This window comes from Hyalella azteca, unplaced genomic scaffold, assembly GCF_000764305.2.
Source record: "Hyalella azteca isolate HAZT.00-mixed unplaced genomic scaffold, Hazt_2.0.2 contig4109, whole genome shotgun sequence".
NCBI lineage: Eukaryota > Metazoa > Arthropoda > Malacostraca > Amphipoda > Hyalellidae > Hyalella > Hyalella azteca.
This window is the reverse complement of record NW_025934335.1, coordinates 149671-252817: the sequence shown is the minus strand read 5'-3', so window position 1 is coordinate 252817 and position 103147 is coordinate 149671. Positions and strand designations below refer to the sequence as shown.

Sequence of the window (103147 nt, the reverse complement as noted above, 5' to 3'; positions counted from 1 at the left end):
ATTCGCGAGATAAGTCAAACCGGCATAGTAAGAAGTGAGAAAGTTGGGACCCGCAAACACTACGTGCGTCCTCGATCACTGCCAGAACTCAACTTATATGTATCAAAAGAGAAGAGAATTGAAATTTCGAAGCGAAATATTATTTTGGGCAAACCTTACAAAATCAGGGTCTAGGCATAGTGTTTCTTTCAAGTTTCAGATAGAAATGCAACGGACACTTCAAGTTTTCGTAAGTAATAGGACATTTTATTCTCAATCTTCAAAATAGTTTAAGCAATTGCTTTCATTACAGGCACTCAATTCAAACACTTATAATTTTTGCTCTCATTACAAGCAAATTACATTACACATATTACAGACAAATTACAGATCCCATTGCTAAAACTATTTGGAGATTGAGGTTAAATAATAATTTCTTACGAAAACTCCATGATTCCGCTTCTATTTCATATGAATCTTATTTGAAACTTTGTGCATTTGGATCTATCCCAGGTATTTTGTATGGCTTGCCTACAAATTATAGGACAGATTATGTTGCTAACAACACTCTGAATTTCAAGCTTGCTAAATTGGCCCCGTTGTTGAACTGTTTGACAACCAACCAATATACGGTAGGCGATACTTACGTTTTAGTAAACCACTTGAAAAGTTTTACCAATGTTCGGGATTTGATTATGGCAACATTTGGTCTAGAGCATTTATTTACGTATTTTTTTGTTGTCTAGCACCCTACAACATTTAATAAATAGACTCCTTATCAGGGTTTTCAAGGCCAGGGTAACAGAAGTTATGCTAATAGGAACAGATTGAAATAAACTCGGGCGTCTGGATGAAATTGGCCGGTTAATGACAACAAATTAAAGATTGCCAGTATTTATTGTTAGCTCACGTGACTTGCTCGATGATGGTGACCACAGGACGAACTTGGAGACAAGGCACGTTGTGATGACGAGGTGTCAGGAGCACGTGGTGATGACGAGGTGTCAGGAGCACGTGGCGATGACGAGGTGTCAGGAGCACGTGGCGATGACGAGGTGTCAGGAGCACGCGGTGATGACGAGGTGTCAGGAGCACGTGTGATGACGAGGTGCACGTGGCGTGGTGAGATGCACGTTGAGTTGCACGTGCCTCGATGAGTTGCGCGTGTTGTTGTGATGAACGTGGAGCAGCACTTTGACTTGAAAGAAGCTCATGGAGTTGCACGAGTTGTTGTTGTAGTGATGTTACAGGGATTATTTAGGTTTTATCTTCAATGTGATGTTTAGTTTTCTGATTGATCCTGCTTGTCTTGCAGAATTTTGAACTGACGCGGGGGCTGAAATCCGAAAAGTTTTCTCAAATAAAGACATGGTAATTTTTTTGCTGTTTTAGTTGCTTTCAAATTCTTAGTGAATTTGCCATCTAAGCCATCAAGTGATCTTACTACGTATACATCATACATCGATACTTGCTGCAAATACTTGTACGCTAATATAAAAATCAATTACATTAGACTGAATAGTTTCAAAAAGTATAATTATATTCACACTGTCTGGTTTATTCAAAATTTCACTGAAACATTTCAAAATGTCGGTGAATTAATGAGGCGAACTCATTGCATAATTGATACTGTGTTGCTGAAATATTATGATAGAACTACGCAGAATTGCAACCTATCAGACAAAATTTAACGTTCTCTAGCTGTTTTACAATGTCGTATCTCGTATGACCGACTGGACATATGCGTCGCGTTTCACACATGGAGTTCGAAAGCCCCACTGAACATTTTATGCTTAACCTCATTAGCTGCAGCAGGGTAGAGAGACGGGAAAAGGAAGCAGTTGGTGGCAGTCATTGACTGCGGGCAAGATGGAGATTTTGAGTAAGATTGGAGGTATGGTATTGTTGGCAAATCACATCTATATTGACGAGACTGTCTATCGAAGTGGCTGAATACTTACGCCACTATGACTTTAAATTCGTTGCTAATGTGACTTTCTGGCGTTGTCTGTAGCTGCAAGTCTCAGAGGCTTAAGGTAGCTGTGTGATGTGAATGTTTAGTCAAGTGTTGGCTCCAGAGCTTGTTTACGAGTTAAATTTGTGTAGGTGCTTATTTAGAATGATCGCAGATCATCAGCCTCAGCTCCACTACTATCAGCAAGAAACAAACTACAGAATTTTGCATCTGATTTCCTAAATTGGGGCAGATGCACAGTGGTAGTCACGCTCAAAGGGTCCCGTTGGCGGTGCAACATACATATCTTTATTCTTTATTCTTTCACACACAGAAGCAACACAGCACGACTCAATAGAAAGAGAAAAATAAACATGCTATTTAGAAATAAATGCTTCCAGGTGAAAGGCCTATACAAGCTATAAAAAAGCTTCGCAGGCGTAATAGGTGACGAGTATGAACATAATAGTGGCAACAAGTACAAAAAAAAATAAAACAAATATTACATTCTAAAATAAAGGCAGTACATAAGTAAATTGTCACAAGAAAAAAAAACTATAAGATAAACAACGTTAAATTAATATTGAGCAAGAATATGATCACGAAATTTTGTCTTTAAAATGGATTTGGAACAGTTTATTCTGAAGTCATCAGGCAGTTCATTAAAATGTTTTACACAATTAATTAAAAACAGTACCATTTTTCTCTATTTCTAAACGGACCGGTGGAAGGTTGAGACGAACGCCTCTGGTATCATGGAAATGATGAGGAACAAGAGGAGCAAAAAAACTTTCAAAAAGACGCTGATCATGAAAAAGTGCCCTATTCATAAACTGTAGAAGCTTAAATTTGTACATGTCGCCGAATTTCAGGATTTTTGACTGTCTATATAATTCATTAGTACGAATCAATGGTACATAGTTAACATATCGAACCCTAAGGATTGACCACAGTGTCCTGTTCATCTACGTGATAACCGTTTTTTTGTACAGATAGGCACTCCACCCCATATTACAAGGGTATTAGAAAATTTAGATAAAAACAACAAATAGAAGAGCGTTCTTAACGAGGAGAAAGGCAAGACACTTGATAGAGCATGTAACACTCCATGGGCTTTGCTAAGTCCCTGGCAAACGGAAGTAATATGTTTTTTAAAAGACATTTTATTGTCAAGGATTAAGCCTAAATAACGAAAATCGTCAACCCATTCTAAAATTGATCCATTAAAAGTGATGTTCCGAGGGGCGACAACAGGTCTAGACGTAAAAATAAGAGCAATACAGTAATTTTTTGCATGGAATTCCTTAAGTAAATCTTGGACTAAGTAAAATATAGCCATTGTAGTGTTGGTGCCCTTACGGAATCAAAGTTGACTATCAGATATTAAAGAAAATTTGTCAAGGAAATTCGTAAGTCTAGAGTGAAGAATTTTTTCAAAAATCTTATTAAGGAAGGGCAAGGTAGATATGGGTCGATAGTTGGCATACGTTACTTGAGTTGCCAGACTTAAAAATCGGTATGACACGAGCATGCTTCAGTACATCAGGATAAATTCCAGTAGACATACACAAATTACAGATATGAGCTAAAACAGGCGCTATAATTTCGACAACCTCGTACAATACTCGTGGCTGAATATCTTCAACGTGAAGCCTCTTGCCTTTGCACAATCGTAACAAGCTCTTTACTTCAGATGCAGAGGTAGGAGATAGGAAGCATGACGCGTCACAGAACGAAACACCACAAGTCGTATTACCCTGCACCGGACCTAGATCTTCAGTTATGTCATTCGCGACGGAGATAAAATATTCATTAAATTCAATGGTTAGTTCAGAATCAGGCATTAACTTGTTATTTTTGTACAATTCAATCTTTTTGCGCACAAGATTCCTTGCAAGAAGAGAATTAACAGTATTCCATAACGGCATCGACGGCGTGACCATAAGCAAGGAACACAAGACATGCATCAGCAGTAAGGACAGGCATAAATAATGCTCGGAGAACGTCCTAAAATATAGAATAATTAACACATGCGCTGTTTGCTGTAGAACCTCCCTACTGCGCACAACTATTTACGTATATTGGTCGGGGGGGGGGGGAATCCAAGCAAACAATCACAGCGTTGTAATGCAATAGCTGAAAGAAGCAAACTTATTGCCTGCCCGAAGGCCCCAACCTACATGTTTATTGAGTAAAGTCAGCTTGAGGGAGATTGTTGTATAGCAGTTCCCTTACAATGTGGCACTTCCCTATAGTAGTTCCCTTACGCTTCATGATATGTTATAGGACTTATACTTCTTTGTGCCTCTGAATGGTCACAGGAGGAATTTTGTCTTTAACTTGGATGGTTAACAAAACCATCTTGGATGGTATAGCATGGTTATCTACAGTCAGGATTATTTGGAACAAATTGTTTTGAATAATATAGATTTGTCAAGACTGAAGGAGCTGCCATAGCATAATATAACTAGCTCAAGTAATAATACAACTAACTCAATGAAGCTTTGTTTGAACAAAATTGATTCGCCTGCATTTCAGTGCCTGGCGGAAATAGAAAACAGCCGTCAGCCGATTAATTATAGTAATGCAAGCAAGTATGATGTAAGTCTGAAGTGCCATTCATGTTATTTCCCGAATCTTAACTTGCATGTGTTTCTGGTCAATCTTGACCAAATGCAGGTAATGAAAATTGTTGCTCGCGATGCGCATCAGCGTACGTCGGAATGACGTAGCGCGAACCCTTCAATTCAGGGTGGCTGAGCACCACGGCAGAAATTTTCGTTCAGCTGGATTACTGTTGACCCACCCTCCTCACCCTGCTCTGCGCCTTCACGTTCGTAAAACGGAATAACGTTTCCGTATCTTAGTATATGATTTTAATTCTAGGCTCCAGCGTTGGTATCTCTGGCTTAAGAATTTAGGATACATCGAATATTTTTGAACGGGAACCTCATCTTAACTAATCTTGCAATTTTTATCCGTTTCAAGTTTTTGGTCGATTGTTTTTTCGCCCATTTATTCGGTACTTTCTGTCCTTTGATCTCTTCCGAGTAAATTCAATCTTGTTATTGGTTATACTCTAGGATTAATAATTTGAGATTTAGAACTGATGGAGGAGCTGGTCTCCGGAACCTTTTAAATGAAAAATTATTGATTTACTATGCGTTGTCTTTGATCATAAATTCATGATATAATTGCGATTAAGGCAAACTAGCGACATATGTATGGATTTTGACAAAACTTTAACTGACATGGAATTTAAAAGCAAAGAAAACACCAAGCAAATTCGCCACATCGATATTGAAAACGTTTCGGAGTCCAGCTCCATCATCAGTTCGAAAAACTAAAAATGAATAAAATCATATTATTATATCAAACCTAAGCAAGACCTAACATTATATCGAAAATAACCGGACTCGATTGGAACAACTTAGTCCTATAGGGTTCACGAAAAGAATATAAAAGACAAGCGATTCACTATTTCCAGATTATATGAACTAAACGAATTATTGAGACACGGTTTTCGTTTGAAGATATGAAGAGACTCCAATATTCTCAAATCCGAGCAGCCAGAAGTGGAACCGATCGTCCGAGTATGTTTAGGTTTTATGTCTGTCATAGAATTTTGATAGAATAATATGATTTTATTCATTTTTAGTTTTTCGAACTGATGATGGAGCTGGACTCCGAAACGTTTTCAATATCGATGTGGTGAATTTGCTTGGTGTTTTCTTTACTTTCAAATTCCTTGTGAACTTGCGATATAAGCAGACTGATAATATAAGTACTTTAACTGACATACCTAGATAACAAGGCGTAACATGAAGATACGAGACATTCAATGGCGGCGGTACGAGACAATACGACCCAAAACAATCAGCTCAATAAAGATTAAAAAATAAAATTATTTATTAATATTGGTAAGTTAGACAATTTTAGGGAAATTTTGCTCCCATAACAACTTAGCGGATACATAAACGGGCAGATTGGCTATGTTTGGCTAAAAATACTAAGCCCATCTCTGATAAGGTATTAATACGTACACTTCATGGGGCCTAACGAAGAGCACGTCGAATCATTTGACCAGAAATTTGGCATGAGTTCAGGGTTAAAAATTCATAGTGCACTCATGAAGTAGTACTCTTGCATGCCCAACGTTGGCAATTCGAAACCTTGTTTTTGGCCTAATTAGCAACAAAGCATATTGTTCACTATACGTGGTAATAAAAAAAGTTGTTGTCGCCTTTGTTTTTGTAGTTTTTGCCTTTTATTGTAACATTGTCGTTTTTTTAATGGTTCATAATACCCGGGACGCAACGGAATATTTTAATTTGCGTAATTTCCAAATTCCTCTCGACATTAGACTTTTTTTATCATTTATCAAATAGAGTCAACAGCGATATTCAGACTATCGACATAACATATATGATTTCTTCACATGCCCAATGAACTCTGGGGCTCTGATGGTTCGAGGTATAGTAGGGAACACTACTCAAGTTAAGCCAGCTTGTTTCTAGTTTCCCTGCACTAGTGATGGGAATAAGAATGTGAGAAACCATTACTGCCTTGAAAAGAAAGTTAAGCTGTCAACACTCAATTCATGGCTAGCACCTGATGTGTTTAGGATCACAATTAAGTTTCACGCAAAATATTTAGCGCTCTTGATGATCAGGAAAAAACGCTTTTACATGGACGTGATTAAGCTGTACATTGGTGCGCAGGTGAGGGGTGATGATTCGTGTGCAATCTATGTTAGAGGAATGAACAAACCACAATGTACCATTTGTATTTCTTCAATTTCGAAGTTCTCAAGAAGCCCGGGAACATGCCCGAAATAACGTTAACACGACAACTGATAAGTAATGAACTCGTGAAGACGCGAGTTGTCGTGAGTTGTCGCCGTTGTATCAGTTGTCATAAAGACACGACAACTGATAAGGCCTGATGACTCGTGAAGACTCGCGTAAAATTGTCCAGCCTTTTGATCGTGGCCGATGCTTGACGGATCGCATTTGCATCATCACACATCACATAAGGCCCTCTCATCTCCCTGCACTCCGTCTATCTCTGTCCTTTGAGCCCTCAGTACCCCACTTCAATCATTGATTTGACACCCAATTTTTAAAAATTTGATTCTAGTACGCTGTCAATTTTTCAGACATCGATTTCATTCCAGAACTGCCGATTAATAAAATATTCACGAACATTTTTAGCTAAACTATTATTATATTTAGAGAGTCGCAAGGACTTTTTTAGTTTCAGAGATTCTACGAGCTGGATTTAAGATACTCGTACGTATAACTTGTTCCTGCTGAGGCTGAGCTGCGCCTGCGCCAGCGATCAATATATCGCTGCCGCTGCTGCTCCGCTGCTGCCTTGCTCCAGCTCCTCCATAGTAAGACCAATAGACTTGCTGACCAGTCTTCCTTCCTGTGCTCTAGAATACACTAAGCTTTTGCATCTATCGCTTGGACATCTCTGCTGTTGCTGCAAGCTTGCTGCTCATTGTGCTTAATACCAGCCCTGCAAAGTTCAGTTTGTTTGATTGCTTGGTGCTTCTGTTAAATTTGAATTTGCACCATTCCTATTTGCTAAAAATATCTCCATTTCTTTGAACACAAAGAAAAAAAGTGTGCCTTGGCGACGATGTTGTAGAAAGTTTCTAATCAGTTTCACTCTCACAGCAAGATATTCTTTCGCTCTAAACGGTAAGAATATAATTTTATTGTCCTTAATGAATATGAAAGAAATTTAACACGATTTTTAAAATTATTTTTTATTAAGAAAATATTTGAAAAATTTTCTTCGTCTGATGTGTCTTTGCAAGAATAAATTGATTGTTAGCTGTATTGAATGTGTTAATCGTAAACGAGGGCTGAGAATTTTAGAAATATGATCATAACTCGGCGTTGATCAAATTCATCGTGCTGCGATGAAACTCAAATTTAAGAACTTCCAACGACATGAAGGGGTGCGCTGATTTCTGGCAGTTGTAAGATAGTACCATCATAAGTTCTTTGTCCTCCAAGCAAACTCATACGCGGAGGGAAAGATAGAGTCGCGGAACACAGTTGGAGGGAAAGATAGAGTCGCGGAACACAGTTCTAGGGCTTCTGCAGGAGTCAGGTTCACACTTAGCGCCGTCCTCTCAGCCGGAACAATCTTCTGTAGACAACGGAATGAGTGAAAGATCTTGATATGCATCACTCCTATATCTGCAATCATGTTCAATATATTATCATATGCATTATTCATATAATGGATATCCATCTAATGTTCTAACAACGGCGACATTACTGAATGGAAATCCGCTAAATCTTCCCAGATTATGATTGAAATAATAAATTATCAGGGAATGTTTCTAAGTTGCCTTTCTTATAAATCTCTGATACCAAATGCTAATTTGACACGTTTATTAACGCCATATAACGACACATATATTGTATTGTTCTGAACGTGATGCAACTAAATAGTTCGTATCAGTAGAAGCTCCCCTCATGCAAAAATGTATTGCAGATCGCTCCCAGTTCCTTTACCAGATCACTTATTGCATTGCATAATTTTCCCATTGTGACGAGATTGGGAGTATTTCCGAAGACGCCTGTCGTTCCCGTCAATACTTGAAAGTATTTATGACACCGTCAACTCACATGCCGTGCCTATATATAGACCTTTTGGCTCTCGACAGATTGAGTTATCCGAAACTTTATTTGAGATTAGATTATAAAGTAAATAAGATTTGTATTAGGAAGATTAACCTGCGTCATTCGTTGCTAAGTTATTAGAAACTAATGTTATTTAATTAATAATCGCAGGAGCTGGGGCTGCTAAGGCTGTGAGTGTAAGACATCCGTACATTGACGAGGTGAGTTCAACAAATATTTTGTAACATTTTAATTTTGTTATCGTTATTCTCAATTTATTTATTAATTAAGAAAGGAGATCAAATGGGAGCACCTGAGTGCGTGAACGACAAAATCGATATCATGGCGGTAACTTATTTAATTTTTAGTCACACTACCAGTTACCTCATAAAATTTATGTGGTAATTTAAAGTGGTTTCGCTATGACGTCTTAATATCAAGTCAAGTCAGGGCAAGGCTGCGGACACGCTGAGGGCCGTTGATTGCCTGCTCAGGGTTGAGCCCTGTTGGTCACGGGATTTGATCCTGTTGGTCACTAGAGTTGGTCTTGTTGGTCACTACAGTTGGTCATATTGGCACAGGGGTTGGTTCAGGTTGGGAGCGGGGTTGGACCTGTTGGTCACGGGGGTCGGGTCCTGTTGGTCACGGGGGTCCTGGCAGAGGTCCGTGCGCTCTTCAGTGGCGCCAGTCGCGGCAGTCGACATCGATCCTGGCAGCGAGCGACGTCCTGCTGCTGCTGTGTAGGAACCCTGGCCACCACCCCACCACCACCACCACCACCACCACCACCACCAACACCAGTACCACCCCACCACATCCATAACCTCACCACCACCACCACCACCAACTTTATTATTTAATTTTAACCTGATTTCCACATCCAAAGTCGACTTCAGCATGCACAGTACTGCGGTGACTGCTATCTACGTGTGATAGTGAGAGCAACGGTCTGAATGTGATTGCCTGAGCAGCGCCAAGGTCTGTATGTGGATGCCAGAGTAACGTCAAGGTCTGTATGTTGATGCCAGAGTAACGCCAAGGTCTGTATGTGGATGCCAGAGTTACGTCAAGGTCTGTATGTGGATGCCAGAGTAACGTCAAGGTCTGTATGTGGATGCCAGAGTAACGCCAAGGTCTGTATGTGGATGTCAAAGTAATGTCAAGGTCTGTATGTGGATGCCAGAGTAACGTCAAGGTCTGTATGTGGATGCCAAAGTAACGCCAAGGTCTGTATGTGGATGCCAAAGTAACGCCAAGGTCTGTATGTGGATGCCAAAACTACGTACGTGGCAGCTGATGTGTGAGTGGGAGGCATATGAGGGAGAGTGACGATTTATGATGAGGGTGATTCTAAATAAAGGTGAGGGGTAGGAGTGATGGTGAGGGGTGGGAGTGATGGTGAGGGGTGAGATCGAGTAAGGGTGAGGGGTGCAGGAGGAAAGATGAAGATTGCAGTGATTGTGGATTTGTGAGAGTGCACATCTATGATTGTGATTGAGAGTGTAAGAAGCAGATGGAGAGAAAGAAGGATGGTAGGAATTGATCCTTGATAATTGCGAATGAATAGAAAATTAAATGAATTAATACTAACATCACCAGTTTTTAACTTTCTGAGGTGATAGGCGTGCCTATCGTCGCGTGTGGTGTGGATGGCTGTAATAGTCTACGGGCTCTGTCGCCATGTTTACCTTAGTAACCTTACTATCATCGCGTATGGTTGACAGGTTTTATATCAAGACGTACTCTATCATTTGCACGCTTGCCACCGTTGGTGGGGTTTTTTTCTTCAATTATGGAGTATCTGCTGCATTATTATGATTTAATGAATGAAAAGTCGGCATCCATCTGTCATCGAATCTCAATCGATCTTAATTAATGTTATACAATGGACAGGAGAGTGGGACCAAACCTATCATTGCGTTGATGGCCAAATCGGCTAGATACACTTGTTTAATAGATATGATTTTTGACTAATAAAACTAATTTTCATTCTAAAATAATTCTCGGCATTACTCGTATCTGACGAGCAAAGCGTTAAGTGAAGAATGAATTTCAGGCTCATTGAAACGATTCATATTTTTTTTAGTAAACTGTGTTCTATAGGTAAAACACGTGGCAGTGGGAGGTGTGATATTGAGCAAGCAATCGATAATTTGCCGCTGAGTTTTAATTCTATCATTGATATTTCTTACGGAAAGACAATGTGGTCTTTCTCTTCAATTTGTGTTTGTAGAAATACAGACTAATCTGCCACAACTGCAGGCTATGCGAACACCGACACGACTATGAGGAGGCTTGTAGCGCATGTCATGCAGGCTGTATTTTGAAATTTTAGGATGTTCCCAGCTACGGAACTTTCAAAATAGTTATCATTGTCCATAATTGTGTCAATATAATCTCAAAAGATACCTAATATACTTTACTATTTTGCTTCTAGTGAAGCAATATACTGTACTTTGAAATTGTTCGTCCCATAACATAACACTTCTGCCACTCAACAACATTTCTCCTTTTTAAAGACTCGGAAAAAATGTGATGATGGAATTAAATAATGGAAAAGTCGGCTGCATACTACTCCTTGGATCTATTCCTCCTCATCTACACCGGCTCCAGTCCACGTTTATTCCTGTTGCCGCCTCATGTGGAGCCTAAACGTTCGTAATTCCACTTTACTATTCAATAACCACTTACCTGATATTTATAATACTTCGGTCACTGGTATAGCCATAACAGAGTTTTTGCAGATGATCCTGTGGCTGAATAGGATACCACGCATTGTTTCTGGCCCTATACTCTGCAGGTACCAGGATATCACAGGTTCTGGTCCTATACTCTGCAGGTATCAGGATACCACAGGTTCTGGCCCTTTACCCTGCAGGTATCAGGATACCACAGGTTCTGGCCCTTTACCCTGCAGGTATCGGGATACCACAGGTTCTGGCCCTATACCCTGCAGGTATCAGGATACCACAGGTTCTGGCCCTATACTATGCAGGTATCAGGATACCACAGGTTCTGGCCCTATACCCTGCAGGTATCAGGATGTTCGGTTGATGTTCGTAGTTGCTTCATGTTCGTAACTTGAAATGCATTATGTTCAAAATTTTCCAATAGCTTTTTGTAATATTTAATAGTGCATATCTTTCAGAATATGTCAATTTATTCATCTAGTTTCTCATTATTTTAAATCCTATGTTGAAAAGCTAAAACATATCCAAGTATTCAACATTCTCGTCTATTTTTATTTAACGATGCTATCGATGATAGTGATGTTTCGTTGACCAGCTATAATGGATACACTTAAAGTGTCGAGATAATCAGGCTTCAATGCGCTAAAAATTTTCCTTCTGCACAATTACTGTTGAAGTTGGCGACTGCTTACATCTTGAAGAATTTACCTTTGTTCTAATATAAATGTGTTTCTGAAAATTATATGCAACTTTTTTACCGCTCCTACTTCATCCAATAAGCGGACCTTCTCTCATAGTCTACGCTGAAAAGAGCTACGTTAGGAGCGCGAGCGAAAATTTCGACTTAATTTTCAAGCCCGCCCTTATGCATGATATCATAAACTATATTAATATTTTATGACATGCTAACTGGCTCGAACGATAAAATTTCTGTCCTACGAGATTAAAATTTACCAGTTCTTCGCAATGGAAACATTGTATTTGGATTTGCTCAGTTGCAATGCGTTATAGAAGTCTCATTTAAATCCTTTTATTTTATATTAATTGCCAACAAGTCATGTTTGTAACGTTACCTCCTGAACATACCTTGAGTTATCGGCGACAGGCCTACGGCCTAATACATGCAGAAACCGCTATTATTATTATTATTATTATTATTATTATAATTATATTATTATTATTATTATAATTATTATTATCGTCATTATTATAGAAGATGAGTCACAACCACAAGGCTGATGGCCGCCACTGAACCGCCCTCGGTTGTGTTGGCAGTCGTCACAAGCACGAAGCACTTGAATGCGTCACCAAGTGCCAACCTCATCCCTGTATATCTATTCAAATATAGGTGGATTAATTAATGGGCCATGAATATAGACGAGTCTTTGCTTCATATAACGTATACCCATTCATATTTAGATAAATAATTATTGAGCCCTGAGTAGGCGATTCTTCACTTATTCTAATGTATTTGCTCATATGGAAACGCCTGGTCATACATTCCATTTAACAAAATTAAATTCACTGAGGAATTGATGAATTGAAACTAGCGTGCGTCATTTGAATGTTGCTTATTTTTATTGATAAAAATTATCCTAATTCAAATGCTCGTCCGGATCCAAGCCGGATATAATTGAGTATCCTTAGAGCGCATGTTCTTTATTGAAGCTTCTATTCCTGTTACGATCCTTGTAGGTTTAAATATTTACATCTCAACGTTAATCACCTTTCCAAATTAAGAATTCTGGGTGACAGTCCGATGGCCGCTATACTCAAATAAGCCATCGGCAGGCACTCCTCTAATGACTTGTTTGTGTTGGAGTCTCCTGAGCAGCACTTAGCGCGTCTGTCATTCAGGCCGGGAATATTGCTTCGCGTGCGAATCAAACCATAATAAACTTTGTTCTGCAGCTTCCGGGAAGCCAAATAGTCAAAATGTCACAGTAAAAACGGATTGGAATTATGAAAGACTTTGTCACTTTATCATATACTGCCGTTATATCATCTTGGGAATAATTTACGAATATCACAACAAGAACACAGCTGAATTAACATTCATAATTTTGGTGAACATATTGCAGCACATCATTAAAATATAGTTTTTTAACATGTATTTACTCATGAACGTAACTTTATCTAAATTTATTTGAAGATGCACGCCTTTTTGCAATGCACGCCTCATTTCAAATAAGCCGCTAGTTCTTTTGATGCAAACTGTGTTTAGAACAAACTTCTTACTCGGAACCGGAAGAATAACCGTTTATTAAAAATGGTTCCTTGTCTTTTAAGATTTTTGGTAGGAAACTGCGAGACACACCTCGATGACAATATCACCATAGCGGTAAATTTGCTTCATTAACTAACGTGTAAAAAGCTCTCGTAGCTCGTAGCTCATTAAGTTCATAGATGAAGTAGAGGCACGACAGTGTGTCACAGGTCATCCGTCATGTGGTGGTTGAGAACGCTGCATCAGACGAGAGGAGGAGACATGGCGATGGAACCTATGCCGTTAATGGCTTTACTTGTGATAAAAAACTTGCAAAACAACGCCCAGTCAGTCTGTTAACGACCAAAGTGTCCGTCACTGATCAGCCACGTGAAAAAGAGAACATTACTCACTGCTGACTGACGGCGAGATTTTTCCTCTCGGCATCATATAGTGAGTAACTTTAAAACCGCAAATACATTACTATTTACTAAAGTAGAGAAAAGTATTTTATTATTTGTGATTCTTCTCGTGGCATTGATCGCACAACTACCCAGTTATTCGCACAAATTATTCTTTTTATCTATAATTAAATTTTTTCATGAAAAAGATATTGAGAATTGTGAGGTCAATACATGATCGCGGACATTAAATATTACATATTACAGCTTCTTACAGCTGTATGTTACTACGGACGTATAGAATATAGATGTTCCCATATAATAGTTGTTACTGCTTATAGATGTTTGCATATAATAGATGTTACTACTTATAGATGTTTGCATATATGTTTAAATCACTGAAAGTCTCGAAGTTGACATGGACGAATTCTTATGTCCAGTTCTTATATCCTGCTGAACTTTAGACTTCAAACAAAGATATAAACACAAACATTTTTGCACATGCAAAAATGATTTTCTATATTATACTGTGCTTTAGTCTGATGCAAGCCATTCGATTGATCCAGGCTGAAAAACTAAGTTAGTTAATGATGATTACAATCTAGGTTAACAAATCTGGGATATCCGCCTGTTTAGAAAAGAGTTGGGCTGAAATCATGTCATCTTATGACATAAGCATTCAATTTATTGATCATTAAAACCCTCACTCAAGAGCTAAATTGCCTGGCCGGGCAATAAATGTAAATTCTAATGAAGAATCGCTAATGATGTAGTACTTGGTGTTAATTTTTAAGCGACTCCTGAGAGTTGGTAAAATTTGTACTCAGCACGACGTACGGCAGCACCCAGCACGGCAGCACTCAGCACGTCAGCACTCAGCACGGCAGCACTCAGCACGGCAGCACTCAGCACGGCAGCACTCAGCACGGCAGCACTCAGCACGGCAGCACCCAGCACGGCAGCACTCAGCACGACAGTAAATGTTGTGTCGTGAAGTGTGCCCTGACTTTGACAGCCAGCAGCGCAGCCATAAGTCAACGTTTACTGGCAGAGAAAGATGACCTGGGGCCATACTTTCAAAACTCGCTAAGTGAACGTAAATACTTACGCTCTATTTTCTTGTCTATGATTGGTGGATTTTACTTGATAGGCCGTCAATTATTGGCTAATGAACTTACGATCTCTTAACTTTTTTTGAAAGTATAGGCCCAGGCAGTCTCTTCTAGTCTCGCACGCAAACGCCCTGCTTTTTACGCCAGGTCATTTTTAAGTGCCAATAACCGAGGCTAGCGAGCGACCGTCGTTCTGTTCGTGGACCATTTTGGTACTCGTTCGGAATTTCATAATTGAATTCTTCGTAATTTATCTGGTGATGTAATGCAAGATTTAAGCGCCTTATCCCAAGTTGAATTGCACCGAATATTAAAAAATGTCCACATAAATTACTCTCGCTGAATTGTTTATGAGTTTTGTGATATGATATAACGAGGAGCTACGTCACTGTAAATAGCTCGAGGGCAAGTCACTGCCACAAATAACATCAATAAATAATAATAATGGAGAAATAATGGTTGAATCTCTTCTATTTTAGCTTAATTACATGCAGAAAGTCTTAAAATTTAAAATTTTCTCGAAACTTTGAGAAAATTCGAATTTTACATTGATTGATTAATCCCTTTGGTTATTTTACTTGACTAACTTTTGTGATATATTGAATAGCAAATGCCTTCTTCCTGCGAAAAACGAGCTGATGAACTAAAATGTGTGATATGTTTTCTTGTCTTGATGATATTTTTGGCAAGACAAAGAATGAAGCGATCATATCGTACCCCAGCCTCGCTGTATGGCCTTTGCCACACAACCTACAAATACAGCGCGGCTCTACACCGATCTGCAGGCTAGTCGCGTTGCGATTAGAAATATTAATGTAATAATGCCTTCATTTTATGACAAGTCTCGTCCGGACAGTAGGTGAGTAATATGTCAAAATATTACGCAGGATTTAACTTTGCCTTTGATTATTTTGACGGACAAAACAACTGCGTCGAGGGTGAAAATGAATTCAATAAATTACCGAAAAATGGTTTTTAGAAAATCTGAAGCGTGTGACAACGGGATGGAGCTAGCATCAGTTAATAATTTATGTGTGTTTTCAATCGATATTGATTTAGAATAAATTCGTTCGTTTCAATAATGACATAATTGGGACAATTAACTTCAAAGGCATAATTTGTGAATAATCGCGACGTCGTTAGATATTTCTTCATTTTATAGCAATGTAATCTTCGCTGTTGAGTTGAGAAGCAATCTTATGTTAAAAAGTAGATGTGACTAAACTATTATTCCGTCAAATTTTAATTAATTGATTTTTTCTTGAATACTGGCGCTTGCAATCTGTCTTGTATGAGCAAGACTTGCGCCGCAACTTCCCTGTACAGTAAAGCTTCAGGCAAGCCAATCACGGCGCCCAGAGAGACATCAAAACGCCAGACTAAAATACACCTCCTTGATTAACGCACGCACCCTCGTCTAAACACCGACTTCAAAAGACTGAAGCGAAACGCAGGTCATTGCAGGGTACGCAAACTTTTTATTATGGAGAGTATTTGTGCAGCTCAGCTGTTGGGAGCGGTAAGTTGCCCACCTGTTGCTAGGTAATTTGTTGCACATCTCCAGTTGAGAGTAGCATTTTTCCCACTGGTTTGGAGTGGGGAATTGAGTAAATTTTTTGATAAAACGAGAAATTAAATCAAAGAAGTCAACTTTGTGTAGCAGCATTATGATCTAGCGAGGCAACTTTTGTCGCTTTTAATTTCGATAATCTCTCGTTTTCACCAGCTGCGATTGAATGCAACAAGGTATTTTGGGCCTGTATAAAATAAAGTCGTAGTTCGTGTTAATTTTTGGCAATTTATTCAGCCGAAAAGATTTTTTCTGTATGAATCTTTTGAAAGAACTTGAACCTCAAATAGTTAACCAAATATCAAATGCCAGAGAGTCTACATTAAAATTAAGCATTTCATCTTTTCACACTATTGGCCGAAATTCAATTAGATAAGTAAATTTTTAATAAGATATTGAACCGCTATATTGGTGCCGTCAGCCAAGCATTCTGTTCAACGCATTACATCCCATAAGGTGCCACGTCTTGACTAGTGCGAGATATCAATAACGTTCAATGCTGGCGCAAGGTAACGAATGTTCAGAGATCAATCCGTCTACTTTATGGTGCCATCATGACAGATATGCCTCGGCATCGTGGAACTCAGAATAGCTCTGCTGTGAGCCTGTATAACCACCTGTCAATGTAAATCACTGAGGCAGGCTGATTGACGCTTCAAGTCTCGCTGATCGATCTAATTAGCATATTCCTATGTGAAAATTTAAAGCTCACGAAAGAAAAAATTATGATCGCATGTGAGGAATTATGATTGACTCATACAATCGGGCAAAAACAAAGCAGGAATAGATTCAGCTAATATTGATTGAAATTAAAGACACAAAAGTGCAACTGGCGTAGATCGAGCCAGTCGATTAAGCGGCTGAATTCAAATTTATACACGTACTTGATATATACAGAATGTGCGAGGCGATATAAATCTTGCTGTAAAGACGATGGTCCCAAAATATGGCGTCTAGTACAAAAATCTTCAACGTTACACTGGTGAGTCCTTAATATATGAAGATTTACTGCAAAAAAATTAATTGATTTAAACAACAGACGAGTTAGTTCTTCATATGACTGGCAATCACGAAAATGGCTCAGATATTCATGCACAAAGGAAGGAAATGACTAAGTCGACAAACATAAGATTTTGATGCGTCTTAGTGCTATAATGCTGTTAGAAGGTGGCAAATTATAAAAAATATAACTCATTACTCACTGCAGTGAGTGACAGAGAACGCATTTTCTCGTCGACGAAAACTTGAGGTCACGGACGGACGGGCAGACGGACGGACGGACAGACAGGCAGACGGACATGGCGAGCACAATAGTACTTTTTTTCCATAAATGAGAAAATGCGCTAATAAAGAAGCAGTCAGTTAAAGGAAGAAACTATATATAGACGGAACTTGCAAAAGTATAGTTGAAGACTCGGCCATAGAAAGTAAAATTAAGGTGAAGAACGTGAGTCCCAGCTGAGGAAACATGTTCCTCGGCAAACACTGGAGACTTCGTTCACAGTAAAGTTGAAACTTGAGTTTAATAATAAATGATCATTGATTGGTCTTGAGTAGCATAGAATAGTAAATTGCAGAGAGTAAATAAATTTAAGGGAAAAAATGGCACATTCATTTAAACAAAACGATAGTGAAGCAGCAATTAGAAAGAAATGTAGAACATAAGGAACAGCTGATGCTATGCCGGTTAAAGTAAATTAACTGCACTTGAGCTTGCCCTGGTGAATAAATGATAAATAAACTATATATACTCGTTGGGTGAATATAACGATTGAATAAAATTTAGATCAATAGACTGGAGACGTAACTCGAATGCGTGCTGGGACATAATTTTTACTACCCTGTCTGAAACTGCTTCGTACTTCAACTACGAAATAGAAATACAACATCTGAATACAACATCTCAATACAACATCTGAATACAACATCTGCATACAACATCTGAATACAACATCTGAATACAACATCTGAATACAACATCTCAATACAACATCTCAATACAACATCTGAATACAACATCTGAATACAACATCTGAATACAACATCTGAATACAACATGAACAAAAGACTAAATTGAACCAACGGAAATGAACAGTGATTGAACGACAAAAATGATTAGAGCAAGAAAAATTTCCCATACGCTTGAATGTTTAAAAGGAATTAGTTGACAAAAAACCTCAGTAAAGAACTGTGATGATGTTTAGCAATGAATTAAATGATGTCTGAATTATTGGTCTAATCAACGAATCTATAAACCAAACTTATCGCTTTATTTTCATTGCATTTAGTCGGTATATATTAATATACCGGAATTTATTAATATATTGTACACAATTAAATTACTTATTTAAATTCTCAATGTAATAAAAATATTGTGAATGACAACTAAATCGACTTTGCCTGTATTACTTTGTAGAATATAACCGGCTATGATTAAATTCCTCGTAACATAAATACACATTTAGTTATAGTATAGAATCGATCTCTGTCTTTTACTTGCACTAATAAGCGGGACCCACGCATCTCTGAGTCGGCCTCTGAGACAATAAAACCTTAAGCACCGACTTACAGGCACAAGCTTTGCAGACACCAAATCACAGCTAGTGACAAGCTGTCAATTGCAGCGCATAGCTTAACGTTTGTGGCATCCATATATTACATTTTGTTGAATTAAATCACGTCCTATTTTGAGACTGGTTGCTGATGGAGGTTTGTTTGGTTTCTATCAATTCGAATAGGGGATCGCTCATCTATTTCATTACTGCATGGTTGTTGATAAAGGTTAATTTGTTTCCAATAAATGCTTAGGACAATTGCTTGTCCATTTTGTGGCTGTTGCCGATTGAGATTAGTTTTTTCCAACAAATGCGCGAAATGCTCATCTAGAAGTGTTAGCGCAAGGTTATAAGGTTGAACTTTCTCAATCTAATATAATCTAAACTGCTGCTCTTAACTGTTCAGTGCTTTCATTGTCTCTCTTTTCTGATTAGTGTGTCAATCAGCTGCTGTCTAATTGAATAAAATTTTTTCGGTAATGTGTGGATACGAAAAAAAATATTTCTACTAGGTGTGGTGCGCCATGTCCGTGGATAAGGAGATAAATGCAGTGCAAATGATTAATGATAATCCTTGAACCAATTGTGCAGTCATAATTGGAACAAACTAGGCTATTTAATTAAATTAAAGGTTTGAAGCGTCGAACTTGATTGATGTTTGTTGACCCATAAGACAAAAGTCGAGGATGTTGTCAGTACAATTCGCAATTCTTACTTGGCATAAAGAACTTTATTACAAATTTATATTTGTGCAGTGCTACTTCAAATCAGTAGCAAAACTTTGGTCATCAAGCACATCATTTAAAATAATGATTTATGCCGGTTTGGTTCTTGTAAATTGCAATATTTAGTGCATTAAGTACATTATTCAAAATAATGATTTCCGAAGGTCTGTTTCGTCTAAATAGCAATACTGAGCATCAACTACATCATTCAAAGAATGATTCATGCCGGTTGGCTACTTGTAAAATGCAGTATTTAGGGCATCAAATACGTCATTTAAAATGATGATTTATTCAGGTCTTCCCCCTTTAAGTACGGCATAAAAAGCTCGTAGAGACTGCAGCGCCCTGTGTTCAGCCACTAGGAGTATTTTAATGGATTAGCTTCGAGAGCAGGAGCAGACTGACAAGTTCTTCTCTTGAGCCTGCTTCTAGCCGAGACTTTTATGCCTACAATAACAACCAAAATAAATAACGACCAGGACTGGCAGTTGCCAACGACCGACTGATGTATTTCCCGCCCTCTGACTCGTAGAATATGCTGTGTCAATACTCTGCTTAGAACTGACATCTCAGTCTAAATTAAGAAAAGCTCGTTGACTACCATAAACATTCACGTTGAAGAAGAATTAACATGACAGAAAACGCTAACATGCCTGCTTAGCTACAAGCTACAATGCTAAGACTTAACTTGACAAAAAGGAAGTACCGACAAGGTTCCATTTTTGCATATTGAACGGCGCTCCAAATTTGACAGCCAAAAATGATCATTTTGGTCACTTGTCAAACATTTGGTTATACAAATTTTTATACCTTACAATCATCAAGCATGCTAAACGCACCAGAACGTTATTTGTTCTTTAGCTTTTTCCAAAAATGATGACATTTGCTGAATTAACAATGGTTCATATTTATGGTTAACGATCTCATAAATGAGGATTCAAAACATATGCAGGAACTATTCGCACACTTTAGGTATCGGCGCACATATATTACATGTACTGACCAGTGCTTAACCCGTATTGCCTGCAATATTCAAATTCTGGGACTTAAAATTTTGCTGTCCCGAAACTATCTTTTCCTATCGATCTATATACCTATCTATATCGATTTATTCTGAGAACGTCTAATTTGCATAATAAAGTATTTTTATTAATGAGAAAGATATTCGTTTAACACTCCAATTGAAATGGAAATCCCACTGAAGCCGGGTTTCAAAGTTTGAAATAAAATCGGTTATTTTAGTTAAAAGTGCAACTAATAAATAAAAACAGAAAAGTTAAATTTGTAGTTCTATTCCCCGTTTTTTAATGCCGCACGATATAAGTAAATAAAAACTAAAAAAACTTCTAGTAATAATATTAATAATAGGTGAAAAATCAGAACCAGGCAATATCCATGCTCGATAAGTATTGTAGTTGCGCGCTACTTTTATGGGTGTAGCATTGCTATTTTGGCAGGCTTACTTCTCCGAAAAGTTCGAAAGATGAATTATTTAAGCATCGTTTGATCGCTCTATCTTCTCCAAAAATTAACAAAGTTTTTTTAAGCGTAGGAAGGCACATAAAAGTAAAGAGTTTCATGAAGAATTAATTACTACCATGAATGAATTCGTAGCTTCATTGTTTCTACAAAACTAATAGAATTTATGCCGTTAGGTACTGCTAATAATTTTCACGCTGAATAATTTTCATGCTATTGTCTATTAATAACAGAATTAAATATTCTATCAGAATATTAATTTAAACGTCAACGGGGATTGCCGAGGCACCAACGTTGAACGCTTTCAAGAATAGACTTGACTCTGTCGAAATAACCTTGACCTTTGCTATGCAAAACATCTTTGGCCAGGTTAAAAGTAATGATTGAGATGATGCATTGTTATAGTATGTACAGTATAGAGTAGCCTCCAATCAACAGTGGTGGTTGTGCTACTAGGAAGTGGGAAAAGATCAAGAGGTGCTCAGGGTGACCAGAAAAAAGAGAGGAAACAGAAACGATGGCAGAAAGCGGAGAGGCGATTGGCGCATAATTCGGTTCGACGGTATATACATGGAATTTTTTGACAGGGCCAGAGAAATCGGAAACCTATCGGGATACATTTTTCACAAGTTTGCGGTTTATTTAGTTGCCATTTTAGCGTTATACTTATTTTTCTGTTACTGCTATTATTGATATTTTCTATTGCTTTTGATTTATTTATTGTGATTTATGTATTCCCATTTAATTTTTTCATTTTTTATATATAATTCTGTTTTTACATTTTATTTACACGGCCGCTAGACCAGCTCGAGAATGGATGGAGATGAATGACATGCGATGGCGATGAAGCGATGAGGGGATATCGGAGGGTCGTTCGCGACTTTGAGGTGCAAGTTGTTTGGTTTGGTTATTGGTTGAGGATGTCGGTCTCGGTGCGTCTTGTTCGTCCGTTTGGTGCGTCTTTGTGGTAATAATGAGATTCAGATTTTGGGTCCTCGCGCTACGGCATAGGCATAGGACCCAAACGGCATAGGCTCACAACTGTCGCCCAGGTGCAGCTTGGCTCTTCGTGTAGCTGGTGAGAACGCGTGGAGAGTCTAAGGTGATGACTTTTATACAGCCTCGTTTCCCTGTATCATAATTTGACGAGTTTTCATTTAAGATTAAATAAAATTTCACATTCTGGGCGATTTGATAAAAAACCTCGCGTACGAAATGATTTTAAGAATTTTATTTATTAACTTCTATAGACAAAATTGAACAAAATTTGTTGAAAGTCGCAAAATTGAAAGTCACAGACCCATGGAGCTCATCGTCCATGAGGCAGCGAAAAACACGGTCTAGTACATGGTACTGGCAACTGAAGAACTTGGGTTTGAGGTGAACTTTCTCTTCAAACATTTGCTGCAGCCGATAAATAACGCCTGTCTTCTTGCCGGTATTCACTCTCGTTGTGTCGGCAAACATTTAATCACAAATGATCTCCGCATGTTGAACTTCTCTAACACATCCTGGAGTTTTTCTACGATTGTTTGAGCTTTCCTATCTTTCAATTTCAGCGCCGACAACTTAATTTCTTTAGATTTATTCGTGAGGCCCAAGGCCTGATTTTCAAAGCCCTCAATGCGTTTACCGTCAAAGTGTAGACTCCACTTCTCCAAATGAAGCGTGCTCACCAAGTGTTTCCTCGCCTGAGCTGCTCTCGTGTAGATAGACTACTATTGCTGATTGTCTTGCAGTGCCTGTTGGGTTATGGCGAAGAGATATGGCGACAGGCCCTGGTTGATTGGCCTAATCATAAATCTGCACCGACTTACGCTATGCTAAGAAAACTCCAAGAAAATATCCGAACAAAATGAACCTAGCACCGATTCAAGTTTTAACCTATATTAATATAACAATTCGATATAGACTGAAGACTGTGCGCATGATGACCACTTTAACTTATCGTAATCTTTAACGACCAGTCCGATGCCATCAATGAGGCCGACAATGAGCAATCCTAAATACTTTCAACCGACAATTGACTTGCCTGGCTCCTCGCTGAGCCATTTTCTTGTCAGACAAATACGACTTCGTCTAATTTTCTGCGAGAAATTTGGGAATGAAGCTCGCCACGGGCTGTATAAACAAACCAGCGGTTTTACACGCAAAGATTAAAGCGTGTAAACAAGTGGGTGGCATGTGTAAACAGAGCCGGGGCGCGCGGGCCCCAGCAAGACTTCTAACTCGTTTACACGTGTCTCGCACCGAACTCGTTTGCACGTGCTGAGTCATGCTGATCACATGCAAAAACTTGAGTAAAAAAAAGACGGGTTTAAATTATTACTGACTTCGAAATAGCTTGTGTATATGTAAGTTGTATATTCTAAAACAACAAAACCTAAAGCGCCCATACGTGCAAAAAGAAAATATAAATTGAGTAATTAACAAGAAGACAAGGAGAGAAAACATCTTGCCTCTAATTAAATTTTTGATGCATACGATAGGAATGCCCTATCGGAAATATATTTGCAATTTTTTACCAAGGATTCGAAACTACGGCTTGACTTGAATAAAACTGCAGGCTTTGAGACTTTTGCTGTTGTTAGGAGACTTGCCAAATGGGATGATAAATTTCACTTCGTATCGAGATTCTAAACATTTATTGTAAGCTAAAACAGTTATAAAGCTACGCTCTTGGTTCAAGTGTCGATTTCTGGTCGTTATGTTTGATTGCCATAAAGCTCGCCCATGATTGGCTTTGATGTTAGTTGAATTCATTTTTACTTAAGCTCTTCTCATTATAAAAAGATTGAGTTTTACGATATACAATTATTTTTGATTAAAGTAGCATATCTATAAATTGTCGTGCGCGCATCAATATCTATAGTACGGCCCATGCATCTTTTTTAAACTTTCCTTTTATTCATAAATTATAATGTTTGTGCCATAAAGGTGTTAATCGAACAAATATAGAATTTGTCTGGCCTTAACTGTTCAAAATTTTCTGCCTTTCAACGGCCGTTGTTGGGCCGACTAAGCAACTCGGAAGATTTTTAATAAGCCTGGTTGTGATGGCAATAACTTCGGTTATTTGCTATAAGACTCGCTGGCTTCGTTGCATGATTCTTCATTAAGTGAGCCAGGAAAGTAAGAGGATCAAAATTAGATGAGGGAAGACGTTGTAAGTGTCATTGGGCACATGCCTCTGCCGTCACGGCCTGTCTACTAAGCCACACTAAATATCAACGAGAACTTTAATGAAAAAATTCTTATATATGAACCTTGAAACAGCGCTACCAAAGAGCCACGGGAAAGCTTTTCCTTGATTAAATATGGACACGTATTATACTAAATAGTAAACAAATTTAATATACTGAAAGTGAAAAATATCTGATCTAAATTATTATCCGAGACATCCCTTGTAAATTAGTGTAGAATTATCATCAACGTAGGAAGTAAAGCCCAAGTCACGAGGCCATGATTGACATTAATGATCGTGCAACGTTGGTTTTGAAGAACTCGCTCACCGACTCCTGCCAAGCCAATGGTTCGGTGGCCGATAACTGCTCCTCAGCAGCGGGGCTCAGGTTCTAAATGCGTCGCTCATAACAGACGCACTTCTTTACCTGCCCGGGGGCCATCTGCTTATACCAGCTTACTTCTTATCTCTTACTTCTTCTGCGTTTATTTCCAATAATACCTTGCAATTTACATTCTTACTGTATACTTTTGCAATTTCTCCTTCATAATTTGAGATCCGCATGTTTTGTTCCGGCATTATTGTTTTTGTGCTCGTGTATTTGTTCGAATTTTTTAATATCGGTAATTATGCCAGAAAAATGTTTGTTTGCAAATTAATTTTTATATTTTCAGTCTATTTTCTAGTCGCATGCTCTTTAACAGGATAAATTTAATTTTCTATATCACACAATACTTGAAATAACCTCCTTGAATCCTTTGCTGTATTTGCTGCATCCTCTAAAGCGCCACAGCGTTACGTGCATCAGGGCGCTAATGCCTTGGTGGCCTCAGACTCCATCGACGCAGAGATTTTTTCGTGCGGTCTGCTGCGTTCACGCACAGGGAAACTTAATTGGCACTGATTCATGGCATCAATAAATTTCAAAACTTCTACCATAATGTCTTTGCGGTTTGCTGTGCAGGAGCCTATGCATCAACATCAAAAGTACGATTTTCTGTTCATGTTAGAAGTTGATGAACGAGGGAGAACTAATGAGAACGAAGGACGTTTCGAAACAATTAGAATTTTCTTTGTGACATAAATTATTTTTTGATGTGAGTAACTGAAGGTTGCGTGTGAAATATTGCAATGAAATGCATGATTCACCGAAAATAAACTTATATTCATCAGTCAGAAAATTCTTTAGAACCTCAAAGTCTCACCGTGGGTATTACTCGATGTCTAGAAATTATCATTTTGGAAAATACAACGTTAAACTTATTCAATGGACTACACGCTCATACCGAGCACGCGTATACATAATTTAATGAGAATTTGAATTGATGTGTGGGTTGTGCATCACCTGAGACCATGTGGTCCAACATATTACACCAGCACACATCATATGGTCCAACATATTGCACCAGCACACATCATGTGGTCCAACATATTGCACCAGCACACATCATGTGGTCCAACATATTGCACTAGCACACATCATGTGGTCCAACATTTTGCACCAGCACACATCATGTGGTCCAACATATTGCACTAGCACACATCATGTGGTCCAACATATTGCACCAGCACACATCATGTGGTCCAACATATTGCACCAGCACACATCATGTGGTCCAACATATTGCACCAGCACACATCATGTGGTCCAACATTTTGCACCAGCACACATCATGTGGTCCAACATATTGCACTAGCACACATCATGTGGTCCAACATATTGCACTTGCAGGCATCACAACAGGCACTGCAGTGAGCGTCTGTGCTATAAGCCCTCTGATAAAGTGCCATTCAAAAGGAACGAAAGTAGTGAAAAAGTCAATTCTCCAGTAGGGAAATATAGTTTAATTCACGAAATATAGCGACATATCCCTTATATATTAAGATAAAATTTTTTTTTCGTGAAATCACTCTATAAGAGCCAATTTTTTCGTCTATTTGAATGGTTCTATAAATGTGAACACTATGTACGTTGTAGGTGGGCTCGAGTTACACGCTATGACTGCGTTACAGATCGCGTAGACGAATGCTCTCAAGCTGCCAACGACCGATCATTCGAATCGCAAAAGAATAAATGATAGTGATTTCTTATAAGAGGTAATATTTATAGATGTTATAACATTATCAACTATTACAGTATATTATTAATGTATATGATTATGGCCGGGTTACTCGGATCTAAAACAAAATAATGGCATCAGAGTAGTTTATTTAAATGATAATAAAGCAGCCGTTTAATCAGTGGTGAAATTTGTTTGTGTATGAAGCTGCGGGCAAATGTCTGCACAAACGAAGTGAATAATTTTAAATAGATTGCATTGCTTATGTATCGTGTGTTTGTTCGGGAGATTTAATTGAACAATATCGCTGATAATATGATATGAATATGACATCGCTTGGGCGTGTACGTTCGAGCTGTAGGGAGTGTTGGGTCATATATATACGGCAACTATTAGTGAACAATGAAAGCTTTTTCTTCGTTACAATGTTGAGCATCGCTCGCATAAACCGTAATAATCAATACCAATGATTTTTTTTTGGCGATAAATAAAATACTGTTGTAGCACCGGGTCAAATTTTGCTTTCCTTGATAAACTACGAGACTTGCATTCTCTTGATGGAAAGATTGGGGATGTGGGGATGGTTACGGTCGGTAGTCAAGTGCCTAAATTTTAGCTCAGTACTATCTTCTTAGAGACGAATTATACAATTTATCAATAAGAACTTAGTTTTGTTTATAACTAAATTTTTGTATTGCGAGCTGGCAAATGCTTTAATTGTGGGCTGTAACGGTGTAACTTTTTTAAACTATGAAAATGCAAACTTAAATCACGGATAATAAGCAACAAGAAAGGTGTATATGTGTTACGGATGTATTGCCCGCAATAATGCCGCAGTCTCCTAAAAGCGTGCCTGTAAAAAGGCCCGTTCAAACTAGGGGCATCACATGGGCGTCAAGCGCCTCACCGCCCCTCTACGTGCGCTTCTTGTGGGCAACGATGCGATTGACGGACGAGCTAGCGATTCACAGGCGCCCAGCCTCATGCAACACAAGCGCCGCACTCAGTGGACGGCGTCTGTATACGCTGGTCCTTCACTATGGCAACTAACGTCACACTTGTTTGGACTCGCTCTCTAGTAGAGAGGCTAATTGATCTGTGTAGAGAGCATGAATGCCTGTAGAGTATTCAGTAAAAGTAGTATAAAAGTCGAAATGCAAAAGAACAAGCTCTGGTGAAAATAGTTGAAGTTTAAAAAAAACTTGTATGTACAAGTCACCATTGAAAAGGTTCGCAAGAAAATTCATACGTTGCGTTCGCAATTCCACCGTGATTAATGAATTTACTTGCAAATTAATTCCTTTGCATTTGAATTCCATCTCAATTCCATCATCCTGCTTCTGGATGAGTGGCATTATTTTCTTAGCAGACTGTCAAACAAGTCCACTGGCAGTCTAGTATAACTTTGAAAGTCTGATGTATTCGTAACTGATAATTCTTTGAAAAATGTAGTTGTGTAAATCGTGTTTGTGTAAATCTTAACAGCAGCACACATAAGAACAATGGCCCAGAGCTCCAATTCGGTTATATGCACCTCCACTGGCGTATTATTAACTGGCAACTAATTTTCAAAGCGCGCGGTCTCGAGCTACCGCGTACAAAAATAAGGGTTAACGGTTGTGGGCGGTGAGACGCTGCAGCAAGCGCCTCACCGCCCATGTCGTTGCCCCTAGTGTAAACGGGCCTTTATATACACTGAGGCTGAGTCATAGTGCCGAGGCACGAACCGAGAGTAAATTTCGAACCTCAAGCCATACCTGAATGTCGACACTACGCGAAATTCTGCATGAAATTGAATTCAATAGGTGGGATCTAAATAGGCAAAAGAAATAACACATGAACATAAATAGGTTATCGAGTAAATAGCTGAACATAATAGGAAGTTCTAAATAGGTAGTTAAATTAACCTGTGAACATAAATAGGTGATCGAGTAGATAGTTGAACCTACTGGTAAGAACTAAATAGGTAGTTAAATTAACTTGTGAACATAAATAGGTTATCGAGTAAATAGCTGAGCCAGCTAGGAAGATATAAATAGATGCATCGTTTCAACGTAGGTTTCTTTCACGAAGCAAAAAGAGTTTATCCGAGTGAAATTAAGCGATGTTTAGGTCGGGTCTCGCCAGGTGCCCCCCAAGAAGATATTGACGCGAGGCCACATCTGTTCGAGGCATCGGTGCGTGGGGGGCGAGAGTTGATTTGACGTTAATATGTTCATACTGTATATTTATCTTCATATGTTCATACTGTATATTTATACGCGCCTCCCTGGGGCTATGCTTAGAGCAGCGCCAGCTCGATATTCGTATTGATTAGCTCGCTTCAAAGCAATAAATGCCATGCTCATGAGAAACGAGGTCGGGTTTAAGAGAAAATAGAACTTCGATGATCCTCCATACTCAGTTTTCTGTTAAAGTTTTCATAACGTGGTCTGCTTGGATATTTTTAAACTGGTAGAATTTTTTATTGATATTATTGTTAATATTCTAAATCTCGTTTCTAATAATTACAATTTATATTATATTCTAAATGTATTTTAAATCGCGTTTCCGTACAATTTTCTTGATTTATTTCTTCAAAATAGTTCAGAGGAACTCATTATCTTTTACCTGATCTCAGCTTCACAGACAGAAATCTAACATTATATAGTTATGTCAAGTCAGAACATTAAAACTGCTTTCTTGATGTTTCGTGAAATGCATGAAAACAACGATCGTGAGTCGACAAGTGAGGCAAATCATTTCGATACAAGATCATCACGAGCTCTTGGTTGTAGCTCAAGAATCAAGCATCGCCAGCTGCTAATTATAATTCAATAGCTTAATGGGTGCGTGGCCGTAAATGAGCGTTTTTTGCTACATTTATTGGAGATGCTCCGTTTAAAGAGACCATGCGTGAGCTTAGAAGTCTTGCCGTCTTTATCAAATAATATTGAAGTGTCGGTGCAGACTCTTAAATTATGCGCTAAACGCTCAAATTATGCGCATCAATCAAAGTTAATTTTAATTGATGATCAATTAAAAATGTACATGATAACTCACAAAAGTATATGTAGAATGATGTTCACACCTAATAAACTTCAAGCCTTTTAATTGAATTGTTCACGCCATTTAAGTGAGATCTTATAAGTAGTTGGTATAAAAATTTTTATTAGCTACGTTGTATTTTTTACTTAACTCAGCTTCTGCCAAAGAACTTTTTCAGATAATTAGTCGAAATATAAAATCAATGCAGCTGTGAACCGAAATATAACATTATGAATAATCTCATGTGAATTGCGGTTCTTGGAGGTTTATTTGGCCACCGGCAAGGTGAGAGGGTCCCTCACATACTCACGTCAGTCACTCATGAGCAGTCAGTGTGTGAGGTGGTCGGTGCTCAGAGAACAGCCACAGCGATGTCAACAGATCATCATGTGGTGGTCGCAACTTGGCAATCATAACGCGTGTTCTAAAAAACACATTTTAGTGCCGTAAGAATTGCTGCGCAGGTTTGGGCTGCAATTATGACGGGCGTAAAAAGAAGTTCATCACTCGTCGCAAAAATCAGGACAATCGACCTTAAATGGTATTTTTGCTCTGTATGTTTATATTAATTATGTATTGTGTTCATATAGACTTATCGATTTACCTATTGATATTTCTTAAAGTCAAGGTCACCTGTTGCATTTGAGAAAAGAGAAACATTTCAACTTCGCGCGATTAGCAAACAAGTTTTGTTACACTAAACAAGGATGAATCATTACATTACATGTTATACTTAATATTGGAAGTTTCATGAAGTATTTTTGAGTTTAGCATTAAATTTTCAAGACTAGATGTTTTTGTCAAGCGTTGGTGCCGTTACAAAATTGAACGGCTTCAATAGCTCTGGGTTGTTGGAGCTATACTCCGAAATAAAGATTTATTTTGTTCACGCCATTTTAATTTAATAGTCATGAAATTTAATAATAATGAAAAGAATAAACTACATATTTGCATTTTTGCAAATTAATTCGTGAACTTTTTGATGTTGCTTTCTTCCGAAATGGAAAGTTAAAATGATTGACAAGTATTTAAACAAATGCATTATTTGATGAAAGCCTAGCATGAGCATTGCAGAAGTAATATGCAGCAATTAGTTAAATGAGAAATATGTTGGCGCACGAAAATGTATCCGACTAATAACGAAATTCATTTGAAAGTTTGTGCTTAAATGGTTATACATGCTCTCAAATTACATTCTCATTTCAATTTAAGAGAAAAATTTCCTTTAGATTTTTTAGAGAATATGTTAAAAAATGTTTCGTAGCACGTTAATTCACATTTAAAACAATGCGAATATTTGCTTGACATCGTTCAATTATGTGCTTTATTCATGCTTTGCAACATCATAAATTTCAAATTATCTGCAGCAGTGATCCGTAACAATAAATTAGACGTACGTCTTGGCCGTCGATGCATCTGAATGCACCGCTGCATCAACAACGCTGAACGTTGTTCGATTGCCGGTTTTTTGTAAGTGCGGACGATTTATATGCGCGCCATTTCTCAGAGACGTGAAACTCACGATCAGTAAGCAATATAATTCATTTTAAATAGAAAGGAATAGAACAGCTTGAGCTGAGAGTTTTGCAAATCAAATTCGATTAAAGGCTTAGAGTTTGGTTAGTAGAGATTTATAAATAAAGTATTAAATTTGGCGGCCTTAAAATTATGGAAATATTTCAAAGAAATAAGAATTAATTACATATCACTTTGGACATTTAGAGGCACCAACATGCATCTCAAGTACGTCATAATGAAATAAAATCAAGTTTAATGACGGCAATGTTGGACAAAAAACTGTTCGTTTTCTAGAAACCGCGCTGGTCACGTAGACTAAAAGCAGGCGTAGGACTGTGCACGCAGTAACTTGGAACTACCGATGAAACTACTCGTACATACGCACTTAACTGCAACTAAATCAAATTAAATAAAAAAGAGGTCTCTGCTAGAATAACATGGCGGAGCCAGAAATCCAACCAATTTTTAAGGCATATTTCAAGCGCTTTTCAATGACAAGTAATGTCGAATCCAGAAAGCAACAGGAATCAAGCATTAGGAGTGAATTTTAGTTCCGAATGTATTAAAGGCTCAGAGTTACAGTTGGTTTGGGCTCTAATAAGCAAATTTGAATCGATACCGCCATTGGTTATGAGTATATCTTCATTCAAGAACAGGAGTCTTCCATTTTAAAGCGGTTGATCTTAAGTAATACGACCAGGATTATCAAATGCGAGAGCAAGAAGTACCAACTGCACGACACATCTAAGGTTCCAGATGCTGCCACTATCATGTCATGAATGAGTCTTGCATTTAGTGTGGCAGCGAGTGATGCTGCCACTATCATGTTATGAGTGAGTCTTGCATTCAGTGTGGCAGTGAGTGATTGCGAGACTAGAAACGCCTGAATTCATCCATATTTTGAATGATAATGCGAGTGATGAGGCAGTCGGCGCGGCCCAAAGCCGCCTGATTATCACACTAACTTCAGCTCGAATAAATCGCTCATAAAAGACTTGAGTGCAGTAATAAAATAACTGAAGTTGGACGACATAAGAGAATATTGTGGTACGGGTTAATTCTCGTCAGCTCTACGCTTAAGCTCGTGATACTGAAATGTACGTGGAGCTGCTTTTGAAGACTTGAACGCACAATAGCCTATTTGCATTAGTGGACTTAAAAATTAATTCTAACAGATTATTGTAATCTCCTGCATAGATATATGAGAGCTATTAATTCTGGAACGTAACTGATGGAGCGAAATTCAAATCCCAACAACAAAATAGAATTTGAAACGAAAAATGTATTTCGACGTAAGTTAGGTTAGACAATTAGAATTCTCACCTCTAAATTCTTGCTAAGTTTTCGAAAATTGAAGACCGAGATTTGCAAATATTGGCGCCTGCTGAGAAAACTACAATATCAAAGTCTGTCATGGTTCCAGTCTCAGATGCTGGAAAATAGCACTAAATCTTTAATGAAATGTAAACTTACTATGATAACTGATTGTCGTTAATAACAAACTAAGTCGTTCAACTAAAGTAAGTGATAAACTAATAAAATTAAAAGCAATCATTCATGAATTTATCGAAAACTTTGGACAGATTCCAAATTAAGAGCTTCATTTAATATTTAAGCGTGTAGATAATAAAGTATATGGAAGTAGTGGCTTGGCCTTCGGTTAGTACTTTTATATCAGGAATAAATTGAGGTCCTTGCAACTGCGTTCCACATAAATTATCTACTCTGAATTCGAGTCATAATATACTATGAAGTAGCCGTTTAATGTTTGATTGTACAACTATGTAAAAAAAACTTTTATCGGGTGTTTGGCATTTAAATTACTTGACAGGTTCAAAGTTATTTTCGACAGGAAACCTTCTAACGTCGAAGCATGTTTGTCAGCAGTCAGCCTCTGTCTCACTCACAGAAAATCCACGACCCTGGTAGAGTGAAACTTACAGAAGCCGACATAGACGACAATACAGCCAGCGAAGTTTTATTTAATGTTGGGTTGCTGGAAATCGATGCAAATCAAGGAATTTTGGAGAACGAGCTCGACGTAAGTGAGTTGGCTTCAAGTCTCTGCGGAGAAAAGGTCGGTGGTCGGAGACCAGAAGAAACCCTCTCGGCAGAACCAAGCACAAACGATTCTAGTGACTGTGGGAGTCCAAGAGAAGATTCAGTGGAAGACGTCTTGGCATTAGCTAAAGAACGGGAAGAAGAATCAGGGAAGTTATCTGATACATTTGATGATTCTTCGTACGCTGGTTACAATTCCGATGCTGATTCTTCTGAGTCCGCCTGTAAGAAAAATGGACTCTCGAGTTCTGGAATTAGCAATCGCCAGGCTGATTTGCTAGTAAATCGAGTGAACAGGAAGCGGCAAGCAAATGCGAGACTGGGAACAAATGGTGGCCCATTGAAGCAATCTCGAAGTGACGTGTCCCAAGAACCTGACGATGACAGTGACTGTGGCGTACACGGGGAATACGAGCGTACATTGGCCGTGCAATTAAGAGCTGCAGCCATTCTAAGTAACGGCAGCGATCACTCGCTGCAGATTGGCCAGTGCCTAACTTCCACGCATGAAGTGAACATTGGAAGTATCCACACCACACTGAAGAAGAGTCCTAATTTGTTCAAGTTCGGACTTTCTGAGACAAAATCAACTTCAAATAATTCTGACATCTCAACAGATTCTTTGCCGTCACTATTGTCTCTCCCCATCGACCCCCGATTTGCCTCGTACAATCGACCACCACCGTCGCGTCCTAACAGCTACCGATTCCATCACTATGAAAACGATTTAAACACGGAAAGCTCGTACACCTTCACTGATACTTCATACAATTCAACGTTTCAAAACCACCATATGAACGGTCATCAGTCTGCGGTGGAGCTTAAAGCTACTTGTGCTTTCCATGCCCCTCCGTGTCATCAGCCGCAAGCTGAAGGGTCATTTTCTTCAGCTCCTGCTATCAAAATAAGCTTGTCGAACGCTCCTCTGCATCTGCCGCCTCCCAACATACCACCTCCTAATCTTACAAAATTACTGGTTTCCTTTAAATACTCTGGAGAAACTAAGCAATGTGGTCATAACCAAGTAGAAAATCGTCAGGATTCTTTCTTGCCTTTCAGTCACACTTCGGTCTCAAGCTCGTTCCCTTCTCTTCGGGGCTCCGACGAACTGATTGTTAACGGCTTCGTGACTCAGAAGCCACCGAACAGACAGTACGCTCAAGCTCAAAATAACGGACCGCCATGCCCACAATGTTCACATTGTTCGTGTTCAGCAGACAATAAATTCAGTACTTTGGATTCCGACAACAGCCAATTTTTAAGGCACACAAGCGGCTTCACTGCAAGCATCGCACCACCGCCGTCTCAACTGAACAACCTTCCTTCTTCTGCTCAGCAAACACCGCCGCAGGATCAGATCTCTTCGGTTTTGTACTGCAATAATTCGGTGCCTCCCCCTCCTGTTCCCCACTACAGTCTTCCCCAGTTCCCTCCTCCCTCTCTCCCACAGCAGGCATTGCCCTCCATCCTATTTGGTGCCCAGCAGGGAACCAATTATTCGGGCGGTGGAGAGTCCTATTCTGCGCCAGATCACTCGTCCATAGGTTAGTGATAATCAAACCTTAATTATTTGCTCTGTAGTAACATGACTAAATTAATGAAATTTTGTTACTAATGGCACCGTAGGCATAGAGCGGAAAGAGCCTTGTGCTAAAATTAATATATTGAATTTCACCCATTTTTTGTAAGGAATATTTCAGCCGGCATATCAGGTTATCGGTGATGCTTATTTTGGTGCAGCTTCTTACATAAATAATTTAAAAAATTTTCGCAAATTTACACATTCTGCTGTAGACTAAAACTTCAGTTCCCGCGCTGGATATCAACGAACTTCTGTGAGCATTTCGCAAATTTTATGCTTAGATTAAATTGAAAATGGAATTCTATTTGTATTTATTTACATTCTAATTTTGCGTTCTCATTTATTAATTGGATTTACACAACCAAGCTATTTACCTTATTTAATATATGAGAATTAAATTGCTTCCTTGTGGTTTATATATCTTCTTTTCCAGATGAAGAAGTCTCCTAATATTTTTTTATACCAACTATGGTTAATTCTCGCGCAATTTTATTCATTCCCATCTTGAAAAAAAAAACAAATCATTGGAATGATTCCTTTTATACATCGACTTGTCCTCCTTCAGCTATCGAGTTACCCCCAGAAAACCATCGACATTAGGTATTGCGTTTTTTGCTCCTCGATTACTTGTACCGAGACTTTATTAATTCGAATGCACTACTATTGTTGGAATGGCTGATGGCAATCGCCCCTCCAGCAGTTTGTTCTAATTTTTAGTTGGATTTTGTCATTGATATTGATTAAACTACTTGAAAATTTGCACCCTAATAACGGGGTAAGTGCTGGTTGTAACTATAACAGTGATGCTCTAACCTTATAAATTTTTATTATTGATCAGCATTACGAAAACCTTCACTATTGGCGTCGCGAGTTGACGTCGCGTTACCAGCGGTAAACATGAAATTGTTGATTACGGTTAAATAAAATCTCTTTGCTTTTAGTTATCCGATGCGTATAATGGCATGATCGTACAAATAAAAACAAATGTCAACTGTACGCTTCTAGCGGTTTTTCTACAACTTTATGTTCACGAGATTAGAAACGGGAAATGGTCGCGATTATTAGCTTGATTTGAACACTAGATAAACGACAGAATTAGCCGACGGGATAAAGTTCACAATGAATTCATCGAAGACGCATTGATTTATTCGAGAGGCGACGTGGAATCTCCGACATTTCGCTAGTGGTCTTTTTGCGGTGACTGGGCGGCCGATGGAAAGAAAAACTAAACGCGTTCTGTGTCACGTCTGTAGTCTATAGTTCTGTAGACCTGCTGCGAGTGAAGTGTCATGAACAATACTTGCATGAGATTTTCAACCGTCCACTTCATTTTTACACTTTCCTGGATGTCTCTTAGTTTTGATGCCAGGGCTGAAAATGTCAATAAATATGATTCGGTTATATAAGATAAGCTAACATGTTATCGTCAAAATAATCGAATTTCGTTCATATTGTCATATATAATAAGAAACGTAACGGGAAGTTGTAGAAATACAAGTAGTTGTTCTCATTATGGCTAATCTTTTGTTTACTCTGCGGTTTAATTAATAAGAACCTATTTAATAATTTTAGGGATTTTTTCAATTACTCGTTCTATTTGACATTAATCGCAAAAATTACAACATTTACTAGCAAATTTTAAATGAGTGGTATAACTGATGAAAACCTAACATAATATTTTCTTTTTATTCAAAACATTTTCCGAATTAAAAGTGTTAATTCATATTTTTGTTATGCTCTCTAAAACTTTCTGAAAAGATTTGTTCGATCAATAGTCAAAACTCTACGGAAATTACGCCCGGTATTCAAGTTAGTTTATTTTGCACCACACCTCTATAAAAAATTAATTTTCTCCTTAAGAGTTAATGAACTAATACACCAAACGTAAACCTATACGTAGAATTGAATGTTTCTACAGATGATCATGACGAAATATGGTTAATTTGTTCAGTTAATGAGTTCAAACATCCATTTTCGAAATCCTTCATTGGGCGAAGCGAAGCATTGGAAGACCTAACATTCGTGTTAGGTCTTCCAGTAATAATAAATTAGAAGACTATACTTTTCCAGTAATAATAAATTAAGAAGATAAATTCTTCGAGTAAAAATAAATTAAGAATATAAATTCTTCCAGTAAAAATAAATTAAGAATATAAATTCTTCCAAAAATAATAAATTATGAATATATATTTTTTTCGGTAATAATAAATTAAAAATATAAATTCTTCCAGTAATTTTAAATTAAGAATATAAATTCTTCCAGTAATAATAAATTAAGAATAAATATTCATTCGGTAATAATGAATTAAGAATATAAATTCTTCCAGTAATAATAATTTAAGAATATATTTTCTTTCGGTAATAATAAATTAGGAATATAAATTTTTTCGGTAATAATAAACTAAGAATATAAATTTTTCCAGTCATAATAAATTAAGAATATAAGTTCTTCCGGTAATAATAAATTAAGAATATAAATTCTTCTGGTAACAATGAATTAAGAATATACATTTTTCCAGTAATAATGAATTAAGAATATAAATTTTTCAGGTAATAATGAATTAAGAATGTAAATTCTTCCGGTAACAATAAATTAAGAATATAATTTTTTCCAGTAATAATGAACTAAGAATATAAATTTTTCAGGTAATAAAGAATTAAGAATATAAATTCTTCCAGTAATAATAAATTCGAATAACAAGATTGAAACCTTTACATTATGTCAACGACCACTGCTGAAAAGAAAATATTTCTGTACCTTTAATAGATATAAGCAGCCGAACGGAGAATTTTCAAATCCTATTTAAGTTTGTAAAATGTAAGTATACACGCTGTATCTGTGATCAGAAATCATTAAGTTTTAATTTTCGATAAGTACATTTTCGATAAATCATTTACAGCGGCTAGTTTATGATCAAGCTAAACCTTGAGCGCAAAGAACCCAGTGCAATTATAAGTCCTCATCATGGCAGCAGTCGCGGAGTGCAGCGTGCGTGGGTGCGTTATATGCACGTTCAGTTGAGTGGTCCAACACGCGTCACGAGGCTCTAAAATTAACTCTTAGTTCGTGCCTTGTTAGGCGGCTCAACCTGCAGTCATGTCCTAGCTCGCCTGTATTGCGCCTATACATTATTTAAACTGACTGAATTATCCACGTCCTTTACAAAAAGATGTTCATGTAAAGATTAATGGTTGATATTTGTCATGATAACGTATTTATGTATAAATTCATTAATTAATTCATTAATCGTGCCTTGTTAGGCGGCTCAACCTGCAGTCATGTCCTAACTCGCCTGTATTGCGCCTATACATTATTTAAACTGACTGAATTATCCACGTCCTTTACAAAAAGATGTTCATGTAAAGATTAATAGTTGATATTTGTCATGATAACGTATTTATGTATAAATTCATTAATTAAATTTAGAGAAACTGTAAGAGTTCCTCGTGACATCGTCTTTTTCTGTTGCCGGGATGCTCAAAAAAACTCGTTCATTTAATTGCTCAGCACAATAGACTCGCTGCGTCTGCCCACGCATCTCGCAGCGAAACTGCCGTGTTAGGCGACACGATCGGCGAGACCGAACAGTGTCTGCCGTATTGTATACGACCACGTATTGTATTATATACGGCCATACATTGTATACGGCCACGTATTGTATTGTATACGGCCACGTATATTGTATTGTATACGGCCACGTATTGTATTGTCTGCCGTGCATTACACGTATTGTAGTTGTACAGGCCACGTATTGTAGTTATGCAGGCCACGTATTGTAGTTATGCAGGCCACGTATTGTAGTTATGCAGGCCACGTATTGTATATAGTTATGCAGGCCACGTATTGTAGTTATGCAGGCCACGTATTGTAGTTATGCAGGCCACGTATTGTAGTTATGCAGGCCACGTATTGTAGTTATGCAGACCGAGCGTGTGCTGCGTTGCCAAGTATGACAGCGGCGAATGTAACCCTCTACCGTCGAAACAATTATTAGGTGTTTTTCTCCGCGGTATTACGGTACAGCTTTCTTAAACACCCCGCTCAATTAGAAGAATTAGTAATTAAATAGTTTTCACTAAATGATGTAAACACTGCATAACGATAACTGAATGATTCAATACAATAACGTTTTTTCTTGAATAATAAAAAGGTAAAGGAAATCGAAAACTGTAACTAAAAGTTACAGTAACAGTAACTCTCGTTGTAACTAACAGCAGGAGCCTGATGCCAGGTCGTAATTTATACAAATGTATCAAGTTTGTCTGTGCAACGCACAGCCTCTGCACTAAACAAAACAGAGACAATTTCATTATTTCTTACGCCACATTAATCTGTTGTTCATGACGTGGCAATATATCTCCACACAGCTTTATTTTATCTGCATAAACCTTCTGTGTACAAAAATCTGTAAATTACTGGTAGTTAATCAGCTATTTATATCTTTGAACGAGAAAGATTTAGATTAGTAATCTCACTTCTGCGGATTTTTATAAAATATTTCAGAAACCCTTACTCATGAAAACATCGAGAAGATAATAACATAACGCGACCAACAATTTGAAATCTAAGCTGCTTGTTATCGATAGCATTTCCGAAGTGTGGATACTATAATGATTTTAAATAAGTTCAAGAAAACAAAACTCCTACAAAAGTGTGCCATGAGATTGTTTTCATTTTAATTGGCATTTGGGAGTTATCGATTCATTTAAGAAGAAACATATTTTAATCGCTTAATCTAATTAATATTTGGCATTGATTCATGGTGAGTTACACAAATTTCAGGTCCTGGCTCCAGCTAAATTGAAAGTTTTTGAACGCGAATCAACTTGTTTTATTGTACTCGTGCTATTTTATATCACGTAGCTCAATTAACGGCTATGCATTTTACTTTTCTCACGTGCCGATGCTTCTGGCAACTTAATATTCGTGCACGTTGTGTAAACTCGGGCCTCGACGAAAAAATCACGGGCAACCGAAATAATTGGGGGCAGCACTGGTGAACCCGTCACGCTAAATGCGATGTGCAACGATGTCATTATATTGAAAGTTTTTTGTATGGTTAATTACGTGCAGAATATTGCTTGTTTCTTTAATTACATAGGCCATTCTAGCCTGATATTGAAAACAAACCGAAAAGTTCCTATACCGTCGAGGAAAGGATAAAAGTTTCATTCTAAATATTACTCCTGGTCCGAATGAGCGAGTGATATGAAGACCCCATATTAAGGGGCTACAGTTCGATCTCCCGACACTTGTATACAATATATAGCAAAGAATTCACGATGTTTATTGGTGTTCAAGATGTGCTCGAACCATTACAGGTAGTTAGAAACTTTTGTTATTGTTTCATGCTCCACTCACAACTATTTTCTGTTGTGATGCTAGTGACTGGCGCAGGCTAGAAAAAGAATCTAAGTTCAGGGTGATTCAAGGAAACTTCCAGTTTTGTACTTCGCGCAAAGCATCTGAATATTCTGAAAAAAGCGGGCAGCATTACATGCATTTCATTGCAGTCAAAAGCAAAGTCATGAAGCTTTGGTCCCGCCTAGTCAGTTTTCACTATGCATTGGACAAGTGAGCAGCGTGCGTTTGCTGTCGAGGCGTACTCTTCTAATGGCCGTTTCATTATCTCTACTCTAATAAAATTCCATACTCGGTTCCGTATTTGTCCTTCAGGTCGGGATCCTGATCAGAAATCGATTGTTACGTGGGTGAACACATAAATGAATGTCAGGGATGTTTGGTTCCAATAGGATGGAGCCACGGCCCACACAGTGCGATGTTCAATCGATCTTCTGAGACAACATTTTGCAGAGCATCTCATCTCCTTGAGAGGTGCCCTTCTTTGGCCGATCCGATCCGCCGATTTGGCTCCGTGTAAGTTTTTATGTGGTTATCTTAAATTAATGTTTTATCAGGACTGTCCAAAAACTAAACCTCAATAATATGTATATTTTAATGATAACTTTACTAGTTCTTATTTTATTGAGCTTTCATATTAGGAAGTTCCGTGAGCATGCACTCCTTATATTTGAGCATGCAGTGGATAGATTTATTGGATGTCTGAACCTTTCACCTACCATTTATTGTCAAGTTTAGCTATCAAATAACTTAGTTAATTGCGCCAGAGCCATTAACTATTGTACTTGAATTATTGTACCTCTCAATTCTATGTTCCAGTCATTCTTCTTTGGGGATTATGCATAGCGTTCTTCTTTGAAAATTATGCCGATGTATGACTTGGAATGAAGACGCGCCAAAAGGAGTATAATGGAGCCCACAGATTTTTTTCTTCGTGGTGTGGAATAATAATGTAATTTTTTCTTATCGTTATTTGATTTTCTTGTCATAAATTGGCCTCATAAATTGGCCATTTGACATAAATTGGCCATTTGATTTCTTGGCGTGGCCTCACATAAATTGGCCCAATTGAGGCCCCACAGTCTCACACGAAGAAACGAAACACAGATATTATATAAGATTGATAAACATTAATCAGGCAAATAAATCCTTGTCAATTTTTAATATTAACATATAATTTTATTTTAACATAGTGTTAGATGCTGCGTAGTCCACACGAAAAAAATCACGCCCACGGCTATTTTAAATGGCTGCGTTTCTATGTTCTAGTGGCATAATCTTGTGCCCTAGTTTCGGATCGCGTTATTGAACCCTTTGAACAGAAAAATCAAGGTAATGATTGCGATAGCCTAATAAATGTCTTGGTGGTTAGTTATGATACTTCCATTCTAAATTTATTCGCTAGTGTGTCATTCTTCAAATTTTAATAGGCCACGATGTTTTATTTTTGTATTAGTATATCATAAAATTCACGTTTTTTCTAAGCGCTCTCAAAGAAAACAAGCCACGGAGCAGAGGTATTGATTACAGCGGCAACACAAGTACGTTACTGGATGCCTCCCGCACGCACAAGATCTTCTGAACGATGCGCTGTGCTTGATTAAAATTTACTTTGTCAGGACTTTCTGTTCTTAGCTTCTGGAAACCATTATAAATATGTAAAATTGCAATTTTTTATATTTTTACTGTCTTGAATCATGATATAGAAAAGTATAGATTCGAGTGAATGATACGTATCAAACTATCAATGATGAGTCTCCAATGTAACGAATGATAAAAGCTGTAAAATTAAGATCACAATTTAACAATGAAATAAAGAAAATCTATTACCAATTTCTTGATCGAACTCACGAATTCATACATACCAGAAAATATTAACATCCATCTTACGATAAATCTGTTCGTAGACGTATGAAAGAGGCTGAAAGTCTATTTGTGTTTCGAATCCACACGATTTCCGCCATTAAATAAATTTATTATATAGTTCATGGGACAATAATTCATTTTTCAGGTACAATGTTTCTCCCCTTCCATTCTATGAGAGTTGTATTCGTGTCCAGCGTGAATAGAAATAAAGTTTTAGGGAAAGTGGGGTACAATGGGACAAAAAAAATTAAATGAAAAATAAAACAATTATTTTCCTTTCTAAATACGAAATGCTAAATAAAACTTAGCATCACATCCTTGCTTACAGTGCTAATTACGCGAAGATTAGAATTATTCCATAGACTATAACTAACATAAATACAAAATATATACAATGTCCCACAGTACCCCCACCCGAGGTACTGTGGGACAGTCCATGGGACATTGGGACATTTTAACTAATTATGAAATTATCGTCGAATTTGAGGTTGGAATTTCATCTTTATGCTGTTGCGCATATATTAGTGCTGCTAAAAATTCCATTAATGTTTCCAATACTGACTGATACATGAACAGCTGCATCAGGAAATAAAAAAATATCATGAATTTTTTCTATGACTTATGTATGACAGTTTATAATCGTCATTTTCGTCTTTTGGATACGTTATTAAGCCTATATACATACTATGTTTTTGGCTCAGCGAAACCAATTTCTACTAGAACATGATGTCGGAGCTGTGGTGACCATTTTTGTAGCTTCATGTAACTTTGTTAGCTGAAATTCAACTATTTACTTCATTATTCACTGTAATGCAATTATAAAATATTAAATAAAAAATATTATAATATTAAATTTTCAAGCATGAACAATATTGGTCTAATTTCGAATTTATAAAAATCCAATCAACGACAAAAATACTTATACGTTCTATTAGGTTCATTCAAAAATATTGTGAATTTTGTTTAGAGTGCGCCAACACTTTAAATTTACTAGTCATGCCTTAGCTTCATTTTTCTGTTCAACATCGACGTGTGGGCCTTAACTGCTAACAGTGCTGGTTGGTGGCATCATTCTTCAATCCATAAAGAAACATATTGAACCTTTATATTTTTTATCCCAACCTGAACAATACATATTTACGCTGATTAAATTAGGAAAGGGTCGGTCATTTATAACTTCTAAATCCAATCTCATACTCCTTTAGCTCCCTCATTCGTCAGTGGTGACCCAAGAGTGACTCGATCGCAACTCTCTGGGGTTCGAACTCTCTTTCTCTGCAATGGTTTAAAAAATTTTTGAATCTTTTCCTGGCAGTAATTCTTCGCCTAGTGCTTCAGATAAATACTAATGTAAAATATGGTATTTTTCATCTAATGAAGATGACGATGCACACTGTTAGAAAAAACGGTGAAAAAACGGTCCCACTGGCGTTCTAGTGGCCGGTGGCCCCGTGAAAATAAACTGTTTCGCCGTTTTTATCGGATGTTTTACGGATTTCTAGCGTTAAATTAGCATAAAAACAGCGACACGTTGTTTCTTTCACGTGCTGACCGGCCACTGAAACGCCGGTATAATACCGTTAACGGTAATTTTTCTAACAGCATGAGAGTCTGGTAATACTTTCAATGAATATTTTGCTCTGAATTTATTTTTCATATAAATACAAAGGACATGGGACGTGGACACTGTCCTACTTTACTTAAAACCAACATTTAGGAATAATTTGGCCGCCATCTGAATATTAATGAACCAAGTTACTATTTATATCAAGTAATAAATTTTAAACGTACTATATAACAAATAATTACACAGTTAAGCTTTCGTTCGCAAAATACCCGCATTTTATAAATTTATACATGAAGAAAAATATTTATTCGGCTTATCCTGTAACAAAATATGGCTTACTGAGGAATGCAGGAGAGGGCAACACGTCTCTCTGCCTCGTCAATCAATGCACTAACTTGTGTGCTATAACTACCTTATTCTGTTGTTTAACATAAATCATTATTCACAAGAAATTGAACAACAATTAATGAAACAATTATTATTTATGGTAAATAATATTGATAATTTGACTTCCCACTGCATGTGCCCCAATTTCCCCTACTTCGTTCATAAGACTTTTCTAAACTAAGAGTCTCGAATTATGACTCTTTTAGATTTTATTGAAGATAGGTATTGTCAAAAAAATGTTCGCCAAAACTTTATTTAGCATTTCAGCTTACTTATCTTCTTCGCATTGGATGAATTTTTTCTCGTAAATCTGCGACAAAAATGACCTATTCATGGTCTTGAGGCTACAATACTCTGCCTAAATGTCTCTTCTCTACAGCAGAGATGGATTGAGAATAAGACGTAAGCGGTCTGCATCTCGCGCAAAGAATGTGTTTATAAAAAGCGTCAGCCAGATGGCCAGCGTCATCAACACTTAATAAAAAAGTAATAAATAACTCTCATCAACTCAGTACTCACTGCAGTGAGAGACAGTCCAGAGAGCGCATTTTCTCGCCGTCGAAAACGTGAAGTCACGGACAGACTGAGGGACAGACGGACATGGCGAGCACAATAGTGCATTTCTTCCATAACTGAGAAAATGCGCTAAAAAGGGGACTTTCTTCCTACGTTCGATGTTCGGGTTTGTTTTCGGTACTTGCGTGAAACTCGCTGCCGAATGAAGATCCGTCTGATTTGAGTATCAGAAATGGCGTACACGACTCGAAAGGCGTACACGTTCATGACACAATTAGGGGTACACGACACAAAAGGCGTACACGATACAAAAGGCGTATGCGTTCACGACAAAAAAGGACTACGCGTTCACGACACAAAAGGCGTACACGTTCACGACACAAAAGGCGTACACGTTCACGACACAAAAGGCGTACACGTTCACGACACAAAAGGCGTACACGTTCACGACACAAAAGGCGTACACGTTCACGACACAAAAGGCGTACACGTTCACGACACAAAAGGCGTACACGTTCACGACACAAAAGGCGTACACGTTCACGACACAAAAGGCGTACACGTTCACGACACAAAAGGCGTACACGTTCACGACACAAAAGGCGTACACGTTTACGACACAAAAGGCGTACACGTTTACGACACAAAAGGCGTACACGTTCACGACACAAAAGGCGTACACGTTCATGACACAAAAGGCGTACACGTTCATGACACAAAAGGCGTACACGTTCATGACACAAAAGGCGTACACGTTCATGACACAAAAGGCGTACACGTTCATGACACAAAAGGCGTACACGTTCATGACACAAAAGGCGTACACGTTCATGACACAAAAGGCGTACACGTTCATGACACAAAAGGCGTACACGTTCATGACACAATTCTAATTCCGCGTCCTGACCTGTTTGGTGATGTTTGGTTCATCGCTATCTAGGTGTTTACAAGACTGAAATACCTTAATAATTAAATTTTAATCTTCAAATTACTTTCATATAAATAAATTGAACTTAGCGGGAGATGGAGAGCAAAATAATACAAGTAATTTGAAGTGACCATCACGAAGTAACATGTGGCGTTGCTCTGTTGTCACGACGCACACACTTTATAATTTGCCCCCTAACGCTTCGATCACTGTATTCATGATACCAGAGTGATGATAGGGAATGCTTTTCACTGACCAAAGATGACCAGGTGATCATACAGAAGAATATATTAATTATTGAAACGTTGTTATTGGGATACTCTATCATCTCATGCGAACACGAGATCAAATTCAGGAGTATATTTCTGAATCACCTCATTGAATTTTTCTCGGGAATATTGATCAGAATGAACAAATTTCTCCATTAATCACAACTTGGCTCATAATATCTCAGTCAGTGTCAGTATTATTAATTTCACGGGATTCTTTTCAAGTAAAATCAGTTGGCTCGCCATGCTCAAGTCTACGGTGTTGCACACCAGCTGTCAATTTACTTTGAGGATGCAAAGCCCAGTAGGATCATAATGGCACCAATTAATGAATACGAACAGACAATATAGCAAGGCAATAGAGCTAAGCATACATTATAAATATCATGTCACTACATTATCACCATGATCTTTGTCGCGCATTGACTTGCAAATGATTCTGTCGCGTCTTAACAGTATGCCAGCAATGCAATCACAATGTTCAATGCAATCCTGTGAGGTGTCAAGGTGAAATTAGCATGATTATCTATAAATAATTATGAGGCAAATCGTTTTGGCATTACTGGTCGTTAATGTAAACTGACATCAATGTTGCTAATGCGAAAGTTGTCTCAAAGTTTGAATTTTTACATCGTGACATTATAAGCTTTGTCAGAGAAGGTCCATCATTAGTAGAGTCTTTTTAACTATTCCGTCGGAATTATTTACTAGGAATTATATTTATAACAACTACTTTATTTCATTATATACAATAAATTTACTTTTCTATTAAAATTATTCATCCGAAAATCGGCAAATTCATTGAGTCATTAAAAATTCACTCTCATTCTCAGAAATTCGTAAAGGCGGCCAGATACTCGAGAATATTTAGGTCAATCATCAACTAAGCCAGCTACTTGCCAACGCCTCGTATGGATCCATGATAACCGTAGAGCTTGCTACTAGCGACGACCCTTGTCAACTCGCGGCACACGTGGCAGGCAGCAAGAGAGGCCACGAGTCGCGGCCCGCCACCCAATGGACAACAGCCACCCCAATGGACGACGCGATAAGGCTGGTGTCGAGAGTTCGTTGACCTCACAAGTGAGCGCTAAATGCTCAGAGATGTGTCCCCACCTCAGCTGACTTCACCTTCCTGGAACCACATGCCCTGCTGGTAGTGCTCGTCAGTGACATTTTTCTTCTAATTCATTGTTGCCGAGTTGTTTGATGCGACGTTCTGCCGAATTGGCTGCCAGTAGCAACTGCTTTTCAAAAACTTTCTGGATGTATTGATCGGCTAGAGAATCAATCGCGGTCATCCGACTTAGTATTTACTAGCGGCAAATTTAATATAAATGTTGATATACCAGGAGTAAAGTGAAAGATATGATAGTGGGTAGCTGCTTATTAAGTTATTTACTATCAAATAATATTCTGTTGTGCATTTTTATGATTCATAACTTTCACTCAAATTTACTAGCATTGACTAGGATTTGATTCAGATTTTATCAAATTCAAGTTAAGTATAACTTACTTTTTTGACAACAGAATAGCAGAAGGAATTCACATCAGAATAATTACGATTCGGCAAAACGGTGATCGATTGCTGGGTGATCGGTTGAAGTTAGAACTTTGACATCGGACAAACCTCACACTCGAGCATACAGGCGCTGTTTTGGTGATTAATCGACATTATTAGTTGTGCATCAGGTTGGTCAGTCGCCTAGGTTCTGTATGATAATAGTGATCTAAAGTTCTATATCTTAAATGTCATAATATCCACTGTATGACCTCAATATAATGAATGTTATCATAAGTCATTTGACGTGTTGACAAAGAGATCGTTGTCACTACGGGAAGCAGGTTTACAAAGCGTATTTTTAGAAGGCAAAATTCATCATGAACATGTGCCATAAATTTCGGATACTGTTAATAGATTCAATATTTTATTCGATTTTCAATTTACTGTTTTTATTTTGAATACCAAGCTTTTCTTGTCTCCATCCCATGACCGCTACCTTTGCCCCCATAGTAGTGCTTAATACAGGCTCACTATCAATAATTTATTGATCACGATTATTTCAAAACAGTTTCGAATATATTGGTTGTGAACCTCACTGCATAAGTTAGACGCACGATGTATAATGCGACGTTGAAATTTGGATAGATCAACTGCAAATTCTGAAATCGCTCAGAATTAATGCAGATAGCCTAGTGTCATCGAACATTGATATTATGAAAAATTTATGTTCATCTAATATTTAATGATCACAGCAATGTTTTCTCAGTACATAGTCGACAAGTCACCTTAATCGAGTGAAAAGGAGATAAATAACGCTTCTATGTACTAGCAGCATCGTCAACAGTGTTCACATTGATCTAACTTGTTCTATTGTTTCCTTAGTATAGAATATAGATAAATAGATAACAATCACCCATTGCAGGATTCTATGAAAACCAATCGATTGCCTCGCACCTTCGAATGCAAGAACTTAAAACACTCATTTCAGATTTCTAAAATTATTCATCTGTTTCTTCTATATCGTAATTTTAGATGGCGTACGTAATTTTTAAGGAAGAATCTTTTTCGTGGTAGTCTTTGGCAATGAATATCTCAGAACCTGCGCTGACATAAATAATGTACATCGAAGCAACGAAGCCGTGCACAGCATGTGCGCGTGTACGATGGTCGTCATGGCAACGCGATGTCAACACAACGACGCCAGGGCGACCGCTGCCTCGTTCTTATCGCTTGCCGATTCCGCTCGTATTCCTCTTCAGAAATCACAAGCGAATTAACGACGACCGGCCCTCGGCCGATGACTGGACACCGATGCGCACGCCAAAGTCTGTAGTGTTTGTGATGTGACATCGCACCATCACGCTGGTGACCCGCGAAGTTACTTGACTACGACAGCAAACGCAAAGGATGGACGTGGTGTTGAGCGAGCATCGATTTGAATGAGCAAATGGCCATGAATAGTTCACTAGCACATCGCTCGAACAGCAAACGAACACATGCATGTGGTATATGGAGCGTGTTCCGGTGCCACTTGGCCGGTCGCGCTATGATTAAGAACTAATATTGATCCAGGGCTTTAATAAGCGACCGCACCACCTGCCGCTCTCAACGATGTTCTTTTGTGTTCATTATCGCCAAGACGATCTACGATGAAAATTAGCTGAGGAATATCCTTTGATAATCGCATCGTAAATCACCGTCTTGACTATAGGAACTAAATTTAAATAAAATTTAATTATTTTGATCGGTTATAGCAGCACTGATCGACTTATTTACATATTCCTAGTCGACGAACGGCAATGTTCATGCAGTAAATTCGTATCTGATGAACAAGAAACTTATAACATTAATAAAAAGTACTTGGGTGGGGAAAATGTGATCCGTGGCAACAGAAACTGATGTTGCATGTAAAAATAAATTTTTTTTACTTGCAGAGCACTGAGTGGGCAAAAATACAAATACATTATGGCAATAAATAGAGGATGAAATTTGTATTCCTTCCTGTAGCACCGCTCTGGCCAGTCCACATAAACTCGTCACGCATAAAACTAATCATACGTTTATAGTCATAATACTTGCTAAAGATCTTGAAAGCTTCTCAGTCGGTAACATTGCATAGATTGCCGCGACAATCCGATGCTTCATGTAGAAAAATAACATATTTTTCTTATTGCTGCTGAAGTTGCCAGTGCCCCATTTTATCAGAATAATGTTGCTGTTGGCATGTAGCAATGTGGTCAATAACGTTCTATCCTCCTATCTTTTGCGCCTCACTGACATGAACAACAGATAATTCACTTGTTCTCTTAATTAGGACGATCAAATACTGAATGTATTCTTTAAGTTGATCACTCGCACAGAACAACCTATTGAGATATCGCGCTTAAAAGAGCGTTTATACAAATAAATATTGTGATAGTACATTTTATTTAATGAAAACAATCTATTTATAGGGTAATATTCAAGCACTACAATATAATAAAAAAGAATAATTTGAAAATAAAATCAAATGTGAAGAGTTTTGTTCAAATACAAAACTTCAAATCAAACATAGACTCCAATTACGGTCCAGGCAGTTGCAAGGGAAATTTCGTTCGTAGTAATATTATTATTATTTGATTTTGCAGCCCTCTCAGGGGCTTAAATTAAATTGATTAGCTTACATTTTGTAGAGTCACCTTCAAAATTAAAAAAAAGAGGGCGCCAATGGAAAGAACAATTGGTCAACTTTATGCCCATCATAATTAATTAAATACAAATATTTTACTTGGTAATTTTTAATGTAGAGAGAACAGCAAGCGTTGAGGCGCTCTCTGGACCACAGCTGTGGTCCAACTGTTAACATAATCACGTAGACTGAATTTCTGGAAGAAGCTGGCACTTGTAGCTGCTTTGACGCAGTCTAGGGAATGAAGGAGCCGTATAGGTTGGTGGAGTAAAGAAAATGAAGTAGCTACGATAATTAAATGATATTACGTTTGATGCAGTAAGGGAATGAGTGTAATGTGAAATGCTGTCTTCACGGTTGCTAATACCATTACTTATTATCGTACTCGTTACTTATACTCGTACTCATTACTTATACCCGTATAAATGCTGTATTCGCTGTCACTGATACTGTTATTTATACTCGAATCCAAATTTCATTGTGGAGTCAGTTAGAAAGTAATCCGTGAACACTTGTATTCAGAAGCCAATTTTTTAATTTTGTTTCGAATGCGTACTTATTGCTGCCTTGCCGAACATAATTAATATATTTTGACATCTGAGCCTGATGCTTACAACGCGTACACTGAGCGGCTTCTAGATTGGAGAGAACAGAAGTGTCCCAGCAAGATGGGCTCGCACCTGCAACTCACTGCACCAATTTTTGTGCTGTGAAATATAACCACTCGGCCATCTTGCCTCTCATTCAGAGAAATGAACGAGGCTAAGCGCAAATGTTGATGCACTTTTTGCAGTTGTGTGAGTTATTCTGATCCAGTTTGTCCCGGTAAAAGCTCGTATTAGTGCATCGTTCGCTCCCTGCTGGTACTATGAGTAAGAAAGTATGTCACTATTTGTACAATACGACTCATTCATTTATATGATCGCTGTCATCGAATACACGACGGAAATGCAACTGTTAAATGACACATATATTTATCTTACATTATTCAAATATTCTTATGCATTATTAACACATTATTTTCACATTAAAATGTAATGTTATCCGAACACAATAAATATTTTTTGACCGGAATTTCGTGATTCACCGTAAAAGTGGAGAATAATCGAAACGCTTGGGGGCAACTGTTTTGCATAATAAACACAAAATGATGCTGTCGCCGTCATTCGAAATCAATATTACGAAAAAATTCAATTTAATCATGGATTGAGAAGTTCCAATGGATATAATTCATGTGTTTATCTGGATCAGGTATTTCGCGCAGCATTGCAGACCACACAATATGAAAATCCTCTGTTGCAAACGTCGGAGTTGCATTAAAAACAATTCCTATCCTACTGCTCCGTCAAAGTTCCATTCAATGACATAATAATGTCAGTGGTAGCATAAGCGAGACATGAATTGCGCTCTCTAAAATTCAATGGTTCAACAAAACGCTCGCATTGGGGAGCCGCCAGTGTTTCTGAGAGCTGCCAATGACGCACATAATTATGCGTGCGTTTCTGAGAGCTGTTATGCTAGCGAATGTTTTACTTATTCTGTTTAATACATATATCATAACCAAATCAAACTGAGTCATAGCGAAAATTGAGTTCAGCTTACCATTACTTTGCATTTACAGCAGCATTTACGTGTCAAATTTGAACTGAAAGCGAATAAAGAAACGTTTTGCGCCCTTTGAATACCACAATCTGTCTTTATAACGCTTTATTTTTACATATTCAGTCAATCTAACATCAGCAATTCCAGTCATAGTAAGCTTCGTTATATGCTACTTCTCCTGAATTGAATACAATAATTTCAAACGATGCATTCTTTTTACGATATACAAAATTTATTTACAATAACTTAGGTCTAGAAATGTATTATAAATCAAAATTGCAGAAAGATAATCGTTTTCGTGTTATTTAATTTTTAATTTATAGGACTTCAAGGGTATTGCTATTTTCGTCATACGGACATGGAACTTTGAACCTCTGTGTACGCGCGTGTTGTGAGGACGGTTGCTACGTGTCGCAAGAAGTTCTCTCTAAATAAATATTTCTGTTGCTAATATTATTGTTGTGGACTTTTAAAAAATTGTAAGTACTCATTTATAACTTTTCATTTATAGCATTGTATGAATTTTTTTATTTACAACCATTTTCTATTTATCAATGTCCTTTCACGTCTATGGCGTTGTTTACATGCTCGCTGCTGCGGGCGGCCGACAACCTGTTGATCGACTTGCCGATATTGTCTAGTTCTTCTCCTTCCTTGCTATATTCGGTAAATGAATATGCATTTTTATTCTGTAAATCAGAATCTGCCCTAAAATTTCTCTTGAGAGGCTCTCTTTTACGCCTAATTATATCAATTTATCGCGTAATATAGGCCTTTACCACGTGGGGTAGTCGATGACTCGATATCGACATATTCCTTGTGCAGATTAGACGTGTTCGATTATCCCGTTAAAAAGCGTGATGTTTGATACTAATCAATCACGATTATACTTCTTGTATGAATTAATTCTTTTTCAGTCCAAAAAAGGGATTTATTGCAGCAGAACAGCATGGTAGCCTATCTTGAATTTGGAAATGATTATTTTTTCAAAATTTCATGATTAATCCTGATTCCAGTAATGAGTAGGCTAATCCACTAAATCCAGGACCAGGAAACCAGATTCACTTGCCAGTTTCATTGTTTCAAAGCCCTGTTACAGGTTTTCTGATCCTTTATTCTGTATATTGTGTGTATTCCACTTCATATTTTACTACTTCCATAATTTCCATGCTTAGTTTCAGTTTGCAGGCTTGATAAAGTTGCTATGCTGTGCTACTGGAAAAACATGCAGATGACAACCAACAAGGCATATGCCAGACAAAACGGCCCTGTGTGCAGAGCTGCAGCCTGCAGACAGTTTTGCCTGTTCCTACAGATCTTGCTTAGTTTTTTTAACTACAAAAAAGCTGCAACTTAAAATTATCTGTTAAATGATTGTTTGCACGGTATCTGCAAAGCACGGTATCTGCAAAGCACGGTATCTGCAAAGCACGGTATCCGCAAATGAGACAAAAAAATAATTGTACACTATTTCACATGTGACATGTCTCTATACTCTATGGCTGAGTATGGCCATGGTGATGGTCTACATTCTTTGGTAAAAATTAAGAAAAATTATTAATTTCTGCCCATTTTGCCTGTTATTTCCAAAATTTGCATATGAAATGAATTTTAACCTGTAATTTTTGTAAAATTTTGCCTGATTTCTCATATCAGTGGCTTCTATCATAAATAAATGATGTTGAAGTTCATGTTTAGGTATACAGCCAGGACTTGCAAATTGTAAAACAATAAGGAAAATTTATTCATTTAAAAAATACCCTATCCATCTTGTCACTCCAAAAATTTATTGCTTAAATCTAAAATTTTATGGTTCTGACAAAGACTGACATACATTGTAAGAGCAACATGAAAATAAAAGTGAGGGGCTCAGCCTTTTGGTATATGTGAAACTATTAGTATAGTATGGTATCTTCGGCATTGATTCTTGTACTTTTCTTGGCTAGACTGGCCTTTTGATAAAATCTTTTCAATGGACGGTAGATTTAAACTTGCTTCTCGATTTCAGTTGTTCCGTAGGATACAAGGTATTTTAAGACTAAACATATGCTCCTGCATGGCCTTGTCTAGTCTGTTCTTGAACCTGAACGTGTTCATACTCGGAGCGTCAACAATATCTTCAGGGAGGCTGTTCCACATGTAGGTGACTCGAAGCAAGAAGAAATGTTGTCGCATGGATAAGTTACACTGCAGTTTTTAGCGCATTTTCTCATTTATGAAAAAATGCACTATTGTGCTTGCCATGTCTGTCCGTCCGTCTATTTGTCTGTCTTTCCGTCCGTCCATCTGTCCGTGACCTCAAGTTTTTGTCGATGAGAAAATGCGCTCTCTGTCACTCACTGCAGTGAGTACTGACTTATGTTTTTTTTAGTTTATAGCTGTGGCCCCTGGTGTTGGTTCTTGTTTCAAATTCTAGTAATCCTACTGGGACCTTGTACAAACCATGAGCATACATGTATACTTCAATGAGGTCACCACGCAGGCAACGATAAAGGTGACTGGGAAGCTTCATAATCTTCAATCTTTCTTCATAAGAAAGCCCGTTAAGCCTGGAATTATCCTTGTTGCACATCTTTGAACACTCTCAACTAAATTTCTGTCCTTTTCAAGTCTTGGTGACCACACAACGTTTCCAAACTCTAGGTTCGGGCGCACGACAGAGGTGAACAACAGCTTCTTCATTTCTATAAGTAGGTACTCATAGTACCTTTGCAGACTATTGAATTCAGGGAGTATTTTACAGATGACTTTTATCCTGAAAATTGAGGGAACACTGCAATAAAACATTGCTAAAAGGGCTGTGATGAGTATGAGCCATTAATTAGTTCCTGCTCATAAGCATTATAAGAAATTAAAATTCACTTGGTTTGTTAACTTTGAAGTGAGAGTATTAACAATCAATACTTAAAAAAATTGAATTATTATCCTAGTTTATGGTTGGACTTGTAACTCATCTACATGAAAAAAGCAATCATTGTGAGTAAGAAATAGCTTGAACTCAGCTGATTTGTTGTTCAAGTAAGGGGATGGTAGAAATAGTTATACAGGACTTGTAACTTGGTGCATTTGTTCAGATAAAATGCCAGTTTCTATGATTCTTAGAATGAGAAAAATAATGCTGTTGATCAATCTTCAAATGGATTTCCAAGCATTATTTGAGTGTTGCTGTATTTGAGAAATTCAAAATTTTTCTTAACATTGCTGTTGAAGCTGCAGACTATTGAATTTGTGGGGCTTGATTGTTAAGTGAACATTTAGAAATGGTGAAATTTTCTGTATTATTGTCAGAAATTCTTCCAAAATTTGTTATGAGAAGCATTCATTTATTCATTTTATTGCATGTATCACAACTTCTTGGTTTTTGAATACTTTTGATTGGTGTTTCTTTCAACATTAAAAATTGACCTAAGGAGAGACCATTTGGTTTGTAATCGTTCTGAGAGGTCTGGCAATGGTTGATTTATTCTTAGAAGCTTTGATGTGCCATGGTAGTGCTCTGGCACCATGTAATCTGATGCCTGGCTATTGACCCATATGGTGTTACACAAAAGTCTTTGGGTTGATATTCAACAGGATTGAAACGCTGCAATATTGAGTAGAGGTATTGACGCGCCACTTGTCCAAAAGCGTTTGTTTGGTACGCGTCTCTTGGCAACCTGTTGTTGCGTTAGATACACACGCACACACCGACACACATGTACACAGTCACGCTCACACACACGCACACACAGACACGCCTGACTACCTGTTGTTTGCCCCTGACTTCCATGCACTCGGTAGCGCTTCTCTGCTGTACCCCTCTGCTACCGTCACGCGGCGCGCTACGTAGACGTGGCTACTGCTGTGTTGTGCCTGCTCGGGTAACCATGGCTACTCCACAACAAAGGGGCGCTGGTCTGCCCTCGCCTTGTATTCCAGTGACTATTGCGAGTCTAAGCCACTGTGATGCTTCCGATGATTTCACTTCCGTTGTAAAAGCGTTCCGAAATTTTGCCACCAAGGAACTTGTTTGAATTCGGTACAACGCTCCGTGCGTTTTTTGGATCTTAATAAGACTTCGGCTTTGTAGTTCGCCCAGAGGTAGTCCCGTTACTTTAGTCCAGTAGTTGCTAGAGGCGACTGGTCCTCTTGATTTATCAACATTTTCCATAAAAGAGAAAATTTCAGTCAGTTTCTATCCGCTCCGTACCGTTGCGCCGTACGTCCCCATCCAAAAAAATTGTCGACCGAAACGTAAGTCATATGCATTTCTACTTTTTTCGATTTTTAGTTCATTTATCTTTAGAAAAATGTTGCTGATGGTGCCTTTTTGGTACTTTGGAGTATAAAATCTTTCGAAATTTTGAGGATGATCGCGTGGTACCATGTTCCATTGAAAAAAATACAGCGAAAAACAGTTGATTTAATGAAATTTCCTGGTAATATGAATTCTTTGTCAGCAAAGTATGAATAATGCCAAATTTCGGCGCTTAGTTAGCAAACCTCTTATTTTCCTCTGCTGGCTTTGTTTCGTCCTTACTGAATAACTCAGTGAGCATGCCAAGCTCCCGTCTGTAAATTGCACTCTTCGATCCTGTTCAAGTTTAGAAGATCTGTTCAGCCGCTCCGGAGGCAAATTGCGAAGTACTTAGAAGTGTTCGTGTACTCTGCCTAAAGTTGGGAATTGTCGATTCAATGTTGAGCATCAATGTCGATTTTTACCATTGATCATGCTAGATACTCTAGGGATCAATTCTTTTGAATTGTTGCGATTTCATTTCAGGCCGAGGTTGCGCTCGTTATCAATACCGGTGCACTTATAATTGGAATTACGTAAACTTTATGTCTATATTTTAGCTTGATTTCATAAAATTCCGCCATTTCTCCCTCTAGACTTTCATTACTTGACGTGACCGAACGTTATTTTTCCATTGAACCAGACACGTAAGGTATTATTCTGTACATTGTACCTAAATAGTCCAATAGGAGTTTGTGTTGCTCATGAAGTCCCCTGATGGGCGTAGTTGAATATTCCTCGGACAACATTGATAGAGGAGCGAGCTCCTGCTGCGCTCGTGTGGACAGCTGCGCCCCCCCATCTGGGGTTGTGGGCAATGGTGTATCCTCCCCATCTGCCCCCCCTCTACAACAGGCTTCCCCTTTGGCACGTGACAATCTTCGATGCTCCCACAGTCCCATTTCTGATGGCAGCTCCTCCCGTGGGTCCCCAACGCTAGGTAACGAGTGGTCCCTTCCCTCCCTCCCTCTGGTGTGACCTCGTACCCTGGTGTTGCCTCCCGTGGGTCCCCAGCGCTAGGTAACGAGTGGTCCCTTCCCTCCCTCCCTCTGGTGTGATCTCGTGCCCTGGTGTCGCCTCCCGTGGGTCCCCAGCGCTAGGAAACGAGTGGACCCTTCCCTCCCTCCCTCTGGTGTAATGGTCAGTTTGTCCCTCATCCTGGTGTTAATTCGCCCCTTTTCTTTCCCTTTGCGTATCAAGTCCCCAACGTTAAGTATCAATTGATGCCTTCTTTCTCTCGCTCCTGCTGTGTGCGTTCCAAACATTTATCAAACAATTAATAAATTTTCCATAGGCCCTCTTCCCCTGCCTTGGGTTATTACGACACCAACTTTTCCCACATATGTGTACTTCCCCCACGTATGTCTGGGAAGGGGCTTACCCCAAGTATTTATTTCCTTAACATTTACTCCCAGATGGTTTACCCAGTGTTCACTTGACAGTGATGCGGACACTTTTTGCGTTTTTTTTCCTTCATGTCAGAGACAGACGACTTTACGTATTTCAAGTGTTTGTATTCATTTTGAGCATACCCAATGTATGTGTTGCTCCACTTACTTGTTGCTATTTCACGGAAAATCTATCCTCATTTGCTAAGTTACTAATCTTTCTTCTCCGCTATTGAAATTATAAATTTAAATTTCCGATTTTCTTCAGATTATAAATAATGACTTCCGCCTAATTTTTCTGTTTGATTTTTTCGTTAACTAATTTTCCCTTTGGATATGTCTTGTATGATTTCCGAAGCCCCGCTCTGACTCCACTCATGGCCTTCCCCAACCTTTGTATGCAGCAGCACTTGTTAGTCCTTGCCTGCACTCGAGGCAGGCTCTCCATTACTCCAGAGTGTCCCTGTATTCCATGTCTGAAAACTTCAGCTGCGACCCTCACAGCATTAATTGCTATGTCATCCCTGGCTCCAGGTACACAGAGTTGGGCAATGTCTCGTGCTCTCATTTGTTCTTGCATTCCATTGTCAGCTCTAATGTGCCTCTGCTACGAGCCTCTCTGTAGTCAGTTGAGTGAAGCCATCTTAAGTGATGCAAGTCGATGCAAATTGAGGACTTGCATCACTTGACTGACATTAGGTGAAGCTGAGCTCTTCGTGCGAACTCGAGTGGGAAAAGACCATGTATTCTTGTACATTGAAAGCTAATCGGCATGATCGTACCTAACTCGCTTGTGTTTCCTCGTTCTATGACCTCCATCCCTGCCGAGTCATCCGTTTTTAATGCCGGTGCTGCCAACGACAACGGAATGCAGTGTCTCAGCAGCCTTTTAATCCCTTTATTTTTCCCTCGCTTATTCACCCTGCGAGTTCCCCTCGTTATTTCTCTCCGAGAAATTGGACTTATACACTCGTATCTTGGTGTGCTTATCCATGTCAGCAGAATATGTTTGTGTGTGTGGTTCCATTAAGCGACCGTTGAAACAATATTCCAAGGTGATGATGGTTATCATATATTTCAGAAGAAACTACCATTGGAATTTGGGAAGCCTGAATTGATCGTCTTAACTCTTAACAAACTCTGGTCGATTCAATCCGACCGAGACTCCAAGATATCTTTAAATCTATATTATTATACATGTGATGTGCTGTAATCTAATCGATCGCTCTACTTTTAATTACACACGTAATTTTTGAACGAGTGTTGTTTGCTTCATTTATGTGATAGGATTCTTCATTTTTGGCACGCGCTAAGAATACACATTTCAATGGACGCATTCCATCCATTGGTTTAACCAATCGTGGCACCATTACTCAAATTACCAAAAACTATCATATATTAATGTATCAGTACATCACACGTCAGTAGTATCTAGATATCAACATAAGTGTAGTTATAGTTGTTTTTAAAGCGTATACGTGATATTCGTACAGGTATGAAAAGGATGTCTGAGAGCGTGCAGTCCAATGAAAGTTCTCCCAGCACCAAGCGCTCGCGCTCGTCGGGAGACGCTGAAGTGCGTCTGCTCATCCAAGCCAAGGTGAGACTTCCGTGGCTTCTTGTTCTTCTATCTTTAGTTATTATGTTTTGTAAGGAAACTGTTATATAATTTACTAAAAAATGTAAGCTTAACCCATCAGCATCATATTTAAAAATTATTTTATTCAACTTTCGAAATAAAATTTTCTGTATTAAATTGCCGTTTGGTTGAAATTTCGTTGTTTCTCATTGCCTAACCATGCACTAATCTGAGGGGTTCAAAGCGAGATTCGCAGAGCAGCCTACATAGTTATAGTTTTCTTTCGTGTCTCATTTAATTGAGACATGATTAAAGCACGTCTAATTTCCCCCCTCCCCCCATTTCAGACTGCTGGATCTATCATAGGCAAAGGAGGCTCGAACATATCTCGTCTGCGCAGCGAGGTAGGTTGGCTACATATTGATTCTTTCATCGACAGCTCGTGTCCTTTTGTCTCGGTTGCAAACTTACATTTGTTAAGCGAGGTTTTCCAACGAAGTTTACTTCTTCACTTTGAGGATTAATTTTGCTAGTCGTGGAAAGTCACTTAATGAATAACTAAGATAGTTGTGAAATTTGGTTCAAGTAACTTTCATTGTTGAGATGAAAAAAGCCATATCTGAAAAAAGAGGTTTCTAATGCTTTTTGCTGCTCGTATTCGTACATGGGTGACAGTACGTGATTTACTTTTTTAACCTCTATAGTGAACTCATTAAGTTATGTAATGCTCGTTTTGCTGATGCGCTGTCACATGCGACTGATCTATAATGTACGGTCTTATGAAACAATGAACTTAGTTACGGATTAGCTCTTAAAGTTGCTAGTGTATCGTTCGCTATTGCAGATATTAGGAAAGTGTATTGCTATTATTTAGTTGTTGATTTACTTGTCAAAGTGTCGAGAAGTAGAGATTCAGTGAATGATGCACTCAGTAACTGGGAAAATGTACGGATCTCATATTTTTCGAAAGATAAAGATAGATTTTTACTGTTTGCGATTCTATTTTTCGGGGGAGTCGAAATGGAGCGCCAACATGTGTAGAAAGATTTATTTCACTCAAATGATAGTGTAGATAATATGGTGCCTATAGGGTTGAGCGGACTGCAAAAGTTGAGATCGAAATTTGCCCAAATATTCTATTCATTCAAGCATTTTGTTTAACGATCTCTAATAGCCTTTTTATTCTGTTTTCACTTGACGAATTCTAGTGGCCGTTTTATTATATTGATTTTATTTTATTTTTTGTATAGAAATGGTTTCCATGAAACGCGTTCACATACAGTGGATTCTTGCTTTACGCATCGTGTTTGGACTAGGAAGTGCAACGTCTTTCTAAGTCCTCTCCATGATGTGGACGTATTGCATGGAAGACCCACTGATATACTGGCCTTATAGCAATCGATGACGCAGCTTCTAACACGTCTCTCATATATTCTCTCGTGATAATCAATGACCAAACTTGCGTCGCTTGGTATACGCCATGCCCAGGCACCCGTGCAATTTTTAGCTTTAGTCTCCGCCTGGCACCGGAATAATTCTTCCATAGGATTTGTTAGCAACGTCTTGGCTGGCCGACGTCTATCGCAAATAGGTTGTTGTATATTGTTTCTTCGAAGCGTGTGCCAAAAGAAAGTATGGGAAGTATTTAGACTTACTCGTGAATATCTCTTTACTGTTTTAGAAGTTTTTTTTAATAATTCGGCTGTGATCTGTAATATCAGTTTATTAAAATATTTATTTATGCATTGGTTAACTACGCCAATTATATGCTTAGACAAAAAAATGTCCAAGCTTTGATAGACTTAAGACCAATCAAGTGCGAAGACGACAAATCCAACTAGTTGAGATAACTTTTACTTTCGCAGAAAAAAAATAACTTGACTTGAAAAACCCGCCAGCATTTGCTGTCCGACCCAACTTTTACTTTCAGAAAAAAAATTATACCTTTACTTGAAACCCGCTCAGCATTTGCTGCTGAAGCCATGACCGCAAGCGCCTCAACGCCTATCGGATTTTATTGAAATTTAAGATCTGGTTGTCGTCTATGAGCCTCATACCACGCCTGTTCAGTTGCAAACAGGCGTTCAATTCTTATTTTAACCCCTAGCTTATTTCATGCGTATTGTATGTTAATTCTCGCATCAAATTAGAAGTTTTACTGGTAGACGGCTACTTGGCTACACCCACTACCGCCATAGTATTTGAATGGTTTAGTTGAGATCATTCTATTTAGAGCCTGCAAGAGTGTAAATCGGTCGAGAGTCGAGACTCTTGAAGCTGTGCATAACTGCCTCTCTTCTTATTCATCATTTGAAACAATCTTCATTGTTGAACTTTCTATTTAACGAGACACTCGCTCACTATTTTCCAAGATTGATCAATTAACTATTTATAGATTACATTTCGGCTACTTCCATCCTAATCAAATTGAGTAATCACAATCCTGTTAAATTGAAATGGTATACAAAATTTATTCTCCTCTTGAATTAAGATTGATTTAATTGTGAAGTTGTTAATTCTCGGCCTTGTAACTCTGTCTCCCTCTAGTGACAGGATGAATTGTTAAACTTACTAGATGATTTGCCTGATGATGAAGCTATTAGTTTGATGATAAAGTGATTAATTTTGCGCCTTATCTCTCTCTCCCTCCCCCCGGCCCCTCACTCCGGCTGGTCCCCACTACGTATTGGGCCCCCATGGGTATGGTTGTTTTGGTCCCCCCTCCTCCTCCCCTGATCGTGAACACCTCGGCCCATATGATCAGTACACGGCCACTATTACCATCCCTGATTGTCCCGGCCCTGAACGGTAATTATTGATTCCACCAATTCTAGGCGAGCAATTTAAGTTTTAACTTGAACCCTTCATTGATTGATCCTTTACAGCTTAGTTCCCTGTAGACGTCCGCGTGTGAAGTGATCTTTATAGTCTTAGCGAGCTGCTGGTGCAGGCATTTTCTGCCCACCTGCCATAAGCACGCCAAATAACTTCGCATCGTTCTCTTATGACTCGGCAATTCTGCCTCTTCATTATTGTGTACATATACATGAAATTGCTTCGTGTTCTTAATATTCTCTTCATATTCTATGAAACTCAACATATTCATGATCGTATTGTATTTCTAATGTAGAATTGTGCACTCTAAGCGTTGCTCCCTACTTTAATTCAGCACCCGTCCCATTCCCAGCTAGAGTTCTCAATATTTATCCATGGCAATCATTTGGATGAGTTAACCGAGTTTTGAGTCTGGAGGTGCCAAGTGTGAATGCTGTGTAAGCAATGAACTTAGTTTTGGCACCTTATGGTAGTGGCTTCAAAGAGATCAAATAATGCAGGTGCTTGTTGGGCTCGTGTTCCAAGCCGTTTGTCTTGGGAAATTAATTTGGTTTGTTACTAATTGAATTTATTCAATTTATTCAAAGATCAAATTGTTTGCTGTGCTCCACTTTTTTGAAACATGCGTAGCGGCTGATCGCACTAACGTGCCCACAAATGTTATGGCTTCCGACTTTGTCTTTCTGCAATACTCAGGCTGTTCGTGCTATAATTTCTTCTCTGCCTTAAGTGTTAACTGTAATTTTTCGTTGTTATCAATAAATTATTTTTATTGCTTTCAGTAAGTTGCCGCATAATTGATGTTATTTTCCTTGTACTAATTGTATCACGCCACGTGTCACGACGAAAAGTTGTCCAGAATACATATGCCGAATTATGATATGTATATCTTGCATGCTATTGATGATATCAGCTGAACTCGTGTTGAGCAATGTTCGGTAATGTACTTGATAAGCTTAGGATCATTTCTTCGACCATTATCCCATATGATCTTTGACTTGCTTTTTAAGTTTCAATTTTTATTGCATCCATATTCTACAACATCTTCGTAGTACCTCATCTATTTATTATATATTTTTTTAACCAAGATGTCAATTAGGAAATTCAGTCTGAGTTGTAAGCTTTTGTTAAATAGATTACAGGTTCAAGTTCAGAGCTTTGTGTTGCGGAAGTATTTCTCGAATGAATACGGGTAGCCCAAACGTGCGTTCTTGTCTCTTGATTGTAATGGCAAATGCTGACGACGCTTCTGTGCAAATCGTCATCCTGCAGCTTTATCATAAATGATTTTTTTTTCTTGTACTTTCGATGGTCGATTTTTGAAATTTAGGTGACTCTGTGACAGGGTTGACTGCTTTTGTAATAAAATCGTTACTCGTAACGTTTCTCAACACTTGGTATAATGCAGAGATTGCAGGCCAATTCCCCTTTAGCATATTCACTTGCAGTAATTTGACATGCTGACAGTCAAGTGCACGTCATTCAAGGCTTTTTGATTTTGCACGTCATTCAAGGTTAAAAGTTCACAACATATACATATAATTGTTACTAATTACGGAAATTTGTGTTGATTAGCCATTGGATATGAATTGGCTTTGCTGATAGTCATAAGACTGTGATTAAAACGAACGCTGCGCGTGCAAGTTTAATTTCGTTGTGAAGGATCGTTAAGCAATCATTGTTGCGGTTTGCTGATACCATATCATTATTAGTCCTGCATCGTCTAGCCATGTATGTAGTATCTGCCTGCGATTTCTCACTCTTGGAAGTTGGTTTTTGTGCTGATATGGGCGGTATCAGATTCAGTTGCTTTGTATTGCGCATTGAGTTTTTGAAATTGTATTCATATATGGACACATCTCAGTTTCGGAGAAGTTAACAAATTCCTGATTTCAAACGCGTCGCCGTATAAACTAGAACGATCAGGAACTTATTTATTTCTCATATTTTTCATTCAGGTCCTAACCCGTGCATGATTTTCCTTCCGGATTCATATTTACTGCCGGAATTAAATGCTATTATTCATGATTGTTTTTCACAGTCACTAGTATTGATGGTTGTTGCCCATTGTTTTTCCAAACTCTTGTCCACGTGGTTGCCACCACACAACTCTAGTCTCTCCTCACATTACACCTCCAAAACTCTTGTCTAACTGCTGCTTTAAGCTTATAACTTCGTACCTACGATACCAAACCGTACATGAGTGTTAACAATGCCCTCCCTCGCACCTCCTCTATTCGTAGGACTCGTTTCACTTCCCAGTTTTAAGACCGCTTGTAGAACCAAGCATTTCTTAATATACTAAATGTAGCATAAAATCTACTTACATGTCCTAACTTACGCCCAGTTTTCTTAATGTGTTCATTGAATATAATGGTGGCCGGAGCTGTGCGAGATGGTACCGGATACTCCTTATTGACGGATGAAAATGCCCACCCACGTCCCTTGCATATTACGGGAATGTTGTTTTATTTTTGTTGCTGGCCCTTGTGTTTTATTTTCTACCTTAGCCTGGCTTGGAATGGATCGTTCTATGAATTTATATCAATTATGTAATGACAATTTCGATAACATTTGGATCTGAAATCAGTTAACAATGATATTCAAACATGTCTCAAGGGGGACTTGCTGCGATTTCAAGTAGCAAGTTGTATTTTTATCAAGTTGTTTTTTCAGTTGTATCTGTTGGTGTTGATGTAGTTACTTTTAAGGTTATTCCAGACTGGATTCACTAGATATTTGGGGATGTGCCCCTAGTTTATCTTATTGGTATTGTCACGTGACGCTGTTGTTGATGTACCCACAGAGTGTTGACCATCCGGGGCGAGGAGAGCGTGGTGCTGAAGGTGCTGGAAGAGGTGCTCAATGCCCTGGCTGAGGTGAGTGTCGGTGCTGGTCGAGTAACCTGCCACTTGCAGCATAAGAATATCTCTTAGAAGATATAAAAGATAAAAAAATCTCTTAGAATATATCTCATAAGAATCTCGGCTGTTTCACCGATATAAATGTTCGCGTTTACCTCTAACAGTCTTTGTTTAAAGCAGCCGTTAATTTTAAGTGGCTTAGCTCTCAATTTGCTTATATGGAAACATTTCTTTAGGATTATTCATTGAACATCGGTGCATTTCTCTGACATGTCGATAATAATACGAACGGCTGAATATTTTCTTATAAATATATCTTGTTGGTTTTCCAATGACCACAAATTGTTCTTAAATGTGTAAAAATAGTAAATGCGGTAGTAGCTTGAATTTAAAAGTCGTTGGACATCAGTTTGTAGCGCTGTTCAGTATGAAGGCGTTCAGTTGAAAGGGTGTGTGTATCTGTATTTTTCAAGGCATAGGGGAATAGTTGTTAGGAATTCGTACAAGTTGTGAGTAGTGCATTTTTATCGCTTGAAAATATTTACGGGTTTATTTTTGCGTTATTTTTTGGCAATCAATTGACCCTAGCACCTCATGTATGTGTTGGGTTATGTCGAGCCTTCTAAAGCGACTTCTCGAAAGATATGATCGACCTCTTACAAGTATTTGTTGATAATATGTTATGTATTTGAATACAGAAGCAATTTTATAATCAAATTATTATAATTATTTAGTTTCTGTAGTATATGTATTGGTGATGTTACGTACAACATAGCCTGCACTGCAGCACAGAAGTAATCAATAACGCTAATCTGGCATGTCTATTTGAATACAGAAGCCATTTAATAATCAAATTAGTATTATTATTATTTAGTTTCTGTAGTATATGTATAGGTGATGTTACGTATAACATACCCTGCACTGCAGCACAGAAATAAACAATAACGCTAACCTGGCATGTCTATATGAATACAGAAGCCATTTGATTATCAAATTATTATTATTTAGTTTCTGTAGTATATTTATTGGTGATGTTACGTACAACATACCCTGCACCCCTGCACTGCAGCACAGAAGTAAGCAATAACCTGGCATAACATGCGTGGTGTGCAGGCCATCCCTCGCACCGGCGAGAGCGACGTGCGTCTTCTGGTCCACCAGTCCCAGGCCGGTGCCATCATCGGCAAGGGCGGCGAGAAGATCAAGGAGCTCAGGGAGGTCGGTACACTTCATCGTGTGTAATATCACCATCATCTCATCTGAGTATATAGTGCCAACTGTGCAATGGTGGCTATCACCATCATCTCTCATGTATTTAGTGCCAACTGTACAATGGTGGCGATCACCATCATCTCATGTATTTAGTGCCAACTGTACAATGGTGGCGATCACCATCATCTCTCATGTATTTAGTGCCAACTGTGCAATGGTGGCTATCACCATCATCTCTCATGTATTTAGTGCCAACTGTACAATGGTGGCGATCACCATCATCTCTCATGTATTTAGTGCAACTGTACAATGGTGGCGATCACCATCATCTCTCATGTATTTAGTGCCAACTGTACAATGGTGGCGATCACCATCATCTCTCATGTATTTAGTGCCAACTGTATTGTGTTGGCTATTACAATCCTGCCACTTGTTTCAGTGTCAATTGCCTTGTATTTTGTAACAATGATCTTTGTATTTTGTTGGCCGCATTTCATTGCAAGTCGCGGTTTCTCGTTGTGACTCTCCATCAGAAAAAAGCCTGGATACTGCATTTTGAGAGGAATGAATTTAATTAATCCAGGCTACCCGTAAATCAATTAGTTTTCATAGTTGATAGATTGCCGTTGAGTGCAAAATATGGACGTTTAAAGTGTCCTAAGTATCTCGAAAACGCATGTTTAGGGCTATGATTTGATAAGGCAAAAAAAGGTCAGGTTTAATAAATCGAAACTGCACCGTTGTGCCATTTTTTTTCGTTCCGAAATTCTACGGATACCTTACAAATAACGTCGTAGGAATGAGTTATTAAGCGTTTACACGTTAATACTGCGCAGGTGCCTACGTGGTCATCAATTCAAGTATATTTCAAAAATGTATATGAATTTGTAGAGATTGGTCCGACGTCACCGGGCAGCTGTGAGCGATGCGACGGCGTCTCGAATTGTCTAGGTGTTATTAGAGGCGCAATCGTCCCTACGGGGCCATCATTTGAGCCTATGTGATACCCCACCTACATTCCCCACCTACATTCTCCACCTACATTCTCCACCTACATTCCCCACCTACATTCCCCACCTACATTCCCCACCTACATTCCCCACCTACATTCCCCACCTACATTCCCCACCTACATTCCCACCTACATTCTCGCGCAGTGGTGTGGTTGATATCCACCGCGCAGTGGTGTGGTTGATATACACCGCGCGGTGGTGTGGTTGATATCCATCGCGAGGCAGGTTGGTTGCCGTGGGGAGAGGTTGGTTGCTTCCTGGTAGCGGCTGGTGGAGCTGCCGGGGCTGGTCGATACACTCGAGCTGAGGGGAGAGCGAGTAGGTGGAGCTGGAATAGTCGCGTTTATTTGTGCGTTTGCGTCTCACGCTGGCCCAAGTGCGTCCGTAAAAAGCCAGCACCAAACACGAGCTGACTTAGTGCAGCAGCACGACGCTCTTGGAGTTGTGCTGTTGTGCTGGTGTGTGTCAGCTCCTGGGTGCGGTGGGTTCAGAGGAGGGTGTGGTAAGGAGGGCAAGTTGAGGGTGTGGTATCGTCGTCCCTCTGCCGTGCGAGGGAAAGGGAGGGGCCACACGACTAGAGGGCTGCTGCCAGCGTTCACCCTTACTTGGTTGTGGAACCGCGCCCCGCACGCACGCTGCCGCTCCTTCTCCTAGTTGTTGTCTCGCTCTTATATACAAGTTGATGAAGTGAACTGCATGACCTCTTTAGCAGTACTGCAACGACCGTAAAATTGATGCTATCCTTTTAGTGATACTCTGATATTTGCGTTCGTCTGTAGACCCTGCGTGCTCCAAGCTCCCATGTCGCTCATGTTTTTATTATCTTGGTCACAAAGCTGGCCTGTCTTCGGGAGTTTAATCGTAACTCTAATCTCAGTTTCGTGTTGCTAAGGTTGACTTGTATCGTGAGCTCCTATTCTTGTCAACTTTCAATTCTATCCACCTGTCTGGAATTTTTCGTTACGTAGAAGATGACCTTTTTCGATCCAATTTCCAGAGTCAAATTTCAGTGCTTCTCTTTTCTGATTTTGATCATAAATGCATTGTGTACCAAATTTAATGAATTATCTTGAAATTTCATCGATGTATTGAAATTTATTTTTTATCCTAGTCATCGCTCGGACGTTGAATTTTTTGTTCTTAACCGCCTTTCTTGGCTTAGTTGACCGTAGTTTATGGCGAGTGGTATCATGGGAAAGCTTTGTAGAGCGTGTCTCAGAGACTCGCTGAATCTCCGCGAGTGTAGACTATCCAAAGCCGTGATCGCAATGTTATCTCCTCGACATGAAGCTCTGAACGAATATGGTCACCGGCCCGAATTATCTTGGAGACGACAACTACGTTGCAGGTCTGTAAATCGTGTTTTCTTTTTTATTTGTAACCGAAAGTTTTTTTCGAGAGGCTTCATGATATTCGTCACACTGCAAGGTTTCCGGGAAGTGATTTCTAGAAGTTTTCGTTTATTCTAAAATAGATACGTATTCTGGAATATTCTTATATTAGAGAAGCTGATATTCCTGTAGCAGTAGAGTTCCTTCTGTAAAATAATGTATTTCTTGATGTGCATTTCTCCTAAGAAAGGTACGTGAAATGTTACCCGATTGATCAACCGAATAACTTAGTTCATGATTTAATTCAATTATAATGGCCGAAACCTTGTATACGGATTTGAAGACTGTTGAACTCCAATAAATTGGTTTTTGCCTGTAACCCAACATTGTCAAATGAGATTTTGAAGAATTTTTGTCTACGATAAGTCTTGTTGACATCCAGAATGATCTTTCCAGTCAGCGTTGGTCCTTGGTGCTCTAGCGGCCAAGTCCTTTATATTATCTTTGTTTTTAGCCCTTAACTACATTCAATTTACTACAATAACAGCTGATGATAAGTCATATTGTATGCGCCACGGGGAAGTAATTCATCATGGGGAAGTAATTTTCGTGCTCGCATCTAGAGAGCAGAGAGTAAAACCGCGAAGTTTGCAAGATAACTTGGTGAGTGTAAATAAATACCTCGTATTCTGACGAAATGCCTAAAACCCGTAGCCGACCTTCCAGTTTCAGGGAAGTATGTCTGGCGTCAGGCCAGGATTCAAAATTCAGGCATTTCAAGTTAAAACGCGTTCCCCTCTACCTGAAATTTGTAACAATGGTTGTAATGGCGTTACTAACTGCAGTGCGCGCTAGATAGTTTAATTATTGCAGTCCAAACGGCAGGCCGTCTCAGCTGTCGCATTAGTATCTTCGCTAACATGAGCAGGTTGGTCTCCTTACGTTAAGTGCTTTGATACCATAATTTCATTAGAGGCTCGGTTACCACAGAGAGCTGCAACAATCTACATTGATTGCTTTATAATGCATTCACCTTTTTTCTTCTGAGGGATTTTTTACTACAAACCCCGGAAAATCTGTTATGATGACTATATCCGAATATGATTGTTTGGACCTTTGAACCGAGACTGAAATTACCATCTTAAGAAAATGATATTGGGCCTGATTCTATGAGTGATTGTGGTATCACAAATCCGTCAGCAATAAGAACTTGTTGCTCCAAATTTCTCACGCCTAATTTTGAATTTCTATCTGCCTTTGATAAATTTTTAATTTGTAAAACCTTTGAGGTGAAAAAATGTTCATTGATGCACAGCTTTACTGTTACCTAACCGTCGTGCTTCGTTAGTAACCGAATTCATAAACTAAACCATTATTACTTAGTTCTACTTACTTTCTCCATTTTGATGCACTTCGCTCGTGTACAGTGGATAATACATTGATCAGGTGTGGTTAATTCTTGTATCTTGACTATTTCTTGAATGTAGAAGTAAATCGTTGAAGAAAGTCAGTCTAAACGACTATCCGCTTTTTGAATCAGTGCTTTGATCCAAAAGCGTCCTAGGAGTATATAAATACTTGCTGGTAATCCCTCGGCGAGTCTAGCACAGGAGCATATATGATCTGTTGAGCATTAGCATATATTTACTGTTGTGAGGATGATGCTGAATAGTCCAGTATTTACACGAGGCTTGTGCGATTTTCCTTTGTAATGCTGCTATAACATACGAGTCGATCCACTGCCTGCATTTATGAATATGGGGCTGTATGCGTATATTTTTGGGTTGCAGAGTTGCAATTAGCAATTGTTCACACAGCGAGCTGAGGGGTCGGATACTGCCGACCTGCTGCCAGCTTGTAGACAATGCGTGTCAGCGCAACTCTTGTAACCTTGCGTCCAAATATATTGCTCTTACCTTCCTTCTTGATGACTTGTCATTGCCACACGGGCATTTCCGTTAAGCGTGAGAGTTAACTTGGTAAGGTACGGGCTAGCAGTGTTTTGCTTGCAGTATTATTTAACACCAGTGATGGTTGCGGATGGAGATGAAGGTGGTAGTGGTGCACTTTGATTCTCGAGTTTAACATTTTGGATTGGTGATGAGGTGAGTGATGGTGCGTGGTGCTGTGAGGCACTAAGATATTTTGCTTATATGGGTTGTGGTGGTGGTGGTGGTGCCAGTTGTGGTTGTCTATTGTGGTGGTGCTGCTAAACACCGACTCCACCATGCCATACCAACAGGCCATCACCAACATATGATATGGTGTTACACGTAACTGCAGCAGTAACTGTTGGTGATGGTGGTGTTGGAAGCAGCAGATGTGATGATGTTGGTAATATTTGAGAAGGTTATTGTAGTTGCGGACTGAAGCAACGGTAGTGGTGTTGGTGGTGATGTTTGTGTAGGTAATGGCGCGAGCAGCAGCAGCAGCAGCAGCAGTGGTGGTGTTTGTGTAGGTTATGGTGCTAGCAGCAGCAGCAGCAGCAGTGGTGGTGTTTGTGTAGGTTATGGTGCTAGCAGCAGCAGCAGCAGCAGCAGCAGTGGTGGTGTTTGTGTAGGTTATGGTGCTAGCAGCAGCAGCAGCAGCAGCAGCAGTGGTGGTGTTTGTGTAGGTTATGGTGCTAGCAGCAGCAGCAGCAGCAGCAGCAGCAGCAGCAGCAGCAGCAGCAGCAGTGGTGGTGTTTGTGTAGGTTATGGTGCTAGCAGCAGCAGCAGCAGCAGTGGTGGTGTTTGTGTAGGTTATGGTGCTAGCAGCAGCAGCAGCAGCAGCAGCAGCAGCAGCGGGTCGCCAGTATTGATTATATGAGGAGAGACCCGCCCTGTGCCTTGCCCTCTGCCGCTACCTCCTCTACCTCGTGAAGCCCTCAACCCTCGCTGCTGCTCGCGGGCCTCCGTATTCCTGTTCATTGCCTCGCTCTGTATTTCTCCATTATTGCAGTGGTCATTAAAACTCCGCCCACAAATTTCTAGATGAAACCCAATCTAAGAATGCTGCATTTGAAAATAAGATAATATATTTCCCGCAAATTAGGTTCAAATTTTTCAATGAGAAGGTCCTGCCTTGAACATTGAGCGTTCAGCTACCGTGTTTCGACGGCGCTGGAACTAGCATTTATTTCATGACACTCGTGACAATTCCTTCAGATTATAGCTGCGTGAGCAGGGTTTTACAGAACCTGTAGCATGTTTTTATTAAATCTCTAATATGCCAAATAACATTTCTCCAGCCTCTGATGATGATATCACTTTGATGATGATACACTCCTGTAGCGCACAGCCGATTGCTACGCTTTATATTTTGTTCGCATTATTCATGAATCCGTATGCAAGACTGCCAAAAATCCTATGTTCATTGAAATTGCCAAACGCTATTAGATTTCTTACAAATATTTGAAAATTTCGTGTAAAACGTGCTGGTATACATTCTTCACTTATTTTACTTATAAATTAAATCGACATTTAATAAAATCTGTGTTCTTTGAATCTGCGCTCAAATATATTACACCAATACTACTTCTTATCAGCGAATTTGTAGCATTAGATGGTGACACGGTTCAGGGTGTCAGTGTCGGTGCGCCGTGGCATAGATCCTATCGAATTTATTATTCAATACGATCGATCATATAGTTCATTTGATGAAAGTTCAGCCTTTTTCGCGGTAGGAATTGAGCTCACGGCATAGATAACATGATGTTAGGCTTATCGTTCTATATTAATGTTTACCAACAGACCGCATTCCTTTGGCTTTGATATAGCTTCTATTCGAGTTCAGTGGGACAAATGCTCGTGGATGAACCGCTTACTAAGCATTACAAAGGTTATATTTAGCTTTGCTTTTTGTTAGCAGTCCCTTGACGAGGATGATCACAGTTAAGGGCAAGCTGGCCTTTACTTGATTCATCGTCGTGACGAGAGAATAACTGAACCGATTTCTGTACTCCTGCAGCAATAAAACCTATGTTTTGGATATTATGGACCGAGCGTCTGCATCTTCATTTATTTTTTACTAGCTAAGCTTTGTCAAGGAATGGCATCCTTAGGTAGCGAAGGGTAACCTAGCTAAAACTTTATCACCATTAGAACAAGTGCGACCTAACACCTGATGGTATGCCGTGTCTGTAAAAAAGCACCATGTGCTACTCAATGAAAAATTTCCTTTGAATGCTGCCGAGTTAGACAACAAATTTACCTATATTTTTATTAGTGCCGAAGCTCATCCTCGTGACTGCCAATTCCAGCGACCGCTTGGCATAAGAGCTGAATTTGGGAAGCTTTATCCACTCCTTACGTTATTTGTTTTTGATACCAGCTTGCTCCAATTAAATTCATTCATTTTACGGATTGTACACTTTTTAATGTTTTAAGCATCTAAATTACAAAGGCTATGTTCACGATAATTTATTCCTATAAATTTCGCAAGTATAATGTCGATGTTTCGGATATCTTGTTACATCTTTTGGTTGAAACAAAGAATAGAATATAAATTGCCAGAACATTTCTGAACATACAACATACATTAGGAACACTCGAGCCTTTCGATAGCGCTGCACGTGTAATTTTGGTTCTTTTCGAGGGATTGAAACCTCACGCTCTGCAGATCGCTGCTTATTAATGACGAACAAATCTGACACTGACGAGCCGAGTTTTGAATACAGAGAATCTTTCTGACTGCATCGGTCATGCTTGGGACCATTTTTCCCTGAGAGTTTAAATGCAAACTTTGTAGTTTTGTTACAGCCTCGTTAAACAGGGCCACGTTATCGCTGACTCTCCGCATTCCAACGCTCTTGCGCTGCGGTGTTTATACTGCGGCACATCCACTCGTCATGGCAACGCTGTTTGGTATCGAGCTTTTTTTAAACAATTATTGTCTTGGTTCTTTACTCGCTTTCGCCTCCTTCCTTCCAAGAGCCGTGCAATTTCAGCATCAATGATTTAGTCGTAAGTACGCTTTTGCTCTTCAGGAACCAAATGCAAGTTTGAAATGTTTAGTCATGGCGTTCTTATGCGAAGAACGGAGCAGAATTATGCTGCTTTGCGCTTTTTTGTGTAAAGCTAAGAAATAAGAAAGAATTTGAAATGCAATTGTATCATCTTGATCCGGCATTGAATTTTTGCGACTTGAGCACTGACAGAAATGTGTAGTGTGAATGAATCTCTGAGTAAAAAGCTTCGTCAGATTGGGAAAATAATTCTATTCATGAGCACACTCCGTATGTACCCTAACTAAAACTTAATTTAATTTAATTAATTATATATATCATCATGCTATTCGGTCAACCGGAGATTCTGTCATAAGCGTGTTCTTCGAACTAATTGTCGAAAGTATACCTCATCACGTACTCCCTTCCTGATGGGTCTCCAATATTGCTATTTGTTAAGCGGTTGCTTTGTTAGCAGAATAATACGGTATACACCTGTCATCAAGAACCGGCCGGTACGCTGCAGGTTTGGGTGCGAGATGCGGTGTCATTTGTCAAGTTAGCTGCAGCGTTGCTGTTCCTCTTCTCGAGCCTGCGACACGGCATTTGTGGTCTTTACATTCATGGGTTTCATCTTGCCGCTGTGTCATTTCTTAACTTTGCAAGGATGAGGATTAAGAAGTTTTTATATATTTCTACTGCACTGGAAAGACACTTTTTTGCAGATTTTTCTCCCGAATTTTGATCCTTTCGTTTGTGGGAAATGTCGGGAAATATTTTGTTTCATTACGGTACTCGTGTTGAAAAATATAATATCTTTTCAAGCGTCAGATTATAATAAAAAGTTTCGTGCATCTTTCAAAACCATCTCTTATTCTTTTAATGGCAAGCGATGTTCGCATTATTTTGCTGTGATGCTATCGTCCAGGTCTTGTGCTTCTCTCTCACAGCAGCGTCTTCCATTGCCTGGACCGGTGTTCTCGCATAGAGCCCCAGTTTGTCGCTGATTAAAGGGGAGCTGCTGTGGGCGCGCTACTGCACCCCCTCCTCTCATGCCACGCGATTTTGCACACGAAATCGATAATTCATTGGCGTGTTGCTGTATAACATCCTAGCGCCAGCCTTTGCCGCGCTGCCTGTGTGTGTAGGGCGTCAAGCAGCAGCAGCAGCAGGGCGGAAGGATAGCTTGTCTCCTTCCTGATGGTTTCTTTAGTGATCTCTTTCTCACATGAAGCACGCATGCGCCCTATTATATTTTCTATTGTTTCAACCATTGCGCTCTGTACATTATATATGATGTAATCGCAAATCTTCGAACAATGAATGGTCTTCGGTATGAAATGTTAATGAACAGAATATCGCTGAAGAGTTTCCTAGGAGAGTACCTGCGAGTACCTGCTTCTTTTTAGTTACCATTTAATTTTGTCGCTCAAAACATAGCGTTTGAATGCAAATTGCTATATTAAAGGAGTTATCGAGCATATATACGCTAATGATGATGGTTTCGAGAAATTGATGTAGAATAATTACATCTCCTTTTAAATTATTTGCTAGCGTCCCATTAATTATCGATTAGTATCGTCATGCGCTGCTTGTAGTTGGTCAACTTTGAATCGTGCTTAAATTGAGTTGAATCGTGATCATGCTTCGCTTTCATTTCCCTGTGCCAGAGTTCTAATTAACTGATTCCACTTCACATTCCTTCTGTTAAGGAACACGGCGAATTTGACGAGCTTTCCATTTGCTTGTATTCAAAGATGCTTTTTGATCGTATTTCTGCCAATTTTGCTTCGATTCCGGTTCTGTTGGTGACATATTGTAGCGTATCCATACGATTTTTCGTACGAAATGTGTTCATCCTTGTGTTTATTTGAATTGTAATCTTACGAGGGTTTATTCTAATTGAATTTTTGAATGTGTGCAGATGTGCGGTGGTCAGGTGAAGGCGTTCAGCAGCTGCTGCCCTCAGTCCACAGACCGCGTCATCCAGATAGCTGGCGACCGCGGCCGCGTGCTGCTCACGCTCAACACCGTCGTCGACACCCTCAGAGAGACGCCCGTCAAGGGCATTGAGAACCCCTATAACCCCTACAATTACGAGGACTTCTTCGCCGCTGAGTATGGCGGCTGGGGTGAGGGTAAAGGCCGTTTCCCTCGCGGCGGTGGACCTGGCATGCCCCCGATGGGTGCTCCCCCGCAAGGACCTATGGGAGGACGTGGGCCCATGGGACCTCCTCAAGGCGCTATGGTACCGAGGGATGGAGGCATGGGACCTTTTGGAGATAGGCGAAGGGGAGGAGGTCCGCCTGGGGGACCATTCTCTCCCCCTCGTAACGGTAACGGCATGAACAGAAGAGTTGGCGGAGGCGAGGATTTCGACATGATGCCGAGCAACGGAGTGGGAGGTGTCAAAGGTGGTGGCGGCGGTGGATACTGGAACAACAACCAGCCTATGGGCATGGCTGAGCAGATCACGACTCAAGTGAGCTGGTGTACTTTTTGTTGATGCTCTTGTTTATTGAGCAACTGCGTTGGCGTAAGGTCAATTATCGTAAAATCGATTTTTTCATTTCTGTTACGGTGTCTGAAATTTTAACTTAGTCACTTAATTTGGAATATTTGAGTAATTTTCTCGTGAATCGTGCTAGTAACCGGTTTGGGAATAATAAAATTCATTATATGCGATTTGCTCTCTTGTTTCTACGTGTTATGTGTAGAAATAACCTGTCCACATGTCACTCATATAAACGGCTGTATAACGAGCGTTTTATTGACAATTATGTTATTTAACACGTTGTTGCTACTTATCTTATTGTTGATGATAGAGTATTGTAAAATTGTTTAATTTTTATTTCCTGAAATCACCATTTACTGCGATTTCCTGACTTTAGAACTTATCGCAGGTGACGATCCCCAAAGACGTGGCGGGGGCCATCATCGGCAAGGGAGGCGCGCGTATCCGCAAGATCAGAGCGGACTCGTGCTGCAGCATCAACATCGAGGACGCGCGCCCTGGCAGCAACGACCGCGTCATCACCATCGTGGGCGAAGACCAGCAGATCAAATACGCACAGTACCTCCTGCAACAGAGGTGAGCAGCTCACTACATTCTTGCTAGATTGCATTGCAAAAGCCGATCATTGATAGCCTGCTTTTATGATGCTTAGATGCAGTAATTTTACATGAATGATGCGCTAATCGGCTTGCTCTGAATGTATACAAAGATGTATATTCAAATATTCATCGAGTTTGAAGTTTTGCGTTTGACGCACGTACATTCTAATGTTGTTGTGGCTTATCAAGTTATAATTTAATTTGTAATTAGTTATTTATTTAGTAGGAAGCTTTGCTTTATCGACAGCTTTCATACTTCGTTATCTTTGAATGAATGTTCAAAATCCGCGAAGTGATGCTCAGAGTTCGTGAGGAATCTGACTTTCGCCACTCGGGAGTAACTTGGAGTCACGACTGTAGTGCTGTGGAAGACTAGTGATTTTGTTGTTTGTTTTTACTAACAAGAAATCGCCAGTCTTCTCAGCAATGCAGCCGCTGCCTGCGCTTCTAACCTGTGACATCAACTAACAAATTTATAAATCAACCAACTGCCCCGAGTCTACTAACCAACTGCCCGAGTCTGATAACCAACTGCCCGAGTCTGATAATCAACTGCCCGAGTCTGATAACCAACTGCCCGAGTCTGATAACCAACTGCCCGAGTCTACTAACCAACTGCCCGAGTCTACTAACCAACTGCCCGAGTCTACTAACCAACTGCCCGAGTCTACTAACCAACTGCCCGAGTCTTATTGGGGCCACTAAAGTGGTGGTGAGGGGTCGCTGTATCTCATAAGAAGGTTGTTGTGGTTATGGAATCTTCTAAGGTCCAACCTAAGGTTTTTTTCTGGCCCCACCGACGAAATAAGAGGCACAAACCGAGTTCAGTGGTCGATTTCATCTCATATTAATCTTGTGTTAGATTTGGTCTTCGCGCTTAATGTCAGTGTGCTTGAGCTTCCGTGAAGGAAATAGGTTCTAAGTTGTTTGTCGAATTTTATAACCTGGCAAACGGCCTTTCACTCGGTTGAGATCCTGCGACAATTTAACGTAACTTCTGATGTTCATTTTCAGATCAAATTAAATCTATTGTCCCTTTCTAATCACCTCACCACGTCTTTAATTATAAAATTTGCTTCTGAAGTTAAAGAGAGATCGTCATTTCTCATGTGGATCAAAATTCATTGATTGTATTTACCTTTCGCCACACTTTACCAGCTACAGCTATGGCATCAGAACGCTAAAAATTTGTATATTTACCTTGAGTAAGTTCTTCAATTTGTCACTGTACTGATGCAGGTCCTGTATTTTGACGAGATGCCATTTTGCAGTGTTCGCGAGTTTGGCGGTCAAGGTGGCCGACGTGAGAACTACTAGAGTCTGCCTCAACATCGTGCATCATTTCCGCCTTCTCCGCTTACACACCAGAAACGGAGCGATTCATTCAATTCACGGAGCGATTCATTCATTCACGGAGCGAGTCACTCGATTCACGGAGCGAGTCACTCGATTCACAGTCGAGGATTCGCTCAATTCAAGCCACTCCGGGTTGTATTTCAATGTTCTTATTTTGTTTAGAAAACCATACCTGCCGATTGCATTTTCCATGCAGTAAATAAATTTTGGATTTTTATTGTCATCTCTGCTAATTAATCGTCAACAATATAGGTACTCTCCTGAGAAAGTCTGGATGACATTTTTACTTTCATTATCAAAATTAACAACCTCCCATTGAATCTTACCTGATTTTACAGTCAGAGAAACTTCCATTGTTACTCTGGGAGTCCTGCAATTGTTCTTGTTTGTACAGCGGTGTACGCTTTGCCTGCTCGCAAATAACAGAACGTATTTCTTCGACTTTTTTTTTACCTCAATGTTGTTGCTCTGATGTTCTACTGTGTTCGCGTTTCCTCAACTGGGCATTCTCTGAGCTGCATTACAAGGGGATTATCCACAAAAGACTGTTGGGTAGCTGTTTACTTTTTAAAAAAGAGCTGCATTTTTTCTCTGAGCTGCATTACAAGGGGATTATCCACAAAAGACTGTTGGGTAGCTGTTTACTTTTTAAAAAAGAACCCGGTACTTTTTAAAAGAGAACCCGGGTTCTATGATTTTGTATCTTTTTTGCATACAGTACCTTTGTTGAAGAAGTAGTAGCAGTTTCTGCAAAAATGTCGAGTTGTACATGTTCTTGTTCTCTGTAAACTGAGGGCTTGGAAGGATGAGAACGAGTATACGATTGTGCTTCACAATTAACTGTTCTAATCCGAGTAACTTCTTGGTCCTCCCGCTGCATAATAAGTGGGCATTTTTATATATTTTTTTTAGCTTGGTGCGTCTTAGCAAAGTTAACATCGTTCATGTCTAGAGTAGCTCGGTTTAGCTCCGGAATTCGTATGTCATTCTAATGTCTGTATACAAGATCGATTGCGTTTTGATTGTTCTTCAATATAGTTGGGGGCTTTATAGTATGTTCGGTATTATGCGTGTCGTGGCATAACTAATCTTGATGCATTGCTGAAATGATAGTTTAAACGAGAAGCATAGTAGTTTTTTTGCAGTTTGTTATGATAGGCTATTGTTTGTATATTTTACTGAGCTTCTGAGCACGTACCGCAATGTTATCCGCAGCTCTCAGTTCGGTGCTGTAACAATTCAATACTCGTTCACTATTCTGATCTGAGACGAATAAATGAACGAACAGATTTAGCTAACATTAATGCACGCTCGACTAGTTACCACCATGTAAAAAGCTTGGCGCCAACATAGCGAATTGACCGTTTAGTAGGAAAGCGCCTTGGCGACGTTCATGACTTCCTGTCGACCAATAAACTGCTAAGTGACACGTGACTGATCAGGTAAGATCTATGTTCGTTCTGACGCTAAGTGTTGGGGGTTTATTTGGCCTCAACAAGACCAAGTCTCGCGCCGCCTTGTTTGAAAGAAATTAAAATTACTTGTATGAAATAAATACTGTATGAAATTAGCATGCGTGATCACGACTGGTTGAATATTTTCAACACAAATACATTCTTTCGTTACCAATGTTTCGCAATTCGTTAATTTTACTTTGTTTACCTTATCTTAGTGCTGGTAGTGATGCCTCTTGTGTGTTGTTGCGTGTTTGTTCACAATATCATTTGGTGAGATGTAATGTGACGTTGTAATTTGATGACCTAATCTTTGAGTTAGGTCCTCAAGCCTTGACCTGTCGTCGGGCTTTTATTGCTTGAAGAATTCATCAAATTCGTTTGAATACCTCGCTCCAGTTTATTGAAAGTGAGGTGTAAAAATAAATTGTTTAATTGAGGTGCATCAGCTCTTTTTAAACATTAGTATTTCAACAAGAAAAGTATCAACTGCACTAATTTTCGGAAGATAGCTGAGGCAGGCATGCTTGCCTGATAATGGGTTCTTGAGGAACCTTCTATAGCATCGTAATGTAAGCTAAATGCTATATTCTATCATACGTACCTACATACCCAGCTACAGACTTGTAATTGTTGTGTTAAGAATGTTATTAACTATAATATGAATACTTTTCACCTACGTTAACTATAGCAAGCATATTGGTTAATATTGCACGTCACTTTATTCAACTATACTCGTAGTAATGTTGCGCCAGGAGCAGTTAATTGTAATGCCACATCAAACGCCTGCTTAATATGCTCGCTCTAAATGTTAATCAAAAGTGAGGGCCTTACGTATGCTGGAGTCCAGCACCGCTGCTGTCAAACGCCATATGGTCCGTCCTGCGCCGCTATAGCGCTATCCTTTCATCAGAATACGGTTTCTTATTCACACCAGCGCTCTTGATGAGCATCTATGAACCATGATCTGACACGAATTCGCTGCTGCTGTGGCTCCAAAACTGTGGTTAATGCCATCATATGAAAATCTTGGCACCGCTATTACTAGGGGGGGTTTTGTTGGGTGCTGTTGCAGGCTATATTTTCTCGGGAGTTTCTCGGTGTCGCAGTACCAATACCTCAAAAGTAAATCAGGCATCAACATTACCATCATCCCGAGTCAATCGGAGAGTATTTTGGTATCCGGGCTGTTCACATTCCACGATTATGATCACTAGTGCAAATCTGCTTATCGTGCCAGTTTTGAAATCTAATCGATGCTATTTTCGTGCAAGAATTGTCGCTAATCTTCAGGATATGAGTAGCTTGATTCTGCAGACGCAGCTAATGTGTTGTCGATTGTATACATTAGTGTGCGATGGGCTCTAAAATGAATAGATTTCTTATAGAAGGAATTCTGTATTATTTTGGTTAAATTTCGAAATGTTGAGGTGCAGTTTTTTCCATGGGTTCAATTTTCTACACCTAAGACGCCGTATTTGTAGTGAGTCTGGTTCGTGGAATTTTAAGCCAGCATTGTCTGCCTGTAAATTGCCTGTTACTCAAATGACTGAACAAGTCACATCGGACGGCACGGATTCACGGCGTGGCAACTCCAATCACATTCTGATGTAGTCTCAATTACGCGACAGGATTGCATTATTTTGCGTCGGCCATATACAAAATGAATTGAAAATCTTAACTGTATTGTTTACATTATATGTGATGCTACTGAACCGTTCTACACTATTACTTAGTCAAACTAACTTCGATTCGAGCCTTCCGTGTCGCAATGCATTTTTTCTAATCACTTTGCGAGTGACAGCCTCATCGCCTGCGTTGACCAGGTTACGCAAATTGTTACATGCGGATTCACTTTTTGTAAGAAATTATTTGAAAGTGTACATTTGTATCGTTATTGAAGCCGCAGCATGCTACCATATGGAACAGGTGTTAACTAGACTCTGCGTGTCGACAGGTCTTTTCACGCTAGCCGTCCTGATATTTCCTAAGCTTATCTCATAATATATCGTTCTAGGGTTGATCAATATGCTTGTATCTCGCTGCAAAACTATTCACTGTCAGTTGCAGTTGCTGCGAGCTGGCCTAGTCTACAGGAGTTTTGTCCCTTAGTGCTACGCCAGACTGGCAAGCTCGCTAATGCAGATGGACATGTCGGTGGATACGTTCAAATTTGCTACATGCGCTTGCTAATTTAGTGGTGTAAACAATAGTTAGTTACAAATAAGAATTCTGTAACCTGGAAGTCTTGTTTACTTTTTGACAACAAATTTTTAGTGAAACTCCATCAGAAGTTTGATAATTTTTTTTTTTACTTTTAACTCATTGGTTCGAATATTGACGCAACGTTTGTTGACTACAATGGTCCCTGGAGACACCTGCTCCCTGGAGACGCCTGCTCCCTGGAGACACCTGCTCCCTGGAGACACCTGCTCCCTGGAGACACCTGATCCCTGGAGACACCTGCTCCCTGGAGACACCTGCTCCCTGGAGACACCTGCTCCCTGGAGACACCTGCTCCCTGGAGACACCTGCTCCCTGGAGACACCTGTTCCCTGGAGACACCTGCTCCCTGGAGACACCTGCTCCCTGGAGACACTTGCTCCCTGGACTTGTTCAACCTTCATCAAGACGCACTCGATTAAGAATTTCCTCAAGAGTTGCACCTTCACTTGACTCGGCTATTTGGATAATATTTGGAAATGTCATTCATCTGCAGTTGTTCACTTCAAATGATCGCTGAGTACGGTCGCAATGGGTTGAGTTTAAATGATCCCATGCAACATAGCCTGAATAATTTGTCCAGGTCATGGACATGTTATTCAGGCATCAAACTCACGTTAGTAAGACCTAAATTTCATTTAATTGGACAGTTGTTAAAGTTACCTTAGTTGACATATTTAGGAGAGCAATCTGTTGACCGTTTATTTTCCTGAATGTTTAGATGTTATCGATCAGTTTTATTTCTAATCACGATACACTGGATGTGCTCAGACAAAGCGCGCCTGAATCCGCTCCCGCTTTTTCGAACATTTACGTCTCGATCGATCCCTTCATTGAGTGGCTCATGCTACGCTGTGTGCAGGAGTGGAGGCATTGCTATACGGTACTGCTAGTGGATCACTGAAGCTCCGTTTACTCGTTCAACTGTATTGAGCTCGTAGTGTTCTCTTCTGAATAGCGTGAAGAGTGCCGACATCGTTCATATTTACGCGAGTCTGCTTGTAGTGGTCAGAGGTTGAAGAAATGTTAGTTTTCTGACGAGCCAACACTCGACCAACCATTAGATTTTTCTGGACCATAGAGAGGCAACGTGTGTGCCGCTCTGTTTAGCGTGTAGTGTCTTGTAGAACATTGCGCACTCCCTCGCAAGAAACTCGGCAGCTAGTTTATTCAGTTTTTTTTTTTTCATGAGAAATCCAAAATATTCTGATGAAGCAATCCATGTTTGGAATGGGATGGTGGCGTGATGTTCTCTAAATTATATTGTGTTCCTTGTTGACCTTTGCAATCTCTAGGTGATATTATTCTTCGTTTGTTTATTCTTCTTTGCTGGTGATCCAATCTCAGTAAGAAGTTGACGGTTGTCTCTCAATTCAGACTTAGGTTGAAGCTCTTACTATAACTGCCATGAGTTCTTGCGTGGGGCTGCGAGGCGTACTGCTCTCGTACCGAATAGTTTCATCCGTTCCATCCAGACTAGTGTGTCCAATAGTATATAGGAGTAGACCCTAAACAACTATAGACCCCCAAACATTTCGTGTCAGTAATCTCTTTTGAATGTTGAAGCTGTTATAGCTAAGTAGCTCGAGGTTATTGAACCGTTTACTAAACTTTGGATAACTTTCTTTGTCACATTTTATCAACCAGCACCGTCAATAGGCTTCTATTTAGAGCAACTACCTCAAGTTCTTATCAGATGGTTATTTCTGGAGCCAAACATTCAAGTTGGCGCCCAACAGTTCTTCTATTTATACAGATGTTACTGACTACATCCATGCTGATTCACGTTATTATTAGGTTATTGAAGTTTAGATGATTCGTCGTCTTAGATGAAGAGGCTCTCAACTATTATCTTGTGTAGCCTTCTAATTCATTCTAAGTCCTCGTTTACGTCTAATGTTGGTTTTTTTATTTTTAAGTCTTGAGTTAGTTTGAAAATACCGATGGATTTTGTTGATGCTTCGAATGCTATTTTGCGGGACTAATGTCATGACTTCGCTTATTTTTGCGTTGACAATTTGATTGAGAGGATTTGATAAAAGCAAGTGCGTGATTTAGTGAACTGCTCACTGAGCTTTTATCTGCTCTTTATTCCAGATAATTCCCTTGTCTTCAGGTTGACGCGCTATGAACGATATATTTGCGTTGCATTTAGTTCAGTAAATAGTTCGTATGATCAAGTTATCGTACTTCTCCTCCCGCTTCATTATGAAATGATCTTCCTATTAATTTCAGAATCATTCAAGACATGCTTGCGTGGAGCGTTCATGTGCTTCATCTATACCAAATGTTTTTGTCCCCGACAGAACGTTGCGGATTAGGGACTAAGTTTGAAGAAGTGAATATTGTTGAGTATAGATGACATAGCCATTTGTTAAGGTAAAATATCCTTTCATTTTGTTAATCGAAGCGAGCTGTTCACGTCTTAACCCCACCTCCCCAATTGCCCTTCCATCCCGTAGTCTGTAGTGACCATCTATCTAAGCGATCGCTGCTGCGATGTAGAAGTCGTCACGCTCGAGCCTTAGCGAAGCTTCGTCTCCAGTTACATTACTTCGTTATGGCCGAAGACTAGGAATTGATATTCTGAAACTTGACGTCGATCGGCATCGTGGTTGCTATCTTTACTTAGCGTCCATCATACACTATGTGAAGCCATCCATTTTGTAATGTGATCGATGTATTTTGCATTCAGACATGAATAAATATTCACATAATGCTCACGTTTTTTCTATCCCTCATTGTCTTGAAACTAGCATGGAGAGTGCTGCCTTTTCGTTGATTGCTAATTGTATAGCGATATCTAATATAACATAGATTTTTTAATGCACATCAGCCTAGTGTGTTATTAATTAGAATTTGATTTATTGAACTTATCATTTGACGCTCTCGTACATTGGTTCTTGAATTGGGCATCTCCACGAATTGAAAAAGATCGCTACTATTAGTCTTGTTTGTTCAGGAGAGACAAAATGCTGGAATGAAATGACTAATTATCGATAACCATCGTTGAGTTGTTAGTGAACGATCAATGACTTAGTCTTGTCGGTTAAACATTTATTATACATTATTTAGGCGTCATGAAATATTGTGAATCGAGAGAGGTGCTGCCGGTTGACTAGCATGCGCAGTTGGCTGCACGTGTACTGCGAGATTGGTTTAGGACAAATCCCTTATCCTAAGCTTGTGAGTTTCCTGAGCTAACATGAGTGGGCCATCGGTGAAGTTAGTTAAGTCGGGTTAGTCTTAAGCTACTTCAATTGTGTTGGTGGCTTTCCCGATCAATGATGCCAGCTGTTTTCCTGCAGAAAGGTGCTAGTATTTGCACTCCAAATATTGTAATGGCTGATGCCATTACAATGTCATGTCCCAAAGACGACGGTTCTAAGAATGCCAAGAGAGGTTCATATGATATTATACTGTTCATATAGATGTTCCAAAATACGATACACTGCGGAATGTATGTACGTCACGATGAATATTACAAAAAAGTAATTGAGAAATTAGTGTTTTGAAACTGAAACGAGACCTTATAAGGTCTCTCGCCCACACTCTATGCTGATCTACTAAGTTATCCTCCTCAAAAAGAGTGGCAACTGTGCCTCCAGCTGCTTCATCAAAGTTCAAACGCTTCCTCAAACTCGTCATTACCGTTATATGTTCCATATTCAATGCCACAGACCTAACTCGACGGCTTACAACCCGTACTGGCACCTGCTGACTGTTTACAAAATTACGTTCCTCATGTATAGTAGGCTTTCAGACTGAATCGACACGCGGCATTTAGAGGAACATTGTCGTCATTCAAAACCCTCATCCAACTTCACTGGACCAGGATGTGACCAGGCACGTGACGGATAACAAGTATATTTTACAAAAATCTATGGTTATAAATGTATACAAGTTGAACAATTCTACTAGTAGTAAGTCGTATGTTTACTAGATTGTACTACTAAGGCGATTCATGGCTTCTGGTCTGCAAATGACGTTTCAGGTGCAAAAATCTGTGCATTGTGATAGAATATAGATGAGCGCCAAAAGCTATGCTCCAGCGTGACCAAGGACGGTTCTCGATACAAACTCAACTCAACTATTATGCGAGGGATCTTAGAGTTTTAAAGTGGCTGCATAATGTCAAATTAACAGGTAGATTTATTCTACCAACATAAGGTTCATTTTTATCAATTTACGGAACTGTTGAAATATAGTCATGAGGCTAAAAAACTTGCAACATCATTCATAAAAAAATGTGTATTATTTGTTCATGTGAAATCAAGGCTGAGAGTTCCTGTAATGGAGTTACGAGTTATTTGGTCGTATATAACTGCGTGGTACAAATAAGGAACAAGAAACGCCTGCATCCAGCAGTGGATGATAATTGCACGATTCTGGCTAGCTTTAAAGGTTTACAAAGCCTAGTAGCCTGGTAGTCAAAGTGCGGCGAAATCTGAGAGCGAGGCAGTCGCAGTCATCCTGTGAAATCGGCCCTAAGCTCGTCTGGTCGTCACCCTCGAGCTTGTAGTCTATGCAATATGATATCCTAGCCAGTCATCTTTTCCGGTAACTGGTCGAGGTTCGTGTGGCCGAGGAATGGCCAGCGGTCGGCTATAACTAATGGGAATAGGCCGAACGCTGGCTACGTACGTATTATTCCTCGCCCCCTCATTGAGTTCGTCTTCACTGTGCAGCCCGTCGTGGACTGACAGCTCAGTAATTTGCGACGTCTGCTTCCCCTCATACCTTCCGCAAAGCCTCCATCGAAACAGTTAATATGCGGGATTTTCCCTCCACGTTTAAGCATGCTAGATCATGACTAGTTTTTGGTAGGTAATATCTACAACAATGGGGCTGATCAAGAAATGCCGAGTATACCATTCAGTGGAGAATAAAAATCATAACCCGTTGACATCTCGAAAAAAGTGTAAAAGTTGCAGAATTGATGAACATTAATATTAAAAATTTCTTGAAATTTCCTTCATCATAACTCTTTTACTGCGAAGTTTAGATATTTTTTGTTACTGTCTACAGTCTGTAAATAAACCGCTGCATGGGTAAGCACTGAAAAATTCATATTGCCATCTCGGTTGCGAGCGGAGTGAAGTCCATCTTAATTTGCGCAGAAACTCATAGGGAACAGCCGAGCCTGTTCGAAGTTTCGTGATCCGAGTCTGTTCGAAGCTGTTCTTATACTCTATTCGTATACCATTCGAGACGAGACGAAACAACAATGTTCGACCCGGTTAGCAATAAAAACTGGGACAATTTTCAGCATTCTGTGGGAATACCGGGACAATACCTTGACGAGACGTCCCGATTAAAATTGGAGTCTTAAAATTTCCCAGAATTTTTAGCTCTATAATTAAAATTCAATGAAGCCTCATCTTCATTGCAGATGGCCTAAAGTTCTTTTGAAGCCATATCAGGATCTCTTTTTCTCCGGCATTATGTTTCTCGTCTTTGAACTAACCAGCGTCGGCAAGAAAAAGGTGTCTACGCTCATGGTTGAACTAGTATAAGGTTGACCCATTAGAAGCCAATTTTTGAGGATGTAGTTCGTTGTTCGTCTGTGACGTCACTGATCTCAGTGACGTCACAGGCATTAACCAATCACCGAAATGCGATCAAACCAGTCAACCCATGGTTGAATTAATACAACCATGAGTCAACCAATCTGTCATGAGAATGACGGGTTTGTTTACGTTTCTCGATCTACGTGACGTTACAAGAAAACTGAACTGAAAGACGGAACTTCTCGTGGGTCAATCTTATATACATAGTTCAACCATGTCTACGCTTGCCCGATGTGTTTTCGTCATTGAGCTTGCAAATATCGCCACAAAATTTGCATCGACCATTGGCCTGGTTTAAAACTTGGTCATCATGGGTTTCGCCTGTTCTTTGATCCTCAAAATATTTCCAGTTACCACTTCTGATTCGTGGCATCTTGCAGGGCTTGAGAAAGCAAATCGGCATTTTACTAACCGTCTGACCGATCGATACTGCGTCACCAACTTGCCATGATGCCATCAATTAAGCGTACCGAACTCATATGGTTCTCAACTTCTCGTCATGCGAAATTAAAGGCTCAGAAAGAACATCATTCACTAAATATTCAGCCATACATCGCCAATTCTGCCCACTAATTTAACTGCCTAATTAGTTTGGCAATCAAATGTCGTGGGATCTGCCCATTAACAATCAAGTGCTATCTTGGTCTTCCTTAACCACGCGTTCGGAATGTTTCGTTTTGTTTTAGTATAGTCTGGACTATCTTGTTTTGCATTGAATTTTAAAGACTTGTTTATTTTCGTTACGTCACGTCTAATTTTATAACCATGTCTGGTATCGTTTCATAATTACCGGGACACAAGTTTCAAAGTCCGGGACACAAGTTTTAAAGTCCGGGACACAAGTTTCAAAGTCCGGGACCCAAGTTTTATCCCGGTTCATGTGTTTATTCCGGGACAAATTTTACCCGCTGTAACGTTATTTTTCCCCGGTAAATTTCCGCCTCGTCCCGGTTGTCCCGGTTCATTTAAAGAAATTGATTCCGAGACGCAAGAGTCTATATTTAGGCTTCAATCGATTCTATAGTTTGATAAATGATTTTAAGGTGGATATTGAATTCTGCAGCAGGCCCAATCAGATCGAAATTGAGGGCCATCATTCATGATGAAAATGTTAAAGCTCCGGGTAAGACTTTCCTGTGTTCTGACCATTTTCAAGGGCACCATCTTCAAGGTAAAGAGTTGAAAACTTTGAAGAGCATATGCGGTTGCCGCTCAAGGCCAGCATTCCCTATGTATAAGGAAAGATGCAATCATCGCGGGAAGCGTCGCTCGCCCCCAGCTATTCCTTGTACGGAGCTGTGAACGAAGCAAAAAACCGAACGTCCGGGCGTCGGGGACGAGAGAGTCTTGATACGTTAGTTGCTGGGAGCGACTCGTGTGCGGTGCATTGCTCAGACTTGTGGGTAATCTGAAGGTCTGCAACGACGGCTGAGAACGAGCTGGTGTTCGCTTCTCAGTGATCGTCAGATTCGATTGTTGGATGGAACCGTCAGGGCCACTGGCTTGAAATGTGTTGAGCTTTGATAGTTTTACTGTCGTTGCGCACTAATTTATGCTGCCAACGTGAAATATTGTGCCTGTGACTTTAGATGTGATTCTTATTAATTGTGTTGTATTACTACTAAATAATGAAATTCAGTTCCGGATAGATTATTATATCCTATACTGCTGACTAATTCCACGAACGTGTAGCTTTTTATATTTTATTGGACTTTAGTTTAGACTAAGAATTAAACAGTTTATATATGCGGTGTTGTAATATCCTTTAAATAATTAAGTTTTAGAATGTTTTTTTTTCTACAACTGCTTGTTGTACAGTGCAGGTGCCGGTGTCACGATAATAGGCTCATAGCGCCGTGCTGGTTTGTGATATGTTCACTGAGCTGGAGAGGTTCTTGTTGATGTTAACCAAAACTAGCTGCATCACGATGAGTTGCATGCGTGGATAAGAAGAATTAGATCCCTTTCATAATTGAAAAAATCACTGTCTTCAATGATATTTATTTAAAAATTTTGGGATAGGTATTTGCCCCAATAACAACATATTATATTCATGCATAAACTTTGTTTTCGTGAATTGGTGAAGGATTTTAGGGAGACTAAGAGTATCTCAATTAATTTTTTGTGCACTCGGCCGTATATTATCTACTTAACGGCTTACATATTCATCAGAACACAGATTTCCTCATTCGCAGAGGAAATACAACTTCCATCACGAAATAAAATTTCACTGTGAAGGGGTAGACTGTTGAAAAAGTTGTTCGGTAAATGATTTCGGCTTCACACTGGCATCCTACGCTCCCTGCGATAAGTAGAGCTTGTAACTGTTAACTCCGGAACGCCGAGGCACGACATTTAGGTGCACTGAAGCTGAAGGGCAAAAGCCTCCCTTGCCGCTCACTGCCACACCTTAACAGTCACACTCCTAAACACTTTTATCGCATAAATAAGGTGAAATTTCCTTATCGTGGATTGAATTCAATAAAAGATTTTAATTATGGTCGCCCGACTTACTCGCAAACGTCGACACTGGCTGAATTTATGTATTCACTGTTTCCCACGAGAGGCAAGACAATGTCCGAGAAGGTTTTTGCTGAACTTGAAAAATAGTTAAGAACTGTTATTTTGTTACTGTTATTATATTATTATGCTATTCATACAATGCAATTAGTACTCGTTATTTTTTTCATACTCGCACACCTCTCATCTAAAAAAGCCTTTATGTTGCCAGCAATCATGCATTCAATTTAAAAGGATCCAAAACTTTTCAGTTTTATAAGAACAACGAATCTAAAGAAATAATTTAAAGGCTTAACTTTGAAAACGTCATTATCTGTCGTTCTTTAACTTGATAAATCATCAATGTTTCGTCCGACTTCTACTTTTCTTCTCCAATCGTTTTTAATTAAGTCATTGTTGCTCTTTCCCATATTTGTTAAAATCTGAATGCGGAATTTTTTTTAATGAAGTTGGAAGCAATGTAATATTTATCCTTTGTTTCTACTTTTCACAATATTGCATTGAAAAATATGCAGGTTTTGATTATTGATGTCATATAAGATGAACCTATATATTTGCAGATGCACCGGAATATTGTACTCGGATAATTATTTATGGCGTAGATAACTTACTTTGTATTTCCTAATGAATAGTAATTTCCTATGTCATGTAGTTCGCGTCTTGTAAAAAATTCGCTGCTGTGATAGAAATAAATTCTTCCTGATTTTTTCAGGCCAGTGCGTACGTCTGTGGGAATGACCGACTTTATTGCGGAACCTCGAACTTTCTCGCGCATGTTGGTGAATAAACAGGCCTCGTCATGATGACAGCACGAATATGTAGTCTAGGCGCCCCACTCTTGTTTATTTAGTCTATGTTGAAAAAATACGGCCGAGAATGTGAACGATGTAAAATTAAACATTCGGTTGACGATATTTGTAAAATTAACCATTCTAAGGACGATATTGGCTGGAGGTTTCGTCATGCATAAAGATAAAATAGAACACAATTTTTTCCCTAGCGAATGAGTTCACTAATTTGAACTGCTGGATGCTGGTTAATCATTTATATATGTGTAAAATTTTTATTTTCAGTTTCCTTTGTTGATTGAGAACAGTCAAGATACCTGAATATGGCTTCTTGTTCATTCATATGTCTTCAGTTGACTGAAAATATGTTGCAAGCACCAAATAATTGCTCGTTATTCTTCGCGAGCTGCTTGCTTTTTTACTTGAACATCTTTTAAAATGCAGAATGGTAAAAACCATCATGTTTTGGTAAAAATCAAAAACCAAACTCTAGATATAAATTCGAATGTAAAACTGTCCACAAAAATTTCTTCAGTATGAAAATGTTTGCAGATGAGTTTTTATTGATGTTGGATGAGTATTTTGCATTTTCCAATTTATGCAATTATTCGCAGTTAACCTTGAAACTCCATGAAACTAGGCTTAGTTAAAGAATGCCCAGCGGAGGCATTAAGATGCTCATTCTATTGACTGACGAGCGCCTTGCAGATATTGAGATGTTATTATCTCTATATTCAGGTTTTTATAAAGAACACGTCTCTCGGCGAGCCTTCAACTGCTTTCTTCGCGGCACTAATAGACTAATTAAGATATATCGGCGGAATCGTATCACTAATCCAGGTATATATTTTTGGATAATAAACTTTAATGAGTGCGAATGCTCGTATGCATGTGTAGATAATAATGTTAAATAATCTTTAATATTTGCTTGCTTGACAGCTGTAGCAATCATATCAACACTTACGATTAAAAATTATCAAGTCTGAACATTGTCCAAGTTAAGACTATCGAAAACTATAGTTTTAATTTTGATTCTAAACTGACATCGTATTGAGCACGGCACAAGTAATGGTGATTCATCATACCTGGCTTCTGCCTCCTGTAAAAAGTTAGTGCATAGTCGCAAAAAGATATACTGATTACTTAGGAAAGGCCGTCGGTGAACATGAATTGTCACTTTTTGTTGCCAGTCCTTTCGCTCGGGCGATCGTTTGTTATGCTGACGGGCTTCATCTCGGAACTTCGAGCCGTTCTCGGGAAAAAGTTTGAAAGTCATGTAACACCGCACTTTAATTTCGATTTTTCTTGCAATTTTTATGACTTATAACTGAATATCAAATTATGGAGTGAAGAATATTCCTTTCGTGAAAGAACTATTCATTTAGAATTAAACTAAAATATATTTTATTAAATTCGCAGTTTCTGCGTGATGCGAACTTAGGCTTAAAGAAACTTGACCTTTAGTTTTGTCGATAACTCTAGTTGGTGCGCATATTAGTGATGCGATTTAACATGCATTAGCTTCGAAATTCTCCATATGGGTTCTTCACATTTATTTCCATAAATCCGTCTACGAAGAGCCATCTATTTTTCACTACGCATAAAATTTATGTTTTTGAAGTGCGCTACATTTGATCTCTGTTGCAATGCCGAGAAATAAACAATTTTTTCCATACATCAATTCAATTTTTAGAATGTATGGAAGTGAAGGGGACTACTTCACTTCACTTCCCTTCTCATCCCTCTCACTGAACGCCGTATGTACGTCTAGAGCGACACGGTCGAGCGGAAAATTGTTTAAAAGAGCATGAAAGAAAGTTTTAGAAGTATTGATGAACAGAATCACCCATTCTTATTATAGCTGAAGTTGTTGATGACGCCGAAGTTGTTTTAACATTAGCTTCAAATGTTCAGTTAATTTGCATCAAAATAGAACAAAAGAAGAATTTTAATTTTATACGGGAATTGATTAACAATTTCCGGGTTAAATCCTAAATATTACTAAAATATTATTGGAATTTTATTGTGTTTTCAAATAGGAGCTTCATGTCAATAATTAATATTTAAATTCTATCTTCTCGGTTTCGGACCGAAACAGGAGGTTTCCAATGAATGCAAATATGAATTAAATTGGCTGCCCGTATGATTGAGTGGCCAATTTTGCTCAGCAACATCGGAAATTGAACAAATTTATCAATTCCCTTAGGCGTGGAAGACAGTTTCTCAATTTGAATACCAGTCAAAGGTGTTGCAAGGCGTCTAAAGATAAATGAACTCTGCAGCAATGAATGCTAGAAGTTTAAACACTTCTTAAATGGACGAATTAAATAAGCACAGTCAGGAAAGCGAGCATACAGACAGTCGCAAGTAAAAGGCGACACCGCGAGAGGGCCGCTGGGCAAAGTTTTTTGCCATTAAGAGAACGGCGTCGACGTTTGCTCTCTGCTAGTGGAGGCTGGCAGGGAAAATTATCAGTTTGCTTGGCGACGGGGCGGTAATCGGACGCCAGTAAGAGACCACAAAGAAGTGAATTGCGAGTGGACTTACTGCAGGTATTATTGTACTGATTTGCTTGATTCTCGAGAGGTCTGGATAAAAAAAATGAATTTTCGTTTAATGTATGATGAGTATTTATACTGATGACAGGATATTTTCTTTTTATGTGAGATGAGTTATTATTCTCTCCATAATGTTTTTATTGACTGAAAGCAAAAGAAATGCATGACTGGAACGCTTAGTTATTACACATTGTGCACCTCGTGTGGCCTCCAGAGAAAATCATGTTTTGCATCGATTCACATCGACAATTGTGTCTCTCCTGACATTTATCAGCCGTTTGATGACCAGCATTTCAGCTACACACTGTGTCATCTATATACCATTGCATTACATAATCAACGCAAGTATAGTTACTGAGTGAAAAGTTTACTTCTATTGGGAATAATGCCTTATCAATGGAACTCATTTACCATTTCAATTACACGGGCAAGCATTGTTTCTAATTTCACTGTTACTCACCATGATGAACAATTTTGAAGCAAATTAGCCAGCACGATTTATTCGTTGATATTCATAAGTACTTCATATTAATTGGCCACGGTCCTAATTAAATGGTAATAATAAAATATGCAATTGATTACCGAGGAGCACGCGTCTCTGTGTAGGTACGCATCCAAGCAAATATTTACGCTATTGCGCGGAATGACGAGCGATCCCAATTTATTTTAAAATTATTTTTTAAGTTTAGGGAAAAAGCTGCCGCTTCTTGCTGCTTCAGATATTTTTCCTAAAAATCAAAGCGCTATGTTCCCCAAAATTGTATTTGTGTAGGACATCCGCCCAGCCATAAGACAACTCCTGAACGACTAGGTTTAAGAATATTTTAATACATAAATGGTTCATATGAACTTTCCTAGGGAGCAGGGCCCGGACTAGTCAGGGATTCATGAAGTCATCTTGCTATTTTTGTTGCTGTTTTTCCCCGTCGTTGAGGGGCTCCAAGAAGCAATGGAATTATTATTGATTATGAGTGGCGGCTGTGTTGGCTGGTTGTACCGTCGAAATAATCAAATAAAGCAACTGGAAAACCGTCTCGCCCAAATTCTACTTTTAATTATTCAATCATTTATGCGGGACTGAGAATCGCGAGAGTTTACGGGCGCGGCTGGAGGAAGTAGCGCTAAACTAATTTTTTTGCAAGAAAAATAATAACAATACCTTGTGATACTCTAATCTTTATTTAAACCAAAATTTTTTTCCTGATCTAAAGTAGGTAAAGCATAAAGTAGGTTCCAGCATTTGAAAAATTTTGTGCTCGCTTGAAGAATGATAATTAACTAGTAAATTCGGTACAATAACGTTTGTTTTTTCAGCAATCTAGGACAAAAAAGTTCCGCAGTTTTTTGGCCTCGCCAAGATGATTCCGCTGAAGGAAACCATCATCGCTTCCCTGCAGGTAAGATTACTTACATTGAGCTGTAGGAAGGACAATTTACTAATTGAATCTCGTTCAATTGAATATTCTTCCACATCAATTCAGAGAGAGCTCCGAATTTTTCCAGCATATTAGTGCCAAGTCATTCATTACATGCCTCTTTTCAAAATATGAATGTACGAAATTATCGTTAAAAGACAATGAAAGGAAATTCAAGAGTATAGATCATTTTCGAGAGCACGACTTAGAGCAAATGCAATCAGGCAAATGAAGAAATATTTTTGTAGTGAATGAGTTTTACAATTTTCTGATCATAAAATGCATCAATGTTTTCAGATGCTAGAGCGTCTTGCGGGACGAAACCCTTTTAATTGCGTGGTGTTTGGTCTGGACGATACATGGAACCAGGACACTTATTTAGATCTCGACCACGAATGCGAGACTTTAGAATGCGAAGACCAAGATTTCAAATATCATCGATCCTCATCTGAGAGTTTTAACGTACATCTTCGAACATCTGACGCCTCTTCGAACCGAAGCCAAACCTGCAATGCAGGCTTGTTTGTCAATAATTTTATGAAAGTTTCTGGCTCTCAAGAAATTGGAAGTGAAGAACCGGGACCGTCAAATCGTGATTCATGCATGATTAAGCAAGCAGATTTAATTAACGATAATATCAAGGATGAAAATCACCCGGTGTCTTGTAGTCTTCATCAGCTTAATTCACTCTTAGATCCACGCTGTAATCAAGCGCTTGGTGATGATTCTACAAGCGATCTCTGTGAAGAGTGTGCTGATCATTTCAGACACCATGTTTCAGCTGTTGATCATAATTTCACTGTACCGTCCACAATTAACGAAGGCTTGAACCCAATACCAAACAAATGTTGTATCTGTATCTTGCGTAGAATCGAACTCACTGACGAAGAATTTTCGGATTATCATGACTCAGTAAGAAAAGAAACACACGTGGAATTGAAACGCAGAAGTCGGGATAAAAATCAAAACTTGACCCAGCACAACTTAAGAACCAACGAGACAGACGAAACTCAAGCCTCTCGAGCCGGTTTCCAAGTGGAGCAGCAAGAAGAGACCGAGTCTGGTGTTGCTGCGATTTCTAATGAACTCATTGACCCCGATTGTTTCGTTTGTTTCCGTAAACACGGTGAGCAGGATGATGACGTCACCTTTAAGTATTATGGCGTACTGTCGGATTGTCAACACAGCTTCTGTAAGACTTGCATCGCATCGTGGCTGCAGCAATCTGCTATAGACAGATGGTGAGTCAGCGATTTATTGATGAATGGTGTGTTGTAGTTGAATGGTGTGTTGACAATGCCAGGATAAGATTATGAGAGATTCTAAAAAAATTTAAAATTCATTCAAAATACTCTCTAATTGTATTCTGAAGTTGAAAATTATTGTCATAATGACGGAATCTATGAATTTGAAATTCCCGATGAAACCACAATTAATATGTATTTATTGAAATGTTAAGGTAAGTCAGAGCTTGGTGTTATTGCTATGATGCTGTTTTAATTTTGTTGTTTGATTTTCCTTCAAATGATGCTATTTGACTAAGCAAATGTTGTCATTATTTAAGATTGGTCATCAACTCACAATTTACCAGTGAAAAAACTATTTTAAATGGCACTCCAAACACTTCATGCATTCTTTCTCTGCAGATATTCGGATTGATAATATTGATGAAATTTTCTAGTGAGTTTCCGCATGCCCTTTCCACTCACGTTATTCGCGACTGGCGGCATTCAGTTATTCTCTTGTTTATGGCATTTATATAGCGTTTTTGATTTTTCACCATGCCCGTTCCTATAGCGTAATGGTGAAGTTTTTTCTGGTCACAAAAAGTATATTTCACGTATTTTTTATCGATAATTGCGTGTAATCGTCTGCTGCCCCCGCCACAGGAGATGCCCGGTGTGTCGGTGCGCTGTGCTCTTCACGTACGACAGCCCGCGGTGGCTGCCGCACCGCAGCCGTGACAAGCAGCAACAACTTGCTAGCACTCGGGCCAGGTGAAAAATAAATCCATCTATTTCCTTTTGTATAAGATCGATTTGTGAAATTCATGTAAACTTGTCTCGCAATTCTTTTGCGTATGCTGCCAAAATTTGTTCGTCTATTGTGAGGCAGAGCCGAACTTGACTAGCGAGTGGCCACTGCCAGATGTAGTAGCCACCACCATTGCTGGGTCTTTCATCGCTGTCTGTCTCTTACTATTTATGCACCAATATCATATATTGGAACTCATTAAGGGGAGGGTTTAATCTCCAAAAAACATGTTTATTAAAGTGACCGATCTTTGAGAAACTTCATACACATCTGTAAAACACTAATACAATCACATATTGTCCGTATGAACTTTTCGAGAAAATGGAGGAAAACGTGAAATGCAAAGAAAACAGAAACAGTATTTTCATAACAGAGTTATGAAAATACATCTCCTCTTTTCATTTACGGCCTTCAAAATCAAGAGATATGTCATTCTATTCGTAATGTAAATATCTAGCGACTCTATAAGCCTCTTTTTCCAATTTCACTTCTATCTTTTTCAGGGGACTTTTCTACTTTATTTCCCCATCCTCACAATTTTTCTTAGTGTATACAGTATTTAATATAAACAACAAATAAATCAGATAAGGGCTTCTATAGTCGCTAGGTATTTGCATGGCAAATTGATATATCTTCCAATGTTGTAGCTATAGAATTAAAGGAGAAAATAATTGTTTAGATTGCGTAAATTAGAATTATAATTAATTGTTCAGAAGGGGCAAGTAACTGAAATGGGTTCAAAAGCAGTAGAGGCTTTAAAGTTGCTTGGTAATTGATCTCCGGCTACCCCATCACCTATTACTTGTTTTGAGGTACCACAATGTGCCGCATGATTTATTGTTGTCTATATAGTTTAACGTTAATAATGATCTATTAATACAAATTTTAAAAAGAAAACTTTGTACAAATTATGAGAAAATACTCATTGTCTGTAACTGTCTCACGCACAAACTAAAGCCCGCACATACGTACGGTTTGATGCGTTAGGCTGTTAGCCGCGTCATTTTCACCTACATGCAGCTACAGATTGAGATCAGGGAACGAATTTTTTTCTTTTTGGGAAAGAACTTCCTTTCAATATATATTACTATACTATTGCCATGCACACAAGAAAGTATTACTATATTTTATTAATAGATTAATTATAATATTAGCTGTTAAACCCGCGTTAACTTATGTATATCCGAGATTTGTCGGATATACAGACATAATTATCATAATGTCATCACAAATACAAATATAACAAATACCGCTCTGCTGAATCAAATCAACCTAAATCATATCGTGCATTCCATCTTGCAACGTGAAGCGGTCATCCTAATTCGCTTCATACCGAAAGTCAGAAAGTCAGGAAAGAGAATCCCTGAGATTCGAGAATCTTATTGATAATTATCAAATGCATGAAATTTGAATGAAACTAATTGAAGTGGTGTTCAACGAGAGGGTTGAAGACCCCTCCAACCCTCCCGTTTCAATCCCAATGTCGTAAAATTTGATAATTAGAAATAAAAGTTTAGGCTCAGCTACTGTATGTTTTAATGTTACTTGTTAGGTACGGTGCATGGTGTGGTTCTCGACTGTGGTACTCGTATCACTAGTGGCAAGAGGGAGACTCATATATTTGGTACGCGAGCATTTTCAGGGACATGAACTACTCTTGTTTAGTAATCTTATACTTCCAAAAAATTTTTACGGGAGTAACCCAGTATCATCTGGAAACGGTTTGCAACTATTGCCTCACGTCATTCATGTGGTGCCAGCAGCTCACAGTTAACCGACGCACCTACTTATTGTAAAATGCGTTGTCGCATCAAATAAGCTATATTTCAACCGATTCTAAATGTGACCTCATAGTGGTACTCAGTTAGCAAAAGTTTGGGAGCCACTGCATAGTTCATTAGAGATTTTCTATCCTCAAATTTTCACAAATAAATAATAGATTTGTAAATTATTTATATTCTTTTTATCGTTATTTCTAAATTCTAGAATTTTTTTCTTGTATGCCCTAACAACATAATTGTTTAATTAGGTAGGAACAATTTTTTATTGAATTCTGCTTATACCAATGAACTAAATAAGTTAGTACGAAGTAAAAATTTAATAATATGAATAACCCGCTGCTACCTCGCAGGCTATTAGTGACACGGTCGGTGGGGCGCAAGTTGACGGCGCTGCTACGGCTGCTACTGCTCTACTGGACCGTAGGAGTCAAGGCTCTCAGGAACCTCGTCGAGGAGATCACGCCGGAGTTCGAGCCGCTCCTGCACCGCCATGAGATAGGATCCTTTATCTAATATACGTTGCAGGATATTAGATTAATCCGATAATATCCTTAGATGAATCCGATAATATTCTTAGATTAGATATCCGATAATATCCTTCATCTAATATCGGATCTGTATCTAAAATCTAATAGAGAATAATATCGAATTAAAAATTTCGATGGCTTAAAGGAATGGAAATCAGGGCATCTTAGTCGCTGAAACAGTCGATTTGCCACGATAGATATTATAAGAGAATATATTTTGCTATGGAAGTTATATATAGTTATGTGACAAGCTATAACAATTTAGTATCACTCCAACAGGTCGAAATCGCTTACAACTGTTACTTTACGTTTGGCTTTTGTTTGAGGTAACTTAATTTAAGTGTTTGATGTTTCAAATTTATGCAAATACACCTGAGAATATTCAGTTACTTACTATCGAATTAGCCTCTAATAAAATATAATAAGCAGAATTCATTGACAAAATTTCCTTTGAAGTGTTGTGGTTTAATGGTGGAAATGTCTATGGCTGGGAAAAGTAACTCTGAACAGTATTGCCAGTAATCATAATTAATAGCCACTTCATTGATAGTCGTATGGAGCCTCTTTTTGATTGCTACAGACCAATCACGCGCGTACGTTGAACTGTGGCAAATATGGCGATCGGCCTGTCGCGTCAAGAAGAAATGACGCAATCCTGGATATTTTAACCGGATTTAACAGAACTTAACTCAGCCAGTTTACAGTACCTACAGTTACGCGCATATTTATTGGCAACTTTCAACTCTAAATTTAAATATTGCACCTATGTCCAAGATACTGATGAAATATTAGTGTGCTTGTATTAAAATGCTAGCCTGTAATCGTGTAAACTAATTTCTTACCTTAAAAATATATTATTCATTTAATATTTTCAGGTATATCTTATTTTGTACATTGATTGTTATTTTCCGCGTGCAAAATTAATGGCAACCTTTACATAAAATCAATTTAACTCATCCTTGTTGATCAAGAATATTCTTGGTTCATCTGAGGATGACTCTATAACATTCCAGAAAGACGTTCGTGAAGGTTATCCACAGTCGAAAATATCTAATAAAATATTATTTTAGATCGAATTGGACATTTTTGAGTCCACGAATCAGGGGATAAGATTTTAAATCCTTCATTCATCAAGAACTAAAATCCAGCCTCATTCATGTTAAGGTTAACAATCGCATTACTACTTATGGAGCTTGTCGACAGCAATCTGTTCGAATTTGCCCGAACTTCATTTGAGAGCTCAAAAACTGTAGAATTAAGCAAAGTAAGTCAAGAGTAACATTTAGCGATATTTTATGCAGTTTTTTAAATTGAAATTATTTGATTCCACACCGTTTAGAGTGCATGTCTTTTATGTTATTTGTAATCGTTTCATATGATGATGAGCGTTTATTATAAGAACGGACTCGCTAGTTCATACGTTAGAGAGATGAAGGGTATGCACAAAAATACTAACAATTATAATTAATAGATGTCGATTTATTTCGGGGAGCTGATACAAACCATGTGTTACATTTGGACTGAGCAATGGTGATTGCTATGCAGCTCACATTTGATGCGAGAAAATAGTGAGCGTTGTGAAGTCAGGTCTCACCTCAGTTGCCGTTATCTTCACTCAAGCTCCGGTCAAGTGGTCCTTTAGAGGAAGGCAAGAAAACTGCACCTCGCCGAAGCCTTCTTTTAATAAACATAGAAAGAATTATTACATGAAATTTGATTTTTTAGTTTGTATTGGCCTGAACTAAATGAAGGGAGCGTCGAGCATTGATAATGTCATTATTTTACTTCATTATTTCGTAAGGAAAAATGAGAAACATAATGAGCATCAAATTCATTTTATTATTGCAGAAGAATAATTCCTTATTATAAGTAAGAGAAAATAGCATTAATAAATAAGGTGATATGCAAATTTAAAAGACTAATATCCAGTATTTGATTATATATCACTTCAGTTGCACGATTGCAAAGGATAGAATTGCAATGTCAATTCGTAATGTCATTGAATTTGTAATGCATAAATAGAATTTTTCAAGTCAGTTCAGAAGGAAATTCTAAAATATACTAGCAGCAGTAAATGTTCATTTGTTTGCCTGAAATAATACTGTCAATAGCACTAAAAGGAATTATTCAGGCTGAATTGAATTGAAAACATTGTTCCGAAAACTAAGACAGATGTGCCACCCTTCTTTGACATCACAAAACTGAAAGTTTGATGTCGTTCAATACGATGACAGTGCGACAGTGAGTTTTATGAAGATCACTTGTCGCCTCTGCTGCTTATGACCGGCAACACAAGAATTAATAATATCTGCCCGTTGCCTTTATCGAAGTCATTACGTTAGTATGTGCGACATCAGGATCGTAAAATTACATATGAAAATTCCGGCTCATAAATAGAGCATGAATCCAAAATGCTAGCTACAAATCCGTGCGTGTCAACAGATGCAAAGACAAAGTGTTATGGCAAACGTTTCCCAACGTTCAACAAGTTTTATGATATAGATAAGCTCACGAAGAAAATCTTTAAAATGTAATTATTAAAATGTGCATTCCTCTCTAAAGTAATTAAGACAGAATTTATCCATCACACATTAATGTAAGGGTGTAACGTATTGAAGTTGTTTGTTTTTATCAGCCCCAGGAAAATGTTTCAACAAGTTTGTTCCAATTGCAGGCTCTGTGCGAATTAAAGCTGATGCGACTAAGGAACATTCGCTCAGTTGCCTGCAAGAACTAAACAAACTTTTGCTCATATTATAAGAGTGAAAAATCGACAATCTTAATCGTCTCATCTAGACTTAAAGTTTCGATAATCGAGGTTTTAGTAACTTGTTGTTTAAGCAGGGCCACTTATTAGTTAAACTTTCCATTGTAATTCGTGTCCAAAAATTTCCGGCGAGAAAAAAAATTTGCAATTGGCTCACTTTTGCCCGAAAACAGTAGGAAATGTAGTCAAAAATTATTTTTGGGACGAAGGTCCTAATTCTTATTTAGTAATTAAATAAATGCTTTCGAAGTAAATTACATTTAGAGTGGGCTAAAAAATTATTCCTCAACAGAGAAACTAATTATTACTTTGAATATATGCTGGAAAATATTCCATGCTGAGAATTAGATATAAAAGTTCGATCATGAGCTTGGTGGATTTATAAACCTTCTTTTCCTATATTTTATGCAAATTATTAAAGATCAGCTTGAGGGAAGCGCCATAATCACCAATGACGACTTTAGCCCTTATACGATCAACCTCAAGTGACAGCATCACAAAGGAATATTGCTTCTTTTCAATTGGCTAGTTTCGCTCGCATCTAAAGTTATGCGGCTGAGTTCAACTAATTCAATTATTTATGGAATAGTCAAATTTAATAGTGAAGCATTAAGCTACCATATGCTACAAGCGTATTATTAAGTAAGGCAATAACGGACAGCAAGCGGTTCGACTAATGTTCATTCGATTTCTTTTACTCGTAGGCATATGACGGCAAAATACTACATACTGCTATGTAGGTGACATGAAACACCAGAAATGGCAAACTATTTGATGAAAGCAGTTTAAACACTTTAGGGTTTGGCCGCTATGACATTACGAATAAGCTATTAAAGTTCAATTGAAGTAGAGAACCACAACAAGATTATGCGGCATTTGGTGAACGCCCTTAGCACGCATAAATTTTTTTTGCGACTATCAAAATACTGATATATAATTCTCTTACAATTAATGGTATTAAGTAATGCAGGCCCTCAACTGGCTTTCAGCACGGCTAAGCAACACAAGTGCGTGATGTGAATTTGAACGAACTTTGCGAAGTTCAGAAATTTTCCGCTTCTTGTAATTCAACATATGATCAACATGTGATTGATGCATATACCTAATTTAGGCTTGATCGTTTGAATAAAATGAATTTTTCGAAACTTTGTATCCCACAACATTGGTTGAACATCCGACAAAAATGTTTGAAAGGTTTCAACAGCGGGATTATCATCACATAGGTGACGTGAACAGCCATTTTAAGGATAATGTTAATAATAGGTTCACATTCTTTACCGTGAACATAATATAATCGAAATACATCACAAGAATCAAGCGAAGCCCGACAGCTATATAATTATGAATTAATTGGCCATGTGTTGCTCAGCTCACCAGCAACTAAATGATTAGGTATCTACTCATATGGGCATAATTTCATTATAAAATCATAACCCAACATTTAATGTAGAATTTTCCGCTTCATACCAAGAGCCTCTTTATTACAATTAGCCTATTTTACAATTCGCTGTCTTCAAGCACTTGCAATATGAACGATGGATAAAAATGTGAACAGTTCAGTGAGCTGCCTCATGTTTCTCTCACAGCTCTTAATACATGCATTAACCTATACATCAAAACGCAAGAAATAAATATGAAAATGGAATAAATTACCATTTAATTAGGTGCGCGATTAAATCTGTGCTTCACGACGTGCACAAAAATTCTATATTTATTAATAGAGTACATGAAAATACTCTTCGATAAAGAGCTAAATTAGTTCAGCCAAAATATTTTGTCATCTATAAACAATGGGTTGTACCATTCATGATCTTCCTAAGTTAAACATATCTACTGGAATGACATTGTTGGATATCGAAAGTAAATGATGACTACCGTAGCAACCTTGTATTGATTGTAATGAATAAAGTCTCATAATCTAATAATTAATGACGAATTTTGCCGATCTCTCTCACTGAGTTTAAGTACAGTAAAGTACAGTACTTTGCCACTTGCTTGCAGCAAAAAATTTGTTCATGAAAATGCGTTCCAGGAGAAGTGACGCAACTCAGTCAAAACTCCAAGAAGTTTCACCGGCGATTTAAGGGAGAGTTATGGACGATTACGAGCGTGGAGCGGGTGATATGCCCGGGCCGACCTGATTTTACAGAACCCTTAAAATGAAATAAAACCCAGCTAACACAGTAAAAGTATCCAGTGATT

At 38.8% G+C, this 103147-nt stretch overlaps 2 protein-coding genes across 9 annotated transcripts; both read left to right on the top strand.

The window, feature by feature from the left end:
* The first annotated feature begins 7346 nt into the window (after positions 1 to 7346).
* On the top strand, positions 7347 to 83704 carry LOC108677243 (heterogeneous nuclear ribonucleoprotein K). 6 transcript variants are annotated; one of them, XM_018165445.2, is made up of 10 exons: positions 7347 to 7641; positions 8749 to 8798; positions 58574 to 58680; positions 59007 to 59063; positions 61424 to 61467; positions 64301 to 64373; positions 65472 to 65576; positions 74763 to 75320; positions 75742 to 75929; positions 77224 to 83704. In XM_018165445.2, exons 3-10 carry the CDS (start codon positions 58576 to 58578, stop codon positions 77267 to 77269), a joined length of 1176 nt encoding a protein of 391 aa, XP_018020934.1. In that variant the 5' UTR covers positions 7347 to 7641; positions 8749 to 8798; positions 58574 to 58575; the 3' UTR covers positions 77270 to 83704. The 6 variants fall into 6 exon arrangements, with proteins under 6 accessions (XP_018020934.1, XP_018020931.1, XP_018020933.1 ...); XM_018165442.2 differs by lacking the exons at positions 7347 to 7641; positions 8749 to 8798 and adding an exon at positions 32951 to 34709; XM_018165444.2 differs by lacking the exons at positions 7347 to 7641; positions 8749 to 8798 and adding an exon at positions 51784 to 51895.
* A 6977-nt stretch (positions 83705 to 90681) lies between these two features.
* On the top strand, positions 90682 to 99045 carry LOC108677242. Of its 3 annotated transcripts, none has more exons than XM_018165441.2 (5): positions 90682 to 90703; positions 93736 to 93818; positions 94134 to 95077; positions 95726 to 95833; positions 98002 to 99045. In XM_018165441.2, exons 2-5 carry the CDS (start codon positions 93780 to 93782, stop codon positions 98162 to 98164), a joined length of 1254 nt encoding a protein of 417 aa, XP_018020930.1. In that variant the 5' UTR covers positions 90682 to 90703; positions 93736 to 93779; the 3' UTR covers positions 98165 to 99045. The 3 variants fall into 3 exon arrangements, with proteins under 3 accessions (XP_018020930.1, XP_018020928.1, XP_018020929.1); XM_018165439.2 differs by lacking the exon at positions 90682 to 90703 and adding an exon at positions 91959 to 92396; XM_018165440.2 differs by lacking the exon at positions 90682 to 90703 and adding an exon at positions 91959 to 92415.
* Positions 99046 to 103147: the final 4102 nt, after the last annotated feature.

Coding starts and splice junctions, on each gene's coding strand:
- LOC108677243 (XM_018165442.2), top strand. CDS start 32,978: ATGTTTGTCAGCAGTCAGCCTCTGTCTCACTCACAGAAAATCCACGAC. Junction 65,577..74,762: donor AGATCAAGGAGCTCAGGGAG/GTCGGTACACTT, acceptor GAATGTGTGCAG/ATGTGCGGTGGTCAGGTGAA. Junction 75,321..75,741: donor CTGAGCAGATCACGACTCAA/GTGAGCTGGTGT, acceptor AACTTATCGCAG/GTGACGATCCCCAAAGACGT.
- LOC108677242 (XM_018165441.2), top strand. CDS start 93,780: ATGATTCCGCTGAAGGAAACCATCATCGCTTCCCTGCAG. Junction 93,819..94,133: donor CCATCATCGCTTCCCTGCAG/GTAAGATTACTT, acceptor CAATGTTTTCAG/ATGCTAGAGCGTCTTGCGGG. Junction 95,834..98,001: donor CTTGCTAGCACTCGGGCCAG/GTGAAAAATAAA, acceptor GCTACCTCGCAG/GCTATTAGTGACACGGTCGG.